The sequence below is a fragment of the Leptopilina heterotoma genome, unplaced genomic scaffold (genome assembly GCF_015476425.1).
Source record: "Leptopilina heterotoma isolate Lh14 unplaced genomic scaffold, ASM1547642v1 Lhet_347, whole genome shotgun sequence".
Lineage (NCBI taxonomy): Eukaryota > Metazoa > Arthropoda > Insecta > Hymenoptera > Figitidae > Leptopilina > Leptopilina heterotoma.
The window spans coordinates 637,837-761,273 of NW_025111030.1; the positions used below are offsets into that span (position 1 = coordinate 637,837).

A 123,437-nucleotide genomic window follows, 5' to 3' on the forward strand; every position below is an offset into this window, starting at 1 on the left:
TGCTTTTTATTTTTTGAAAGATGATAAAATTTTGAAAAGAACAAGATCTTTTAGAAGTCATTTAGCCAATAATTCATTTAGATATTTTTAAAAAATCGCCATTTTCAATGTCTTACAAAAATTTGAATAACTTTTCAAATAATGAACGCTTTTTAATGATCTTAAGCTTATTTTAAAGGTCATTTGCTACACTATAAGAATTACTTATAGGCATTAACGTGTAATTTTTTTCTTAGAAAATGCAGGCCGTCAAACTTGGACCAAAAAAATTCAAAAAATTTGGAACAATCTTTCTGTACTAAAAACTATTTTAGAAAATATATAAAACTTTATATGGTGTAGATTTTATAAGAAAATTTAATAAAAAAATACGTTTAAATTTTAAAAATTATTTTTCTGTAAATAAGAATGTTTCAAATTTTTTTGGTTTAAGATTTTATTTTAGAAGTTATTCAAATTTTGTAAAACATTGAAAATGGCGATTTTTTAAAAATATCTAAATGAATTATTGGCCAAACGACTTCTGAAATATTTTCTTCTGTTCAAAATTTTATCATCTTTAACCCCTTCAGTGTGTAGCAAAATGTTATATTCTAAAATATAACAAAATGGTCCCGAAATGTGTAAGACCTTCTTGTGAATAAATTTTCATGACACTAGGTACTAAGGGGTTTTTTGGGGTCGCTGATTACGATGCCGGTGCTAGTTTTTAAAAATTCAAAATGGCGGATCCAATACGGCGGTCATGGTTTTGAAAAATTCATTGGATTCGTTTAAAATTTGTTACTCGAGGGTTTCTGTGGTCGCTGATTACGAAACAGTTATTAATTTTTAAAAATTTTAAATGACAGATCCAATATAGCAACTCATTTTTAAAAATTCATTAGATTGGTCTGAAAATTGTTAATCTGTAATTTTCGGGGTCGCTGATTGCTATAATCCGATGTTAGGTTTTCAAAATTCAACAAAGAGGATCCCATATGGCAGACGATTATTAAAAATGATGTATACTTCGAAAATCTGACTTCAGAATCGTGATCAGCGAGCTGAAGAGTCCCTGAGTAAGAATTTTTAGAAAAATTTATCCTCTATTAATATTTTTAAAAAATTTTGGCGGACATTTTGGATAAAAAATCATGTATTTTAAAAATCTGACTTCAGAATCGTGATCAGCGACCTCAAAAACTCCCGAGTAAGAATTTTTAGAAAAATTGATCAACTTTTAAAATTCTGAAAAATTTTTGGCGGACATTTTGGATAAAAAATTATGTATTTTGAATATCTGACTTCAGAATCGTGATCAGCGACCCTAGAAACCCCCGAGTAAGAATTTTTGCGAATATACGTTAAGATGTTTTTATTGTTTAGGCCATGACGTGTATACACGTCATCCACAGTTTGGGCCAGTTTTTTTCATGACGTCCCAGGTGCGAATTTAGGTTGGCCGCCAGAGTTTAAAGGTTGGCCCAAGGTTGGCCTAACTTTGGCAAGCGAAGTTTTGGTTGCCAGAGTTTGCCCAACTTTGGCAAGTACTAGTGCCCACAGTTGGCCCGACTTTGCAAGCCAACAATTAAATGCAGAGTTTAACCAACCGTCGGGCCAACTTTGGCGACAAAGGTTGGCACAACTCATCAAAACGTACTTTAAAAGACTTTCAGTTTCGGTTGGCCGAACTCTGGGCCACGGTTGGCCCGACGATTGGCAAAACTTTGTGAAACGCAGTTTGATTGACTTACATTATTTTCGTCGGCCGAACTCTGGGCCACGGTTGGCCCGACTGTTGCAGCTGTAATATACATTTTGCGTTATGCACTCCCATGTGAGCGTAACGTAGTGGTCAGTGTATAAGTCTTCGGTGCGTTAGGTTAGGGGTTCGATCCCAGCGAGCGTTAGATATTTTTGAAAACGTATGTGGGTGATTCTCCGCGAAGCGCAGAACTTGGTTTTTTTCATGTTGTAATGGAAAAATAATAAATAATTTTCATATATTTTTACAATTCCAACGTGAAAAGGTTATCTATATGTTTAGAAACAAAAACCAATAATTACTTTTGTATCTAATATTATAATTTTTCATAAATAAGCGGTTTTAAGGCTTAAAACGTCAAAATTATACCTGTCCCCACAGGAAGTTTAGAAAAAAAAGTTAATAATTTTAGTAATATGCAATAATAAATACAATTACTATTGACATTTTAGTATCTTCTACTTTAGTACAGTTGATTAAAAAATTTTTTTTTTTTTAAATTCATTTTATATATGTTTTTTTTCATTTTATGCTTGACAGCAAATTTGGATGCTATTCATTATTTTATTAACAAACAGTGAATTATTTAAATGAAAATCAAATGTTAACTTAAAATTACTTTTGTAACCACAAAAAATAACTTCCTTAAGTTAATTCAGGAAAAAGAATCAATGTTCTAATTGATTTATTCATTTTTCACTCATTTTAAGTTGGAAATTTGATAAGGGAATCACAAAATAATCTCCACCGACCTCCACCGACCCTTAAATATTTTACCACAAATTAAACAATTATTTATAAAAAAGGTTAAATAAAGCGTAGTTATATTGTTTTGGTCAATACGAATGAGATCCACTTTAAACCGATTGAAAATTAATGATACTTTTTTCAAAAAATTAAAATATCCAACCCGAGTCGAAATTTAGACCCTACTTAGCCTCTGAAAATGTAGGGCTTATTCAGGTTTAGCAGTCGTAAAGTAGGGTCTGATTTCAATACAATTTTTAAAAACTAGACCCTCCTTTGACTCCCAAAATAGGCTGAAATTTGCCAATCTTCCATTTGGAGAAGCAAAGGAGGGTCTACTTCTAAGAAACCTATACCGTACTTTTAAACCTCGTAGACCCTACTTTCATACTCCTAGACCCTACAATTAGAAAAAGAAAAATTTGAAGATTTGCTCAGATTCAATTGAAGCACTAGGGATGAGTAAAACACATCAGTATTTATGAATTTGGAGTACTTTTTGCATTTGCAGTGTTTCAAGTAATGCATTAGAAAATAATTCAAAATTTTCTTTTAGAATGTAGGGTCTAGGAGTATGAAAGTAGGGTCTACGAGGTTTAAAAGTACGGTATAGGTTTCTTAGAAGTAGACCCTCCTTTGCTTCTCCAAATGGAAGATTGGCAAATTTCCGCCTATTTTGGGAGTCAAAGTAGGGTCTAATCGTATTAGAATTAGACCCTACTTTACTACTCCTAACACTCAATAGACCCTGAAAATTCAGGGTGAAAGTAGGGCTTAAATTTTGACTCGGGAAAGTCGGTTGAAAAAGTTCCCACCAGCCTGAGTTTCCACCGACCTCAGAATTTCCACCGACCTTCGTATTACGAAGAACCTAGTGCAAATGTAGTGTTATATTGGTGCCACATATATAAGGAATAAAAAAAACCTATAGCTGAGGAAAGTTTACCATAAATTACTTAAATAAATTTCCATAAATTACCACGAAAATTTTTATATATTACCGCAAAAATTTCCATAAATTACCGAAATAAAAATTTTCAATTGTGATTTCTACTTTGCATATTTTTAAAAATTACCGACAAAATTTCTTTAAATTACCTTACAAATTGCCATAAATTACCTTATAAATTTCCATAAATTACCGCGACAATTTCCATAAATTACCAAAATCCAAATTATTAATAATAATTGAAATTTTACATATTTTTATGAATTATCGCGAAAATTTTCAAAAATTTCCAAAATTACCATAAATTACCATAAATTACCAAAATAATAATTTTTAAATGAGATTTACTCTATAATATTGTTTAAATTACCGCAAAATTTTTTTTGACAGAATGTGTCCAAACAGTGAATTAGTTAATTACTACACTTGTTTACAACAAAAATTATAAATAATTTTTCCGGCCCGCTATGGATTTTTTTTTTAAAGCCTTTATCTTAAAAAAAATATATTGATAATAACCATAACGATAAAAAAATTTTTTTTTAATTTCATAAACCAAATCGTGCGCTACGCGGAGAATCACCCATGTATGAGATTGTGTTTAATAATAATAGGTAAAGGTTATATCTGATGTTCCCGCTAATAATAACCTGTTAATTGTTTAAATAATTTAGTTTTTTAATAATTTTTTACCTTTGGCTGTTGAAGTTGGCCAAACTTTGAAAATTGTGGTTGGCCCAACTTACGCATCTAAAGTTGTGCAAACTTTGGCGTCAGTCTTTGGACCAACCATTGAAATGTATAGTTGGCACAACATATGCATTGTAAGTTGGGCCAACTTCCTTATGAGTTGTCGGGCCAACCATCGTCGCCACTAGACGGCGAACCGTTATCATCTGTATGATTGGCCCAACCTCTGGCACGAGAAGTTGGACCGACTTTGTAAAAGTTGGCCCAACTATGGGCCGACCAAAAAATCGCACCTGGGGTGTATACACGTCATCCACAGTCAAGGGGTAAAAAAATGAGCAGAAATAAATTTTAATTTCAATAAATTTTATGTTTTAAAACGATTTTCATTCGACTGAAAATGGGTGGTCTCTCAATTTTGACCGGTAGTGTAAAGTCACTTTTAAAAATTTAAAATGGCGGATCCAATATGGCGAAAAAATTTTCAAATTTTATCCTATTCCCTTAAAACGTGTTACTCGGGGGCTTTTGGGGTCGCAGATTATGAATATAAAGTTACTTTGTAGAAATTAAATTCATTTTATTTCTAAAAAGTGATTTCATATTTGTAATCTGTTGCCCCATAAGCTTCCGAGTAACACGTTTTAAGGAAATCGAATCAAATTTGAAAATTTTTTCCGCTATTTTTAATTTTTAAAAAGTGACTTCAGATTCGTAATCAGCGACCCTTAAAACCCCCGAGTAACAAGTTTTAATCGAATCTGTTCAAATTTGAATTTTGTCCGCCATATTGGATCCGACATTTTGAATTAAAAAAAAAACTTTAGATTTATATTCGGGGACCCTAAAAACTGTTAAAGAATGAGTTACAAAATAATTTACCCCGTTTTTTGCTTTTAATTCATAAAAGTATTTTGAGATTTTTGGACCTTTTGACTTTTGACAGCTCTATTGGCATTCGGAAATGAAAATTTGCAAAAAACGCCCATCGGCATCTTAAAGTACATGAGTGTAGAAATCTTTTAAGCCCTAGAACGTTTAAATCCATCAAAGCAATTTTTGTTTAGAGTTCTGTCCGTGTTGACGTGGTATTTCCCTTATTTATATCAAATATGCAATTATTTTTCATAATTAATTATTTTAATTTAGCAATATCTCTTTAATTGTGTCAAATAATTATTTATGTAGTCCTTATACTAAATTTATAATAAATAAATTAATGTTCTTCCATTTGCATACGTTAAAGTATTAACACACTAAAAAAAATTATCTCATTCAAATAATTTTTTTTATCTATATATTTATTTGACTCAAATAACTTGAATTATGCGAATATACGAAACTTTTTTCTTAGAAAATGCAGGTTGTCAAACTTAGACCAAAAGAATTTAAAAAATTTGAAACAAACTTATAAACCCCTTCGCTGTTTGGAAAAATAATAATCATATGATTGGCCCAAAATGTTCAGCAAACTCTGTTAGATGAATTTTTATGAAACTTAGTATACAAGGGTTTTTGGGGTCGCTGAATATAAATATGACGTCAAAAAAAAATTCAAAATGGTGGATCCAATATGTCGGACAAAATTTTTAAATTTTAAACAGATATTATAAACAAAAAAAACAAAGAACAGAAAGTGTAATGTAAAACCTTTGCAGCCTCCACGCGGCACATTCTGGGGTCATGATTCGTTTTATCAGCTAATGCAACAAATATAGAATAGAGTACAAAATTTGATAAAAATCGGGATGAATTAAAAAAATTACGTCCCTCATTTTGAATTCATAATTTTTTATTTTGAAAGACAAATTTAAATTCAGCGACCTAAAATATCCCTAGATACTGAAATTGATCAAAATCCAAATGAATTTTAAAAATTATGTCCACTATTTTGAATTTTTAAAAATGAAAAATGACCCCTAGATACTGAAATTGATAAAAATCCAAATGAATTTCAAAAAGTATGTCCGCCAATTTGGATCCTGCATTTTGAAGTTTTAAAAGTGATGGTCAAACTCGAATTCAGCGACCTGAAAAACCCTTAGGTACTAAAATTGATAGAAACCCAAATAAATTTCAAAAATGATGTCCGCCATTTTGAATTTTTTAAAATTAAGGTCAAATTCGAATTCACCGACTCCAAAAACCCTTATACACTAAATGTGACTTAAATTAAAAATAAATTTTCATAAATTTTACTTGTTTTTAAATTGTTATATTATTTAAAAATAATAAATAATAATTTATTTATTACTTAATTTAGGATCATTGTAATCAATAGTGTGTTAATTGGGAACCGCAGAACTCCAATACGCACTCTGCTGGCGAAAAAGTAAACTAACGCATGTGGGTTATCTGTCAAATGTCTGTTTACATTTCTGTTTATACTCGTCTTATATAAATTAGAAAAGAATATTATTTAATTTGTTAATGACAGAAATAAATCTTAAAGGAGAAATGGATAATAGTGGGATTAGATTTTTTCACAGAAATACGAAAAGTAAAGCGTATTGTTCGGTATATGGGTGTAATAGTAAAGCTTGCCGCGATCAGGAAGTTCGTTTTCACAAATTTCCAGGTTACAAACAAAACTATATAAAAATAAAAAATTCATTCGGAATTGAACAAGTGGTTGACAGAAGAGTTGAATGGGAAAAGGTGTTGAGAATGGGGAAAAAAATTACATCAAATATGCGTGTTTGTTCGCTGCATTTCTCTGAGACTGATTATTTTTCCACAGGTAATTATTATTATAAAATATTATTTATACAATAATTATCAATATAAATTATAATAATTTATTTTTATTTTATTAATTAAGATAATTTACTAAAATTAAACTAATATTATAAAAGTATAAAAAAATCAAAACACTAACAAAATATTTAATTAATTACTGACCGTTTTTACGAAAATTAATAAATAATAGGTTGCATATTTTGTAGGACAAGTTGGAGAAAGAAAGGAAAGAAAGTATCTAAAATTTACGGCAGTACCTTCATGCAATCTACCTAATTCTTCAGTAAATTCTGCAAAAAAAATGCAGAAAAAATCATAAAAAATAAAGTGAGAGAAGAAAGAATTGTAAATAGAGATAAATTAAAAAACGATGCAGCAATTAAATTATGCGAAGACAATGATCAACTTTGCAACAGTGAAAATGGCGAGAAAAATGTAGATGAGTTTAATGATTTATCGATTTCCTTGGATCAAGTTCCTATAGCAACTGTCAGTCAAAAAAATAAAGATACTGAGCCTACAAAAATTCTGAAAGTAGATGTCGGGATATCAGTGAAAAGCGGAGACTTAGTGGAGCATAACTTTAGCAATTTTATTAAGACAGATAAAGAGTTAAGTACTGCGACAGGCATACCCAGTTTCAAAATTTTAAATTTACTTTGCAAAATTGTTGAAAAAGTTGCGCCTATATTACGCTCATATACTGGAAAGTTAACGATTCAGGATCGAGTTATTTTAACTTTTACTAAATTAAAACAAAATGTAAGTTATGCATTTTTAGCTCTCTTATTTCCATCTTGCTCAGAGAGACATATTCCTAATGTTATATGCAACATTTTAGACATTTTAGGTAATGCATTAAAAGATGCAATTATCTTTCCATCTAAACAAGAGATATTGAAAAATATTCCTTCTTGTTTTCGTGAATATGCAAACGTTTGCCTCATTCTAGACTGCACTGAGATTGAAATCCAGAGGCCTCAAAATTTATGCGATCAACTTTTAACCTATTCGTTTTATAAAGGTCGACATACAGTCAAATTTTTGACAGGATGTTCACCAGGTGGACTTCTTACATATGTCAGTCCTGCATACGGAGGACGAGCCTCCGATAAGGCCATTTTTGAACAAAGTAATATCATTCAAACGATAGGAACCGGTTCCAGCATCATGGTCGACAAGGGATTCAATATCGACGATATTTGCTTCGAAAATGGAATACGAATTGTAAGACCGCCTTTTCTTCGCAATAAAGCTCAATTTTCAGAAACGGAGGCTCTGGACACTCGAGGAATAGCTAGTGCTCGTGTACATGTTGAAAGGTTAAATCAACGTATGAAGGTTTTCCAAATTCTTGGAAGTAAAATGCCAAGCTGTTTGGTTAAAAAGAGCGAACATATCATGACAATTATAGCGGCTGTAATCAACTTGAGTGCCCCTATTTTAAAGGATGACAAGTTTCAAAAATAGTGTTTATCTTTTAAGGAAGTATATAAAGAAAATGAAAGTTATATTCTGAAAAAACATTTTATTAATATATGTTATAAATAGTTTTAATATTATAATATTAAAATGTATATTTAATATAGAATTTTATTACACTTCAACTCTAAGTTTCTAATTTACATATTTTCACGTTCACATGCGTAGTGGATCATGCGAGTAAAATAAGTTTCCTTTAAAGTGAGTAAAAGTTTCTCGACATAGGACCGATTCAAATTTATTGTAATTACAATAAAACTCTTATCAAATGAAGCAAAAATAATAAAATCGGTTTTCTCTACATTCAAAACAGCCATGCCCATTTGAATTTGAGCATAATATTCGTGCTTTTCTTTGAGTTTACGCGCTGGAAGTTGTAAATACTTCAGTTCTTTTAAAATATTTTCTACCGTTTTACTTTTGCCAGAAAAAGGGCATTTAATTTCGATTAATTTTGTTGGCTTTCCGTTTTCAAAAATTATTCCGTCCGGACTGTAACCCAACCAATTATTTTGTGGCGGAACTACTAAACCACATTTTATTACTTTTACTCCTTTAAATTTTTCATACTCTTCTCGAGCAATTGGTTCCTTTATCAGGCCATGTTTAATTGGCTCTGTGGCCTTAAAAGGCTTAGGAAAAAAATAATTTACAGATTTATGTTTCCAATCTGGATTCTTATTGCTTGTGTACGTGAAAAGTTTGTAACATCTAGAACCTGTAATTCTAAACTGACGTTCTGTTTTCCATTTCATTAAATCATACAAAGTTTCGTTACAAATAGTCTCAGAATCAGTCACATTAAAATGGTTTTCAAAAAAAGATTTACAACAGTCTCTTATTAAAAGGTTATTTTTTTCCCGAGATAAAATATTCATTATATCAGATATTGCATTTTCAAAAATTGCATTGATCTCAGAAGAACTACAGTGAACAGAATTACTATTCAAATCTATTTCTTGCTGTAACGGAGAATGTCGTCCGAACCTAGTATAAATTCACAAAATAATTATTTTAAGAATGTAATAATTCAAAAAAAAATTGATTATGATAAAAAATTCAACAAATCTAAAAAAATTAATTATTATGTACAATTTTGCTGAAACAGAAATACTATTTACAATTAATTTGCATAAATATTATTAGGAAAAAGTCCCAAAAAATGTATAAAAATTTTTAAATTGAAATTAATAAAATTAAAATTAACCGTACATGTGTTTGGAAAGAGCCGATTCAAGATTGCAATTAAATAGCATGCTTTTGATATCGTCCCTATCATCATCTGTGATATTTATTTCATATTCTTTATCAAAAGCATTCGCGAAGCATTCGTGATTTTTCAATGGAGCTGGTTCATAATTCTCCAGAACTTTTGTGTGAGGTGAACTCCAAAGACATTTTGTGTCTGTGCAGGTTGCAATTTCCAATTCTCGTATGTCATATCTGAAATATTAGTCACAATTAATTTTTAATAGAACTTATTATGCAGAAGATAATTAAAAAAAAAATTTAATTAACGAATTAAAACAAATAATTAATTTATCCATATCTATATTCTATTCTACATCTGTAAACATTCCTAAACTAAAAATCTTAAATTTTGCGTTTTAAGAATAATAAACGTACATACATAAAATATTTTAAATTAAAAAAATATTATTTTTTAATAAACTGCAATTTTTATTACACTCATTATGCTAATTAATTATTAATATGTTGAAATAAAAGAAATACATATACTTACGAGGTTAAGTAGAGTAAAACAGCAACTGAATGTTTGCAGGTTTTGCTTAACCCAGCTTTGCAACTACAGGTTATGTCGCTAATAGTATTGTCAAAAGCAACTTTAGCTTTTATTTCGTGGGGGGCACTTTTTAAATTAGATGTTTGCATACAAAATGCAATTATGTTTATGTCTACTCCTGCACTGTTTTGTCGCGCACAATTTATTACATGTCCGGCATGTAAAATGCGCTCCCCTTCTATAAAATTTCTACAGGATGGTGTAGAATTGGTAAATTTACATATTTCACCAATGCTTAACTTCATTTTAATATAATATAAGTACAAATTGAATTAATAACACGCCAAACACGCTTTTACTATGTAGTATAAACATGAATCGACCCACATGCGTCCGCCATACTGGTTTTTTGACGTCGTATGACGTCACGATTTCTGTTCCCAATAATGATATAAAACAATTTATTTTATAATTTACATAAAAAATTGCATTTATTTTGCGCTAAGAAGTTTACTACCCAACGGTCGTTAACAGGCAACGGGTTAACAGAAAAATAATTTTTAAAATTCAAACATATTTTTTTACTAAATTTTCTTGAAAAATCTACATCATATCATGTTTTATATTTTTTGAAGAATAGTTTTTTGTTCAAAAAAATTATTTCAAATTTAAATTTTTGTGTATAACTTTGCCGACCTGCAATTTCTAAGAAAAATTTACACGTTAATGTCTACAAGTAATTCCTATTCTGTAGAAAATAACCTTTAAAGTAAGCTTAAGATCATTAAAAGTGTTCATGTTTTTAGAAGTTATTTAAATTTTAGTAAAACATTGACAATAATGATTTTTTAAAAATATCTTACACAGAAATAGAATTGTTAAATCTCAATACTCAATAATCAAATTCTTTTTACTTACAGTACAATTCAACACTTCTTATTTTGGAAATTTCATATTTTGGACATTTTGGGCTTTGGGAATTTTGTATTGTAGAAAAATAATTTTTAGATTGTGTATGGATTAAAAAATTCAATTTTAAAGTTCTGAATGTTCTTCGCATGCTTTATGGTGATAGAACACTACTGCTCATGCGTAATAATGACAGAACACTACTGCGCATGTCTGACATTGATAGAATACTACTGCGCATGCCTGACATTTATAGAACACTACTGCGCCTGTCTGACATTGATAGAACACTACTGCGCATGCCTGACATTCACAAAACACTACAGCGCATGCCTGACATTGATAGAATACTACTGCGCATGCGTGACATTAACAGAACACTACTGCGCATGCGTATATGTGTGTACAATGAGTATGTATTGTAATGCTTGGATTCTCTAGCGCTTCGGCCTGGTCAGCTGATCACGTGACCAAGCCGAACTTAAGAAATTTTCCAAGATACAACTTGGCGATTTTCCACCCCGAAATGACCACTCACGATAATCCGCTGAATTCTCTTAGTTCTGCGGATCAACCCCTTCGACGATGTTCCTTTCTGTTGCGAAATTCGCACGGCGCCAGGTAGAAATATTGAATATTTCTACCGGAACTGCGATGACCTCGTGGCTTCCGGTAGGACAATAATTTTTAAATGCTCGGCCTCGTGTTCGACTCTTTCCTCAAAGGGTAGGTTTCAAGGGGAAAGGAGCGAGAGATTTGACACTTAAGTTTTGTTTAAATAAATTTCACCACTGCAAACATATTTTAAATTTATTTAATTAAATGAAAATTTCTAAGTAATCAAATCCTAACCTAAATTTACACTATTCAACCTTTTACAATTTTAACTAAATCTTTTCGCGACACAGCACAGCACCGTCGACGACAATGGATCCTGGGAAGAAAACTAACACCACGAACCTTCGAGGCGACGACTCTCCTCGTCTCGGAAACTCATTTTTAAACTTTTTGATTCTTTTTTTTTTGACAACAACAGCTCTCTTCCATTCACGGCTTCGACCAGACTGTTGGACTCGATTTAGTTACAAGTGAGGTTGGTAAGCTGCGGCCCACTTCGCTTGGACAACGGGCCCGCGGCGGAAACTCCGAAGTACTAATATCCACCGCGGCGCTGATAGTCCCTGTCCACCGTCTTGTATTTGCAAATCTTCTAGGAGGACGTGCCCCAGGTGATTTGTGCACGCCTCCTACACCCTGAAGACGATACTAGTTGACTCTCAGTTCCTGACCTTTGATCTCGGGAGGGGGTGGCACACCATATTAACAATGTGTGCACCCCTCTCATGTAAACGGGCCCTTAGGAATGGACTAATCGATGAAGGGACCATCAGGTCCCTTCATCGATTAGTGACCATCTTCCGTCAATACCAACTTCACTTCGCTCGATTCCAACCTGTCGTCTGCTAGTTGTTGATTTGTTTTGACACCTCCTGGATCTCGTCGTTGTTCTCCAGGAGACTAAGATGAATGTGCAGTTTCCATGGTCCATTCCATTGTCGTGTCAAATACTGCGCTGTGTTTTCCTTGTAATTCTCAATTATTAAATAATACAAAAAAACGAATTACAGAAAACAGAGTTATTAAAAGAAAACAAAACTCGTCTCAAATTTCATCGTCGATGATGATAATATTTTATAAACAAAATTATTGGAATGAATTATACAATTATAATTTTCGTCGTTGCAAATAAATTGGAGCCTGGTGGAAGCCATAATTATTAACAATTACCCGATTTATGAAAACAGTTTCGGCGAAATCCCAGGTTTGTTTTTCAGTAACGTGATTTTCTTAAAAACCACGTTACAGTATATATACGATACGATGAATAAATAAGATAAGTCGAACGACCGAACGATGAAGTACGGAGTTACACGACCGACGGACGACAAAACGACGACGAATATGTTAATATTATAGGAGAAGGAGATAGATATAGAGCTAAATCAATTATGGCCTTTTAAAATTGGATAGTATACCTTTGATGTAATTGTATGACTAAACAAATTGGAGTTAAACTCTAATCACTGTAACTGTATTGATCAAAATTGTAACAACTGCACCTAGTCTCCCCTACAACTATGGATTTAAATAATGTTACATTTTATTAAGAGAAAGTGAAATGGAGTTACAATTTTGGTTTTAACAAGTCATAAATTTTGTTATTGTTAAAATATAATACGTGAAACTATTTTATTCTCAATTTTTAATTTAAAACTAAATGAGCGGCTTTATCCCGACTTCACGTGAGCGACTTTACCCCAAGTGTATTCCTCACATTTCAGAATAAATTTAATTAAATCTTTTTGAAATATGACAAAACTATATATGTACTTCGAAGAAAGATACCCAATAGCAACAAAAAAAAATTTGCCAAATAAATTAAGACTCAAAAATAATGATCCAAACACTTATAAATCTAAAAAACGTTTTTTTTCTGATACCTCGAAAAACATTTGATCGCCCCTGATTCTACACGGAGAAAAATGGATAGTCAAATTTATTATCTAGATAATCATGGGTGATGATCTTGGATACTCAACTACAGGACAACCATCTAGATATTCAAATTAAGTATCTTGGGATAATCAAACTTGCATACTAACTGCCATTATCCAAGATGTTCACATTTGACTCTCCTAGATAATAAACGCAAGTTGCTGTGTTTATACACATCTGAATTGATCAATAAGAAATATTTAATGATAAAAGTTAATTTATTTAGAAATTAGTGAACATTTTTCCTAGATAAATAATTTTTTATGGAAAATCTGAAAATTTTAAAAAACAAAATACATTAATTTAACGGTACCCTTGAAATGTTTAAATTCTTTTGACAGGTTTAAAGGTTATGTTGCTAATTGTAAGTTTTATATATTTTTTAACAATATATTTTTTAAGCAATATTATATCTGAAATTCAGTATAAAAAAACTTGACAATGTTTTTAAATTTCGAATAATAATATAAAACTACAACGATGTTCGATGGTCTCTTAAATTTCTCGATAATGTGCAACCAACAGTTATCAGTTATCACCCAACAAATACGGCACTGACCGGTTTAAATGAAGTGAAATTGGTAAATATTCATTTTCTAACAAATTCTTCTCTGCTCACAGGCACTTTTTACAAAATCTGACAACGTACGTTTGTCACAAATGTTTTTAATTGTCTGAATTGAAAAGATTTTGTCAATCCATGTAGAAACGCAGTTGCAGCATTGGAGTTACCATCGCAATGTAATGCGAATCATTTTGACAGCTGAGCCTTTACGCTCCCTGCATGCTTCTGCCCTCTACTGTCAAATGGCTGTAACATACGTCTTGTGGCCTGCCATTACATTACTTTTTTATTTCCAATCCTGCAACCGCGTTTCTGCATGGATTAACAAAATCTTTTGAATTCAGACAATTAAAAACATTTGTGACAAATGTACGTTGTCAGATTCTGTAAAAAGTGCCTGTGAACAGAGAAAAATTTGTTAGAAAATGAATGTTTACCAATTTCACGTCATTTGAAACAGGCAGTGCCGTTTTTCTTGCGTGTGATCGGAAATCAAACTTCTGCGCAAGCGCTCGGCAAGTTGACTATCCAGGATAATTAATTTGATTATCTAGATATACTAAACGAGAATATATAATATTTCAGGAAGATAATATTTCTGACTATACAGATAATAAATTTGATTATATATTTTCTAACTATCTACTTTTAACTATCCATTTTTCTCCGTGTATGTTTAATTCATGAAACTAAACGAAAGATCGTTAATACACTGAGAAAAATGGATATTGAGGCTTACTATCTAGATATTACCATTCAATATCTATGAAAGTGAACTATAAGACAAGTATCTTGGATATTTAATTTCACTATCTAAATATATTGGACACAATATATTAACCTATAATATCCAGGATGTTAAAATTCAATATCTATGAAAGTGAACTGTAAGACAAGTATCTTGGATATTTAATTTTACTATCTAAAGATATACGCAAACGTCATTTCAAATTATAGGTTAAATGTACCTTATTTTTAAATCTTGCGGTAAAAACAGCATTTGGTTTCTGAAAACCGCGAAGTAGAGCTCAAAACTTGACAGAAATTCTTAAACATATAATCAAATTCCTAAAATTTCAAAATTTGCCAACAGCGCATATAATTTCCTATTCATTATTAGTGCATTAATAATTATTAATTAATTCTATAATATATTTACAGATATAATACATAATTTGTTAATTAATATTTATAAATGATAATAATAGAATTATAGCAATTTTTTAATTTTTATAAATAATTCTAGTGGCCGCGGTGAACTAATGAAACTCAAATTACTCCACTTTAAAACTTTAATAAAATAATTTCCTTGCAAAATTATTGTAATTTTGTTTAATTTTTTGCTTAATTTTGTTAATGAACTTAAAAAATATTAATTTTCGCTGGCAGTTACGACGTAAGTTTTTCCATTTTGATGCTCGCACATCAAAACAGGGTGATAATATAACCTCACTTTTGCTTTATTGTAGGCTGCTGTAGGCGCCTTAGACGTTACGCTTGCGCAACGCACAGATATTAAATTTGAATATATTAGATTGTCAAGTTCAATATCTAAACGTTATATTCTGCAATACACTACATATTAAATCTAAACATCTGATATACTAAGCGTTAAAATCTAGATAATATATATAAGTATCTCATTTTTAATATCTAATATATTAACAATTTTAATATCCATTTTTCTCAGTGTATAAGTTGAATGTTAAGTACTATTCACAGTACCAATATCTCCATCTTAAGTTGAGTTCATAGCATCAAATCGCTAGTGAGCGGGTTTACCCCAGTCTCCCCTACCCTTAAATTTTTCAACTTTGCTAAAATTTAGGGGTAAATAGAAACAGTTTATTATTTTTTACAAAATTGAAGAAAAAATCAATTTCAAGTATGGAAATGTTAAAAGATACAAAAGAATTACATAAAAAATGATGTTAGTTATAAAATAATTCAAACTAATAAATAATAATGCATTACGTAAGTTTAACCCTTTAACGCCCAGCGGTTTCAATCAAAACCACTTTTGACTTCAAACCTTCATAACTTTGACAAAAATTAAAATATTTTTTATTTCCATTTGATGAAAAATAAAATATATATATATATATATATATATAATAAATATAATAATTAATTAAACCTTACACCCTACACTCACAAATTTATTCCACTTTGTGAAAAAAATTTATAGTACAATAAAGAATTAACAATTTTTTCATTCTAACAATAATAAACAAGTTGTTCATTTCATGATCATTAGGCTTCCTCAATATAATATATACCAATTGTTTAATTTTTTATTTTAGAATAATTATTTTAAAGTGTTAAGATAAATTGTCAAAAAATACAAAATTTCAATTTTTTGGGAAAATTTAAAATATTTATTAATTCTATAAATTTTGATAAAATATATACTTTATATACATGAATCGATTCGTTTTTATGTCAGGAATGCAATTTTGACAAGAATTAATAAAAATTTTAATATAGAAAAAAGTTATTTCAAAAAATCCAAAAATTAATTTTTTCAAAAATTAAAAAATTGTTGAAAATTTTTTTTTTTTAGATATTTTTGAAAATCCTTTTGTCTGATTTTTGGTATTCGTGACCGTAATACACCTACAAAATTTTATCAGAATCCGTCAAGACGTGTAAGAGAAAATTTGTCCACAAGAATCGGTGACATACACACACACACACACACACACACACACACACACACACACACACACACACATACATACATATACACACACACACATACATACACACATACATCCGGACATTTGTTCCTCTCGACGAATTATGTATACTACACTTGAAAATTTGTAAAAATAATTGGTTCTAAAAAATTCGGAAATCGACATCACTATAAAGCTTCCTTTATGAGGAAGGAAAAAAGAATGTTTATGGCAAGATTTACAACAAAATTACAAAATCGAAAATTAAAAAAGGCTAAGCTAATGAAAATGACTACTTGAGGGTTTTTGAGGTCCCTGATTACAAATCCGATGTCAGTTTTTCAAAATAAAAATAGAGGTCAAAAGATTAAGAAAATTGCATCTTTCTAAAAAAAGTCGGATTTTTAAGCCAAAAGATGAAACACATTATACAAATAAAGGTTTGTTTTCTCTTTTTCTCTTCTATTCTCTCTCATTCTCATATATAATGCTGAAAATAGTGTTGTAGTTTAATAGAAACAATTTTCTCTCTTTCTATTATAAGAAATATTGTTAAAATTATTCTGTTTCTATTTACCCCGAATTTCCAGTTTTTAGGGGTAAATTGAAACAGTCTCCTATTTTTAATTAAAGTTTGCAAAATGAAAAAATCAAAGTTGATTTTTGTTGTAGTATTAAGAAGAGATAGTTATAAATTTTAATATGAATTTTTAGTTAATTTTTTTCCAAATGCGAGTCGAAAAGTGAAAGGGTGTCTTCTTTGATTTCCAATTTTTTATGCAATAGGAAATATTTTTGTATATACTTTTAAAATTTTTTATTTAACTCAAATAACTACTGTTTCGATTTATCCCTAGTTTCTATTTACCCCAACTGACCCTATTGTATTTAAATTTATATAATTAGGACCAATTATAGACAAAAAATTTCCACTTTTAATAAAAATTAATTTTTTCTTAAAAATCATGTTGCTGTACAATAAAATGTTATTATTTATTGAAAAATAAATCAAAAATCCTATTCTTTGTATCAAGACGAATCGATTGATGTATATAAAGTATATATTATATTGAAAATTATAGAATTAATTACAATTAAAGTTGAAAAATTAATTTTTTTACTAAAAAATTTTTTGTTTATTTACATTTACATCACATATCATGTAATGAACATCTGGATTTACAACTTGTTTCTAATAAACTCTGGGTTCATCCTTTTAAGGGTACTTTTTTATATAAAAAAATTGGAGGGTGTTCAAGCAATTCTGATCCTTTTTGAGCAGTTAAAATAAAAGTACAGAAACGTATGCTTCCGTTTAAAAAATTAATCTCTTATTATTTTTTTCCTGTCAAGTCTGAGTTTATCCTCTTAAGGGTAGTTTTCTCTAATTTAAACAAAAAATGGGAGTGTTTTTGAGTTGTAAGAGAAGTACCTACATTAATTTATTGTTCGGTTTTAAAAACCAATCTGTTATTACATTTTTTACTACTTTAAACTTTGAATTTGTACATTTAAGGGTAGTTTTTTCGATTTAAAAAAAACAGAGGGTGATGGAGCAATTCTGACTTCATTAATACTATAAGACATGAAGGTCTGGTTCAATAAGCAGACCACTTTAATTTTTTGTATGTCTGTGTAATTGACAGTGTTTAAATAATATTTTTTATTTCTGCTAACAAATTAATAAAGTTTTATGTCTTAATATTACAATATATTTTTGTACTAAATTAAAAAGTCTAGCATTTTTGTTCTTTCTTGTCAATCGCTATTTTCATTTACTACTGTCTGACTATTTTTGTCCTTTACTACTGAAACTAAAATTACAAGAATATAATATAAAAATAATTTGTCTGGCTTTAAACGGCGTTTACCACTAATTTTCTTTTCATTATAATATGTCTAACTATAACAGATTTATACTACTTATAAAAATGCTTTGGAATTCCATTGTCTGACTGTTTCTGTCCCTTACTACTGCAAATAAAATGATGCCTGTCTGTAACTGTCTTTTACTACTAAAGGTCAAAAAATTCGTCAAAAACTTTCAGATTCTTTCCAGACTGATTCTATAAAATGTTGAACGCACTGTCGGACTGAAACAGACTTTTACTACTATAACAAAAAAAAAATTTGCATATTAAAATCAACATTGTCTATCTGTAACTGTCCTTTATTACCGAAACAGAAATTACAAAAATTTACAAATTATAATATCTCACTCTTACTTACTTTTACTACTAGTAGAAAATTTACAATTCGTTTCACAAGTCTTAAACATATAAATAAAACCTTCTTTTTCCACATTTACAAAAAAAAAATTTACAAATATTTCAAAAATTATTTTCCTGACCTCCAATGTCATCTGCTACATAATTTAATAAAAATTTAACTCTTTTCTCTAATAATTTTCGTATACAATTTTATCAGTTTATTAAATCGAAAACAATATGCAAAGGTCAAAATTAATTTCACTTTTAAAATTACATTTATTCATTTGTAATAAATAATATGGAAAAGCTAATCACTTTCGTCGACGTCGCTCTCTGTAATACCTGTAGGGCTCCTCATCTTCATAATGATCTCGAAAATCGGCGAAATCTTTTCGTCTATATTTAGTTAGAGGTAGTTGCACAACATCATTATCACTTCGTTGATCCAGTCGATTTTGAGCGACTGCTCTCAAACCAACAATTGCCGCTAGAATTAGGCTCATCAAACTCAAGACAACAGCTTTTCCACTTAATACTGCCAAGAATTTAAGTGCAATCGGTAGTAGAATGGACTTAATCAGAAGAAATCCAATCAATAATGGCAAAACAAATTTGTTTAATTTAAATTTTTTCTTCCTTCGACCTGCAAAAAAAATTATTTTATAATTTCTATTTCTTTTTACTGTTAATATTTACTTATTTAGAATATTACAATTAATACGATTATTTTAATAATGGTAAATAGTACAAAATGTCTTTTTGTAATTAACAATAAAATTATCGAAATTTATGATTTTTTTTACTGTTTCTATTTTTACAATTTAAAAAAAAATTTTATTTGCTTTTCTTTCTCGTGATTATTTTAATATTGTAAAATTTTAATAATATATAATTAAAGCAGATACATATGTACAATATCAAATTATTTTTTTATTAATTGACAATAAAATTGTCGTAATTTATAAATTCTCTGAATTTTTTTATTTTATTTACAAAAATTTTTACATTTATTTTTATTTTTTAATTTATATTTTTGTTTTGTATTTTTTCATAATGATATATATTTTACAAGAAATTTTTCTCTAAACTTGAATCAGCGGAAAGTCGTTCATTGGGTAGCTAAAAGTATGCATCTGATTCAATAAGCGTATACCCAATGGGAAATTTACAACTGGCGGAGTACTGCGCCAGCACTGGCAGTACGGGCAGCTACGCTGCCAGCACAGAAAAAAACTGAACTCAAAATGAGTCGGAAAAGTTACTCATTATGAGTTGCAACAAAAATGATCCCAATCAACTCATTTTGAGTTTCAGGCAAAAAGTATCAATATGAGTCGGATTCGACTCATTTTGAGTTCAAGATAAAATGACAATTACAGTGAAATAACAATCACTTTGTCATAGAAATATTAATTAAATTCATTGTTTTCAATAAACAAACAGATTGCACTGGAAAAAACTTTGTTTCTTAAACCGATTCATCGTATTTATGGAGAATTGAAAACAATTTTTTTAGGTTAGAACTTGTGAATTTAGAAGTATCAATACCAACCATGCAAAATAAAATACAAAAATATTAATACTACCTGAAAACCAAAGATAATGGCGCCAAATTTAAAATTAAAACTATTTAAAATTCTGTAATATCAACAATATAATAAGAGTTTATTAGGGTAACTGCACCAATTGCCGAGGGTGCTCCAATTGTCGAGGATAATAATTTTCTTTTTTAGATAAATAGTATAATATATAATATTTAAGAACAAAAAAAATTTCTAAATAATCTTTGTATTTTCAACTGTATATTTATATATACAAATTTCGTAGCGATTCTACTAAAATAATTATTTAATTAATATTATAATTCACTGCTGTGAAATTTACACGAATCTCCATTTTCTTAATACTTCAGGTTGATTAAAACAGATTTTTATAAATGCAAATTAAACGTATTTATAATGACTTTTTGTGTACAAAATTATTATTATAATTTTGTACACGAACTAAATTAATTTTGTATGCATGTTTTTTTGTTAAAAAAAATATTTAATATTTTTTAAAAGCAAATCATCGGTATTTGGTTCCTTTTTTTGACAGTTCCATTTTTCGAGGAAATGACTCGAAAATTGGTGTAGTCACTTTTTTCGCTGATGCACCATTTATCGATGGTTAAGTGTTTATTTACTAAACGTCAAACATAAATGCCAAACATTTATAGGTACAGAGAAAAAGAAAAAAAATGCTCAAAAAATTTACAACCAACAGAAAATAATCAACCAAAAAAACGAGGAAGACCGAAAAAAAATTAATAAAAAAATGCATTATTTAAAACTAAAAAATTTTGTACTATAGTTTAATTATAATTAACCATTATATTTACAGTTCGTAATAAAAGTTTATTTTATTCGTTTACAAATTTAATGTGACTTAAATTAATTTATTTTTTCAATTAATGTCTGATTAACAAAATTGATTAAATTTAATTAACTTATATTTATAAAAGTTTAAAAAACAGTTAAATAATTTTCTGTCCTGTATCATCTACTATAAAAATGTTTTATATCGATATTATAAATTATTCAATTATAGTTAAATAAATATATTTGTTTTCTGGTAATGTTCTATAATATTTTTATCGAAAAAATAAATATCTACTCGATTTTCTAATATCTGTACAGGTTAATTGTTAGGTTCTATTGGGTTATATGTTTAAAAATGTCATACCCTCGACAATTGGAACAGACCCTCGAGAAATTAGCACAAGACCATCGACAAATGGTGCTTTTGCTCGATTGACTTTTAAATATATTTTTTGCTTAACAATTTAGTTTATATTAAAAAAATAAATATGAATATTAAACATTATTAGGTCCTTTGTCCAAATATACAAAAATCAAATTTTAAAGTGCATTTACTTCCGAGAAAAAAAATGTCAAAGTCACATGTTGCCTAAAACCCTCGACAATTGGTACAGTTACCCTATATAAAATTTCAGATAGTGAAACTCTAGAGGTAAATATATTTTAAAATATATTTAAAAGATTCTTAAAATTATAATTTCATATTAATATCTCCTATATACTAAAAAATTTTGAATTAAACATCTTTATTATAAATATTATAAAAATAACATAATCTTTTTAATTTTTATAATAATAAAATAATTAACAAATTATTATTAACATAATATTCTTAAAATTTTCAATTTCTATAAAAACTAACATAACCTTATATTTGATCCGGGTAAGACTTATTTTGAGTAACTTGAAGTTAGTCGTTTACTCATTTTGATACCGAACTCATAATGAGTTGCAACAAAAATGAGTTCAGTTTTTTTCTGTGAGACAGCACTGGCATAACTCTGGGATGATAACGCTGTCTAACGCTGGCGAAGTACTGCTTGCCAGTGCTGGCTGAGGATATTGCCGCAATAAATGCCGTATTGTTGTTAATTAGTCGTAAATTAATAATTATAAATAATTTAACAACAAAATGGTAAATAATATTTATAAATAGTTATTATTCATAAAATATTTCTCTTCTTAAAGAAATTGTATTAAAGATGGAGACTAACAATGAATATAGTAAATGAAGTAGAAAAAAATTGTTTATAACATTTAAAAATTAAATAATAAACAATTACAGTAAGTGTGCATTAGAATTTCATATTTTCCCAATGGGAAATGCCAGTGTAGTGCCGATGTTCACCACTGGCTTAGTACTCAGACGATTGTTCGGCGTAGTCTAGCCGAGCCTCGACAATTAGTGCTGGCGCAGTACAGAATTTTTGTTTCGCCAAAGCTTGGACAAGCCACGGCGGCAAGTGCTGGCTGAGTATAGAAAAATTGTTCACAACGCTCTTTGCCAACATTGCTTTTTTGACATAAACTTGAAAAAAATTATAAAAAAAGTTTATAAATGTTTATAAATATAAATTTATTGAAAAAAATTAATATTTTACTTTTCAGTTGTTCATTTTTTATTCTTATTAAATTTAATAATAACAATTTAACACAATTGTCTGATTTTGTAAATAATAAATTATTTAAACAAATTAAAATTATAAACAAAATTTAAACTTTAATCTCAATAATAATTTGGTTCCTATCAAAATACTATGAATCTTACTATGAATAAAAAATTATTTAAAAATTACCACGTAATTTAAGAATTACGTAAAATGTTAAATGCAATAAGTAAAGTAATTTAATTTAATTATTAAAAATTTAGTTTAATTTATTTTATTTCAATTTATTATTTCTAACGTATCCCTATTTTTTTCTCATCTTTGACTCAATAATTGTATGTCTGAATGATACTGAGATATTAATACTTTACTGTACACATGTGTCGTTAGCATAGTGGTTAGAGCGTTAGTTTGTTAGTCCGTAGGTCGTAGGTTCCATTCCCCTCGTCAGCAATTTTGTTTATTTTCATAGGTTTGCGATATTTCTAGATTCCAATCGTTACACTGAAAAAATCTCGATAGTATTATTAAGTATGACTCTATACTTAATCTTAATCTAGTAAAAGTAATAAGGATTCCTAATCATTATGGTTAGGATCGCTAGGTTGATTCAACAAATTCAAGCCTGGCAAAAGCAACCCTGCAAATCTTAGTCAAATTGACTAGGATTTTAGTAATTTTGCCTATTTCCATAATGCGCACGCGTCTGCTTCTGTTCTGACTGTGTTTACCTCTATATCTTTCGCGTCATTTATCGTGATTTCGTAAAACGATTTTTTATCATTACTCGCGTCTATTTTTTGTACATAAAATGGAGTTCTTACATACATCAAAATTGCTGGTTTCTCGGAACCTCTGGAAATATAGATAGTCCATGTTTTAGAAAGTAAACTATTTAATTATACACAGGAAAAAAAAAGTCTGACTCCGTTTACACCTTAAATTCAGCCCATGTATTTCACATAAGTCTGTCCTTGTTTAATGGGGCTGACTCCGTTTACACCGTAAATTCAGCCTCGAAAACGGGCTTAAAGTAAAACTTTTTTTTTAGTGTGTATTAGTCAATTCTTTCAGACTTTTTTGGTAAGGTTTCAATATAAATCGTCAAAATTTTTACGCACATGGTGACAACATTTTTACTATTTTAATCGCGCAGTGTTTTTGAAAATTTACCTTCGCAATAATTTGTGTATTTAAATTTATTTTCATTTGAATGTCATAAATAATTAAAAATAAATAGTTTTTGACAAGTGTATAAAATTGTGTACTCGAAATGTATAAAACATCATCTGATTAAGAATTGTATTTTGACTCGAAAATCTAGTGTCTATTAAAAAATTAAAATACCAAGTCGTGCTTAGTGTAGTGGTTATCGTTCCGGATTTCAAAGTGCGTATTCGTTAGGTTCAGGTGTTCGCGTCCCCCCTGCGTCAAATATTTATTTCATAAGTTTAAATTAATTCGAAGGTATATAAATGCAAAGTCAAATATAAATATGTTCAAATACAATAATTAATTTTTTTCTTTTAATTAGTTTTTCTCTTTTATTTGATAATAAGAATTTGATTAGCAATTTCAAATAATTATGATACACAGTATAAATCTAATATTATTCTCCTAATCAATTTGACTATTTTTTCCTGATTACATCGACTAATTTTCCTGGTCACTTTAACTATGCTTGAATCTTATTACTTTGACCAGGATTCTATAGTTGGCTCCTCTCGTAACTAGGAAACCTAGTCAATTCCTGGTATACGGGTCCTAGGTATTTTTTTCGGTGTAGGTACTAAAATATGAAAATCTAATGCACACTTACTGTAATTGTTTATTATTTAATTTTTAAATGTTATAAACAATTTTTTTCTACTTCATTTACTATATTCATTGTTAGTCTCCATCTTTAATACAATTTCTTTAAGAAGAGAAATATTTTATGAATAATAACTATTTATAAATATTATTTACCATTTTGTTGTTAAATTATTCATAATTATTAATTTACGACTAATTAATAACAATACGGCATTTATTGCGGCAATATTCTCAGCCAGCACTGGTCCAGTGCTGCGCCAGCGCTGTCTGGCAGCACTGACAGACAGTACTTCGGCAGCGCCAGACGGCGTTATCATCCCAGTGCCATGTCAGTGCTGGCTCTCAGCCTTGCCGCCAGTGCTGGCGCAGTACTACGCCAGTTGTAAATTTCCCATTGGGTTAGTACCTAACGATTGGAATCTAGAAATATCGCAAACTTATGAAAATAAACAAAATTGCTGACGAGGGGAATCGAACCTACGACCTACGGACTAACAAACTAACGCTCTAACCACTATGCTAACGACACATGTGTACAGTAAAGTATTAATATCTCAGTATCATTCAGACATACAATTATTGAGTCAAAGATGAGAAAAAAATAGGGATACGTTAGAAATAATAAATTAAAATAAAATTAATTAAAGTAAATTTTTAATAATTAAATTAAATTACTTTACTTATTTCATTAAATATTTTACGTAATTCTTAAATTACGTGGTAATTTTTTAATAATTTTTTATTCATAGTAAGAAGTGTAATAGTATTTTAATAGGAACCAAATTATTATTGAGATTAAAGTTTAAATTTTGTTTACAATTTTAATTTGTTTAAATAATTTATTATTTGCAAAATTAGACAATTATGTTAAGTTATTATTATTAAATTTAATAAAAATAAAAAATGAACAACTGAAAAGTAAAATATTAATTTTTTCAATAAAATTATATTTATAAACATTCATAAACTTTTTTTTAATTTTTTTCAAGTTTATGTCAAAAAAGCAATGTTGGCAAAGAGCGTCGTGAACAATTTTTCTATACTCAGCCAGCACTTGCCGCCGTGGCTTGTCCAAGCTTTGGCGAAACAAAAATTCTGTACTGCGCCAGCACTAATTGTCGAGGCTCGGCTAGACTACGCCGAACAATCGTCTGAGTACTAAGCCAGTGGTGAACATCGGCACTACACTGGCATTTCCCATTGGGTATATACTAATGAAACAGCGAATAGTTACTGATTTTTTAGACTATATTTAGAGATTTCGAGAGATAATATAAAAAAGTTTTTATTTATTAGAGTTTCGTTTTTTATTGAGTTTTAAAAAAAGATATAATATTTCATGTTTACTAGATTCTCCTTTAATACCAACAGTGATTATAGTTTTTTGCAGTATATAAACTTCTATTAGTAATAAATGATAAATTACAATTCTATTAATAATAAATTAAATTATAAATAATAATAAATTTCTATCCTTTAACAAATTATCTAGTGGTACCAAAAAATCAACCTTAAATAAATTAATGATATCAAGACATTAAAAATCCATTAGAAAAGAATTATGGTTTTGAATGAAATATACATATATGAAAATAGAATTCAACGACTTGTTTAATTATCAAATAAGTAGTTCTTTGCTTTAATGAAAAGTAACTGTCAGTAGTATCACATATAATTTTAAGAAATGTATGTCACAATGAAAGAAAAAAGAATATTCATGCACGCAGAATTTTGCCTGATTTAATATTTTGTTCCGCTCTCTGAAACCACCGAATCGAATTAAAAACGCACTAGCTGAAATAATTTATAAGCGTCATATTCAAAAGCATATATTCACATTGCGACGGTCAGGAAAATTAGAAATTTATTTATTTCAATTTCGATTTTATATTTAACTGCGTAAGAAGCAAAATTAATAAACCGCAAAAATTCGGTGTATTTGATGTTTATACTTTTAATTTTTTTAATATTTTATTATTTATTTATTGTACTAATAATTTAATTTAATTATTGCTAATTTATAATTTTGTTAATCGGACGAAAGTATGGAAAATTATTAAAACTATTTACGATAAAATAATTGTACAGTTAAATAGATCAAATAAGAAGATATGAAAAAAATAAAAAAGTTAATAGAAAATAATAATATTTATATAGAAAAGACGCAAAAATGGAAAATTGTAAAAATCGAGAAAATAATCAAAGAAATTAAAAACTGAGGAAATTAGCGGTAATATCTGCATATATTCGGGAACAATATCTTTTCACGTGGAAAACGTTAAATTTGAAAACGAAATGAGGGTATTTTTTAAATAACTTCTGTTTTCCTCATTGTAAAATATAATCAGTTTCTATACCTTTCGACGGTTCCCTCCTCAACACATTTCTATAATAATATTTACTTTAAACACTATAATCTTTAATTATGAGGCTTCAAAGCTGAAAAACTCGAAAAGTGAGAAAATTTTCAGTAAAAAAAATCAAGTTGTCAAAACATTTTTTGTTCCACTGTTGGTTATTGAGAAAACTAGATTATAAATGCATAATTAAAATTAATTATTTAATGATTTTTTTAGCTATTTGTTAATGTCACCTTATTTTTACGTGCAAAGTGGAATTACTTCGAAGATATGCTTTCGTGAAATTATTTTTTATTTGTGAGACAGAAAATTAATTTTATAATTTGAAATAATTTACTACATGTTTGTAAGTTTGCGTTAAACCTACATTTTTGTTGGTTCCTTCGTTTTTATTTTGTAATGCCGCTTATCTTACAATGTGTTGAGGAATTCCCTCTACATGTGTGTAATGGTGTAATTATTTCTAAGGTGTGTGACGGAGTGTTAAAAAAATTTTTTTTTAAATTTCTTTAAATACATTTTTTGTGATCAGCCTGTAAAAATACACTATTGTACCAATTTTTAGCTAATTAGGTCAAATAATGTAAAAGTTATGTAAAAAAACGTTGTTTCAAAAATTTTTAAGTTTTTCTTTAACAACGCTATGGTCATTATTACATAGCAAGTTCTCTATATTTTTTCTGTAATATTCGCGTTAAAATACACCAGCATTTTTGGCCAAAAATCGTAAAAATTCCTTGACAACGCTATGACCATCACCTCCAATCACATTCGCTATATTTTTCCTGTAATCTACGTGTGAAAATACATATCTGTACCAAATTTTAGCTCTCTAGGTCAAATAGTTTAGGCGCTAGGTGGGGGGACACGAAATTGGCTACAGATGCAAGAGATTCACCAATAGGGTTCCGTCGGTACACCTACGGTGTACGGAACCCTAAAAGGGAGAAGAAAAAAGTAATAATAAAGAAGAAGAAAATTATTGATTAAAGAAAGTGAATGTAAAGATTCAGAACATATAAAGGAAGGAAAATTAAGGAAATAACAAATAAATAAATAAAGAAAAAAACATTAAATAGAAAAAAGCAGAAAAAAGAAAAAATTAAATAAATACATGGAAGAAAAAATAGGGAAGAAAAGTAAGAAGAAAAGGAACAATTAAATTGCAAAGAAAAGTTACATATTAAAGACAGTGGAAGAAGATAAAGAAAGAAGAGAGTAAAAGAAGTAAAGCAAGAAAATGTGACTAAGAATATAGAAAATAAGAAAAAAAATTCTATTTACCTAAAAGGAAAAACTATGAATATAAAGAATAAAGAAAATAAAAAAAATATGTAAAAATAAATACATTGGGATTAAGAGTAGTGATATTAATAAATACATAAATAAAATGTAACAAGTAAAGAAAATGAAAGAATAGAAGAAAACAATTTTTAAACTGAAGAATTAATAAATATAAAAACGATAAAAAATAAAATAGAAAAAAGAAAAAAGAAGAGAAAAATAAAAAAACGACAAAAGTAAAGAATAAACATAATAAAATTTATATAAAATAAAATATGTAAAGAAAATGAAAAAAGAGAAGGGAAAAGTTGGAAAATAAAAAATATTAAATAAGGAGAAAAAGAGAAAATAAAAAATAGATATAAATAAAAAAGAGAAAAAAAATAATAATAAAAAAATAAAAAAAGAGAGGAAAGAATGGAGAGATAAATAAATGAAAGGACGTTGAACGAAGAAAATAAAGAAAATAAAATATACACTAAAAAATATAAGTGGGGCGAAATTTCTGAAGTGAACCACCTTAAAAAAAAGTTGTAGGATTGATTTAGTATTTCGGTGATTTGTTCTCCTATATAAGAGTAACAAATTCCCAAAATATTAAAATATTTAAAAAAAAATTGTAGAAAGTAGGGGGGGTAAAACTTTCACATTTTAGAGAACATTGACATTTTGAAATCCCTATAAGTTGGATAAAACTTTATGGATTTTAATTTGTGAATAACGGATTTTAAAGCATTTTTCATGTACTTTCAGATGCTTTTAATAAAATTTTCAAAAAAAAATTTTTAACTTCTTTTTTTTCAAAAATAATTTTTATTTTTGATTTTTGACTGCTTTGAGTATTTTTTTTTAATAATTTCAACGGAAAGCTGAGGTTTTTTCCAATGAGCCATGTAATTTTCAGAGTGGGACAGAAAACAGTTTAAAAGAAATTTAATAACAATGTAGACGTTGCGCGCGCGCGGCACGCGCTTTTGGTGCACCCGTCAGACTTGCGGGTTCTGACTGCACCTAAGTAATTCAGTAATAGCTCTCTGCATTCTTCAGGGTTGAGACTGTCATTATACAATAATGCCCGCATTACTGTTACTGAAAAAATTTAGAATAACCTGTTTTGAAAATTGATTAAAATTAAAAATTATTACACTATTACTAGCCGAAAAATACTTTTTTATTTAATTGTCACGAGGAAAGATTCAATAATAAATTTCTAATAGAAATAAATAAATATAAAGAAATATTTATGGTGAATTTAAGTAATATTCCATACTAAAAATTTTCATGTGAGTACAAAAAAATAATAAATAATTTTGAAAGTTTTATGCTTTTGGTTTTTTCTTCCAAAAAGAATAAGAAAATTTTCTGCAAAAATTGTGATTATAAAATAGGAATTATGCAAATATTTTTCTTCAACAATTTTTAACAAAACTTTTTTTTTCAAAAGAAATGAAATAAATTTGTATTAACTCATCTATATGTTAATTACAATTTTTGTTACAAAATTTTAATTTGTTTCTTAAAAAGGAAAAAATTAATAATATTTTGTTTTTAGTAAAATAATAATTAGAAATTTAACTTAACATTTTTTTTATTTACATAATTATTAATTATAATAATCGTGGTATTCTCTTTTTCTGTCTACATCTGAAGTTGTAGTTTGTGAATATTTTTGTTGGTCGTTAAGCTTTTATAGATTATATTATAATTATTTTATAATAAATTAATAAAAATTTTTTAATCACTTGAAAAAAATATTTATTGAATTTATTTATAATTATTATTTTACTAAAAACAAATTAAAATTTTGTAACAAAAATTATAATTAACATATAGATGAGTTAATACAAATTTATTTCATTTCTTTTGAATAAAAAAAAGTTTTGTTAAAAATTGTTGAAGAAAAATATTTGCATAATTTCTATTTATAATCACAATTTTTGTAGAAATTTTTCTTATTCGTTTTAGAAAAAAAAACCAAAAGCATAAAACTTTCAAAATTATATTTATTATTTTTTTGTACTCACATGAAAATTTTTAGTATGGAATATTACTTAAATTCACCATAAATATTTCTTTATATTTATTTATTTCTATTAGAAATTTATTATTGAATCTCAACCCTGAAGAATGCAGAGAGCTATTACTGAATTACTTAGGTGCAGTCAGAACCCGCAGGTCTGAGGGTACACCAAAAGCGCGTGCCGCGCGCGCGCAACGTCTACATTGTTATTAAATTTCTTTTAAACTATTTTCTGTCTCACTCTGAAAATTACATGGCTCATTGGGAAAAACCTCAGCTTTCCGATGAAATTATTTAAAAAAATAATATATATATACCCAAAGCAGTCAAAAATCAAAAATAAAAATTATTTTTGAAAAAAATGAAGTTAAAAATTTTTTTTTGAAAATTTTATTGAAAGCATCAGAAAGTACATTAAAAATGCTCTAAAATCCGTTATTCACAAATTAAAATCCATAAAGTTTTATCCAACTTATAGGGATTTCAAAATGTCAATGTTCTCTAAAATGTGAAAGTTTTACCCCCCCCCCCTACTTTCTACAATTTTTTTTTCAAATATTTTAATATTTTGGGAATTTGTTACTCTTATATAGGAGAACAAATTACCGAAATACCAAATCAATCCCACAACTTTTTTTTTAAGGTGGTCCACTTCAGAAATTTCGCCCCAAGTAAGGAAAAAAGGGTCAAAAATACGGAAATTGGAAATGAAAGAAAAAAAGTACAATGAGAAAACGATTTATTTGATTCAACCATATTTTGTTTAAATCAATTATAAATTATCTTTGCTATACAGTCAAACATATTTAAGTTAACCTGAAACATATTTTTTGGTTTATTTAAAGAAGTAATATATTTAATTTAAACATAACTTATGGTTGATTTTAAATTATTTATAATCAACTTTTAAGTTTGAATCAAACATAAAATTTTTAAACATAATTTTTGTTGAAATGAAAGCAGAAAATATGTTTGAATTAAACATAATTATTCAAACAAATAATATTTTTGAATCAAAGCAGTAAATATTTTCTATATATTGGGATTAAGCTTACAAACTAATTTCAATTAAACAACATCACTTAAAATTATTTTTCTATTTAAATTAAGTATAATGTTTTCTCAGTTTAAAAGAACAGAAATGAAGAAAACAAAAAAAATACGAAGAAGCAAAGAAAGAAGAAAAAAAGTTGAAAAAAATTAAAAAATAACGAAGAAAGAAGCAGAAAGAGAGAAAACAAAAGAGAAGAAATTAATTTTTACAAGAAATGCGAAAATTGCTAATGGAAAAAAAGAAATAATTATGAAAAAGAAAGAAAGGAGAAGAATAGAAAAAAGAGAAAATTAAGAAAGGACCACAGAAATTGTAAAAATTAGAATCAATAGATGAAGAACAGAAATGATATACTTAAGAATGACCCCAATGGAATGATTCCAGCTAAAGAAGAACTTCTTCCCCGAGAAAATAGCGAGAAAGATGTTTCTGCGGATAAAAAGTGGAATAAAAAAAAATTTTTTTGCTTTCCTTTTTTGGTAAATGAAAATTTTTGGTCTAATTTTTACCTTCAACACCATCAGAAGGTTGTTCATTTGGTATTAATGAATTGATAACATTGAGAATACTGTCGCTAACCCAATCCAAAGCCGACGTTGTCGTGTAAGTATTTTTAACAAAATTTGCAAGCGATGATGATGGATGCGATGACGAAGTGTCGTCCGCGTGAATTAAAATCGGTAACAATATCATCAACCACAAACTACAAATAAAAATCATTTTTCACACATTTGACGAAATACTTTTTTAAAATTTTCCTTTTCTTTTCTTGCTATGTCTTTTAATTTTGTCTCTGCTTTTATTTTCTGTTCGTTTTTGTTTTTACGTTTTGTTCCTTTTTTTTCCTTTGGTTTCGTTTCGTTTGTTTTTGTTTTCTTTTATCGTAATCCAAATTTTTGTTTCCGTTTCTTCGTTTTTGTTTTCGTAGCAAATTTTATCGTAATCCAAATATTTCATTCACCATTAAAAAAAATCACCACACATTTGAAAAATATGAAATGCGATACGATCGCGAACTTAATGTCAACTGAGATGAAATTCCAAGTGAGCCAATAGTTTATATAGAACATCCGGAGTAGAAAGAAGGACCCTCTATCTAACACGGTACTGACGCGTGACGAAAAGATCCCTCTTGTTTCATTCTATTTTTTCTCTCTTCTCCTTTAACTTCCTCTTCCAAACCTCTCGTGAGCATTCATTGGCCGAGAGAATTGGCGAATTTACGCGAGATGAAATTTTTATTGTAGGACGAACTACGTCTCTATACGCTTGACTCAATAATTTTTTTCCTCCTCGTCGTGGGAGAGTGCAACAGGCCATTACTTTTGAGTTCGTTTCACACTTGATTAAATTCGACGGGAACGAAATTAAGTGCTCGTCATCAATATAGTATTCTTTTGCGGAAGCAATTCTGCCGCGAAGGAAATAATAATAATTAGTTTGGAAAATACACTTTAAAAGATGCATAATATTAATTTGACTTTTAGACCGTTACGAAGAGAAGAAAAACAAACTAAATTGCACGCGTTAAATAATTAAATTTTCTTTGAATATTAATTTCTTTTTTCATGTTTGAATTATTCTCAATTGCCAATAATAATTAACGGTAAATGGGTGGATTTTTTTGACAAACTGTGTCAAAAAATTTGTTCTTTCTCCATTATATTAATTAATTCACAAAATTGAAAATTAATTTATCACAGAAAAAAATGTTTTAAAGAAATAATTATAATAATATCATTAAAATAATAATATTAATATAATATAATAATATATAATAATAATAATAATATCACCAATTCAAAAAAACTGCGATGTTCTTTTTCCGAAATTCAAAATGTCGGATTTAATATAGTGGACGTAGTTTAAAAAAATGTTTGGATTCTCATATTAATTTATACTTTAGGGGTACTTTGGGGTCGATGATTAGGAAACAGATGGGTTTCTGGATCTCTATGTAAATTAGTATCTATTTGTACTAATGATGTGTTTAATTGTTCTTACCAATGTCATAGTTATTTTGTTCTTGTAGTTATTTTATTCCAAGCATTTTTCTTAATGCAGTAGCTTCAAAGGAAACATTTATTAATTTATTATGTAACACCACCATCGGTGGTGGGACAAAGTTAACATTTTGTCATTAGTGTCAGAACTGAAGTATTAGCTTATGTTTACTGCGCGTAAATAAAAGAAAAGAGTTTGGTTACCGTGGCAAAGAAAAGAAAAACTGATATATCAGATACAAAAGTTAAATCCACAAAAAAAATATGAAAGAAGCAGAATTGATTTTAAATAACAAAGTTTTTAAACATTCTAAATTTGTGAATTTTTTAAGTTTATAATATTTTAAATTCTTAATCTTAAGTTCTTTATCGTGTTTTTCTTTGTCTCACGTCTTTTTAGTTATTGTGTTCTTCATTAAAGTAAATTTGTAAAATAAATAATAAAGTTATGAATATTTTGTTTGCTCATTTAAAAGACCATAATTATACGTATTAAAACCATACATTTAAAAATTCTGAAAAGCAAATCCGTATAATTTGTAAATAACTCGTCCGCCATATTGGATCCGACATTTTGAATTTTTAAAAACTAACATCGGATTCGTAATCAGCAACCCCAAAAACCCCCGAGTAAGGAATTTCAAACGAATCCGATCAATTTTTAAAAAAGTCATTCGCCATATTGGATCCGCCATTTTGAATTTTTAAAAACTATCATCATATTCGTAATCAGCGACCCTAAAAACCCCCGAGTAACGATTTTCAAGCGAATCCGATCAATTTTTAAAAAAGTCATCCGCCATTTTAAATTTTCAAAAACTAACAATGGATTCGTAATCAGCGACCCCGAAAACCCCTGAGTAACGAGTTTCAAGTGAATTTGATTAATTGCAGAAAAGTTTGTCAAATTTGATTTTGTTGTATTTTTTTTGTCAAAGTACCTAACTTTGAAGTGAAATTGTGAAAAAACTAATGCAGCTAGAATTTCTCAATGATTTAGTTGGTGCAGAGAAATTAATATATGACAAGAGTTCGGAACAGTTTACAATTCCATGAATTACTTTATATAAGAACAGTAAATCAATATTAATTGCCATTTAAAAGAATTGAGTTTACAATCTTCAAAAATAGATGAACTTCAAAAGGCTTTAATTTAAAATTTTATAAAGTTTCAATTTTCAATGAATGTAATTAGAAACTTTTAAAAACTTAGATTTTTTCAAAATGTTAATAGTTCAAATTCTTCTTGAAATTAGTTAAATTTATCAATATATCGTCGGTTACCATTGTTATTAACAATTACATAAACAATAATCAAGTTTCCTTGACATTTGTAAACATTTTATGCATTTTTTAAACATAAAATGTTTATATAATATGTACATTCTTTCAAAAACTTTAAAAATTTATTAGCACAAACAATTACATTTGTTATAAACAAATTATTTACTTTTTAAACAAATAAATAGCTTATTTCGGCAAAAAAAAAAATTATTTTTCGTATGTTAACGAGTTTGAAGTCATGTAAAGCTCTACTTGATTATTGATAACTAGATTATTGTTCATGTAATTGTTAATAACAATGGTAATTGTTAAATTCAAAATAATTTTTACCAAAATCGACATATATTACTTAAATAAACATAAGTTTGTGTGAAAAAAAAATTTTATAAAAAAAATTTCTATTTGTTAATTAACATTGTTTGCAACAATTTAAATAAATTGTATTATACATTATTATTTGTCTGGTGGTCATGCTGGACTAATTTAAATTGATTCCAATCATCTGCAATGAAAACAAAAAAAAATTAACATGATTTTTTCTAAAAATATTGTAAATTATTAACTTTGAATAACAAAAAAAAATATAAAAAATTTAAAATTCAAAAATTGGTTTAAAGGAATCTCTTAGAAATTTTATTCCCTTCAATTTAAGACCAAACCCATGATAATCCGATAAAATTTGTAGGTTCCAGACAATTTTAAACAGTAAATTGTAAAAAATGCCAATGTGCGCGGGGCGAGTTTAACGTCATATAAAGCTCTACAAAGCTGCAGTATTTAATTAATAACTTTTTTTCTAATTGAGGCTTATTTTTTTTCGAAACGGTTTTACACTCGGAGACATTTAAGGAATAGAATCCAATTTTAATTTTTTTGTTAGGACGTGAAGAACATATTTGTTTATTAACATTTTATAAACATAAATTATATAAAAAATTATAAAAAATAAAAAAATTTAAAAACAAAATAGTATAATTCGTAACGAGTGCGAGCAGTTGTCAATTTTTGAATGAGCACTTTTTTTGGAACAAACTGTAGGCGAAGCGAAGCCTACAGTTTGTTCTAAAAAAAGTGCTCGTTCAAAAATTGGCAACTGTTAGCACTAGTTACGAACGATATTTTTCATAACAAGGTGCAAAAAAGTGCCCTTTTTTGCACCGCGTTATGAAAAATATATTTAAATAGTACAATCCACACGGAGAGAAATATCTGGGCTTTTTAGCATGAAGTTCTTCATACTACGATTGCAAGAAACCTATGCGATTTCGGTAAAAGTTTTCTGCAATGTGATTGGTCGGCCCAGGCTCTGGGCGTGGCCTAATAGCCAGTTGCAAGGGTCTAATACCGAAAAAGCATAGGATTCTTGCAATCGCAGTATACTTTCTTGCAGTCATAGTATACTAACATTTCATACTTTTAAAATACAAAGCATTCATGCTATAAACGATTGATTTTTCTCTCCGTGCAAGACGAAAAAAACCCATATTTTAATTTTAAAATCCGTCAACTGGAACTCGAGAAAAAAATTTGTTAATTAAGCAGTACTTAAAAATTCAATTGTTAATAACCTTTACAAAAAATTATTTTTTGCCTTAATATTTTCAGGGATTCTTCTTAACGATATTAAGAGTCAAAAAAACTATTTTGGTTCAAAAAAAAATTTTTTAGTTTTAGGTAATCCGTTTGAGAAATTCTGACCCATTGAGAAATAAAAATTATGCATAAAATGGATATATTTCCTATTTCTTAAAATCATAATTTTTAACAATTAACAATTTTCTAATATTTTTTATAAATAAAAAGCATACAAATTTGTATAATTTAGACCAGTCAAACAAAGTTTCTTATAAAAAGCGTATAAAAAACAAAATTTATTTGTAAATCATAACTTTTAAAAAATTTTTTAATTTTCTAATTTCAAATATTATTTTATTGTAAATTATGAAAAAAACCTGCATATTTTCTATTTGTCAAACAATATTTTCTAAAGAAAAAAAAACAAAACCATACGCAAAAGTCAAACTTCAGATGTGGACAAACAGAATGAATGAATTATTGATTATTATATTTAATAATAAGTAATACACTGTAAAAAATTTAGGGAGTTAACGGACTCGGGAGTTGGGAGTGAAATTTTTCGAGTTAAAAATCAACTCCAAAAGAGAGTTAATTTCTAACTCCCTTCATTCAACACCCGCGCGAGTTATTTTTTCCTTGGGGAGTTAGCATTTGGGTGTGAAATTTTAACTCTCTTTATTTAACTCCCCTGGCATTAACTCCCCAATGGGTGCGACTTTTATAGAATCCCCTGGGGAGTTAAAATTTAACTTCCTTTTTTTACAGTGTATTATTATTTAATTATTGCATATTTTTACTTAAGTAATTCATATTTGGTACAAATAACTATTTATTTGATGCTATAAAATAAAATATTTATGTTCAGTAAACATTTACTTATCTTAAATAAATAAAAAAAATAACTATAAATACAACCGAGCGAGCGTTAGCGAGTGAGGATATGTCGCTACCCAGTGAGAAATTTCTCACCGGTCCAATATCGGTCCAATATTGGGAGCCAAGAGACCGATCATCGGTCCAATAAAGGCTCCCAATATTGGACCAATATGGGCTGATGCTTGGGATGTAACGGCATCGCCAATCATCGGTTGTCAATATTGGTCCAATATTGGCCGAATATTGGCAGATGATAGACAAGAGATATCCGCGTCATTAAACGGATTCGCAGATATACTCTGGTCTCGCGACGAATCTCTCGATACTTATATACACTGGAGTCGCCGTGTCAGTTGCGAGAACGGTTACAGCGTCCCTCTTGCGGCAGAGATAAGAATTGTCACGTAAACTGCGGGTATAATAAGGCGGTCGGTAAAGCGATTTAGCAGTTTACGTGACAATTCTTATCTCTGCCGCAAGAGGGACGCTGTAACCGTTCTCGCAACTGACACGGCGACTCCAGTGTATATAAGTATCGAGAGATTCGTCGCGAGACCAGAGTATATCTGCGAATCCGTTTAATGACGCGGATATCTCTTGTCTATCATCTGCGAATCTATTTAAAGACGCGGATTTCTCTCGCCTATCATTGATTTTTCAATGATAGAATTTTTTTGCAGAATGCTATTTTCTAATAGCTGCTGCATTTTTAAATAATTATAATTTATAAATAATAAATTATTTATTATTTACATGAATTATTAAAAATAAATAATTAAACAAATAAATATATTAAACAAAAATTATAAACATTAATTTTTTATTATTATTATTTAATTAAAAAAAATTTATTTAAAAAAATTTTTTTCTCTTGGTTGCCAATATTCGGCCAATATTGGACCAATATTGACAACCGATGATTGGCGATGCCGTTACATCCCAAGCATAAGCCCATATTGGTCCAATATTGGGAGTCAATCGGCGCCCAGCACGGCAACCAATATTGGACCGATATTGGACCGATTAAAGTCTATTGGCAATTTCTTACTGGGTAGTTAATAATTAAATACAATACAATTATTGTAACTAAAAATAAAACTAATAAAATATTAAACAACTCTTAATATTTATATCCTGTCCACTTCTTCTCGTTTGTGAGTGAATTTTATTGCCATCTAACGGACAATTCGAGAAACATTTTGACGCGCAAATCAAATAGAAATTGAAATTATTAATAATTAAATGATGTAGAATATTAAATAGAATATTATTAATTTATTATTAATGTATAATAAGTGCGATGTAGATTAATGTATTTGTTTATATATTTATTCATGTATTTATTTATTTAATAAAATACAGAAATTTTCAATTTGTGTTTTATATACTTATTAATCATTTTCTCTCGAAAATAAAAAGTAAATACGACAAATTAATAAATCTTGTCAGGTTGGAAATTTTTAGACTGCTTTGGTTTTTCCGTTCTACATTTGTAAACTTTTTCCACACAAAGATCTGTAAAAATTTCAAAAAAATCAATTGTAACCTCACTTAAGGCCTGATTTTCAACATTTTTGTTTTTTTATTTGAAAAAGATTTTAAAAAAATAAATTTCAAAATTAATCAGTTTTTGTCAATCGTAAGCTTTATTTTCTAAACAAAGGAGAAGTTGAAAATAGTTTAACATTAAATAAAATAAAATTTTTCTATTTGAATTATTGATTATTAATTATTAGTTAATTAAATTATTAAATAAATAAATAATTCGATCGAAAAGTAATATGACGTACCAAAGCCTTTTGTATTTTTCTCAGTCTCCGAAAACACTTCACTTTCATATTCTTTGCACTCATAAGAGCCAAAAGCCGTGTAGTGATTGATACATTTTTCTAAAAAAGAATTTTGGCCAATTTTTAATTTTTTGCATTATTTATAAAGAAAATAAAAAGTAAGAGGAAATATAATAATTTACTAAATTCAATTATAAAGTATTTTTTTACACTTACTGATTGCTACATTTTTGTTACTATAAAAATAATAATCCTCACTTTTGCAGATTATACAAAAATTTATATAAACAATAAGAAAAATTAAGAGACGCATTTTTTTTGCGAAAGTAAATGAAAAAGTAAAATTTTTCAAAAGAAGTAAATGAAAATTGGCGAACACAAAATTATAATATAGCCCGTATGTTATGACTTCAAACTAAAGAAACGTAACTTTTTATAATACACATGCAAAGTATTGATTAAAATGTTTATCACTTTTTATGAGTCTGTTTTTAATGTTTAGAAGAATATAAAGATTAATTTTTTATGTTAGAATGAATTTATCATAAAGAAAAATATTTCTCGAAAGTCAAACAGTTATTATCTTTTTTACATGTCATTAAATAGACAGTTTTTTTAATAGTAACAAAGTTTATGAATTTTATCAAATTCTAAAACTTTTTCAGAATGATTTCACTGGACTTACTTTAAAATACAAATTTTTTTAATTACCGTTAAAAGAAAGTTAACAAAAATTGTAAACCTTAAAAATTCCTCTACTTATATTGCTTACAATATTAGATGTGCCATGCTTCAAGTTTTTTTATTTTTTTTGTACGAAATGATTTTAATATTGGTGTACGAAATCTGCCATTTCAGTGCGAGTGCAACTCGCACTTGCCCAGTTTTTATTGGTTACTTATTAATTTAGTATCAGTAGTAAATGTCAATTTTAGTCAGACGAAATTTATTATAAATTCTTGTAAATTAAAGTCATAGTTGTAAAATGAAATAACGATTTATTTGATTCAAACATATTTTGTTTAAATCAAACTTAAAATACCTTTGCTATACAGTGAAACATATATTTAAGTTTAATTCAAACATATTTTTTGGTTCATTTAAAAAAAAATATATTTCATTCAAACATAAGTTATGGTTGATTTTAAATTATTTATAATCAACTTCTAAGTTTGAATTAAAGATAAAATTTTTAAGAATAATTTTTGTTTAAATCAAAATAGAAAATATATTTAAATTAAACATAATTATTCAAACGAATAATATTTTTGAATTAAAGTAGTAAAAATTTTCTATATATTGGGATTAAGCTTGCAAACTAATTTCAATTAAACAAAATCACTTAAAATTATTTATCTATTTGAATTAAGTATAATGTTTTCTAAGTAAGACATAACATTTTTTTATTTCTTTTAATTCTTGCGTTTGTAGTAACCCAATGAGAAATCGACTCCTGGCGTAGTACTGGTGCTGTACTGACCACTACTGGCGCAGTACTGGTACCCAGTATTGGCTCCAGAAATGGCGTAACTTTGGGATGATAACATTTTTCCAGAACTGATTGCCAGAGTTAGTACAGTACTGGCAACCACTACTGATCCATTATTAAATGTGGACGTTCACATGAAAAGGGACCATATTGTCGGTTCTAGTTTTCGAGAAACCTAATCGCAATTTAGTAATTTTAGAGCAAAATCTTAATGTTTTTTTATTTTTTATTATCAATCTACATGTTTTGACAAGTCGAATCATGCGGTTTTCATTAATTTATCGATAATTTAACTGTTTGATTTCATTGGTTCTTTAGAAAAATGAAAAGGGCCCATTTTGTCGGTCATTTGCAAAAGTAATCAGTATTTTAAAAATCTAGGTGTGGAAAAATTTAAAACCTCTTGATTTTTCATCTTTAAGGTGCCCTGGACTGTAAACAATTCTTATCTAAATAACTTCCCAGAAAAACCAGAGATATTGATGTTAGAGTCCTTTTTTTCGTAATTGTCGAAATGAAAATTTGGATATTGCGTCAATTTTTTCATAATGGAGACTGTCAAAAAATTTTAAATAAGTTTAATATCTATTCTTTTTCTTCAAATGACACAATAAAATTGTACCTATAATCATTAATCTTTTAAGAAAATGGTTTTTTAATAGAAAAACTGTCCTTTTTAGAAAAGGGCCCAAATTGTCGATTTTTCGTATTTTCAAAATTAAGAGGGGGGGGGGATGGTTTTAAAAATTTAAAACCAGTTGGTTTTTTATCTTCAACCCGTGTAGAAAAATTTCGGGGCAGTCTGGAGTCCAGAGATTGCCCCAACTAGACGCATCTGGACGGTCTAATCTGGACGGTCTAACTGTGTGCTATATGGGACTTCATTGGCATCACTAGAATTCAAAATTTTTAAAGTACAAATCAAAGTACAATCAAGACTTTAGTGCCCGATTTGTCGGTCTTCTTTGAATTTATACATGGATTGTCACTTCAAAATTCAATGGAATAATTTAGTATCTAAAGAATCGTTCAAAAATAAATATTGTAGGTTTATATGAATTATTATAAATAAAATTTTCAATGAGTTTAATTAAAAATTCTAAAGATCTTAGATTTTTGAAAAATGCCTAATAATTCAAATTCTCCTGAAATTAGATAAATTTTTTAACATATTGTATTTGATTAATTATTAAAAATAATTTATCTGTAGAAGAATTTTAGTTAAAAACACTATAAACAATGGAGTGTTGGAGAAGTTACAGATTATTGTAGAAATTTAATTATTTTCAAAAGTAACAAAATTCTTCAAAGAAATTCAATTATATTTAAAAATTTGTTTAAATTCTCATCAAAATTTCAATTATCTTTATAAATAATAAAATCGTTCTCTGAAATTCAATTATTTTCCAAATTTTTAACAAGATTCTTGGCAAAATAAAATGTAAGCAAAAATTTAATTACATACTTTCATAAATAAAAAACCTTTCACAAAAATTCAATAAGGATTTACAAATTTTTTATAAGTTTCTTCTCAATCATTCAATTATTTTTATAAATAATAAAATTCTCAAAATTTTTTTATTATTCAAAATTTCTTAGTTAATCTCAGAATTTCTTAATTATTTTTAATACAATTTTAATCGAATTCTTCGAAAAGTGTATAATTATACTTAAGAATTCTATTGAAATTCGCCATAAGAATTCAATTATTTAAAAAATTTTTGATAAAACTGAAAGTAATTCATTAAAAAATGGTTAATGATTATAATTGTAGTAAGAATTATTTATTTAAATATTCATATATAATAATTAAAATAATTCGGGACTATTATGTGTAATAATTTTAGTCATAGTTTTCACTTCGTGCTTATAAGCAACAGAATATATGACACTGGCATTGATATAGTAAATTAGGAGAGTTCACACCCAGACTTCAGTGGCCGTGCAGTTTAAATGTTTCGAGTCAGGTCGTCAAGGGTGGGGGGCGTGAGTTCGATCCCACATGCGAGCGGATATTTTTCATTGTAAGTGTTATATAAAATAATAAAATTACTATATTTAATCTGTATAAGTGTTATAAATTAAAATTGTAAACATGTTTGTAAATAATGTTAAAGGCCTGTTAAAGAATGAATTTAAAAAATGTACCAATTAACGCAAATTGTTTTTTTATTAAAATTATCTTTCAATATTACTCTTTTAAATAATATTTACTGCTAGTGCAGTATATTATTTATTTGAAAATAATATAATTATTATAATAATAAGTTATTGTCATTAAATACATACATAACAATAATATTGATTTATTATTAATAATTCATATTTTCACATTACATTGAATAAACGTGAGAACCGAGTAAATTTGGGTAAATTATTTAAAATTAAAAAACTGAAATATTGAAATCGAACCTAAAATTTTAAATATTAGCACTGCTCATTAGCCCTGATTAGCTCGTCCAGTCTGGACCAACGCGTGGTTCGATCGTCACTGGTCTGATTAGCCCATGGTCAGACAGTCTTTTCAGCGCCCAGTTAGAGAATAGATTGTCTTTCTGGCACCACACTAGAACCCAACAATTTTTCTACACGGGAATGTGCCCCGAACTGGAAACAATTCTTACCTAAATAACTTATAAGAAGAACCAGAGATACAACATTTAGTTGGTATCGTTTTTGGTATTATTTTTTATAATTCCGTTTTTCTCGAAATGAGGTTTTTGGTGTTCTAAACTTTGAAATTCCGTAACTCAGCGAATTTTTAACCAAAAAAGTTCTAAGACCACTCAAAATTTTCTAAATTTTGACAGGAATACGCCCATATAGATAACTCCAATAGTGCTAAAATGGGCCCTTTTCATGTGGACGTCCACAAATATTTGTGTTATTGCATTGAAAAGCAGTAGTAGCTTGAAACGTTTTCGCCTTTTCCTGCTTTTTTATCCATAATGGAATATCCCGAATAGCAATATAACAATATGGGAAAAATTAAAAAAATAGAAGTAAATTATTAAATATTTATAAATATTATTATTAATAATAATAATAAATAAATATAATTATTATTACCCAATATTAATAAAAATGCAAATCAATAAAATTACTTTTATTGAACGAAATTTAAAAAAAACGTTTTTAATATTTTCTAGTATAATTTCTAACAGAGCATAAGTATATTATATATATATATATATATATATATATATATAAATATTAAGTATATTACCTATATTATATTTATTATATTATTAGTACTGAATATAGAAACTATGAATTAAGATTGAAAAATCTCGCACACGCACGATCATTTATTATTATATTGTTATAATATATTAATATAAATTAATAAATAATTAAATAGTGGGTCAAAATAAGTGAAACCGGCCACTTGAAAAATTTTTATCTCCAATTTTCAAGTTATCTATGATTTTTAGTAGATATATGAGTACACTTTTTCCCCCTAAAATATTTTTCAAAAAAAAATTTTATTTTTGAAGTAATCAGGTATTTAAGTTTTAGGTCATTTTATTTTCATTTTATTATTACTTTGAAACAAATAAAGATAATTAAGTAATTTTTTTTTAAATTAAAGCTTAAAGTCTATACTTTAAAGATGAAATAAAGCGATTGCTAAAAAATGAAAATTTATAATTGTTATTAACAATTCTTTTAAACAATTGCAAATTGAAGAATGTTCTCAATGTTTTTGAAAGATTAAATTACGATATATTGATGCGCAAAACTATAAGGATTCATTTAAAAAAAAGAAAAATGAGTAACCTCCAATATTATAGAAATTGTGTAGATTTTTCTGCCAAAATGCAGGCCAAAATCGATTTTTAATTTTAAAAATCCGCTTGAAAGCGTGAAGTTTCTAACAAAACAAAAGAAGATCTTATTTATTCGTTTGCAATTTTATCTTTTTCCAGGAACTTGAGTCAATTTTTGCTTGCATTTTGTCAGCAAAATTTACATAATTTCTATAATATTGGAAGTTACTCATTTTTCTTTTTTTTAAATGAATCCTTATAGTTTTGCGCATCAATATATCGTAATTTAATCTTTCAAAAACATTGAGAACATTCTTCAATTTGCAATTGTTTAAAAGAATTGTTAATAACAATTATAAATTTTCATTTTTTAGCAATCGCTTTATTTCATCTTTAAAGTATAGACTTTAAGCTTTAATTTAAAAAAAAAATTACTTAATTATCTTTATTTGTTTCAAAGTAATAATAAAATGAAAATAAAATGACCTAAAACTTTAATACCTGATTACTTCAAAAATAAAATTTTTTTTTGAAAAATATTTTAGGGGGAAAAAGTGTACTCATATATCTACTAAAAATCATAGATAACTTGAAAATTGGAGATAAAAATTTTTCAAGTGGCCGGTTTCACTTATTTTGACCCTAGTAGATGTATTTGCAAAAATCTTGAAAAAAATTTTAAACTTATCAAATCAAACCATTTTTTTAATACCAATGTTCTTCTTTTGGCGTATAAGAAATTACAAAAAGATTGTATATAAAAATAAATAAAGTCTTTCGTCAGTATTGATTAAACGCTGGTACAGTTCTGGCACTGCAGTACTAATACGGTATAAATACCAGTACTAGTTCATTAGTGGCCACCCAAGCCTTGGCAATCCTACAGGCGCTGTATTGCGCCAGTCGTTTACTTCGGCATAATACTGTAATTTCTGATTGAGAAAGGTCGAATTTTATTATTGTCAGAAAATATTGCTTTTAATCTTTTAAATTTGATACAAGTAGTAGAAATCTGTTTAGGATCATAAAATTTCCCAGATTCTTGTAAATTTATTCATTACTACAAAAAATGAAGTATTAAAACACTTTTCGATAAATTCAAAACATGTTGATTGTGGGCTCTACTAGAAATAGAAATGAACAAAATATATTTTCTTAAAATTATTTATGATAATAAATAACGTCTATTTATTTAAAATAACAAAGTTTAAATAGTTCTGGGAAAATTTTAAAAGAAAACGTAAACATTAATCAATTATTACAAAACTGTAAAGTGCTATAGCGATAAAGATACTTTAGTGAGTTTTATTTACTGGCATTAAACTTTGATCAGAAGACAAAAAAAAACAATCAGATTTTTTTTATTCTTTTACAAACATTTCCTTTAAAGAATGAAAGTCACTGACCGAGACACTTGATTACGACATTCTCTTGCAATCGTAGTGTAATCAGCCGGAATTAAAGGATGTGATCAACTGTGTAATTCTAGTGGTTTTCATTCCTCTTCAAAAATTATTGTCTATTTCTGTTTATTCCTGGTATTGTCGCACTACCGTTGCAAATTATTTCACAAAATTGTCAATTTTTATTTATTTCTTGTATTATCACAATACCGATATGTATTATTTCATAAAGAAAGAGAGAGGAAATAAATGGGTGATTAAAATTAAAATGTCATTTTCATGTCCTGCCCAAAAATTTGGAATACTAGTTCATATATAAAAGTTTTGTATGTCAATTAATTTTCTTAATCACTTCTTCTACTTAAATTAATCATTCCTAGTCGCTACACGGAGAGACCGAGATTACTAATTTTTGAATTAAATCACACTAGAATTTACTATTTTCACATTGCAACCACCGGAAATAAGGGGACTTTTTGTATTTTTTACTATTTTCTACACTAAGTCACTAATCCGACAAATGTTCACCAAATTAGTAAAGTTTCTTACTATTTCGTCCAATAGTTCCAAACAACTGTAGTAAACTCAGAAGTATTGTGTACGTAAAATTACTATAGTCGTTTGCAAATGCAGAAAGAAAGAGTGAAAGAAAAAATACGGATTTTTATCGCCGGTTTCCCGTCAATTCTTGACTAATGGAGACAAACTAGAAGGATTTTCACATACACAGACACACACACTCATACACTTATATATTTGTTGGATAAATATTTGAAGACACACACATGTTTATTTCACTTATATGTATAGACGCGGTTAATTAATACACGAAAACACAACTGCACGCACGACAACGAATTTCACTGAAAGTATACATCTTTGTTTCCTTATATATTGAATGGTGAAAATTTACAGCACTTACGAGAAAGCAGTTTACTTTTAGCAACTTATTATAAGACATAGTTCTTGGGACAGGAATAAATGCAAAATTTATTAATTTATAATGGTCAATTTCTGAGATAACAAACGACCAACGTTTCACTTTATATTTAATTATTGTAGATTTATCCAAATTTATTTTACATACGCGAAACATAGTCACTGTCAATGATCGGATGGCATCGGCTTATTTACGGAGATTGACGAAGTTAGCAACCAATAGAAATGCAGGCGCCATATGACTGCACTCGCTAGCCACACTTGCTCACCAAAAATTACTACAGTGGATAGTAGGTTTTAGTGGAAAATGTTTTTATTTGTCAGATTTTGTCTAATTAAATTAGAGAAAACTATAATCAATTTTTGCTACATTTACAACTCTTACACAAAATATTAAAACTTGCTATTTCAATGTAGCAAATTTATCTATTTCTTTTGTAAATTTATCTAATTCTGTAGTAGATTATGCTAAAAGTCCCCTTATTTCCGGTCATTGCAACCATTTTTAGTAATTTTTACAACTGTAGGTCTCTCCGTGTAGAAATTCTCTGAAAAAATTTGGCAGAAGAATTAGAAGCAAAATGTCAGTGGTGTCCCTTGTCCGCACTTAAGAAATCAGAACTTTACCTAATTATAAAAATTTTGATTCTGCCTGTCCGTAAGTTTCATACTTTTAAGTAATTATCGAAAATTTTGAATATCATACCTGATATTTAAATAACCTAGTGCAGATAATTGCCGCAAACTTTACTTTACTTTACTTTTAAACTTTTGCTTTACGCTCGAGCCGCAAACTTCACTCTCGAAAAATCATTCATTCACCACGTGTTGTGCACTACGTTTTCTCCAACGCCTTGCGAGGAAAGGTTTCTTCGTGAGTTTCGTATAATTTTAATTTAACGTGTGCTTATGTTTAATATAATAAAAGACGAATGTTTTGAGTGGGGCAGAAGTTAGATACAAAATATATCTCGGTCAAAGAACAAGAAAAAAGAATTAGATCATGATTTACTTTCGCCACGCTCTTCAGAGCAGTTGAGAAAAGTTTTACTTTCGCCACACTTTTCTACCAAGAAAAGTACTCCTTTCAGAGCAAGCGTTGGAGAAAAAATATTACATCATTCTATCACATCTATAACTTGTACGGTTGGTGGCAGAAAGCAAGTATCAGTTTGTCGAGCGCACCATGTCAGTGGTGTCCCCATCAAAAAATTGTTCATAATATTAATATTTTTTAAATATTATTGTATCTCGTTTTCAGTTATTACACGTACTTTCAAAATCGCACCGACTTTAACTTAAAAATAAAGTCTTTCTTTTTCGAAATTGAGAAATGAAGCAAAATGTCAGTGGTGTCCCTTGTCAGTGGTGTCCCCTCAAAATTCTGTTTCTTGCATCTTATTATTATATTTTTAATAAATTTGTGTTAAACTTACTCCTTACATGCAGTTAATGAAGATTTGATACTGGATTGTAATTTATAAGCTGATTTTATTCTCACTATTCAAAAAAAATTATCAGTGAAATCTTTCAAAAATGTCAGTGGTGTCCCTCAATGTTCATATGTCTTTTTGGTCTTCAAAAGTATATTAATTTATGGCAAAATCCATTACAAATATTTTTTAAGTCATGTTGAAACATTTATTATCGTAACTTGAAATATTTTAACTTTTTAAAGTTTGTAAGAATTTATTTGAGAAAAAAATAAATAAAAACAGAAAATTTCTTATCATTTCTGCCTATCGTTTTTCACCTGGTGAAAATTAAAATTTGCTTCCACCTGCTTGACCACTATTATTTTTGTCCATCATATATTCTAGTCAACCAAAATAGAGTATCGTTAAGTTCAAAATCCAACATCGAAAAATCAAAGTTAGTAGGATCAAAAATGACATTTTAATTTAAATCGCCCAAATATTTTACAATTTTGCTAAAAATTGATGTTGTTTATTATTGAATATTTTTATAGTACAAATAATTGTATGCCTTTGACATCTTACTGATGAATATTTTTATATTATAAATAATTGTCTGACATTGACAGTCGTTAACTACTAAAATCAAATTTTTAAAAAAGTAGAAACAATTTTTCTACAAACATTTTTTACTGACACAAAATTGTTTTTTAAAAATTGTTATGTACGTTAACACATAATAATTTCTAGGAATTTTAATTAGTTAAAACTCATATTTGTTAATATTAAATTTGTAATTGGTTAATTTTTGTCTGACCAATAACGATATTTACTACTTAAAGTTAAAAATTTACAAGTAGATAGGAAAAAATTGTCTGACTTAAACTGTAGTTTACTACTGATGTACAACTAAAAACAAAGAAAGAATTATTGTCTGATAGGAAATACCTATTTACTACTGTTTAAAACATAACTTTAACAATGAAATAAAATTCTTTTAAAAATTCTAAATTTAAAATTTTTTGTCTGACTAATAAAGGTATTTACTACTCAAATTTGATTTACAAGTATGAAAAGACAAAATTTTGTCTGGCTTGAAATATTATTTTCTACTAAGTAAAAAATTTTTGTTATACATAGTCAACATATAGGTATTGACTAAAAAAATTGTCATCCAATTTTATTCATTGCGAGAAGAAAACATTTGAAATACTTGGTAAATAGACTTTTTCACTTGATGCGCACGTGGAATGATTAAAGAAATTCTTTCAAGAATTCGTATTAACACTTTAATAAAATATAATCTTTCCTCTGAAACTATTGACATACCAAGTTCTTTTTCAAAGAATTTGATACTGAAAAAAAATTGAGATCACATCCTAATTACAAACTGGATAAAGAGGAACATTTTTTAAAAAGTGCTTTTACCGATAAAATTGTTTATAATTGCGCAAGACAATTTACTATTTTCACTTTTACTATGAAGAATTTGCATAAGTTGGGTTAATGGGACAGTTTAAACGCACTATACCCGTCAAGAAATTAAAATGTGGGCCTGATAGGGTACTGGACAGTTTTCCCGATCTCTGGTGTGGCTCTGGGTAGAGAAACTGACTCCTTTCTGCCTCCTTAATTTTATAATATTAATAAAAATTATAATTTTTGTTTTCAAATGTATAACTAATAATTAATATTTATATAATAAATATTTTATTCAAATTTATTAATTATGTTTAAAAAATAGTTATTAAATATTGAAGGTGTTAAATTTAACAATCTCCTTCAATCATTTTCTCACTTTAAGCTAATATAATATAAAATAATAATTATTATTAAAATAATATAATATATATATAAACCAAATGATAAATTCAACCTATAAATTAATAATTATTAAAATTCATTAAGTATAATTTGTTAATAATTGTTTATTAATTATTATTTTTTAAATTCATAATTTTTATTTTTAAATAAATGTATAATAATTAATTATTTAATAACTATTATTATTCGTTATTTATAATTTAGTTGTTATTATTAATAAATAAACTTTATTCTAATATTGTACTTAAAGGAAAAAAATTATATGTATTTTCGTTTTTTAAATATATTACCATAATTATTTTATAAAGTGTTTTAAAAGAACACGCTTTTTTAACTTAAATAACTGTATTAAAAAAGTTAATTTTAAAAAATTAAATTTATTTACATGCTTTTAAAACGAGGAAAACTGTCGAGGCCCTGATCAGAGCCATATTTCATATCTAGTGAACACCCCACTTAGGGTTTTGGCCAGAATATCTGTCAATGGTGTATTTGAACATTTCGATTGTTATCCAATAGCTAACTCTCAAATATGAACGATTTGTCCCTCCAGATGTTTAGTCTAATACTCCAGTTTTCTCAGTGCAGCTGTCAACTGTCAAAATTTAAATTTGATATCATATTCGTAATCAGCGACCCTGAAAACCTTATTACTGTCTTTTTATTAAAAATACTTCATAGGGTAGTTGCACCAGTGAAAGAATTTACACCAGTAAAAGAACAAATTCATTATTTATTACGATATTTCACAAATTACAACTTTTAGCACTATAAAAAAAATATTTTTTAGTTCCTTATTTCTTCAAAGTATAGTTTATTATAAAAAAATAGATTTAATATGCAAGTTATTTCTGAAAATAATTTTTTAATGTTTTGGTGAGTTATGAACATGACAAATGAATGAAGCATAAACAGAAAAAAGGTTACAAGTTTCAGGTGCAATTAAATAATATTTCTGGTTGCGTAATTAGAAAAATATTAATAATAGTAAATTGTTAAATTGTTTTAGAATATTTGTAGCGTTTTTCACATAATTTTTGTTATTTTTAGACACTGTATTAATATAAATTTGATTTGTTCTTTCACTGGAAAATACAACTGTTCTTTTACTGGTCAACATTCTTTCACTGGTAAAATGGACATTTTTCAATATTTGATTAAAATTTGATATTTATTTATTTGTTTATACACCCGTCTTAAGCCTACAATCTTGGCTATACGAGTGTTTTTACAACCGTAGAACATTTCTTACAAACATTTCTTAATACTAAATTTTTGCGCCTACAGAGCGACTTGAAAATTAGGAATGGGTTTATCTAATGGGTTTTCTCGCCAGAGAAGAGGGAAACTGTAGAAAACCTCTCCTGAGTACAACCGGTTTATCGACAGTCGAATTCTAATGGTGTGTACCGGACAATAATCGACGGTGCACATCATTATACTTCGACGTCAAACCTCCCGCTCAGATTATCTCACGTGCCGGAAAAATCCCAGGCTAATGGGCGCGAACCAAGTACCCTTGGTCCGCCCACCGAGCCAGGCATTTATTCGACCGAGCCAATCTGTCGGTGATTAAAATTTGATATTTTATGTTATATTTACAAAATTTGTATCATAGGCTTCAAATTCTTTACAAATTTTGCTAATCATTGCACATGTTTAAAAGAAAATTCAAGAATGTCAATAAAAAATATCGAAAGTATACATTTTCTTAAATGTTTTTGCACTGGTGCCACTACCCTAAATTACTTAATTTAAGTCTCTTCTTAAAGATACTTAATATTCAATTCATTAACTAATCATTATCATAATGAAAATTAAGAAATGTCAGGTCCGTGGCACACGTTTTTTTTAAATTTTGTTCTGAAGTTGTTACTTCATCTAATATTGAGACTATATTTTGAGTACTTTGTAGACAAAATCTAACTAGATGTTTTACATATAAAAATAGTTTTATTATAATGATATTCTACGTACACGAGCACTTTTTTCATGTTTAAAATTGTTAATTACTTTGTACGTACATATGTTAACGAAATCGTGATTTTATTACTCACTTTTATTTTTAATTCACTTCTACTGGTATTATTTTGAAGTGCGAGCATTGAAAAGAAAATATTTATTCAATTATTTATTTATTTACGTGTTCTAACTGTGACACACATGTCAGGACCGTGGCACAATGTCATAGGTCCGTGGCATGTCATTTTTGCGTTTTTCATCGTAACTTTAAAAATATTCGAGATCTTGTAGTTTTCTTTTAAACATATACTTCAATAACAAAAATGTACTAAAATATGTAATGAATGTCAAATTTGGTTTACTATTTTAGTGGAAAAACGTCTTATTAAAAAAAATGACAGTTTACTTGAAAATCACCCAGATATGAAAATATATTTTCTACGATGGATTTTAAAATCTATCAATTTTTAAGAAAAATAAAAATCCAAAAAGGATCAGAATATTTTGTAACCGATTTAAAATTTTTTTAGACAAATATTTTAATTTAAAAAACTTTTGGTGGCAATTTAAATTTTACAGTTATAAATCATCCAGATTTGAATTTTGAAATTTTGAACCTTACTATATTTTAAACATTTCAGTTTCAAACTTGAAGGTTACATTTTTCAGTTTTGCAATTTTAAGATATAAATTTTGTAGTTTAAAATATTTCAATTTTAACTGTTATTATTTTGAATTTTTTTTTGTATCTTTTAGATTTGATATTCTCGCAAGAATTAAAAATTGTAAATTGAATTGACTTGCGGATTTTGTAGATTCTTTTATAAGTATTGATCTTTGCAAAAACTTTGAATCTTGCAATTCTATGGATTAAATTTTTTAATCTCTTAGTTATGAATTTTATAGTTTAAAATCTTTCAATTTTAAATATTTTAGTTTTGAATTTTGTCGATTTGTATTTTTCGGATTTGATCCTTGAAAGAAATTGGAATTTGGTAATTGAAAACATTAGATTTTTTAATCTATTAGTTTTAAATGTTGTTGTTTTCTAACTTTAGTTTTAATCCTTGCAAGAATTTAAAATTTTACCATTAGAAACCTTAAAAATTGGTAAATATTTAGATTTAAATTTTAAAGATTTGTGTCTGTCAGTTTTTAAATTGTGTATTTTTAAATCGTTACTTTTGAATTTTTGCAATTCCAAATCTCAAATTTCTTATCCTTTTAGTTTTGATTTTTGAGTTTTTTATATCTTTTAGTTTTAATCCTTGTAATAGTTTCTAATTTTGCAATTCCGAATATTTACTTTTGAATTTTTTAGTTTTTAACTTTGCAGTTTTTAATCCAACAATTTTGTATTTTTGAGTCTTTCAATTTTGATTTTTGCAAAAGTTTTAAATTTTGTAATTTCAAAGATGAAATTTTTGCATCTTTCAGTTTTGGATTTTTTATCGTTTTAAATATCAAAGTTTTAAAACTTTCAGTTTTTAAATTTTGTACTTTTGATCCTTGCAAAAATTTTGAATTTCCCAATTCCATATCTTAAAATTTTACAAGTTTGAGTTTTAACTTTCGTACTTTTGAATATTTTAATTCTGAATCTATCAGTTTTTTAATTATGTACCTACTTCTTTAATTTCTCATAGTTCTCTATGTTAATAATTTCTCATCTTTGTTCTCGAATTTAATAATGTTGTAGGTACCTTTAATTTTTTATTCTAGTAAGAATTTTTAAATTTTACAAATTTGAATTCTAAATTTTTGAATTTTGTAGTTTCGACTCTTAGAATTTCTACCAAGTAATTTTCAATCTTTCATAGTTTTGTATTTTGTGGTTTCGAGCCTTCAATTTTTTAATCTTTCTGTTTTGAATTTTGTAGTTTCATATCTTTCAATTTTAAATCTGTGAAATTGTTTCTCTGATTTTGATTTGAATTTTCTATTTTAAGACCTTTCAGTTTTAAATTGAAAAATTTTCTAATATTTCAGTTTCGATCCTTGCAATTTAGAACCTTGTGAGTTTCACCGTTTCAACCCCTGCGTAACAACTTTAAATTTCGTATTTTTTAATTCCACCCCCACGAAACAGAACTACATTACTATTTTCAAATTTTTCCACAACAAATATTTTCCAAAAATTCAAAAGCATCCCATAATTTTTTTCCTTTAAAAGAACAATCGAATAAGGAAAAAACTATATTTCTCCCTCAGTCACGTATCATTAGTCCCCATCGTCAACGAGAGAGTTCCGCAAAGAAATCAAACTATAATTTAAAACAACTAGCATTGAATCCAGTTTGTAGATCACATAAAATAATATGTCAATTTTCTAAAAGTAGCCTTTTTATATTTCCATCAATCACTTTCCTCTCGTGAACCAATCCTATTATTTTTTTTACATTCTCATCAAAAATGAGAAGGTCTCATTTTAATGCACATTTATATTTATATAATTAGGTCAAAAAGAAAAAAAATTTCAAAGTCACATACAAATAAATGGCCGTAATAACTGCCGAGCGTGTCTCCGAAAAAAGAAACAAGTCGCTCACAAAGAGGAAACAGCCATCATTACACCAACATATCATCTCCCTCCTAATTTATAAATAAGACCAAAATAAAAAAATTGCGTTTAAGGACTCTATTGCCAACTCACCAAGCAATACGATAGCTCATCATAGTCCCATCGATCATAGTACTTACAACACGCATAATAATCTTCAGTCTAATTTTTCACGGACTGCCGATTTTCATAGCAACTCAAGCGTGATAACTCTCTTTGGTACCCCGCACATTATACCCCCCGTGGTTTTCATCATAAAATCGAGTCTAGATCAAGTTTAGTTCACGATCGTTCGTTGTACTGTGTGTTGTTGTCTTGTGATCATTTTTTTCGCTACTATTTTTAATATCCCCATTAAATTCCAATTCATTTCTAATTTCAATAAAAAAAATTATTACCATCATTGAAGAAAAATAAAGTGATTGTTTACGATAAAGTTCAAGTGAAAAGAAATTAATAACACAACAAAAAGTAGTGGACAAATTTTCATAAAAACAATAATTTGAGTAGGAGGAAGAGAGACAAAAATTCAAGATGCAATGGAATGAAGATAAAAGTGATTTGAGAATAGGAAGTACCTTGAAAAGCTTTCACTAATATGTAAAAGAAAAAATTAGAAAACAATTTTTTTTCGCCTATTTAACATCTCTCCAAATGATCTTGTGGTGAAGAAACGTGGAAAACATAATGCTGAGAGTGAATCTAGTCGTGATTCTGTTGGCTGTGATTTGCGTGGTACATGCCCTTCAACATTCTTCAGCATCTGATGATGGAGTTAACAAGCCTTCTTTTTCTTCTTCTACTTCATCTCGAGTTTTCGTGACTCACGATGGAACTGATTTTATAGATAGTAGTCGACGTCAAATGCAAATTGCACATTTTCAAAGTAGAGGCTTTCTTGATGATGCTAACGATGCTATCGATGATGCGGAATCTGCCTTTAAAAATGTGCAATTGTATGTGAAAAAAGCAGGTAAATTTTTTTATAAACAAGAAAAATTGATTAATTAGTTATTTATTTAGAAAAATTGTGCTTGAAAACATGGATTAGTTAATTATTAAGTTATTTATGAGAATTAATTAATATTTTGTTTTTTCCTTCTCCTCTTTCCTCGTCTTTTTCCTCTTCTTCGTTTTCTTCTTTTCCTTCCATCACCTCCTCCTTCCTCTTCTTTTTCCTCTTCTTCTCCTCGTTCTTCTTTTTCTTCCTCCTTCTCGTATTTATTCCGCATCTTCTTTTCATTTTTCTTCTGCTTCTTTTTCTCCTATTTTTTCTGTATCTTCTTTTCTTCTTTCTTCTACATATTCTTCTATTTCTTTCTTCCTTTATTTCTCCTACTTGGTTTTTGCTTTTAACTGATTTTTCTTCTACGTTTGATTTATTTATATCCTATATATTCAATATCACCTTCATCTTCTATCTTCATCATCTTTTATTTATTTCATCTGTTTCTATTTTCTCACATTCCCTAGTTTTTTCTCTTCATCTTCTATTTTTTAATCCTCTCTTTGAACTAATTATTGACCTCCTCTTATTTTGAATCTTCATTTTCATCTTCTCCCCATTTTTCAGATATTTCTTCTACTTGCTATTTTTACTGTTTTCCTTTTTGTTGTTCTTCTTGTTTTATTATCTCACCTTGTCTTTCTCTATTTCTCCCACATATTTTCTTTATATTTTACTGTTTTTCCTTCTCAATTTCCGTTTCTTTCTTCTTCTCCTTCATTTTTTCTTTCTTTTTCTAATTTTGATTTATTTTATGCTATTCTTAGTTTTTTTACAATTTTTTCTTTTTCTTTTTTTTTTCTTTTCTTTTCTTTTTCTTTTTCTTTTTCTTTTTCTTTTTCTTTTTCTTTTTCTTTTTCTTTTTCTTTTTCTTTTTCTTTTTCTTTTTCTTTTTCTTTTTCTTTTTCTTTTTCTTTTTCTTTTTCTTTTTCTTTTTCTTTTTCTTTTTCTTTTTCTTTTTCTTTTTCTTTTTCTTTTTCTTTTTCTTTTTCTTTTTCTTTTTCTTTTTCTTTTTCTTTTTCTTTTTCTTTTTCTTTTTCTTTTTCTTTTTCTTTTTCTTTTTCTTTTTCTTTCTCTACTGCTTCTATTCAGTATTCTTTTATATTTAAAACAAAATTTTCCTTTTTATTCTTTTTCTTTTAATGATTCTTCTCCCTCTATTTTTTATTTCTTTTTACTCTTTTCCTTCTTCTTTTCTTTCTGTTACTTCTATTTCTTCTTTTTTCTCGTAACTTTTTATCGTCAATCGCCTTTTAACCTGCTTCTTATTTTTATTTCACATCTTTATTTCTTGTTTTTATGTTCTTTATGTCTTTTGCTTCAATTTTCGCATTTTCCAGACTTCTTTTTCATCTCTTATTGCTTTTAATTATTTTCTTGTGCAGCTTTTTCATTTTTTTGTTTCTTTTGGTTTTTTCCATTTCTTTTGCATAATCCATTTATTTTTTTCTCCTTTTCCTTTCTTCTGCTTTTTAATTTTCTTTGTGTTTATCTTTTTTTATTTCCTTTATTCTTTCTTTTTTTCTGTATTTCATTTTGTTTCTTTTTTCCATTTTTCTCCTTTTCTTATTATTTTTTTGCTTTATTTCCCTCTAAATCTTATTTTTTTATCGTTTCTTTTCTCCAGTTTTTTATTTTGTTTCTTTTTTTCATTTTCTTATTTATGTTTTCCTTTATTTCCTTCTTCATATTTTTTTCTTTCCTTATTACTTTTTTCTTTCTTTTCTTCTGCTTTTTATTTTTCCTCATTATTTTCAATTTTTGTTTCTTTTTTATCTTTTCTTTTCTTTTTTTTCATTTTCTTTTTCTTCTTTCATTCTTTTTACTTGTGCTTTTTATTTTTCGTTTTGCTTATGCGTTTTATTTATTCTTCTCCATTAGCTTTTCTTTACTTATTAGTTTTTTCTTTTCCTTTCTTCTAGTTACTCTTTTACCTCTTTTTCACTTTTCTTTTTACTTATTCCTGTTTTTCTATCTTTTTTTGGTTCTTATGTCGTATCTTCTTTTTCTTTTCTTATTCATTTTTCTTTATTTGTATTTGTATTTCTTCCTTCTTTTTTCTTTTCTCATTCTTCTTTCATTTATTTTCTTCTTCCTTTTATTTTGTAGCTTTTTTTACTTCCTTTCGTTTTTGCTTTCTATTGTTCTTCCACTTATTTTATATCTTCTTTTTTTACTCCTTTTCTTTACTACTGTTTTTTCTTCTGCTTTTAATTTTGTTTCTTCTTCGTTTCTTTTCCTTTCTTCTTTCACTTATTCTATATCATCTTCTTATTTTTCCTCTCTTTTTCTGCTTTCTTTTCATTTTCTTTTTTCTACATTTCATTTCTTTTCATTGCTTCTTTTATTTTGTACATTCTTTTTCTTTTTTACGTTTTTTCTTTCTTCTCTTCTGCTTTTTATTTTCTTTTTTCTTCTTCTTTTCTTTTCTTATTCCCTTTTTCTTTTCTATCTTCTACTTCTTATTTTGAATCTTTTTTTTCTTTTTCAATTTTTCTTTATCTTTGCTTCATCTTTTTCTTCTTTTTTTACAATTTTCTGTATAATGGAAGTAATTAAATTCCAAATAAGTTTATCATAAAGGATAAAAAAACCAAAACTAAATATAAAATTTACTTTCTCAGGTATTTTTATTTACCCTTTTACAATTCTTTTTTTTATTTTTCTTTAGATTTTTGTTCCTGTCACTTAATATATTTGGATTAAATGAAATTCAATTAAAATTAAATAAAAAAAAAACTTATTTAAGTAAAATTAATTCAAAATTTCATTAAATTTTATTCAGAAATTCACTGGATACTTGTAAAAAAATAATTAAATTTTTTATATAAAAAAATTGTTTAAAATAAATTTAAAAAATCAATAAATACAAACTTTCAAAATATGCGAAAGAAACGAATGATTTAGAGAAAAAAATAAGGAAATAATAATCGATTGTCGTTACATGTCTTTCTTGCAAAAGTTTATGTCGAAGAACGTGCAACAACAACATTTTATTTCAATCTAATCGTGTATTATCGAATGAAAATAATAGACTGTAGAAGTCACGTATTGACCACGATTATCCGGAGGCAGTCCCGTTTTCATATAGGTATAAACTCTTCCCTATATCTTTCAGACTGTATATTTCAAGTGCAATCATGTAATCTGCTAAAAAATTACAGACCAACATTTATTAAGATCACAATAATTTGTATCTCTTGTATTCGGAAAAAGAAAAAAAATATCGAGGACAATATTTTCTGATTGTTATTTACAAAAGTCATAAAGCAAGAACATGAAAAATTCCAAACTTATTTATCGATCCAATGAAAATTAATGTTTGAAGAGAAAAAAATTATTTGTTTCGATTTTTATCTTTATAAATTTACAAATAGTTTCGGAACAAAAACATTTTTTTCTTTTCTTGCCATCTTCTTTTATATATTAATTTTGATATTATTTTTACTGTTGTTCTGATTATTTTTCTTTTTCCTCTCTTGCTTATGCTTCTTCTTCGTTTGTTTATTTTGCTTCTTCTACTTTTCTTCTCTTTCGATATCTAAGTAAAAAATTTTTACATCTCTGTCCAATATGGATTAATAAGAAAATGTTATTAATTATGAAAACACTAAAAAAACAATTTTCTTTTGAAAGTTATACAACTTTAAAGTTTTAAGCAAAAAATATGAATGTTTATCGAAATTAAAGTTCTTACAAAACTTTTTGGGCTAATGCCTTTAATTTGTCAAGTATGGGATCTTTTTCAGCACTTTTTCTAGAGTAATTTCCAATAGAATAGATTGTTAAATTGTTTACAATAACTTGGAAACATTACATTTTGTTTTAATATCCAGTGTAGGGCATACCGGGTGCTACGCCGTTTAATTCAACTATTTAAAAACATTATATATTATGAATATTTTAAAATTTCCTGCAGAAGAATCGATATTTTTGTTTCGAGACATTAATACTATCGATGTTTCTCTATCGATGATATATCGATATTTTCCATTATCGATGTTTTTTTGTTAAATTCTAATAAATATTACTTGTTTTTTTCATAATCACATACAACAAAAATTTAATAAATGTGACGCGACACGAGAAAAGGGACCTATCGTTAAAAAAATCGATTTTGAGATTATGGTGCTATTCGACAGATTATTCTTTGCTCTTTCACGTGAAAAAATCAAAAGTTGAAAAACTTAAATAGTGTTAATAATATAAAGCCCGAAAGTTAAGCATGTCACAAATTTTGAAAAAATACGATATAAGTTCTTTCAAAAATTTTTCTCCGCTATTATCATAATTTCCTCAAAGCTAAGTGTACAAAGAAGAATTCTGATGTTTAGTTAAATCGGTTTATTCGTTTGGTTCTCTGTAAAGAGACAATTTCAAAAAGGTACCTCATTTTGCCCCACTCTCCTCTAAAAAGAGTAAATTTAAATAAAGTAAATAAATAAATAAAAGTAAATAAAGAAAGTAAATTTTTAAAATTTCCTGGAAGCCTTTTTTTTAAGAGAAAAAACAAGAAGTGACAAATTCTATACAGTGTAAACATTTGCTGAAGAAAAAAAGAGAATTATTTGTTTTGTTTTAAGGATTAATGTTTTCCGGGAAGAAAAAAATAATTGTTGTTTTCCTATTATTTTCATGTTCATGGATCATTGTCTCGATGAGTAGATTCTTCGCTTAGATTAAATTTGAACTACTTCCCTTGGAATATTTAAATCTAATTAGAATAAACGGCTGGGGCAATATTACGTTTGTAATGAGCTGCTTCTTCTTCTTCTTCTTCTTCTGCTGCTGCTCATTTTTTCACGGTCCACTAACCTAGAATTCTCAATAATTTTATTGGGCAATATTCTCCATTGGTTTCGTCATCGTTAACGCTACTGTTTCTCTATTTTAATTTATTCCCCATTTCATTATGCTTGTTAGTTTTCCTTTTCATTAAACAACTTTTAATTATTCTTATTATTGGGCGCATTTTCATTCAAGTGTTAAATGAGGACTTGAATATTTTATTTATTCATTTACTTTATTTACTTACTTTACTTTTTATATTTTAATATATTTTTGTTTCAATAATTTTTATCAGAATTATTATAATTATTATTTATTTAATATTTGTTTTTTACTTAGAACTCTTAATTTCTTTAATATGTTTAAAATTTTTCTATCATCATAATTATGGTTATAATTATTATTATTATTATTATTATTATTATTATTATTATTATTATTATTATTAATATTATAATTATTATTTTTAGCTTTACTAGGTACTATTATTAATAGTATCACTATTGTTAATTATTTTCCAACTATTATTATAATAAATATATTTTTATAAAAATCATGTAAACTACTTAATTTCTTAATTTGCAATTTATAAAGACAAATTTTAATTGTAAAATTTATTAACAAATTTCTTGGGTTTGAGATTTTTTCTGTCATTATTTTAAAAATTCGGTTTCATTTTTACATAACAACATTTTTATAATATTTTTTAATTTCAAAAGAAAATAATTTTTGGACTCTTTAATACCAAAAAGAAATAAAAAAATTTTTGTCATGTTTTTTATTTTTAATTTGTACAAAACGAAATATTTGTTCTAATAAAAAATACAATTTCCTTTTCCGAAAATTATAGGTAAATTTTTTGAAAAAATATAAAAATATTTATAAAGAAAAGAATAATATTGTAAAAAATTTAAACTAAAATTAATTTTATAAAATTGCATAAAAATTTTATTTATGCGATTCCTCCTTAATTTGTGTAATTAATTAGTGGATTTTATTTTCTAGTTGAACCAAGGAAGCGAAACAAGCATAATAACAAGATGTTAGCATTGCTAATGGCCTATAAAATGAAGCTAATGGCACTAGTTCCTATTCTGGTTGGAGGTGTAATTTTATTAACGTCAACAACGGCGCTAGCTGGATTTTTCTTCGCTCTCTTCGCCGCAGTTTTAGGACTTAGATCGAAATGATGATTTTTTTCAATTAAAAAAAACAGGTTGAAATCAGGTACTCGAAATTTTTTTTTAGGGAAGAAAGAAATTTTACGCAAAGAAAAACAAATTAAATTAACAACAAATGACTTTATTTTTTTTTTTTTTTGGCAAAAAAAAACAATTTTGCATCGTCTTATACATCGATTTACAAATAAATAAATATTGTTATTTTTCTTTGATTTCACATCAAAAAGTATTAGGCGAATACAATCTTATTGACAGGCACTTTTTCGATAATTTACAATTAAAAAAAATATTGTACATTTTTTCTGGATTTAACCCTTTCTTCAGTATTTATACATATATAATTGCCACACGAGGAATTAATAATTTAATTTCCAAAGAATATAAATTAATTTAATTGCCAAGAGAAAATAGAGAAATAGTAAATTATTTAGTTTTAAATAAAATTTTTTTATTATTTTATAAATAATAAAATATTTTTGTTTTGTGAGGAGTAGAGAAACTTTATTTAATGTATAGTAGAAAAATTTCTATTGAATAAAAGAAATTTTAAATTTAATTTTAGTTGTAATTTTTTTACAATTCTCGTTTATATGTTTATTTACTTTTATTATCATTATATATTTTATTACCAATTTTCATTATTTTCTATTTGTAATTATTCTATAATTTCCAAAAACAATTTATATAATTCAATATTATTCAATGATTTCTATTATTAACAATTTTTATCACTTTTTAATTTTTATTGTTAATAGTTTATTATTATTTAATAATTTTCATTATTAACAATTTTTATTACTGAAAAATTTTCATTAATAATAATTTTTATTATTAAACAACTTCCATTATTAATCATTATTATTATTACTATTCAATAATTTCAATTATTAACCATTTTTATTGTTCTGACAATTTCCATTTGTAAATAATTTTTTATTGTTGATTGAAAATTTTATTATTTATTGTTCCTTCTAATTTTTTTATCTTATAGAAATTACCATTAGTTTTACAGTGGAAAAAAAGCTATGATAAATATGAGAAAAAATAAAGAAGATGAAGAAAAAAAAATTGTTGAGGCCGAAGAGAGGATTAAACTTGACATTAAATTGTTGTGTGAGTATTTTAAATGAACGTACAATAAAAGGAAACATTGCATGATTATGAGATTCCGTAGATTGACGCAATATATGTATATGTATAGTGTATCTTCTTGATTCCGTTAACCGATTAGTGTCATTAAACCCAGTGGGTACAATAATGTTTCTTGCACGCAATCGATTCTCTTCTTTTTTTTCCTTGAAACATTAATTCCGACAGATTTATAAATATATATTATGTATATCAATTCAAGAGGAAAAGAGAATCGAGGCGCCTGTCATTATCATTTGTTCCTATATTACGAATAAAACTACTTTACCGGTATTATCGCTAATCGCTACATTAGCTTTGCTACCGATTTATATGGGTTAGTGTTGTCATCAACGATCGCCATTCCGAGATTGCGAAACGCTTAGTAATTGTAAAAAGAGATAATTTGGTTTTGAAAAAAAATGTTATGTAATGAAAAATATACTGCATGTCATTTCTAACAGTTTATTATTAGTTCTTTCAACTCTTTCGTGAATAAAATAGAGAGAAAAATTTTAATTCTGGAAAAAATGGTCTCTATGTTTATACATTTAAAGAAAAATATTCATTGGTTCAAAAATTATTTCTTTGACAAGAGTTATTAGTTAATAGTTATTATATATAAAAATTAAAAGAATGATTGAAAATAGAAAGAATTTTTAAAAAAAGTTTTTTTTTGTTGAGAAAAAAAGAGAGTAAAACAATTTTGAGTGAAAAAAAATTGAATTTAAAGAAAATTTGTTTAAAGAAGAGAAAAGATTTTAATTGAATCAAGGATTGTAAATCAAAGAATAATGATTGAAATACAGGAAACGATTTTAATTCCAGAGAATTTTTTTTTAAACAAGAAAATATTCTAATTCAGAAAAAAAAATTTCAAATGAGAAATACATTATAATTCTATAAAGGGATTATTCAAAAAAAGATAAGATTCTAAATCACGAAATAGGCTTTTCAAATTAAAAATATAGACTCTGCTTCTTGAAACTAAGAATAGATTTTAATTTAAGAAAAGGTTGTTTCAAATCGAGAATAAATTTTAATTTAAGGAAAGGTTTCTTCAAATAAAAAATAGATTCTAATTCATGGGAAAATTCTAATTCAAGAAAAATTCTAATATAAAAAAAATCTAATTCATGAAAAATTCTAATTCAAGAAAATTTTAATGAAAAAAGAAATTCTAATTCATGACAAATTCTGATTAAAGAAAAATTTAAATTCAAAAAAAGAATCTACTTTAAAAAAAGAATCTTTGAATCAAAAATGAAAAATTCTAAAAAAGTAGTTTCGATTCGAAGAATAATTATTTAAATGAACAATTAATTCTCATTAATTAAATTAATTTATTAAATGGTGATTTTTAATGAAAGAAAGATTTAAATCAAATATTTATATCAAATTATAAATTTTCTTGACAGCAAAAATGGATTGTAAATATCCAAAAAGTTTTTAAAATTAAGCAAAAATTATAATTTAAAGAAAGAATTTTTAAAATGAACAAAAGATTCTGATTTAAAGAAAATTCTAAATTAAAAAAATTACAAAATGGAAAATTAATCCTGATTCATGTAAGAAAATTATTTAAAGCAATAAAAGATTTTAAAGCAAAGAATAATGTAAAATAAAAGAAAAGTTATTAAAATAAAGAGCAGAAATTAAATGTAAATAATTTTTTGAATCAAGAAGAGATTCTAAATCAAAGAATGATTTAAAATTAAATAATTTTTCAGAACAAAAAACAAATTTAAAATCACGAAACAGTTCTAATTCAAAGAAAGTTTCTAAACACAAGAAAGAATCTAAATCAAAAAAGGATTTAACATTAAAGAATGATTCAAAATTTAAGAATAATTCGAAATTAAAGAATTATTTAAAATTAAAGAATAATTAAACAATAAAGAATGGTTCAAAATCAAAGAATGTTTGAAATGAAATAATAATTCTAAATTAAAGAAAGATTTAGAATCAAGAAACTATTCTAATTCAAAAATTGATTGTAAGATTGATTTTAAATCCAAGCAAAATCTTTAAAATAAAACAAAAATTTCAAATCTAAAAAAATTGTTCAACCTAAATAAAATTCCAAATCTGAGAATAATTTAAAATGAAAGAATGCTTTCAAATTAAAGAAAAATTTAGAATCAAGAAATGATTCGCATTCCATGAATAAATTAAATATTGATTCTAAATCGAAGGAAAATTTTTAAAATAAAGAGCAAAGTTCAAATTAGAAAATTCTTCGAATCAAGAAACAATTTAAAATCGAAAAATGATTCGAAACTAAAGAATTAAATTAAAAAAAGATTTTGAATCTAAAAACGATTTTTATTAAATTTTCTTAAATTTGAAAATGATTCTGAATTGAAAAAAAATGTTAATTAAGGAACTAGTGAACAATTTTGAAAAATTCTTTTAATCCAAATAAGTCTCAAAATAAAAGAATTATTCGAAAGTTAAAAATGATTCTAAATTAAGAAATATTTCTAAATTAAAGAAAAAATTGAAAAAATGAAAAATTCTAGAAGAATTGCTGTCAAAAGCGTTTATTAATTATTAAAGAATGATTCTAAAGAAAGAATAAGTATAAAGAAGCTGAATAAAATTAAGAATTATAAATAAAATAAACAGATAAAGAATAAAGCAAACAAATTTCTATGATAAGAAAAATTGTAGTTGAAAGAATTCATTTCCAAATTAAAGAATATTTTCAGTAATAAACAACAAATTATAAATGTTACTATACTCAAAAATAAAAAGAAAAATAATTTGATCAGTTAAAAGAAATCTTTTTTATTATTAAACGTTGCCATTTTTATCATAAATTATTAACAGTTCCCTTTTATTTTAGCGATAATAGAAGAAAGAAAAAGTAGTCTTCCATTTTGCACAGTACAAAAATCATTTTTATTAAGAAGTTAGAAATTCTTTATAAACCGTCATTTATATTAGTCTTTATTTGTGGAAAATGCAATTTTCCCTGTCCCCGTCTCTTTTATAAGTTCATTTTTCACATTTGTTCAAAATATTACAAAAAAATGCCCTACATTACCGTAGATAAAATATTTTTTATTTGTTTCAAATATTCGTCAATAAAAAAAATTGTCACATTTCGCTTGATAAAGTATTTACAAAATAAATATTGACCTCCATTTTTTTCACATTATGTACATAATTAAAATAAAATTTTAAAAAGAATACAATAAATAAATAAATAACGGTAAATACACCATCAAGAATGAATCAACTTTTTTTCACAATTAGTCTTCTAATTTCGTATCGTTTTGCAGTAAAGTATTTCCTTAGAATACAATCACGTCAAATTACAATTTACAACTGTCAAAAATAAAATAATTGAAACAGAAGTTTTCGGAAACAGTTCGTCAATTTTTTACACACTGATTTATAAAAATTTTATAAATTTTTATAAATGGAAAATTAGTCGAATTTAAACGAAGGAACAATTTCATTTTCACTTTAAAAAAATTAGCACGACAATTACAATGCACTTCTAATTTTTATGCGGTTATTTTGCACTAATTTTTTGCACAATTATTTTTTTTTTGGGACAAACTCGGAATTAATCGTTCTTCTTATTATACAAAAAAAAAAAAATGTTGACTAAATTACTTCGTCAGTTGCCTTGCACCATTATAGGCAAGATTTTGCGCGTACTGACGATCGGAATCGGAAAGTTCAATATTCAATGGATTGACAATTCCCTTGAGACTTCGATCCCAACCCCCGCCGCCGCCTCCACCGCCTCCTTGTTGCCATCCGCCATGATCACCGCCGCCGCCTCCCTTCTGCGACAATAATTTCTTGAGTCCAATTATCATCGACAGAACAAGGGCAATTTTACTGATAATCAACGCTTTTCCAGCGAGTAAAAATAGTACACCCATTGCAAGTGGTACCATTGCGGCCATTTTCATTGCCATTCCCATCATCATCATTCCCATCATTTTCTTCATTTTCCCACGGCCCTCCTCGATACTGCGCTTCAATTCCACTGACGATGTTTTTGGCAATCTTATTTGAACATTAAAGCCATTCATTAGATTTGCCACCTTCTCGAAGAGAATATCATTGAGTACCTCGTCCCTCGAGGCACCCGATTGACGACCAAGTGTCTCGATATCAACACTCGGCGCCTCCGTTGTTTCCGGTGCGTCCGGCGATCTCACCAGCTCGAGATTCTCGGCAATTGGCAGCGATTCTATTTTTCCAATACGATCGAAAAATGCAATTGCCTTTTTCTTGAGACACGGCGTCACGCCGACATTTCTCTGCTGACACTCCTCATAGACACGATAGAGAGATCGATAACCCTTCTCAATAATATTATCGTCACCGGTCGTCGTTGTTGGTGTTGTGAAGCACGAGGCGACACTTATTGACAGAAGCATTAACAGACACTTTTTTCTATCCATTTTTGGATATTTTGTTGATACTTTTTAGCGGGAAATTTTGATTAAAGAGGGAAAAAAGGGGAAAAAACCCTCACTCGCGCACCACTTGTTGATAAAGTAAATTTGAATAATAAATAAATAAATAAATAAATAAAATGTTATTCCCGAATATAAGCTGAAGGAGAGACTGGCATCAGGATGAAGCATCCAGGCTGATATATACCAACCGCAGGTGGAGGATAGAATGCGGTAAGGTAAGGGGATGAGCTCCCACAAGTATGTGAATTCCTCCATTGTATGTATATATTCATGAATCTATGTTTCAATGTTGTTGGTTGGTTGGTTGGTTGGATTCAAACGTTGTTACGGTATCGCGAATGAAGATGAAGAAGAAAGACGGGGGATGGGATTCTTGATGGCAGTGGCGGCGGGTATGTGACCTTCCTGACACAGAGACCCACTCAAGTCGCAAGTGATAGTGCAGTGAAACATCTCGTTGGAAAATCTATTCGTTAATTCTTTATTCGCTCGGTGAGAGAGAGATGCGCGAGGAATGGGAAAATCGGGAAAAAGAAAAAGGGCAAAAAAAAACAAAAAGAGAAAGAAAGAAAGAGACTGGAAAGAGAGAAATTGATGGAAAAAGAGCAGTAAAAAAGGAAATAAAGAAAGAAAGTCGGAAAAAGGGACAAAAAGAAAACAGAGAAAGAGAGAATTAAAATAAGAAAAAGGAACGAAGAGAGATAGAGAGATAAAAAGTAAAAAGTGTTTAAGATAAGAGAGAAGAAAAGGACTAAGGACAGAAAGGCAAAAAAAGAGAAAATAAAAGGGATAAAAATAGACAGGAAAAAAGAATAAAGAATATGGAACGAAAAGAAACAGAGAATCGGAAGAAAGGGACGAAGAATGACAGAAAAGTACACAAAATAGAGAAAAAGGGACAAAAGGAGACAAAGAGTAGAAAAAAGAAAAAATAAGTTAAACATAAACAGAAAGAAAGAGAGACAGATAATGTAAGTCAGAAAAAATAGAGACGAAAAGTCGAAAAAGACAGAGAGAAAAAAAGAAAAAATAATGTGGAACAAAAAAAGACAGAGAGTCAGAATAAATAAGGGACAATTAAAAGTAGAGAAAAGAATGCTTCGAAACTAAGGAAGGTAACAGAAAGAGGAAATATTTTATTTCAGAAGAAAATAAAAAGAGAGAGAAATGATGATAAAGAAGGATTTAGAGTCAAAAGAAAAATTAAGAATCATTGTCGGAAAAAATATACGAACTGAAAAAAGAGAAGAAAAGGAACAAAAGAGACAAAAAATAGATAGGCGATGGAAAAAGGGACAAAAAAAAGAAAGAGAAAGTCATAAAAGAGGCAGAGAAAGAAAGAAAGAAAAACAGTGAAATGAAAAAGATTGGAACTTAAAAAAGAAAAAGGAAGAAACAAATAATGACAAAGAATCGGAAAGAAAAGAAGAAAAAGGACAGAGAAATCCAAAAAGAGAGGCACAAAATACTAAGGAAAAGAAAAAAAGAAAGAACAGGGACAAAAAGAAAAAAAGAAAGGACAAAAAATACAAAATATCGGTTAAAAGAAAGAAAAAGAAATACAGAGAAAAGGAAAAAAGACGGAAAGCAAGGGACAAAAAAAGTTACAAAAATAAAAAAACCAACTTAAAGAGAAAAAGAAGAACATAGCGAGAGACAGAGAGTCAAAAAGAAAGATGGGAAAAATAGAAAGATAGACAAAAAAAAGAGAAAAAGGGTCAAAGTAGATAGAAAGAAAAAGACAAAAAAATTGATAAAAAGAGACAGAATGATATATAGAGAGAGGGAAATTGGCAGAGAATTTTTAAAAACAACGAGTATGTATTTGAAAGTTTTTAGAGAGAAGAGACACGATGATCCAATGAAAATTGGAAGCAACGGTTGGGGGCGAAAATAAGTATGGGGACAAAGGGGAGAAGGACTTATGGTGTCCCTATTGGTGCTTCAATCTTGGCCTCATGATCTCTTGTGACCTCTTCTCTTTTTCTCTTTCTCTATCTTAGACTTTAGAACGTGGGTAAGAATAACTAGTCTAGCTTACTTTGAAAGCAAGAAGTGCAGCACGATAAACTCTTAGTTTTCGCGAAAGTGGGGGGAAGATGCGCAACAAGAATTTAGCTCCTTGTTTTCAGAGATTAGTGGTTTCGATTAAATTGCACGTCAGTGTTGGTTTTTGATTGAGTGATTCCGTCAGTTTCAAAGGAGATTATTTTCCGATGTTCTCTGTTTTCATTTATTAATACAGTGAGATTGTTATTTTTCTACTTTTTGTCATTTTTTTATTTTTGCTAATTTTCGTGTTCTGCTTCGTATTCTATTTTTCATATTTTGTCATTGATCGGTATTCTGTTATTTTTCATGTTGGCTGTTTTCTATTTTTTATTTATTTATCTGCTTGTTTTATTACTTTATATATATATATATATATATATATATATATATATATATATATATATATATATTCATTATTATTTTATGTAGTTATTTTAGTTTATTTATTGAGTTAATTAGTTTTCATTTATTTAGTTTATTTATTCCTTATCATTTCTTTGCATTTTTTCAATTTTTATCTTATATATTTGTAATTTAATGGAAAAATATTGTAAATTTTGTCAGGGCCCGTGTTGGGGCCAGGTTTGAAGCTGAAAGCTTCTTCATACAAGTGAAAAGTTTATTTAATTTTTAATTCATTTTTTTATTTTATTTCTCTGAATTAATTCATTTTGATTTTTATTTTACATATTTGTCATTTAGTTCAAAAATATAATAAATTTTGCCAGGGCTCCGGTTGGGGCTAGGTTGGAAACTGGAAATTATTTGGTACCAGTGAAAGATTTTTTTGTTTCTGAATTCATTTTCTCTTTTTTCCCAATATTTTTCGATTCAATTAAAAATATATAAATATTTTAAATGTAATCGAAAAATGTTAAAAATGTTGGCAGGGCCCCAGTTGAGCCAGGTTAGAACATTGAAACTCAATCAAGACTAAAGCTCTATTTTTTAGTATTTATTTTCTTTATTCTATTTCTTTGTCTTCAATTTTAATATTTTGATTTTATTCATTTGTATAGTGTAAACAAAAAGTATTACAATTATTTACATTTCTCAAGGTAATTAAAACTGTTGAGGATATTAAAACCCAGACTGAGCCAATATTGGGCCAAGGTTCAAAATACAGTAACCAAGGTAAATTAGTAATGTAAAGAATTTTGTTTTTAATAGTTAAAAAATTTTTTTTTACTGTAAACAAGGGCTTCTTTGAATTTAAAATGTTCAATCTTGGGCCAATATTAGCAATTGAGTTGTTTAAAGATTTAGGCACTCTCCTTCGCCAATATTGGTTCAGTATTTAAATATAAAACTTGCTGCCTTTGTTTTAAACCAAAAGGAAAAAAACTATTTGTCTTCTCTGAATAAAATAATTATTTACTGTAAAAATAAAAATGGATATTAATTAAAAAATAACTATTAACTATAAAAAGTAACTGCTTACTTTAAAAAATAATTATTTTCAATAAAAATAACTATTTACTGCGAAAAATATCAATTTGCAATAAAAATAACTATTTATTATTACAAATAGTGATTTAATGTAAAAATAACTATCTAATTCCTATTAAACATAATTATTATGTACTATTAAAAATAGCTACAAAAATAAAATAAAATAAAAATAGCTAAAAATATCAATTTACTATAAAAAATAATTTATAAATAAATAAATTAAGTTCAGCCACTTATGTTTCATTTTTGATAATATTTAGTAATTTTGCGTAGTGCAATAAAATTAGTATTAAGAGTACTTTGTACGAAAGGGCATAGTTCCATAAATAAATAAAAAAATCATCATAAAATTAGAAAAAATCATATACATATACGAAATTAATTAAAGTTTCTTAGTTTCTGTAAATAACATTATTTACAGAAACTAAGAAAAAAATATGTATATAAACTTCATTAAGTACTTTCTAAATTAAAATTACAATACAAGTTTTGTTGTCACGAAGATGATGTGAGAAAAAATCTATTAAACATATCCTGGATGCATTCAACACCTATAAAGTGATAACGGTTACCAATTGAATTGATTGCATGCTGTGACAATTTTCACATCACAATAAATTGCATTTTCTTTTCTTCTTCTTTTCTTTTTTGTTTTCGTGTATTCATTTTATATTTTATTGTTTATTATACGAATAAAGTATTAGAATATTTAGTAAACCATAAAAGTTATTTTATCGTCGTTCTAGACTTTCGTCAAATAGAGACATTTGCGGTTAAGTTCCTTTTGACACTCTTGGTTTATATTTCACAATTTTCTTATTTTCTTTTCTTTTAATAATAATTTATTATTCAATTTTCCATTTTTCAATTAATTAAATAGTTTTATTGAAGTTTTTGTAGATTTAGTCTTATATTTGTTATAATATTACTCTGTCATTATTTTTACTATTAATTTTCATTTTTTACACTTCTTCTTTTTACGCATTTTTACTAATCCAATTATCCAATATATCAAAAGCTAAGTATATAATTTTTTAACAATTTTTTTATTTTTAATTTGTAATTTGACTTTTTCTCTATTGTTTCCTGTTTCTATTTTTTTGGTAAAGGTATAATTATTGTATTTTTTTCAGTAATACTTTATTTTCATTTTTAATATTTTTTATTTTATTCTTTCAATTCAAAAATTTTTTTTATTTATTGTTAATATTATTTTATATGATATGTTTATTAATCATACCATTATTTATTATTTTTTAGTTTTTTCGCGCATAAAAATAAAATTCATATATACATTTTATTTTGACATAATATAGATTTTCGCCTATTATTTATATTATAATCAGATCTTTATAATATACACAAATAAAAATCTAGTAATGAAAAATAAATTTCCTCAAATTGATAATCATTTGAATTATTTAATTTACTTTTTATAGACATTCTTCTAAAATGGTTATTACAATATCAATGAGTCGACATGTATGCGGAATGGAAATATTTGTGTCATAATGGGGAGAAAATTTATAAGTCTTCGTATATCTATATAGATACCTCCAACTGTAATCGAAATTCCATAGCGGAAAATTGCTTAAAGAGCTGGTAATTGTGACAGGTTGTTAATCCTTTCGATCCGTGCGGCAATAAACTGTAATTAACGACTGAAGTAAATCAATATGAAGAGTACAGATGGGAAAATAAATTCTCCTTTTTTATATTCGACGCGTCTATGGAAATATAATAGGAATCGCAGAGCAAAAGAAATTGGAAACAATTTTTTTTTGCTTTTCAAAAATAAGTAAGTAAATAAAAAGATAAATAATAAAATAAATGTAAAACCTGTATTTCTGTGTTGCTTTGCAACTATTTTGATACGTTTTTTACCTCAACTTGATATCCTTAGAATAACTGTGAAAAGTATATAAATGATTAAAAATAAAAATTTATTTTCAATTTTTACTTAAATAAAGAAATCAAATCGAGAAAGAAAAAATTCAAAAAACAGATTTCTTTCTCAATGTCATTTTCGTTTAACGGAAAAATTTCTCTCCTTCTGCATAATTCAAATCACACACAACTCGTTCGTCAAGCCTGATGACATTAAGGCAACATCAAAAAGATCTTCCGTTATAATAAAACGATTCGCGACTAAAAAAAAAATTACTTCCACTTACAATCCAAGAATGGAAGTCGCATCTGTAACTTTTTTTAATTATCATCTCTGCAATGTCCGTGTTTGTACTGCATAAATTTAATATTACAGTGTTGATGACGTGTCTTTTTCATTGTTGTTATTTGTCTTATTCGTGCGAATAACTTCAACTGATTGTAATAATAAATGACAATTTTTTTCAGAATCATAAATCAAACTGTGTATTCTAACGTGTGTTTGCATCGTCATCATTGATTATCGTTATGATGAAGCATAATTTTCACCTCTGGATAGTCTAATTTTGTCAATGAAAATAGAAGAAAATTTTAGCCTGGAAAGAAGATATAGAAGTTGTAGAAAAAATATCCAACAACTAAGAGTTGTAAATAAAAATGAAGGGCTATTCTTTTTTTACAAAATATCACCTATATTTTTTTCTATTTTTTCTGTTATAAAAAAATAAGTCATAGAAGAAATAAAATTCATAGGAAAAATAGAAGAAACAAATATTAAAAAGAAAATAGGAACTATAGAAGATATAAGAAACATAAATGGAATAGAAGATTTAGATGAAACAAAACGATAAAAAATTATAGAATTAATGGAAGAAATATAATTAATAAAAGCTATATGTATAAATTATGGAAGAAATAGAAAGCATAGAAGAAATTGATCTTATAAAATATAAGAGAAATGGAAGTTATGGAATTAATAGAATTATTAGCAGAAATAGAAAGTATAGAAAAAATAAAAAAGAAGAAATAGAAAGTACAGGAAAATAGAAAAAGAAGAAATAGAAGGCGAAGTAAAATAGAAGAAAGGAAGAAATAGAAGGTAAAGTAAAATAGAAGAAATATACATAAGAAATAAAAATTGTGGAGAAAAGAAAAGAAGATATAGAAGAAATAAGGAAAAAAGAAATAGAAGGCCGAAGAATTAGAAGAAATACGAATAATTGACTTTATGTGTATATTGCTTCGTTATTTTCCTCGATATTGTACTATACACGTGATGCCATATACAGTTTAGATGCCATTACCTACTTTGCGATTCCATAGTTTAACTTAGTACCTAACGCTTTTGCTGTGACGTTTTAACAGCATTAAGGTTGTGCCACATCCTACGCGCGCGCACATATTTTCTTTTCACATAGAAACATTGAGAATGGATCCCAGGAATATTATTATTATCATCATCACCATCATCATCCTCACACTTCCTCTTTAACGTTAGAAACCAAAATTAAAACCTCACTGTCGTTTGTGTGACTCTCTTATATTATCTTCTAACACTGAAGCTAATGCAGACAAAGAATTATCTTCCTGGGAATTTACTTTTGTTTCCTTCTTTAACGGATTTGTGCAATTTTTTTATTTTGAAAACTATTGTTTGTGTAACATTTGTCATTTTTGACTCAATGAGATAAAAGTTATTTTACTTATGGGCCAATTTTTTATTTTTTCGAAATAAATATTTTTTGGTCTGTTTAGATATTTGTTATTGATAGAATAAATTAATTTTCTGACTAAACTGGTCTATTTTTACGTATATAATGAAATATTCGAAGTAATAGTTTACAAGAGCGATTAATTGTTGACTGTCTAGACGGAATTATTTCTAATTGGTACAAAACATAAAAATTGTCTTTCTCTTCGAAAATTAAGGGTCTGACTAAACGAGATGATTTCTACACTTGGAAGTTGGAACAAAAATTAAAAATTTTATTTTATTTGAGAAATTCAGTGTTTGACTAACAATGGTTATTGTCACTTAAAGAAAAATTGAAAACTCTTGTTATGTATTGAGAAATACTTGTCTGGTCAAGCTGGAATGTTAATACTTAAAAAAAAGGTAATAATATTTTAACAACTAAATGTCTGACTGCAAAGAACTATTTCCACGTATAAAACAAAATTCAAAATTGTCCTGCTTTTCAAAATTTGAAAATACTTGTATCGAATTTTTTTCTGTTTTTTTATCGTAAATCTTGAATTTTATTTAAAGTCTTCAACTTGTATTATTTTTCCTCTTTTGTAGAATTTTCTCAAAAAACTAAATTTTCTGTAATAATCTATTTACTCTCTGTTTAATGAAAAAAATAAAAAAATTTTAGGAAATATTTTTTTCTATTAAGCATTTAATTTACTTACTGATTTCAAGTAGATATAATATATATCTAGGGGAGAGGGCCCTAAGGTGGTCACCCATCTTTTGAACGACTGTAGATTTCAAATGGAATTATATATAAAGGTCAATAATACGGTGTTTGAAACTTTATCTTATTACCTAACTTCCTATCATAAAGTTTTTTTCATTTCATTAATAAAAAAAAAGTTATGGAACTTTTTAAAAAAAGTTGAAAATTCGACTTTTAAAAAAGTGGCCCCAAGGTGGTCACCATACAAAAATTCACTAAAAAAGTTTTAAAAAAATGTAAAAAACGTATTATTAAGTTGTTTATTTAATATTAATTGTTTTTCATGATCACAGAAACATATTACATATTTTTTTTTGCACTTTGTCCTTTCGTCAAAAATAATACTTTTTGTGTATGTATTAATTAGACAGGTAAAATTTTGAAAATAATTCTATTTCATTATTATTCATCATAAAACTTAAAAATTGATAAAATTCACATTCACAGTGATAAATGTTGATAAATATAACGTATAAACACATTTTCATAAAAAATCAAAAGCGACCACCTTGGGGCCAAGAAAGTGTCCACCTTAGGGCCAAGACACAATTTTTTAAACGTTAATGAAAAAAATTTTTAAAGCACAATATTAATTATATTCATTTGGAACATTATTGTATGATATATAAAGATAATTATAACGATTTTTACTAATTTAAAATGGTTAATTTCGATGATTTTAACACCCTGAGAAAAAAATTTCTTGATCATTTAAAAACATAAATTTTATGCGACGTTCACGTTACAAACAGACTCATACAACTATTTACCTCAAAACTTTACTCTTCTCAAATAGTAACAATAACAAAAAACATTTGAAGATACTAAGTCATATACAAAAATTTTCTAAGGGTGACCAGCTTGGGGCCCTCTCCCCTATAATATAATACCTATAATATATATAATAATATAATATTGCAACATTTGAACAATATTTCTTTAAATTTTAATTTAAAAATATTAAGAATTGAGCGAGATAATCAGATTTTTCTCAGGCGCCTCCAAAAAAATTGATTTGCGGTGTACACTCTAACTCGCAATAGAATCATCTAATACAAATAACACAGCCACACAAAAAAAATAAAGTGTTTTGATCTGGAGTCGAGACATATGTATTCCGATGTATTTCGATGCGCTGAATCCGAATCCGCCCTCAGAATTTGGCCAATGGGTCCTGGTTTCGCCCTAACCTCAAAAAATACCCTAAAATCGTTAAAATGGTCACTTTTGATTTATCAAAATTGAATCTAACCGCATGTTGATAATTTTTTAAGATCCCTTAATTTAAATAAACTATTCTATAAGCTTTTCAATTGAAAATTGTTATAAAACATTAAATCTATCGAACCTAACCTCAAAAACACATCTAAGATTCCAAACAAACAAATTATACCATACACAGCGCAATAAAAAATTGGTAAGCTCATGTAAGTTACAACTTAGGTGTTTCTATGACGGCTGATTACGAATCCGGTGTTAGTTTATCAAAATTCAAAATGGCGAATCCAATATGGCGAACAATATAATTAAAATTTGTTTTGATTGGCTTGAAAATCGTTACTCGGGGGTTTTCGGGGTCGCTGATGACGAATCCCATGTCGGTTTCTAAAAATTCAAAATGGCGGATCCAATATGGCGGTTTTTAATATTTTAACGATTATTTTAAATTTATTACTCGCGGTTTTTCGGGACCTTTGATAACGAATCCTATATCAATTTTTATAATCTTAAAGTCTTACGAATTGTTAGAAAACAATTCGTAAGACTTTAAGATTACACGGAAAAAAATTTTTACTGTGGGGAACAGGTAATTTCAAAAATAAATAACATAAAGAATCTATTCAACTAATTCAATGAATGATTTCCAATGCAGTAGTCAAACTGTTTCTCTGATATAGAGAAAATGAATTTCACTGGTCAGCCATATTGGAAATATTTGACAGTTTACCATTCTCATAGAAATTTCTCTAAAATCACAAATGTCAAATTTACATTTCTTACCTCTAAATAAGTATTAATTTACTAATTTTACATTTTATTAGTTATAATATAAAAAATATAATTAATAGAATTTGAATAAACGCTTTGAACATTAATTTAAAAATGTTTTCATTCAAGTGTTATTTTGAGGTTACGTTGTTTTCAAAAGATAACGCAAGAAATATCATTTTCGCTAGATCAGCGAAAATGGATTATCGATGGAGCCAAATCAGTGAAACTTATAGCTATTAAAGTGATTGTTATATCTACTTTAGTAGAACTTTTTTTAGCGTGTATAAAAATTGATATAGGATTCGTTATCAAAGGTCCCGAAAAACCGCGAGTAATAAATTTAAAATAATCGTTAAAATATTAAAAACCGCCATATTGGATCCGCCATTTTGAATTTTGATAAACTAACACCGGATTCGTAATCAGCAGTCATAGAAACACCTAAGTTGTAACTTACATGAGCTTACCAATTTTTTATTGCGCTGTGTATGGTATAATTTGTTTGTTTGGAATCTTAGATGTGTTTTTGAGGTTAGGTTCGATAGATTTAATGTTTTATAACAATTTTCAATTGAAAAGCTTATAGAATAGTTTATTTAAATTAAGGGATCTTAGAAAATTATCAACATGCGGTTGGATTCAATTTTGATAAATCAAAAGTGACCATTTTAACGATTTTAGGGTATTTTTTGAGGTTAGGGCGAAACCAGGACCCATTGGCCAAATTCTGAGGGCGGATTCGGATTCAGCGCATCGAAATACATCGGAATATATAAGTCTCGACCCCAGATCAAGACACTTTATTTTTTTTGTGTGGCTGTGTAATCAAAGTGCATTTGTTAATGTAGATTTTTTTTAAGGTAACGCTTAGAGGAATTTTTTTTTTATTTTTCGATTTTTTGTAGCACTTAAAAGCCAAAAAGTCAATTTTCGATATAAAAAAATCGATTAATTTATTATTGAAAAATTGGTAATTTAAAAAAAGAAAGCTCCCAGAGTTACCTGAAAAAACATCTCCTTTGACAAATGCACTTTGATTTTTTTTTATTTGGATGATTCTGTTGCGAGTTAAAGCGTACACTGCAAATGAATTTTTTTTTGGAGTCGATTGAGGAAAATCTCATTATCTCGCTCAATTCTTAATATTTTTTAATTAAAATTTAGAGAAATATTGTTCAAATGTTGCAATATTATATACAAAGCGATAAAATAAATTAACTTTCTGCGTATCGACAAAAAAAAATTCTAAAAAACATCCGTTTTTTTCATCGAATAGACTATACCCCCCCCCCCTTAAATAATTCATTTTAATTACATTTATAATCTAATTTTTTTAATAACTAACAGTGAAACAAAAAATGTTTTGACAATTTGATTTGTTTTGCTTAAAATTTCTCACAAATTCACTTTTTCGAGTTTTTTTTTAGCTTTAAAGACTCATAATTAAAGATTAATTATATTTAAACTAAATGTTTTTATAGCAATGTGTTGAGAAGGGAACTGTCGAAAGGTATAGAAACTGGTTTTATTTGCATTGAGTAAAACAAAAGTTATTAAAAAAATATTGAAACCGGGGAGGGAATCCCTCACTGGGTGTGTGATGAAGGGTTAAGTAAAAATTGTGAAGTTTGTTTGAAATTAGTAATTAAATGTCTGACTTAAGTAGGCTGGTTCCACTCAAAATTAATAAATTCCTTTTTTTGATTAAGTAATTTATATTGGATAACAAGAAAAAAAATTCTTATTTTATCCATTTATGATCTTAATAATACTTATTAATCATTATCAGAAAAGATATATAAAAAAATGAATAAATTTTCCGTTTTATTTCATATCTGTCTGACTGGGTATAAGAACATTTCTACTGAATAGAAAATTCATACTTTTTTTAATGACATTAATACTCAAAGATGATATTTTCCCTTAAAACGCATGAGAAATAATTATATATGTAAATAATTACATTGAAAAAATAACGGTCTGACTAGTAATTTATTTATTTATTTATTTTCCATTATAAACGGGACATGCCCTTTCGTACAAAAGTACTTAAAAGAATAAAATTACAATAGTAATTACAAAAGTTTTTTATAACTAACTTCTAGGCTGGCTCAACATTATCGAAACTTAAGACTATTCTACGCAATGCTAAGGTGAACCTTTGTAAACTATTATCAAAAAAATTAATTCGATCTGAGATTGTATTAGCTTCTCTACTAATCCTAAAAATAAGTTTATTATTTCTATAATTCGTTCTATGAAAGTTTACTCGGAAAGGTACAAAATTTTTAGTGATTCTAGGGGGAACAGCTAAATTAATCATTGATAAAAAAGCAGGACATAGAATAAACCCATTCAAAATTTTATACAAAAACAATAAATTATTATAAAGAAATCTTGACAAAACCAAAGGAATATTTAGTGCATTACGCAGATCATTATAATCATGGGCATGACTGTCAAATGGTAAATTAAGTTGCCTTGCAGCAAACCTCAAAAATCGATTTTGAACTCGTTCAATTCTAACAATGTTAAACACATACATTGGTGACCAAATAACGGAAACGTACTCAAGAATCGTTCTGACAAGCGTAAAGTACATTATGAAAAACTGATGATGTTCTCATTACAAATCCTAAAGATTTTAGGGCTCTCGAAACCACTCCATATATATAATCATTAAAAGAAAAGTCATTATTAAATAATAATCCCAAATCTGATATTTTAGTAATGAAGATTTCTACTTAAAACAGCATTTAATTACATTATAATTAAAATTGGTCGTCTGACTAAACAAGTATGTTTCTACTTAAAACAAAATTTTAAACTGTCTAAGTCTTCGATACTTAATTGTCTGACTAAGCGTGACTTGCTCTACTGACATCGAAATTCAAAATTCTATTTTACTGTAATAATTAAATAATTTACTGACTGTCTAAAAGAAGCTATTTTTATTTTAAATATGAATTCAAAATTAGCTTTCTCTTCGATATTTGTTTCTCTGGGAAAAAATTCTTTAGCTGGAACTACTACAAATTTCACGATATAAAGAAAATTTTTAGTTGTTTCAATTAATTTCGCTATTCTAAAAAAACTTATGGCTGTTTCAGGTAAAGGTTCCTACTAAAACAATTCTTTTTTCATTCCTAAAGCGTTTGTCTTACTACACACGCCTGTTTCCACTCAAAACAAAAATAAAATTACTGTTTTATAACGACAATTAACTATCTGACTAGAGAAGACTGTTTCTACTGAAAAATTAGGAAAGTTAGCCAAAATAAATAAGAATAAATTTCCCATAATTTCCTTTTTTTCTTTTGCTTTTTTTCCCTTCGGATTTTTTTTTTAGGAAATATTAATTATTTCAGGAAAATCCATTTAAGGAACATGTTTCGAAGGCTTTGACATTGAAAGAAGGTTGTATGGCAAGGCCACAACTACGAAGAGAAACAAGAATGTAGATTGTATTAAGGATACATCAAGTTACGCCATTGTCAAGGTTGTTTTCCAATTGCCGTAGTGCGGCTCCATTCTGTCCAACGTTTATTGAATTTAACCTTATTTAACTTTTGATCTTTTCGGACTTTTGCGCGCCAATATATTTTGCAGAGACACTCGCTTTATATAGATGTATGCACATGTGAAAACATATATATGTATAGTAGAAAAGAAACATGGTTTATGGTGAAGATGCAGGGAATCGAGGATGCTCAATCGGCCCAGTGGCACACAAAGAGTCAGTCGCGCAGTAATCTCGCGCGGCAGCTCATTGAAAAGGCCTTTTTTAGTCCTCATTTTCCACTTTCATGCTGTGCAGTTGACTTTATATGAAGATCGTGGGAGGCGAAAATGTAACCGAGAAAACAAACTTCATGAAATCATGAATGGCAGGAGAAGCTTCTTCTTCATTTTCTTCTTCTCTTACTTTTTCTTCTTCGTTTTTTCTTTTCTTACTTTTTCATCTCCTTTTTATTTTATTTTTTTCCTTCTTCTTGCCTTATTTATTTTCAATCTTTTCTTTCTCTTTTCCTTCTTCACCATTTTCTTCTTCAATTACCTCTTTCATCTTCTTAATATTCCTCTTTTTCCTTCTTCTCTTTCTTCTTTTTTCCTCACACTTTCCTCTCTTCTTCTCTTTATTTTTCTTCTTCCTCATTTTTTCATTCATTTCCCTCTTTTTCCTTCTTCTTCTTATTTTTTTCTTCCACTTTTCTCCCTTTTTTCCTGCCTTTTCCTTCTCGATTTTTTCTTTTTCCCCTTTTTCTCTTCTTCATTCTCTCTTCTTTTCTTTATTTTTCTGCTTCTTTTTTCCTTCTTCCCCCTTTACGCTCCTTCTGCGTTTTTTCTTCTCCTTCTTTTTTTTCTTTCGACTTTTCTCCTTCTTTCTTCACTTTTTCTCTTTCTTTGTTTTCTTCTTAATTTTCCTTTCCTCACACTTTTTTCTCTTCTTTTCTTTATTTTTCTTCTCCTTTTTTCCTTCCACTCCCTTATCTCTATTTTTTCTTTTCCATTTCTCTCTTCTTTCCCCTTCTCCTTTTTCTTCTTTTCTATATTTCTCCACCTTTTCTTTCTTTCACCTTTTCTCTCTTTCTTTGTTTTCTCCATCCTTTCACTCTTTTTTTTCTTCAACTTCCTTTTTCTCTTTCTTTTTCTTCTTCTGCTTATTCTTGTTTTATTTTTCTCCTTTTTTCGTCTGTTTTTAATGAAGAAGATTTGCAAAAAAGAGAGAGCGCACGTGTGCTCCCATAACCACGTGCTGCAAATGTTTACAATCAAGTTTCTTTTTTGTTTTGCTCATTAATCGCATTGCTTGCGTTCTCTAGCGCGCAATCGTGACTGCTTCGTTAGTCTGATTATTCATTAGGCTCTACACGAGATCATATGTACACCAGGCGGTATCGCACATTCGCGATAGTAAATTGAGATTTATCTGCTATTTAACATTTCTTTTTGTGAATATAATTTACAACTTTGGTCACGTGATTTTTATACACTTTTGTTTTTTTTCTCCTTCGGACGCTTTCAGAGACTCTCTAAACATTTATTTCATGGATTTCATTAATGAGGTTGCTTCTGCTTTCTTTATTGATTGAAATAAACAAAGTTGTCACTACTTTAGCAAACGTTTCTGGGATAAACGTTTGCTATGGTACTCATTACTGCGATACTATAACTGCAATTACAATGGTGGTAAACCAAAAATAAAATTTTTAATAAAAATAAACCTTTATAAATGTAACAAAAATATAAAAATCAGGAAACAAAAATCATTGACAAAATACTAATGACTATAATTCATGTTACAATAAGTACTAAATACCATAATATGTACTAAATACTACCATCAGTACTAATATACTCTCTAAATCTGAATATGTGAAAATTCACATATTTGTACGTTATAAGTCGTCTTCTCGATCAATAAGTGCATATACACTTATAATAAGTGAAATTTCACTCAGAATAAGTGAAAAATTCACTTATTTATAAGTGTATATGCACTTATTGATCGAGAGGACGACTTATAACGTACAATAAGTGAAATTTCACATATTCAGATTTAGAGAGTAATTACTAAACATTATAATATGTACGAAGATTATTACACTATAACAATCACTAAATATTACAGTAAATACCATAATATGTACTACATACTACAATAAATAACAAAGTCATCACTAAATACTTTAAAATATACCAAAATATTGCAATAGGTGAGGGTGGGGCAAGTATAGTTAGGTAAGACCTTTTCGGATCAAAAACGAAAAGTTTTTTTGGAAAGCCTGGTTATTTGGCTATAATTTTGCTATACATTATTTTGATGTAGACTGCGATGGTCTACGACCAATTTCCATGAATCAAGTGATTTGACAGGTTAAAAAATTAGTTCGTTAACCTTTTTTCATAAAAACACAATAATTTACTAAATTATGACAATAAAACTGACAATAAAATTGACAATAAAAAAATTTGCAGGCATCGCAATTATTTTAGTAAGTACTAAAATAAATACTAAAAATTAAAATAAATACTAAAAACTAAAATAGTTCATGAAACAATTATTACAGTAAATAACTAACTAATACTTAGTTAATTAAAGTATAATAACTATATCTAAAACTAACTAACTAAGTAGGTACTATATAGTAAATTTCAAAATAAATTTCTAGTACTATAGTAAATTCTAAACTTAATAGTCCTGGAACTTGAATAATTACAAAAATAATGACTAAATACTACAATATTTACCAAAATAAATACCAAATACTGTAATAAATAAATACTGGAAACACTCAGCAACTCCCCTCAAAGAAAATTTACAATTGCATCCAAAACAGTTACAAATAACAGTTTCGTTTCTACGTTTCTATGAAAAATTAATGAAACTCCCACGCAATGGTCAAGTAAGTCATACATTATATGTAAGCGAAGATTATACCACAATTGTCTATTGTATGTATCTATATATATGTATACACAATATAAAATGAAATGCAAGCATAGGGGAATTCACGCTCTGTATGTCGTAATATTACATCTTCGTGTTCGACTAATTACTAAGTGCTTTATAAAAATTGCTTTTGCCAGTTACTTTGCAGTCAGTGTCGAAGATGCATCGGCAGATGATCGCTTTTTCCCTATTGAGTTTTGGTGGTTTCGCCGCTATTAATGCCGAGCCATTAAATCGAAATTTACGTTACAATTATCAATTGTCACTTACCGATTGTGTCAATAGTAATTCATCTCAATGTGGTGCTACAAATAGTAAAATAAATTCTAACTCAACCGCGAATAAAGATGATGATAATAATAATAATAGTGCGGTTGTCAAGAATGATAAAGAGCAAGTATTATCGAATGGAGAAAATATTTTTATTGAAGAAGGTAGGAGGATATATTAGAAGAGTGGAATTTGTGTCTATTGTACTGTTTTGTTTTGCATATATTCCTTTTTTGTTTTTAGTAGATAACATTTATAAGCAATTTTGCGAATGAATTGCTGTGGTTTCTTTTAAGAAAGTAAAAAAGAGGGGAGGTTCATTCTAATGCTGATAAATTCAATTTAATGCACTTTAATGTGAAAACTAGTGATATCTTTTTTATAAAGGCTGTAAAGTGAGATTTTCTACTAGAAATAAAGAATCTTTTTTCTTTAAAATATTCAAATTATTCAATGGATATTTCGAGGAAAAGTATATTGAACATAATAATGTTTAATCGAGCTTGTAAATTCTAAAAAAAACAGTGGAAGAATATTAGAAAGTGTAAATTATAAATGGATTTTGTCGTTAAAATGTGAGAAAAATTTATATTGAATTTTTTTTCTGCTTATTTTTTTTCCAAAATTATGAATTTTATTTACTATTCCTCTTGTATTGTTTTTCACTCCCTTGTAAAACTTTTTGAAAAAACTAAATTTTTCTATAACAATCTCTTTACTCTCTGTTTAATGAAAAAGAATTAAAAAATTTTTTTAGACAATATTTTTTTACGGTTAAAATTTAATTTACTATTTTTAAGTAAAATAGTAAATAGTTTTGATTATTTTAAGTAGAAAAAGTACATGTCAATCAGCCAAGAAATAATTAGAGGACATTTTTGTACCTGTAAAAGAATAGGAATATATTACAATTTTTTCCATTTGTAATAATAGAAGAGTTAAAATTCAAATGAAATTGCTAAGAAAAATTTTAGAAAAAATTGGATTGTTTTTTCAACTTTAAATTAAAAATTTGAAATTGGAATTTACAGATACAAACGATTGTCTGACTAAACGAGACTATTTCTACTTGCAGCAAAAGTAATAATTGTAATCTATTTATAAAATAGCCTATTTCCACTTTAAATTAAAATGATGTTTTATTTTAAAAATTAGGCATAAGATTCAAAATTTACATAAAGAAATAAAGGTCTAACTGTTAAAAAATATTTCTACTTAAAACGGCATTTTAAATTTGAGTTTCTTTTATAATTGACTGTCTGGCTAAACAAGTATGTTTCTACTTAAAACAAAGTTTAAAATAGTCTCCCGCATATATTTCATTATCTAGACAGAATGTCTGACTAAACATAGCTATTTCTACTTACAGAAAAATTAAAAATTTTATTTTTCTTCAATAATTTACTGACTGTCTAAAGGAGGTTATAGTTCTCCTTACAGCAAAACTTAAAATTTCATTTCAACTTGAAACAGCATTATTAATTTTCCTTCTCTTCAATAATTGATTGTCTGGATTAAAGAAACTTTTTCTACTTAAAAAATAATAAAAAACAGTTTTCCTCCTTATTTTTGGATTGTCTGACTCAACGAGTTTAGTTCTACTTAAAAGAAAATTCATTTATATTAAAAAAGAAAATCAAAATTATATCCGACTTTCATAATTTACTGCGTCTGACTAAACAATGGGTATTTCCCCTTAAAGCAAAATTGTAAACTTTGTTTGAAATTAACAATTAATTATCTGACCTAAGTAGGCTCTTTCCACTCCAAATTTATTTTTATATTTTGTTAAAAAAAAGAGAAAAAAATTCTTATATTTTATTCATTTATATTAATTTAATGTTTGTTAATCATTATCAGAAAAGATATATAAAAGTGTAAAAATTAGACGCTTTATTTTCTTCAACGATTATCTGATTATTTGATTATTTTCTTACTGAATACGAACATTTCTACTGTAAAGAAAATTCAAAGATTTTTTATATTTTACTGACATTTAACACTCACAGATCATAAATTTAAAATTTACTATAGTGACTACTTTTTCTAATTAAACATTAAATTAATAGTAATTTGCTAATAATAAACTTTTGTTTATGAATTAATCGTCTCACTTTCCTTGAATTAAAAAATTAAAAAATTAAAAATAATGCTTAAACCAATTTTTTTAAAAAAGAGATTGTCAAGCAAAATTATAAATTTTCTAAATCTACTTTTCCAATGCACTTATTTGTTACGCAAGATATCTTAATTACAAATGAAAGATTTTATAAAATGCGCAATTACCTGTCAGTGAACACATGTAATTTCTCGCTACTCCACTTACAGATATCAAAACTAAATTAGCTGCAATTAAAGTGTAATTCATCTAATTAGAGATGATTTATTGTTTTATATCAACGTTTTTAATAAGCTTCCTTAACAGACAATGGTTTTTATACTTAATGGATTTATTAATAACGCTCAATACATGATATACATTAAAAAATGATACTAGTTTTTTATAATTGCTTTTAATCACCATCTCTAAATAGACATTTAATAATTATTTATTTATTGCTTTACAAAAGCCAATTACCATATTTGTATTTAATTTTCTAACACCTTGATTTTACACTAACCAAATTATTGTCAATTATTTGTCAATTCTTCATTTATTAGTTATGAATCCCTTGTAAATTAATAAGAAATTAATTATTGATTACTATTAAATTGTTAATGAATTAGTTAAAAAATACTAGTAAATTTCTAATTAATTAATAATTAATTACAAATTATTACTAATTATTAATTGCAAATTAATTTGTTTTTAATTACTAGTAAATTTCTAATTAATTAGTTAATGATTAGTAGGATATTGCAAATTAATTTGTTATTAATTACTATTAAATTTCTAAATAATTAGTTATTTACTACTAGTAAAATGATTTAAAATTAGTTATTTATTACAAGTAAATTGCTTATTATTTAGTTATTAACTACTAGTAAACTGATAATTATAGTTATTAATTAGGGGAGACCGAGGAGGAAAGTAACAAAAATCAGTTTTTTCATTGTAGCGTTCAAACTATTTAACAAATAATTTTTGTTGACACCTTAATTGAAAGCTTGGACTTTCACCTGTTAAATAAAATTTGAATTAGACATTTAGATTAAGTAACCAGTTCACAGTATGACTTTTTCACTACCTCTGCATTTGTTACTTTCCTCCTAACCCCCGAGGAGGAAAGTAACGTTTTAGAATTATGGTTTGTTTTGGGAAAATGAAAAAAGAAATAGGATTTCTTTTTAGAGGGTTTGTTAAATACATATTGAAATATAAAAAAAATTTTATAACAAAATGGCGGCGATAAATTTCATAGTCAAAATCGACTATTTTCTTATGACCAAAATGCGAGCCAAAATGTCAGCATAATTTTTTTTTAAAGTTTAAGTCCTGAAACAGAAAGCAAAGAAATTTAATGATCTATATAATATAAACTTTGGTAGCACATATGGGATTTTTTATATTAATTCTTGTAAAAATTGCGCACTTTCTGAGTAAAGTAATCGATTTTTTGCCAAAAAATAAACAGTAAATTCTTTATAAAATATAAAGTTTACATTGTGATTATAAAATTTCTTTGTTTTTTGTTCTAGGACTTAAACTTTTCAAAAAAGTATTATGGCCGTAAAAAAATAGTCGATTTTGAACATAAAAATTTACCGCCGTCATTTTGTTATATAATGTAAACAAAAAGTTTTTTTTTTCATATTTCAATAAGTATTTAATAAACCTTTCAAAAAGAAATCCTATTCCATTTTTTATTTTCTCAAAACAATTCATCAAATATATAGGTCTCTTTTTCTGACTCTAGAGTGTGTTACCCTTTAAAAAAAGTAGCCAAATTTTTCATGTTTCATATTTTTGGCATTAAACAAAATAAAAAATAAAAAATTAATCTTTTAAAACATAAAAATAACTTTATCTAAAGTTTAAAAGCAAAAATTAACAATTATGACAAACATAAAATAAAACAAAATATGAACGCAGAATAAAAATGTTTTCTGGTTCAATAAATCATTTTTAAGTTACGTTAATATGTCAAAACGAAAGCCAATTTACTTGTAATTCATTATTTTTGACAAACAAAATCTAATCTGTAACTTTAAATATGATTTACTTCAGTCATTTCATAAAGTATGCACAATATTGAAACGAGGAGGAAAGTAACAACGTGTTACTTTCCTCCTTACTCTATTTTTCAACAAAAAAGTTAAAATTACAGAAAAGTATTACACGTAATTTAAAAATACACTGTTACAACTTAAAGGCAGAACTTACTTTTGACGTATTTTTGTAACGTCATATCACTAGCTGACCTAACCTAACCGGAAATGCTCTTGCACACTATGGAGAAGTTGTAGGGGGCACAACTGATTAAAAAAAAATTTTAACTTTGTATATCGGCTAATTTGTTTAAAAGCTGTAAGCGTTAATTACTCCCTAATTAATTAGTTATTAATTACTTGATAGTTTCTAATAAATTTGTCATTGAGTACTTGTAAATTGCTAGGAAATTGTTAATTATTTTAATTAATTAATTTAATTATACACCTCTAGGAGGAAAAAAATACCCCCACTGGGAATGTATAATGCTTTTTTATTTTTATTTAAAACATAATTGTTTTTTAAATTACTATTTAAATTTTGATTTTTTCTATCTGAATAATTTTATTTCTAGGAAGGGGAAAAAAGAAAAAGGGCTATGGAAAAATGTTCATGATGATGGCAGGTGTCGCAAAAGCAACCTTACTTTATGCAATGGTACATGTCGTTGGGGCCTTGGCTACTAAAGCTCTGATTGTGGCAAAAGTAGCTTTAGCCATTGCGACAGCTATCGCTTTGAAGAAAGCTCTAGGTAAGAATAATAATTAATTTACAAGACAGTTGAAAAAAAAACTACTAGTAATTAAAATTGCAATTAAATAGGTATATTTAATTATTTTACCAAAATTAAAATTTACTATTTTCAATTCTCATAATGTGAATTAATTTGTTAGTTTTACTTTTACATGGAATTTCCATGTAAAAGTTAAACTAACTTTTTCTAAAAGGAATAGCGATAAATTCTGAAAAGAAATGAAATCTAAATCTAATTTTTACCTTTTCTAATTTATACAGAGTAGATATAGAAATTTCCATTTTTTTAAGAACAAAATTATATATTAGAACTAAAATAAATAACAATGTCAAATATAAAATTTTTTTTTACTATTATCGTAAAATTATTATTTTTTCTATAAATAACACATTATAAACGTGTATCAAGTGTCCTCGTTCCGCTTGAAACCCCTTTTTAAACTGTACTCGGCTACCCGCTGTGATTTTAACAAGATTACTTTTCACATACATGAATTTGTCCGCAATTTAATTTCAAATATAATTTCTAGTGACCGAATTGTATTTTATATTCTCTCTGTATATTTATTTTTAACAAAAATTAAATAAATAAAACTTTTTAAAGTAACTGTGTGAGAAAATTAGACTCTAACGGAAATTTACTTTAATACTTAAAAGAAAGGAATTTTTGATTTTCAATTAAATATATCACTTTTTTTCATTAAAATTTAAAAAAAAATTTGTGGAATTAACTCCAAATTATTTTTAATGATGATAATAATTATAATATTAATAATAATACTAATAATAATAGAAATAATAGTAATAATATTAATAATAATAATAATAATAATAATATTAAAAATAATAATAATCAAAATTAGATAACGACAGAAAAATAACACAAATTTATAATGATTATAAAATAAATATATAAAAGTATAAATAATATATAATTTTACAGAACATCCAGAAAAAACATCTTATGAGATAATAAAGCATCCACATCATTCGTATATTAATACACACAGTACGAGTGTCGATTATGATCATCATGGAAGTCCCGACGACACCGGTGGATATCGAAGAAGAAAAAGAAGGATTCGATAAATTTAATGATAAAAAGAATTTTTTGTAACATTTAAAAAAAATCCTCAACAAAACCAGTACAAAATCTTTTCTATAAAAAAATATATCTTTCACACGGAAAAACCTTTAAGCAGTCTGCTCACCCGAAACTTATGCGTCAGCGCCACCACTAAACTTGTTCATCTGCACTCCCAAACTGGGTGACCAACGTACCCAGTTGTAATTTTCTAAACTTTTTGGGAAGTTTGTCTATCGAAAACGGTAATGCTACGCACCCAGTGGCGGGCGATCAGACTTTCCATGCAGTGAGAAGCGAAATTTTGTGACAGTGGGAAGGCAGACTTCTCAAAGGTTTTTCCGTGCAGGTTAAAAAATTATCTAAAAATCACAAATCAAATAATACAGCAAAACTGCCTCAATATTTTGCAAGTTTCACAAAATTGCAAATTGAAACATTGAAACAATATTTCTATAAAAAAAGAAAATCATTTTATTTAATTTATCGTGTATTGCAAGAGTTTATAATTATTTTTTATTTTATTTACTATTTATTAATTTCATTAGTTATATTATTTATTCAAATTTATTTGTAAAGAAAGTACCTACATATTTTTTTATATTCACTTTATGCATTTGTATATATATCATATACTATAAAGTTAAATACAAATTATTACAAAACAAAAACATTCATATGATAATAAAATATTTACAGTTTAATGACAAATATGTGGAACGCTCGTCGTTTAAAAAAAAAGAAAAAAAATTATAATAATGAGATAACTTTCCTCGCAGAAATAAAATTATACTGACTATAAATAAAAGGAGTGGAATACAAGTTTTCTCGAATGAAATATATACTGTGTACTTTTAATGTCTTAGGTAGATCTTCGTCGTAAATATTGCGCTTCCTTTAGTACAACCAAACCTGGAATATCTTTAAATCTTCCTACGATTTACTCTGCATTAAGCTTGCTCTTTTCCTACTATATTGTATACTTGAGGGTCAATCTCATTACGGGAAAAACGGAGCTGAACTCAGCGCATAATGACTGAATCGAGATAAAAGATTATTTGTTTATATGGTACAAAAGCATTTATAATAATTTGAAGAAACAGGAAATATTGCGACCCCTTTGGCTTTCTTTATTTTTAATGTCAGAGCAAAACAATATTCTTTTTTATTTGTCTAATTTTATATGTCATTTTTTTTCTTTATATAAAAAGACGAGTAAAAATATTTTACATGGCATTAAAAAGTGAAATTTTTCCCTTATAAAGAATTTCCCTTTTTTTCTTTAAAAGAAAAAATAATTTTTTAAATGAAAGTCAGGATAAGAGCTAGAAATACTAAAGTAAAACGATGTAAATAATTATTTATTTATAAATAATTATAGTTATTATTCTTATATTTTAAGAGAATTCCTATTTTTAATCGCAATTCCTAAAAGTTGTTCGGATTTTTCATTCTTTTTTTTATTGTTGAAAACCCTGTAGGCACGGAAACGTCTTTGTTCTAGAAACGTTTCTAAAACGTTTTTTATGTTCTAAAAACGTTTTTAGAACAAATGGCATTCAGCTGAAGGAAAAAGACATAATTTTTTTAGAGCATGGAGAGAAGTGAAATTGATTATTATTAATTGATTATTACCTTTTGCAAAGGAACATTCTCTAATTTCTGCTTCATCGAAAAATGGAGACAATAACTTTCCATCCAAAGGTACTCCAAATCTAATAAAAAAAAACAAAAATCATATCAAAAAGACAAAATATAAATATATATATGGGTTATTCTTGAGAAATAGGGCATTTTTACTTCCCCACCTTGTAACATCAAAATTATTACTTAAAAAATTATGTAATTATGTAGAGTTATTCTTCAATCTTATGTATCAATATCGAAAGTAAAATATATAGGGTCAGAATTTCTCAAACGGATCACTTTAAAAAAAATAATTTTGTTTTTCATCTAAAATAATTTTTTTTTATTCCTCGTAGAGTAAAAAAAGACCCTGTTTAGAACAAAAAATTTTTTTTTGTTAATGTTATTAACAATTTAGTTTTTTTGTAGTCTTGAATAAAAAAATGTTTTTCTCAAAATCCAGTTGACCGATTTTAAAATACCAAAATGGGTTTTCTTCGTCATGAAATCAAGTATTTAAAAATAATTTTTATTTAAAAAAAAATTAATTTTTAATAGTTTTTTATATAATTTGTTTATAAAATGTTAATAACAAATTATGTTCTGAGCCTTCTAGAAAAAAAGGAAAATTTTTTTGTATTGTCAACATTCCCCTGATTAAAAAACCGTTTCGAAAAAAATGTAGGGGAGAGTGGGGCAAGACGGGGTACTTAAGGTTTAAAGCGCAAAAAAACGAAAATTATCGAATATATACTTTATTATTATTTTTAATTATCATCTTTATGAATCAGTCTTTCGTAAAAAGGCGTACAAAGGCCATCTGTTTCTTAAAAAAGCTTATAATTAATAATATTGAAAAAATTGCAAATCTCCCTATCTTGCCCCACCGGCGGGTAAGATGGGGTACTAAAAAAAACAACCTATTTCTGTCGACGAATTTTACAAGTAAAGGTTGCATCTTCATCTTCGTCATCGACACCAGCACAACTGCACAAAGCCCATTTGCCGCAGACAGAACAAGCAGCCCAGCCTTCATTTGAGTCTAAATAATAACCATTACAATAGAGACAAGGTGTATTTTCCACTTTAGGTACCATCGCTAATTGATGATTTAACTTGACAAACTTTTTTCTTTTTGGCCACTCTTATTTTATTCAGTCTTGATTTAAGTAGTTTTCTTAACTTTTCATATTTCTCTTTTCTTTTGCTTAATTTGTGTACCCCGTCTTGCCCCACTCTCCCCTACCCCATCTTACCCCCACCTACGAAATTGAAGAAAAACGTTAATTACTACAATTTACGATTCAATAAAGAAAAAAAACATATGCTTCCCTTTTTCTGTAACCCTTGCCAGTTAGAAAAAAATTTATACAGTTCATTAACTGTTATTGTTAAATAATAAACACCTTCTAAGAACAGTGAAAAAATGACAAGAAAATCGTCGAAAACAGTTTTTTTTAGTAAAACAGATAAACAATTTGTTCTCATGGCTTTTAGGTTTTATAAACAAGAAACTATAGTCTCGGTGCAGTATTATGTAAAGTATAATCGCGATTGGTTAATTTGTTTGTTAAAAAGGGCCGGTACCTCGTCTTGACCCACTCTCCCCTATTTTAGTAATAATTACGTGTTTTTTTCGTTTAAAACAAAATAATCGTGAATTATAAAGTTTATTAAATCAAAATCGCAAGTTGTGAAAAAAGATAATTTTTATCCATTTTAAACCTATTTTCCTATGAAAATTTATTATAAAAATTGTTGATAATATTTTTAATTGCTAAATAACGTTAAATGAAGATAAGCAAGCATGATAGAGAATAAATAAATTTTTCCTACAATTGTACTTCAAAGTTTGCAAATTGTTTATAAAAATTGTTTATAATATTGTTAAAAATTGTAGAATTAACATTAATTTTTGTAACATTGTTATAGTATTATGTAGAATTATTTGAGTTAAAAAAATCAATTCAACATACACGGAAAAACCTTTAAGCAGTCTGCTCACCCGAAACTTATGCGTCAGCGCCACCACTAAACTTGTTCATCTGCACTCCCAAACTGGGTGACCAACGTACCCAGTTGTAATTTTCTAAACTTTTTGGGAAGTTTGTCTATCGAAAACGGTAATGCTACGCACCCAGTGGCGGGCGATCAGACTTTCCATGCAGTGAGAAGCGAAATTTTGTGACAGTGGGAAGGCAGACTTCTCAAAGGTTTTTCCGTGTATTCTATATAATTTTTACAAATTTAAAATATTTTGGCGGACATTTTAAATTTTGAAAACAATTTTATTCTTTATTATGCCTATCTGATAGGGCTTTTTAGTTTAAACAATTTTACCTGTTTATCGTTAAGTCAAAATTGAAATTTTCTCATAGATTCTGAAAGAGGAAACTCAAAAGCAAAAAAAGCAGAAGACTGTTTTTTTTAAAGCCCACTCTCTAAATCTGAATTAGTAGAATTCTACTAAGCAATAGTAAAATTTTACTAATTTTTAGTAGTTTTTATGGAAGACTTTTTCTCCTTTTCAATTAGTAGAATATTACTAAGAATAAGAAAGAAAAACGAAGACATTCGGACAAAGATTCGTTTAATGTTACTGCAACGTTTCGAAATCCACAGATTTCCTCTTGAGGGAGTCAATTTAGCAACAGTCAAAACTTAAATTTGTCATAAATAAATTAAAATGCGTCAGAAAATAAAAATATTACACCCATATATTGGAGCCATACAGAATCAAAAAATAATTAATAATCTATTTAGTAAAATAATAAAAAATAAGACACATTTAATAAATAATAAATAAGGACAATAAACAAAATAAATAAAATAAAATATAGGAATATTACTAATTTTTATTAAAATTTTACTAATGTTTTAGTAGAATTCCACTAATTGAAAGTCACTTTTTTACTAAATGAATTAGTGAAACTGTTTTATGGACTATTAATAAATCAGTTCTACCAATTGCTAGTAGAATTCTACTAAGAAATTATTAAAATCTACTAACAATTAGTAAAATTCCACTATTTGTTAGTAAAATTATTACTAAATCAATGGTGGAAGAATTTTCGTAATTTGATTAGTAACTTTCTACTAATTGAGATTTAGAGAGCAACTCATAAAACGGAAAACTCGAACTTGAATAAAAAAACGGACATTTAGGACGCATTAAAATAAAATTTAACACAATTGTATGGAGATTAATTTCAAACATAGTAAATATTTACATAAAAGAAATGAATATATTTATAAAATTTCTTTCTGTTTTGTATAAATTTATAGAACTAACTAAAATAAGTAGAAAGTAACAATTTTGGAATTGTAGCCGATGAATCAACCACCACTTAATCTTAATTCTAGAAATTTCTCAATATCAACAGTTATCAATACATATTACAATCATTCAATACATTAAATTCAATCAATTTTTTTCCTTTCATTAACAAATTTCAATTCCAATTCATTATTGATTCATTATGAAATTGATTTCGAAAAGATATTGTTCGGAAATTATAAACATATATAACAAGTAAAAAAAATTGTCTAATATAAATAGCTAACGATTAAAAATCTAAACTACCGTAAATCCAATTCGTCTACTGTTTATTACTAAATAAATAAATAAATAAATAAATAATTTTGGTTGTACATTTTTACTTATAATTTAAAGATGAGAGTCTTTGAAGGCAAGTTAACATGAACAATAATAGTGAAGACAAATATTATTCACATTTCTTGAAAAAATGGCGGTTAATTGCATCAATTTAAATAAACTAGAAGTTTGAAGGAAAAGTAGTTGAAATTTATCTAGAAATAATTTCAAGAGTGTGTTATTGCTTCAAGGGCGCGTTGCCATCCGCCGCCTCCACCGTAACCACCACCGCCACCTCCACCACCTCCGTGATGTTCGGAAGCTGTGGCATAAATGACTTCGTGTCCACCACCACCGCTCGAGACAAGTTTCTTCAGTCCAATGATGGCGCTTAATACGAGAGCAATTTTAGCGGTTAATAATGCAGTACCAGCGAGGAATGCAATTTTCCCGAATGCCAACTGTGCCAGTACACCTGTAAAGAAAATAGAATATAAAAGAAACAATTGTGTCGGCTGTATAATTTTAAATTCTCCAAATAGAAAGTGTACAGAAAACAAAGGTGAGATAAAACTGGGTTACTGTATCAGTGTAACAATATATAACCGTGAAATTGTTCCATTATTCATTAGATAATTTCACGCTGATTACTTAATCTTTGGTTGACGATTGTATATAATTATACATTGCCAATGCTGTTTATTAAGTTATTAATGTTGTTCATTGAGTTAATTAATTTGTTTCATTAATTTGTTTTTTTTATTTCTATAATTTTTGTAATTATTCACAACAAAAAGTAAAACCTGATGATTTGATAAACTCCTTTTTTTGGAGAAAATGATAAATTTCTTCTCGTCTTTTATTACAATTTAACTTTACTTTCTAATATTATCTCTCGAATTTTACACTGCAATCATTGTATTCTACTTATATTTTTCTATTACAAGTTCAATTATTATTTCAAACATTATTTATTTGGCTTTTTATGTATTTAGAAACGACTTTAAGTAGATGAACTTTTATTTCTAATTACTTTTAGAGACTCTTTTCTTTAATTTACTTTCTCTTTGAATTTATAAGTTTAAAACATCTTTCAGATTTTTTTCCTAATTTACATTTTCAATGTAAATCTTTAATTTAAAATTTGAGCTTTATTTCTGAATTTTGAACATAAAAGTAAATTTTTAGTTACAATTTGAGCTTCTTTTCAGAATTAACGTTTTGAAATTCTAAATTAAAATTATACACAATATTCGAATTTTTGTTAATAATTGAAATTTATTTATTAATTGAAAATTTATCCTTTAAATCCAAGTGATCGTTATCTTCACGTTTTATAATAAAAATAAAAATTTATTTAATAATTAAAATTGTATCACGAAATTAAAATTATATTCAATAATTGACCATCTAATTCATCAAAATTTCTTTCAATAAAGAAAATTTTTATTTATTTTAATTGTATTTAAAAATTAAATTTTACTCAATATATAAAGTTGAATTATGCAATTGAAATTACAATTAATAAGCAGAATTGTAATAATCAATTCAAATGGAGCAAACCGTATGAAAATCTTTTTTATTATTTGAAAATGTTTCCTATATTGCAAGTTGCATAAAAATTGAAATTCCACCCACCAATTAAAATCGTTCTTAATAGTTAAAATTCTACTTGATAAATAAAATAGTTTTTTGTAGGTAATTGAAATTTTGTTCAACAAACGACAATCTAATCAATTGAATTTAAATTTAACAATAAAATTAGATCTGCAATTCTATACAATTAAAATTATTATTCTGAATAATTACAATTGTACTAAAATTTTTATTAATAAAATTGTATTAAAAAAATTAAAATTGCATTCAATTATTAAAATTCTAATTAATTAAAATTGCTTTTAATAATGGAAATTCTGTTCATTATTTTAAATTTTACTCAAAAATTGCAATTATTTACTGGAATTTAAATTCTAAACAATAATTGACATTGAACTCAAGAATTGAAATTATTTTTTAGAACTGAAATTTATAATAACTCAACAATTAAAAATTGTTCTTAACAATTAATATTGTTTTCTCAAATTTAAATATTACTCAATAACAGAAATTTATCTAAATAATTAAATTCAATATGCATTAATAAAAATTGTCTACTAAAATACTCAGTAATATTTGAAATTATACTCAATAATTGAAATTGTACCTTAGAATTAAAATTCTTATTAATAATTTAAATTAATATTAATTTAAATAATATTTTTAGTACCTAATTGAAATTATACTCAATAATTGAAGTTATACTCAGTAATTGATATTATAATTAATAACTGAAATTATACTTTAGAATTAAAATTCTTTTCGATAATTAAAATTATACTCAATAATTGAAAATTATACATTAGAATTAAAATTCCCTTTAATAGTTGAAATTATACTCATAATTAAAGTTCGATTTGATTGAAAAAATTCACAGTAATTGAAATTATATTCAATAATTGAAATCATACACTGCACTGGATTCTAAATTCTTATTAATAATTGAAATTACACTTAGTAATTGAAAGTGCACCTTAGAATTAAAAAACTTCTTAATAATTGAAATCATGTCCAGTAAATAAAAAACAACTTAATTAAAAAAATACTCAGTAATTGAAATTATACTCAATAATTGAAATCGTGTACTGAATTCTAAATTCTTATTAATAATTGAACTTATACTTTATAATTGAAATTTTATGTTAGAATTAAAATTCTTCTTAATAATTGAAATCAGGTTCTATAATTGAAAATCAACTTAATTAAAAAAATAATCGGTAAGTGAAATTAAACTCAATAATTAAAATTGTACTTGAGATTTGAAATTATTTTTAATTTTAATAATTGAAAATAAACCGTAATACTTTTAATTGCACATACACAATTATTAAAAAAAAACCTCAACAATTATAAATTCACTGAGTTAATTAACGCAAACTTGACCAAATTACGTATATGCGTTAAATTATATTACACATACATGCTATTTTATGTTTATCAACAAAAAGCTTCTTCACTAAACACGTGTTACACTCACCTGCCATAGCAAGTCCTCCCATCATCAAGGCAGCTCCATATCCCTTCCCCTTCTTTTTCCCACGCCCTGTAAATAGCAAAAATTAAAAAAAATCCCGATTAGAAAACAATCCATCGTGATTAGAACAATTCCCATAGTAAAACCATCATCATTACATTATAGTTTGAACAACAACAAAAAATAAAAATTAAATTTTTAAATCATAGAACAAAAGGATTCTCTTTTATCTAAATCTTATCATCTCAAATAAACGACCTCATGATCGTGAACAAAAGTATCCATACCTTCGAAGGTATTGCCAGGAATCGTGAGTCGTACACTTCTCGACGAAAGATAATCATGGAATTTCTGATCAAGCTCCTGATCAATACTCCTTTCGGTTGTATTATTATCCGTACCCTCGTCACTACTTGGATTACTATTACTATTAATACTAGTGCTACTACTGCTACTACTACCCTTTACATTTGAATCTTTTGCTATCGAGATATAATCATTGATCACGTAAACAGTATCGTCCTTGATCGCTGAGTCAAGGACCTCAAGGGCCCTTCTCTTAAAGCAATCGAACGGATTCTTCTCGATTGTACACTTTTCGAAAAATTTCCCATAGTCGCTTCGACCTTGAGAAAGGTCAGCAAGGACTAGAAGGTTAAAGCCAATAAGGCAAATTACACGTAATCTCGTCATCGGCCACTCTCTCAAGGTCCACTGATTTTTATTCTTCTTTTTTGTATTTCCAAAAAAACAGAAAAATCCGATTACACTGATTATTTTTTCGAGTTTCTTATCACTTTTTTTGTTTGATTAGAAAGGAAAGGGAAAAAACTCTATTCTACTCTATTCCATTCGAACTGCTGTCGACTAATCAAACTAGACTCGTGCAACTCTGTTCTTATATAGTTGATAGGTATGAGCGAGTACGTTTAAGTATCTCCTTCCATATCGACTCGGCATATCCTGCAGACACGTTGTATATACGTATAGTCGCGCCTTAATACACGCGCTGTTTAACGCCCTCGACACGAAAAAATAAAAACACAAACAAGAATCTACAAAGACGGCCTTCTCAACCAAAACAATAGCGTGTTAGCCCGGTAAGTAAGTATCCCTCGACCCTCATGCCAAACGGGCCTTAAAAAGCTTTTGCGGAAGAAACCCTGCGATATATGATGATGCACTCTTGGCAAATATGCGGAAAATAGTTGCGGCATTATTTCATTTATCATTTTTTTCGTATATATATATAAAGTGAGTCAAGTGAGTCTTGTTTGCATTCTTATTTGAATGTGAATATTGTTTTTGTTCAGCTCTAACAAGGTGTATCGATTATGAAAGAGTGCGCGCACATTATGCCGTTGATGTTACGATATGGTTTTGATTTTCATCGGCGTTCGTCAACCCTTGAAACAAAATTGACTTGATAGAAATCCCACTTGATATAAAGCTCGTTTTTTTATAGGAACCATTTGAAAAATGATTTACTTACCACAAATTTTAAACTCGAAATAAAATTCAGTTGATATTAAAACCACTTGATATCGAAATTCTTTAATACACTGTAAATAAAAGGTTCTAAATTAGAGCTGATTTTCGGTATTAAAATAGAACCAAATGACGATTTAGTACCCAAAATTGGTACTAAATTAGTACTTTTCTTTTTACAGTGTATACACTGTAAAAAAAGGGAGTTAAATTTTAACTCCCCAGGGGATTCTATAAAAGTCGCACCCATTGGGGAGTTAATGCCAGGGGAGTTAAATATAGAGAGTTAAAACTTCACACCCAAATGCTAACTCCCTAAGGAAAAAATAACTCGCGCGGGTGTTGAATGAAGGGAGTTAGAAATTAACTCTCTTTTGGAGTTAATTTTTAACTCGAAAAATTTCACTCCCAACTCCCGAGTCCGTTAACTCCCTAAATTTTTTACAGTGTAATTATTAATAATTTTACTTTAATTTTACATAAATTAGCTTTAACAATAACCAGTATCAGAAGTAATACCAGAATAATTAATATGAATACTTTATTGGTTCCAATTAATTAATGGTACAGGCAGTAGTAGTAGTTAAACTTCTCAAATAAAATCTGTACTCTTATCAATGAGTTATCTTGCACAATTAGTTATCTGATATCAATATACTATCTGGTACAAATGCTAATTCTGCCGTGTGATATAAAAACTTAGTTAACTGACATTTTGGTGAAAAATGAGTTTTTGGTATCAATGAACTTGTAAGAAAAAACTGCGTCTAACAGTTATAGTTTAAATTTTTTTTGCAAATTATTGTTTGTAAAAAATTAATATTAAAAATCTAAGAAATTACAGAAAGTGAAAGAATATTTGATAAAAAGTTAAGGAAAGTACTTTGCGTAGTCCAAAAAACAAACGAGGCTTCGAGCTCGCATGTAAGATTTGAAGGAAAAACTTAGTTAAAGGCATTTGTGTGTTTTTTGTATCAAATAAGTAGTCGAGTCCGAGCGTTGGATTTGAAATAAAAACTTTGCATCTGCAACGCTTGCAATTACCTAAGTTCTTCCATCAAAAAGTCAGTCGAGACAGAGCCGAACGACTACTTAACTGCATTCGGCTAAACTCGGTTTATCCTCGGGTCGCAAGCAGCAAGCAGCCGTCCCCTTACCACATGACGTCACTGTCAGTTAGGTAAGTTTTTCCATCAAATCGGAGGACCGAGCTCGCGTACCTTTTTGTTGAGCAACTACGCAAAGGACTTTACCTAACTGTTTACTTCATATTTGCATTCGGAAAAACACGCAAGTGCATTTTTTCATATAATTTGTTTAAATAATTAATTTTTTATTTCATAATTAAATAGAGCACCATCATTATACCCAGTATGTGAAGTTAAATTGAACAATTTTTTAATTTTTATTAGGGTTCTGAAAGCAAACAGTTTTTCCTTATTTTCTCGTTTCGATATAAATGTCAGTTAACTAAGTTTTTATTTCAAACGGCAGAATTGGTGCCGGAGAAATTACTGCGGTTTATAAATTCCAGGTACCATTTAATTACCTGATAACAGCAATAATGCAAGATTAAGTAAATAACTGGTACCAGCTTCTTTTTCTATCAACAGAAATGCTGGCACCAGCAATAATTAAGGTTTAAATAAATAACTGGTACCTATTAATGAGCTGGTACCAGCAATAGTACAAGTTTAAATAAATAATTGGTACCAATTAATCAAATGCTATCAGCATTTGTAAAGATTTAGGTCAATAATTGGTACCAGTTTCTTTTTATATTAACAGAAATGCTGGTCTCAATTAATTAGCTGGTACCATCAATAGTACAAGTTTAAATAAATAATTGATACCAATTAATCAAATGGTACCAAATACATTAGTGCAGATTTAAATCAATAACTGGTACCACTTTATTGGTTTACAACAACATTAGTAGAGGAAAGGCTTGCAGGTTGACATACCTAAGCTTTTTCGCTCATAACTCATTAAAAATAATAATAATAATTTATATGAACATACCATCGGAAAGAGCACCTAAAAAGCTACAAATTTGACCCATAGATAATTTAAATTGTCAAAAAATAAAATTTTTACATCAAATTTTTAAAATGTTGTAAAACCAACGTTTCAAAATTTAGGCTTGCAGGTTGACCCACCTTGAAAAATTGATAATAATATGGAAGAACTCCAAGAAATTTATTAAATTTCACTTACATTTAATGTTTCTGAATATAATAATTTAAATTTAAATTTTTTAAACAATTTATTTATAAATAAAAAATTTTTTAAATAAAAAATAAGTGAAGTGAGTCAACCTGCAACTTTGAACTCTATTTTTAAATCGATGAAAAAAAATATAAAATTCATGAAATTTTAAAAATTTCTTTTGGATTATCAAAATTGATTAAAAACCAACTCAGAAAAAAATTGTATCTCAAATTATCCATAAAAATATTTAATTTGTAAGCACATGAAAAAGTCACATTTTTAATTTTTCAATTTTTCCACAAGTCAATTTCAGAATTTGTTTAACAATAACATTTTTATTGCTTCTTTTTGCTCCAAAAGATCATAAAATGTAATAACTAATCATTTGGCAACAATATCAGTCGCGTTTTTAATTATGGCATTTCTACAATAAAAAATAACACAAGTGGGACAACCTGCAAGCCGGATAACTTACAAGCCTTTCCCCTACTAATAATAGTCATGTTACTGGATCCAAAAAACAACTGGTACCAAATTCTTTTTGTATGATAAAAAACTGTTGGCGAATAATTGATTGATACCAGTCGTACTAGTTAAATTTCCAAACTTAAATTACCTGGTATCAATTAATTATTATTTATCTGATGCCGGTATTAGTACTAATAGCAGAGGAATGTTTGCGACCAATAAATAAATGGTACCAATAAATTATCTAGTCGCAGCATAAGTATAAGTTTGAATAAATAACGAATACCATCTTCTCGATCTGGTATCATGAGAAATACTATGCAAATTAATTAGTTGATACCAGCATCAATATTGCTACTAGATAAATTAATGGTAACATACATCTGCTAATAATGTTGTAACAGTAATTCACAAACTAGTAATATTGATATCAGACAAATTACAGGTAACAAAAAGTCGAAAATTGGTAATTGGTACAAAAAATGTACCAATTAAGCAGCTAATTCTAATTTGATTTGAATATTTAAAAATTATGCAATCCGAAATAATTACCTGGTATCAGAAATAAAACTGGTACCACTAGAATATCTTCTACAAAAAGTAAACTGAAACCATTTAATTAACTGGTAACAGCTTATTTGCAGAATAATACTGGTACCATTTAATTATCTGGTAGCAGCAATATCACAGGTACCAGTAAAATTATTCGTTTCAATGAATAACTGGTACCAACTTCTTCTTATATCAAGAGAAGTATTGGTATCAATTGATAATTGATTTTGCAATTGATTTGCATAATTAATGGTAAATTTGCACTCACTTGACGTAAAACTCTTTTGAAATTTAACTCATTTGAGGTAAAACGTATCCGAAATTTTTTATATTGTCAGTGCAAATTTTTTTCTAGAACTGTACAATTTTCTTCTAACAAATGCAAATTATCTCAAGTAAACTTTACATCAAGTGAAATTTATGTCAAATGAGTTTTTATTTCAAGTGGAATTTATCGTAAGTGAAATTTCCAAAAGAAATTTAATGGAAAATATTTTATAATACAATGTGAAAAAGTAAAGCAATTTTTTGTCTTAAACTTAGTTGAACAGTTCAATAATAAAGAGATATATAAGTGCAATAAAGAAAAGTGTAGTAAATGGACTATAATTTTTAAGACAATGGAACATCCCTAATGTCGCTTTTTATGATTGAAAGTATACTTATTGTAATTTGGTATTTCTCTTATTTCACGCAAGCGTCACGAAACTGTGGATGTGCGAGTAATACATCTGGAATGTTGCACTTGTTATTTGTGTTAAAAACCACAATTAGGAATTTAAGTACGTTGCCGGGAAAAGTAGGATAAGTGAGGATAATTTTGTCTAGTAGAAAAAACTGGATCGGATATTGTACTTAAAAATCATCGCAAATGCAAATTTTGTTACGATATTTTTATGAATATTTATTTTATTAAACATGAATTAATATTTGAAAATTGTACACTCTTATGTCTTTATTTGTGGTTTTATTTAACGTTATTCAAATTTAAAAGTTACTTTACGGGATTCATTCGTTTTCAGTAAAAAAGAAACTTTATTGTCAGACGTTGAGTAGGTAATGAAATATGGTAATTTAGTGGATAAATAATAATAATCTTTACTTTTGAGTATGGTAATTTAATTTAATGTTTTCATTGTTATTTACAAATAAAACTGAATTGTGTGATTTTATTTTGAATTTGATTTTCAATAAAAATGAAAATAAAAGACAAAATAAAAATTGAGAGCAAAATAAAAAATAAAATCATAAATAGAATGAAAGTCAAAGTGAAAATCAAAATCAAAGACAAAATGAAAAACAAAAATCAAAATGAAAGTCAAAATAAAGATAAAAAGTAAAGTCGGAATGAAAGGAAAAATCAAATGAAAGTCAAAGTAACAATGAAAATCAAAATCAAAATCTAAGACAAAATCGAAATGAAAGTTAAAATGAAAAATTGAACTTTCAAGTTTCAATGTTTAAATCAAAATTATAGTCAAAGTAAAAATTAAAATCAAAGTGAAGATGAAAAAGAAAAAGAAAGAATGAAATACAAAATGAAAATGAATTAAAATATAAAGTATGAATGAATGTCAAAGTTATAATGATACTCAAAGTAAAAAATGAAAATGAATGTCAAAATTAATAGTCAAAGTAAAAATCAAAGTCAAAATCAAATTCAAAGTAAAATGACTTGCAGAATATTTATTTTCAAAACTAACAAAATTATTGTCCCTAATCGAGGTTTTTAAATAATTGAAATCTATCAATTTCTGCGAAACTTTCAAACTCATCAATACTTACCTATGAAATAGAAAATATAGACTCTTTGAAAGTCAAATACCAACGTTTTTTCTTTGGAGAAGTGGTAATAAATATCTTACAAGGAAAACTTTTCCCTGCGCGATAGTTAACAGTAGTAAAAATGCAAACAATTTTGTTTTGTCTGTTTATTGTAGGTTAAAATTAGTATAGACAAAATGCCAACTATACATTGAAGCATGTTAAAAAAGAAAAACACGAGGGAAAAAAGAGCATGAAACATAAGTATTGTAACGCCTCAATGACTTTTATTGCCAGTTCTCGTTCGTCGATTGAACTCGGTCAATTTATGAAAATATAATGCTTAATCAGTAGGTTAAGTATCATATATTTTAAAATTTATTGTTTCTATTATTGCTAAATCACTATATTATTGATAAGATATTCTAATTCAACAAACAAAGTGTATTAGAATAATACATTAATGTTTTATTCTAATTTATATTTTTGTTATTTAATTATAGTTCTAATAATAATAATAATAATAAAATTAATGACATATGATAATTTTGTAATTATCATTTTGGCAAAATTTATAAACATTGTAAATAATATACTAAATATTATTTAAATAACACTGGTTTACAAATTCGGTTTAACTTTTGGACCCAAAAAAGCAAGTACGCTTTTTAAAGTAATTTTTTGCTGAGTTCGAATCCGTTGATAGATTTTTTCTAGATAGCCAAATTTCAAAATGAAGGATTTAAAATGTCAGAAAAAATACAAAATTTGATACGATTTGTTTGAAACTTGTTACTAGGAGGTTTTCGAGGTCAGTGATTACGATTCTGAAGTTCATTTTAATAAATTCAAAATAGAGGATCCAATGTGAAGGGCGAAAAAGTTAAAAATTACTTGGATTTGCTTGAAACTTGATTCTCGGGGATTTTTGAATTATTTTGAAATGTTAAAATCATATTCGAGACCAAAAAACCTAAAAAATTCCCAAGTAACAACTTTCGAGCAAAACCGATTGATTTTTAACTTTTTCGTCAGCCATACTGAATCCGCCATTTTGAATTTAAAAAATCTGACTCCATATTCGTAATCAGTGACCCCAAAAACTCCCGAGTAGCAAGTTTCAAGCAAAGCCAAGTAATTCTTATTTTTATCAGCCGACATTTTGGATCCGACATTTTGAATTTTTAAAAATAAACATAGAATTCGTAATCTACAAGACCGAAAACATTCCTAGTAGATTATGACTTTTTTTATAAGTAATATATTTTAATTTTCAGTAACAATTGTTTAAAGTAAGAAAAAAATAAAATTGCAATTATCTCAAAAACCTAACATGCAGTAAAAAAGAAATTTTGTTGTTATTATTATTTTTATTTTAAAAATTGAATGCACAATAAAAGTATTCGAATGAAATTGGATAATAATATATTGGAGAAATTATTTATGAAAAATTACATTTGCGTATCTAGGATGTAAACAACAGTTTAGATTCCACGATAATCAATGGAATCAGATTGCTCTGACATAAATATGTTTATTGATCTTATTATTCCTCTCGTATTTAATGCAATGAACTGGAGCGTGTATGAATCTGTGTAAAGTTGGGAGAAAGTTAATGATTTTCAACAAGAATGTTGATTATTATCTATGAGCACTGCTGTAAATTTGCCACTTCCGATTGATTATCAACGATCTTATAAACATTTTTTTATCTTCTGTTTCGTTTTATTTGAAAAAATAGAATCATAATTTTTATTTTTTTCATAATTGCTATTTGAAAGTTAATTCAATTTAGTTTAAATATTTTAATTAATGATTCACACAATTGATTAGGAATAGAAATTAATTAACGATATTAATTTAATATTTTAATGAATATGAGAATTATTTCATATTATTTTTACTAGATAAGGTAATTATAATTATAATTACAATAAAAGAAAAAATTAACTAATTATAATCAATTAATATTTTCTTTTATTTTTTATTATACAAGAAAAAATTTTAGTAATTAATTAATAAATTTGTAATACTTATTAATTAATTAACAAAAGAAGACAACATTCGAAAATAAATTGATGGAAAATTACTTTTTCCAGGGAATAATTGTTTAATGAAAGAATTATTATTGTCCTATGGAACTTGGGTGATTCAGAAATGTTTGTGAATGGATTCGAGAGTGTGATTGCGGTTGTTTTCAACGATAGGTTTAATTTCATAGCTACAGAACAATTTGAAAGAATTCCATTCAACTCGGCTGAAAATTAAGATCGTGTAATCGAGGTTTTAAAAACTGTGATTAATATACAGTTTTGATGGAAATCATTATAATGAAGTTGCGGGGTAATTTTTGTTTACCTCCTGGTAAATATAGAATTAAAATTCTCCATCATAATTCATGATAGTTGCTATTATCACTTACTCCTTTAATTCTTTTGTACACCGAAAAAAACCATTAAAATATTTTGTAGGAGAAATGAACTAAAATTAATTATCTGGTAACAGATTATTGTTCCCAAAATAATACTGGTATTATTTTATTATCTGGTACCAGTAGATAACTGGTATCATTTAATTGTCTGGTACCAGTAAAATAACTAGTCCCAGTAAATAACTGGTACCATTTAATTGTCTGGTACCAATGAAATAGCTGGTACCAGTAAAATAACTAGTCCTAGTAAATAACTGCTACCAATTTCTTCTTGTATGAGGACAGAGAAATACTGGTACCAAATAATTCAATGGCACTAATAGTACAAGTAAATTCCATCTGCTAAAAATGAACTAATAGCACCAGTTGCTCAGCAGATAATACTGGTACCGAAAAAGTACTCTTAACAAAAAATATAGGGGCACCAATTAATCATCTGTTACCAGAATTAGTATAGGTTAAAATACATCACTAATTCTACCTCCTTTTTTTGTATCCACAGAAATACTGGTACTAATTAATTAGTTCGCTTCAACGTAAGTACTAGTTCCATTTGAATTGATTTCTTAAATAAATAACTGGTATAAATTAAAGGTGAAGAAGCTATCAATTTTCCGAATCAATTTTTACAATTAAATTAAATGATAAAAATTCACTTTCTATAACTGGTATAAACTTGTTCATAGATCCAAAAGAATCCATTCAATTAATTAATTGAATGATATAAGGGGAATCAGTTAAACTTTAACTGCAACAAATGTAATAGCACTAATTAATTAGCTAACACTAATGTTTGTTCTGGAACCATTTAATTATTTAATAGCAGTATTTCTTTGTCCTAATGCAAGAAGAAATTGGTACCAGTTATTTATTAGGAGCAGTAATTTCCATTACTAATGCTACTACTAGATAATTAAATGCTACCAGTATTATTTTGCAAATAATAAGCTGATTCCAGTAAATTAAATGGTTTTAATTTATGTTTCCTACAATTTATTCTAGTGGTACCAGTATTATTTCTATTTCTACTTATTTACTAACTATATTTTGTTTTTATATGGATCGAAAAGGTACCAGTTATTTAATTGGTACATGTACATATTTGGTTACCAATAACTTATCTGGTACCAGCATTTTTTACTACTTGTTTGATACCAGTATTGTCAGCCAGTTAATTCGTGCTAGTTGATTTTTAGCAGATGGAGTTGAATTAATAATACTGGTACCATTCATTTAATTGGTACCAATGTTCCTCTTAATACAAGAAAAGGTGGTACCAATTATATATTGGACCGAATAATATTACTGTTACCAGTACTAAAACTGTTACGAAATTGGTACCAATACACTTTTTTGAACAATAAGCTGTTACTAGTTAATTAATTGGTTCAGGTTTATTTTTTCTACAAGATGTTCTAATTTTTGATGCATGGTACCAACTATTTAATTCCAAACTGTATACATTTATTGATATAAATCAAATTAATATTAGCTACTTAATTGATATAGACACATTTTTGTTACCAGTAATTTATCTGGTACCAATATTAATGCTGGTATCAACCAATTAATTAGTAGTAGAAATCTTGTTAAAACATGAAGAAGTTGGTATCAGTTATTTACCTATTTAAATTTTTACTAATTCTGGTACCGGTTAATTAATTGGTACTTGTTAATTAATTAGTACCAATATATTCTTTGTTAACAGTACTTATTTTGTACCAGTATTATCAGCTGGTTAATTTCTGTTACTATATTTTTAGCAAATCGAATTTACTGGGACCATTAATTAACTAGTAGAATACTACCAGTACCAATCAGGTATCAGTTAATTAAGTGTTACCAGTGAAATTACTGGAACCACTAATTAACTGGTACCAGTACCAATACAAGTGTCAGTAAATTAACTGGTACTAGTGGAATTACTGGGGCCATTAATTAACTGGTATCAGACAGTACAGGTATCAGTAAATTGAGTGGTAATTATGGAATCACTGGAACCACTAATTAACTGATACCAAAACCAATACAAGTATCAGTAAATTAACTGGTACTAGTGGATTTACAGAGACCATTAATTAACTAATACCAGTACCAATACAGGAAACAGTAAATTAACTGGTACTGATGGAATTACTAATACCATCATTTTTTGTATCAAAATAAATATTGGTTCTAGAGAATAAGCTGTTAGCAGTAGATATATAATTTAAAGCAGTAGTTACATATTTAAGTACCAATACCACTAGTACCAATTATATTTCTAGTTTCAAAAAATCTACTGAATCTAGCTAATTATTAATTTTAATAAGTAAAGTACCAGCTAAAATTACTGACATTATCAGCTGCCACCAGCGATAGTATTAACTTGAATACATCAAAGAAGAAATTGAAAAAAATTTTGCTGTATGAGTTCCTTATTAAAAATAAAAGGAAATAATTCAAAATGTAGAAAATTATCAGCTAATATATATATATATACTAGGGGGGCTGCGCCCCCCTGCGCGCATCGCGCGCCAACCCCCTATCTCTATTTTTATATTTATTTTAATTTTTATAAATTTAAAGTAATTTTTTCTTAATATCAATGCATCTTAATAAATTGCATACAATACATGACAAAATACACATAGATTTTGACGTAATGTAACAATCGTTAACCTATAGGTTAAAAAGGCGTCAAATTTTATATAGATTTTGACGCATCATAGATACGTTTATTGTCCTTTATTGTCCCTTTTTAAGTTGTAGTTAAATAAAAGTCAAATAACACATAGATTATGACGTAACTAAATGAGGGAGTAAAAATAAAACGTCAAAATTAGGTCAAAATGATAGGTGTAAGAGCAAACACAATTTTAAAATTATGTTAGGTCAGATGGCAAACTTCACCTCATCATTAAGTCTGCGCGCGGAAATTGTTTGACAAATTTTGACGTCTATGTCAAAGCTGCCCTCAAACTTGACCTAAATTTTAAGGGTAGCGGGAATTCTTTGTCAATTTTTGATGTGTAGGTCAAAACTGCCCTCAAAATTGACCTAACTTTGGAGGGTAGCGGGAATTGTTTGTCAATTTTTGATGCGTAGGTCAAAACAGCCCTCAAAATTGACCTAAATTTTGAGGGTAGCGGGAATTCTTTGTCAAATTTTGACGTCTGGGTCAAAATTGCCCTCAAAATTCACCTAAATTTTGAGAGTAGTGGACATTGTTTGTCAATTTTTGACGTCTGGGTCAAAATTGCCCTCAAAATTGACCTAAATTTTAAGGGTAGTGGAAATTGTTTGTCAATTTTTGATGCGTAGGTCAAAACTGCCCTTAAAATTGACCTAAATTTTGAGGGTAGCGGAAATTGTTTGTCAAATTTTGACGTCTAGGTCAAAACTGCCCTCAAGATTGACCTAAATTTTGAGGGTAGCGGGATTTCTTTGTCAATTTTTTATGCGTAGGTCAAAACTGTTCTCAAAATTGACCTATATTAACGTAATGTGAGGCCGTTATTTATTCTCTTTTTGACCTACAGGTCAAAAAATAGGTCAAATTAGACATAGATTTTGACGTAACGTGGGGTCGTTATTTATCCTCTTTTTGACCTATAGGTCAAAAAATAGGTCAATTTTGACATAAGTTTTGACGGCCCCTTTGGGATAGGGCGCCCTTACAGAATCTTGAAACAGCGGCGGCGGCGGCGATATCTTTTTGTAATATAGGTAGATATATATATATATATATATATATATATATACCCAGATAATGGCGGAGAAGCATTGTAAATTCATAACCTAAAATCCCAATTAGTTCGGCGTACTGGTTTTGTACTTAGTGTTATACTCGTACGGAGTACTTTGGCAATTTCATAATTCTATCCGTATGACATACCGTTATTATACTAGTATCGTACTGGTATATACATACTTTATTATTTCGTGCTAGTGCAATATGAGTACGATACCAATACGCTGTACTAAAAAATAATGATTAGTACGCTTGACTATCTGGGTATATATATAGGGTCAGAATTTCTCAAACGGATCACCTAAAACTATAAAATTTTCTTTTTGAACCAAAATAGTTTTTTTTACGCTTAATATGGCTAAGAAGAATCCCTGAAAATATTAAGCCAAAAAAAAATTTTTTGTAAAAGTTATTAACAATTGAATTTTTTAGTACTGCTAAATTAACAAATTTTTTTCTCGAGTTCCAGTTGACGGATTTTAAAATTAAAATATGGGTTTTTTTCGTCTTGAATAAGCCGGCTGAAGGTAGCAATTGCGCTCAGCACCCTCCCATAGGCGCTAACCACTACTATTTCTAAACTGTGTCCCCACATCAAATTAGGTAATTTTCGATCGTTTGGAAGCAAAACAAAATTAAAAATAAATGTGATATCACCCGAATAAACTAAAACAATACTAAAAAACGCAAAAATTAACTGTTGAACAATAAAATTGAGGCCTTGGATCCAATAACTCGCCCGACGCTCGAAGGCACGCGCTAATACCAGTCGGGTAGCAGTGAGTGGCCCAGAGGCGCTCACTGCTCACTGACTGGCAGTTGCGCGTTCCTCCGAGCGTCGGGCGAGTTATTGGATCCAAGGCCTCAATTGTTATAAATAATAATAAGTACTTACGAAGATATCTCAGTTTTATTTGAGTAAATTAGAAATAAAAAAGATTTGAGGGGTAAGAAAACAATTTAACTTGTAAGAATTGTAATTTATTCACCGGTGATCAATTTTAAAAAATTAAACAATTAAAATTGTTATAAACAATGGCCATCACCCCGTGTGGAAAAATTTTAGGGCGCTGACCAAGCGCTTAATAGACTGTCTAACGTCTTTCTAGACCCAGGGCAGACGGTCTTGTCGAGCGGCTGTTCAGAATTGAAACGAAACTTCCACGCTATCGTCTAGAATAGACCAGCGTTTCTGGTCTGATCAGCAGTGCTAGTAAATTCTAATCTACGTCTATTCAAAATTTCTCATTATATGTTATGACAACTATTCTTAGAATAATAAAACTTAATTATATTTGAAATAATTTTAATGACTTTTTTTTATATAAAAAGTATTAAAAAATATTTTAACTTTCTGTATTTTTCACTTCAACTTTCTTTAAGCGTAAGGCTTTGTGTCCCTCCTAATCTTTGGCATTGGAGATATAGTGGTCTTTTTGTAAAATAAAATTTACTGCAAATCAAAAGAGCCGGATGAAACTATCAGTCGTACTCAGCACCAATCTTTAGGCGTCAACCACTAATTAATGAAATTAATAAATAAAAACTTACTAAATTTGCTATTTAGTGGATATTGATGTTCAAATAACAATACTCGATGGTTTTTTAAATCATTAAGTATTACAGAATTTGAAGGAGAGGCATATTGGTAGATGACGCCTAAACATTGATGCTGAGTACGACTGCTAGCTTCAGCCGACTAATCAAAACACATAGAAACACATCAAAATCTATTTTTTCAGTGCACATTTAAAATTAAATTATACAGAAAACAACAACAACATAGCACATTATTATTCACGTAAAACAGAAACCACAACAAATACTATAATTCACAAACAAAATGCATCACACACTGACTGATCTAACGACGCCAAACGACGCGACGCCATTAGGCGCCATGTTACTTAACAGCTGGGCATTCATCGACGCATGCGCATATAACATCCTAGACTAAATCTAGACGGTCTTAATAACACCGTACTAGGCGGACATATTTGACTTAGATTTTTTCTAATAAGCCAATCTGTTAAGTCACTGATTCGGGACTTGATGGACCGTCTAGAATTAGACGGACTTGATGATTGCTAATCGGGAAATCATTGGACTCTAGACTGCCACAATATTTTTCCACACGGGACCCAGCAAAATTTTTCAAATTTTTGTATTTTTTTTAAGTAAATTCGAAATAAAAAAAAATCTGTGTGATAAGGAAACAAGTTCACTCTTCAGAATTATAGTTTATACACCGGTGATCAATTTAAAAAAATTTTTTTTTATTTCGAATTTATTTAAAAAAGTACCAAAATTTAAAAAATTTTGCTGGGTGATGGCCATTGTTTATAACAATTTTGATTGTTTAATTTTTTAAAATTGATCACCGATGTATAAACTACAATTTTAAAAAGTTAAATCGTTTTCTTACCCCACAGATTTTTTCTTATTTCAAATTTACTTAAAAAATTACAAAAATTAGAAAAATTTTGCTGCGTGGTGGCCATTGTTTATAACAATTTTAATTGTTTAATTTTTTAAAATTGATCACCGGTGAATAAATTACAATTCTTACAAGTTAAATTGTTTTCTTACCCCTCAAATCTTTTTTATTTCTAATTTACTCAAATAAAACTGAGATATCTTCGTAAGTACTTATTATTATTTATAACAATTTTATTGTTCAACAGTTAATTTTTGCGTTTTTTAGTATTGTTTTAGTTTATTCGGGTGATATCAGATTTATTTTTAATTTTGTTTTGCTTCCAAACGATCGAAAATTACCTAATTTGATGTGGGGACACAGTTTAGTAATAGTAGTGGTTGGCGCTTATGGGAGGGTGCTGAGCGCAACTGCTAGCTTCAGCCGGCTTCTTGAATTGCACTATTTGAATATATTTTTCGTTTTTAAATTTTTTTATTTTTTATAATTTTTTATATAATTTGTTTATAAAATGTTAATAAACAAATATGTTCTTCACGTCCTAACAAAAAAATTAAAATTGTATTCTATTCCTTAAATGTCTCCGAGTGTAAAACCGTTTTGAAAAAAAATGAGCCTCAATTAGAAAAAAAGTTATTAATTAAAAACTGCAGCTGTGTAGAGCTTTACATGACGTTAAACTCGCCTCGCGCACATTGGCATTTTTTACAATTTACTGTTCAAAATTGTCTGTAATCTACAAATTTTATCGGTTTTCATGGGCTTGGTCTTAAATTAAAGGGGATAAAATTTCTAAGAGATCCCACTTAACCAATTTTTGAATTTTAAATTGTTTTTTTTTTGTTACTCAAACTTAACAATTTACAATATTTTTAGAAAAAATCATGTTTATTTTTTTAATTTTTTCATTGCAGATGATTGGAATCAATTCAAATTAGTCCAGCATGACCACTAGACAAATAATAATAATTGTTGCAAACAAAGTTAATTATCAAATAGATAACTTTGGATCTTTTTTATAAAAAAAAATTTTTTTGCAGACATATTTATTTAAGTAATCTATGTCGATTTTAGTAAAAAATGATTTTAAATTAAAAAATTATTATTGTTATTGACAATTATTATGAACTTTAATCAAGTTTCTTTAACATTATAAACGTCCGAGCATGTTTTTTGACAAATGCATTGGAATTAGTTGATTTTGAACGTTTTTTGGCTGAAAATGTTCGGCCGTTTATAATGATATCTCGCTAACCGATTAAGATTTTTGAACTCTTTTGGTCTTAAATTAAAGATGAGACTTGAATGATCACACTTATGTAAGTTTCAAATTTGTTCTACAATTTTTAAAAAATGTGCAGGGGTTGAAAAAATTTCCAAAAAAATTTTATTTTTAAATTTTTTTGTTAAATTTGTCGATTGCTGCAATCTTTGTATAAATTATTAAATTTTTAGTTATGTATCATTAATCGTAGAATTTAACAATCTTTCGAATGGTATATTTGTTAATTTTCTGACATTTGTATTTACAAAAAAATCGTGATTTAAAGATTAATATGTTTTTGGCCCGTGCGTGTGCAGCCGTACCGATAATTCCCGACGGTAGTGTAAATTGTTGCAAACAATTTCAATTAACAAATAGATAATTTTTAATTTAATAATTACCATTGTTATAATGTTATTAACAATCATATGAACAATAATATAGTTATCAATAATCAAGTAAAGCTTTACATGACTTTAAACTCGTTAGAATAGGAAAAATAATTTTTCTTTTTGCAGAAACAAGCCATTTATTTGTTTAAAAAGTAAATAATTTGTTTACAGCAAATGTAATTGTTTGTGCTAATAAATTTTTAAAGTTTTTGAAAGAATGTACATATTATATAAACATTTTATGTTTAAAAAATGCCTAAAATGTTTACAAATGTTAAAGAAACTTGATTATAGTTCATAATAATTGTCAATAACAATAATAATTTTTAAATTTAAAATCATTTTTTACTAAAATCGACATAGATTACTTAAATAAACATAAATTTGTCTGCAAAAAAATTTTTTTTTTATAAAAAAGATCCAAAGTTATCTATTTGTTAATTGAGGCTAATTCTTTTCAAAACGGTTTTAAACTCGGAGACATTTAAGGAATAGAATACAATTTTAATTTTTTTGTTAGGACGTGAAGAACATATTTGTTTATTAACATTTTATAAACAAATTATATAAAAAATTATAAAAAATAAAAAAATTTAAAAACAAAAAATATATTCAAATAGTGCAATTCAAGACGAAAAAAATCCATATTTTAATTTTAAAATCCGTCAACTGGAACTCGAGAAAAAAATTTGTTAATTTAGCAGTACTAAAAAATTCAATTGTTAATAACTTTTACAAAAATTTCTTTTTGGCTTAATATTTTCAGGGATTCTTCTTAGCCATATTAAGCGCCAAAAAAACTATTTTGGTTCAAAAAGAAAATTTTTTAGTTTTAGGTGATCCGTTTGAGAAATTCTGACCCTATATATATACATATATACACCATTTATAAAGACATTTATATGATTCTCGATGAATATTCGTATAATTATTGGCGCATTCCATTTTATTGAAGTAATGATCGGTCAATTTAATTTCTTTCTGACAAGCCTTTTATACCTATCACTTCTCATCTTGAATTTATGATTTTAATTTTTTATCTTATTATCCAGATATAATTGTATAATAGAATATTACACGTATATATATATCCTTATTAATAAAATCAGACTTTTGTCTGTACATTGCATAGAATTCAAAATTTCTATTATATTCCTTCTTTTTACACTCTAAGGAATGCGAAAATACTATTAAGAAAATTATGTGTGTATGTGTATATGTGTGTATGTGTGTATGTGTGTATGTGTGTATGTATGTCCGCAAATTTTCGACCGCGTATCACGGAAAAACGGTTCAATCGTTTGAAGTGAAACTTGGCAGTCTTTTAGGCATTAGCCTAACTTAAAATCCTAGAGATAGTAGATTAAAAAATATTAATATGGACGAAAGTTATGCCATTTTTTCAAAAATTCGAAAATTCGAAATTTTTAGTTTTTTCATATACTTTAGTGAATTGTACTTAAACTTGGTACAGGGTTAATTTTAGTGTTTCTTATGAAGATTTAATCGTCAGAATAATAAAATTTTGAATAACAAATAAAAAGTGTTAGATTTAAATATTGAAAAATTAAAAAGTTTAAAAATTGAAATTTTTTTGTAATTAATTTTTATACGGTTGTATTTCTTAGGTCAACAATAAAAATTTGTTGTTGAAATCATAAGTTTACTTTCTTAAAAGAATTCTATTAGGTCAGAATATTAACAATATCCATATAATTAATATAAGACTTTTGTCAGTATGTTGCACAGAATTCAAAATTGCTATTATATTTTATTAATTAATGATCAAAAAATGAAAAACTCAAATTTCATTCTGATGACTAAATTGTAATAAAAAATACTAAAATTAACCCTGTATAAAATTTAAGTAAAATTAATGACAATAATTATTTCAAAAGATAAATTTTGAATTTTAAAAATTTTGAAAATATATAGCACTAGCTGTCATGTCGTACCCGTCTTCGACGGGTTTTAGTTTCTACCAATACATTTAACAATGTTTCTACCAATCTGCGGAAAATCAAAAATACCCGGGATAAATTAATTAATAATTAATAATTAATAATTAGTTAATTAATAATAATTAATAATTAGTTAATAATTAATTAATTAATAATTAGTTACCATTAGCTATTTCGGTAGTATAATTATACTATTTGAATAGTCTCCACCCTTTAGCAAAAAATCAAAAATTATCAAAAATTCGAGAAACCGAATTTCTTAAAATTTAACATTTTTTTCTTCTCTTTTATATCATTAAGCTTCATTATTTTTGTACTCTTCAAAAATACTTTACTTATATTTAATAGTCTCCACCCTTTGGTAAAAAATCTAAAATTATGGAAAATTAGCAAAAATTCATAAAACCGAATTTATTAAAATTCAACATTTTTTCTTCTCTTTTATGGCTTTTGGCTTCATTATTTTTGGGCTCTTCAAAAATACTTTACCTAATTTGTTATCTCCACCCTTTGGTAAAAAATCTAAAATTATGAAAAAATAGCAAAAATGCAAAAAAATGAATTTCTTAAAATTAAACATTTTTCCTTCTTTTTATGGCATTTAGCTTTATTATTTTTGTGCTCTTAAAAAATACTTTACTTATTCAATAGTCTCCACCCTTCGGTAAAAAATCTAAAATTATGGAAAATTATCAAAAATTCAAAAAACCGAATTTCTTAAAATTAAACATTTTTCCTTCTTTTTTATAGCATTTAGCTTTATTATTTTTGTGCTCTTAAAAAATACTTTACCTAATTTGTTATCTCCACCCTTCGGTAAAAAATCTAAAATTATGGAAAATTAGCAAAAATTCAAAAAACCGAATTTCTTAAAATTCAACATTTTTCCTTCTTTTTTATGGCATTTAGCTAATTATTTTTGTTTAATGTAGCAAATTTTTTACTTTACATACTGATCTTTAAATAAAAAACTTTAATAACTTTTCCTGAAAAGCTTGCTTAAAGATTAAAAATCACTATTTTCTTAGAAAAAAGTTGATCTAAAAAAACGAAAAAAAATTTCAAAATGCATCTTTTTTAAAAATTTTATCGTAGAAATGGGTTGTATTTATCTGAAAAAGTTAGCTAAGGATAGTTTTTTCATTCATTTTACAAAAGATAAAAAATTTGCATTTTTTTGTTTTTTTGAATTTTTTGGAAAAATGTCATAACTTTTGTTCAAGTTAATATTTTTTAATCGGATGAGGCTATGATTGTAAGTTACTTTAATACCTAATAGACTGCCAAATTTCACTTTAATTGGTTGAACCGTTTTCAATTGATGCGCGAACAAAGTTTTGCATACAGACAGAGACAGACAGACAGAAATTTTTTTTACATTTTTAGAATTCTAATGTCTCAAAACGAAAAAATATATAAAAATTTTCAAGTTTGGAGCAATGTACAGATAGTAATCTGATTTTATTAATATAGATAATGTTCGTTCACATTAATAACTTTTAGTTTACTATAGCTACACTAAAAAAAGTTATATGATTCAAGTAATTATAATTATTTGAAAAATAATATCTTATTTAAAAAGTTTTTATTTCGATCTAATAAGAATTTATTTCGTTTAAATAATTTTATTTAGTTGAATCAAATAAATCTTAATTGGATTAATTAAATAAATACTTGACTCTAATAAATAAATTTATTTAACACAAATCATTTCTAAATTTTATATTTTTTCATGGATTGCTTCTAAACTTTCTATAGTTGAGTATTACATGTTATTTAACAGGGTGTTTACCAACCAGAAAAGACGTAAAATATCAGGGAATTCAATGTAACCGAGAAAAACTGGATCTACTTGCTATACAATTAGTTCGAATTAGACTGTACTATAACTCAAAAAACTGGAGGAAATTTTAGATTTATTTTAATACATTATATTGATTGAAGTACTACAAATTGAGAAATATTGTTTTCTGCATTTGAATTAGTTAAAAATAACTAATTTGATAATAAAAAGTCGGTCACTGTTTCAAATGGTATTATTTTCCTAATGAAATAGACAATAGTAACTAATTATTATTTTTTCCCTGTCAAATCAAATTCCCGGCTATTTTCCGGTTTTCTAGGTTGGTATAGATACACTGTTAAGTGCATTATCAGAAACTACAACCCGTCGAAGACGGGTACGACAGCTAGTATATATAAATATATATATATATATATATATATATATATATATATATATATCTTATTATCAGAACCAGATTACTTAATATTTTACGTTATTATTCTATCAGAAAATATAATTAGTTCCATTCTAGAAAGCAGAGAGAGAGAGAGATAGAGAGAGGGAAATATATTCACCTCATCTTGAACTTAGCAAAATTCTCAGAAATCATACACCTGTTGATTAAAAACATATTCGCAATTATTTATTCAATTAATATTTTTTTCTCAGTTATAAATTAACAATTAATAACTGAATATCGATAAACACTGTTCTTGATGTTTTCAATTTTTTTCTATAGGGTAATTTTTTTAAAATGATTACATTTTTTTTCTTTAATCAGAAAAATTAATGGTCCCTTTTGTAAAAATATACATAATTTTTTTAAAATTTTATTGCATAAGGAGAAGATTTAATTAAAGTTAATTAGCTGTAAAAAATTAAAATCATTCGAAAATATTTAGTATTTTCTTTAAATTCTATTTAAAAAAATTCTTTTGCTCTCTAAATTTTTCAAAAAATTGCACTGCACTTCAAAAATTGTTTACCTTTTTGTTACTGGAAAATAAGAATAAAAAAAAATCGCAACGTTGCTTCGCAACAGTTTTGGTGTGATTTTTGTATCAATTTGATATCCTTAGAAAAACTGTGTATATAGGGTAAATGCACTAGTAGTCGGACACTTAAGGATACGATCTTATATTATGCTTTTTTTCTTGAAATAACAAATATCTACTGTGTTTATAAGCACATTATCAATTAAAGGAGTTCTTTAGGATTAAAAATCATGTAAATTTGTTACAAATACTTGAGTATTTAATAAAATATAAGCATTTTAATGAAAAATTACGAATGCTTTAGTAGTCGGACACTTTTTTCCCTTTTTTCTATAGTCGGACATCTGTCAAATATTTTGGATTTATAAAGTAAAAAAGATAATTTTCTAATTGCTATCTGCTGGAAAATCGAATTAAAGCATATTAGAAGTTATTAATATAATATTTAAATCCTATAAGTTTTAATATTTATGATTAATTATCAACAAAACTTTGTGCCACTCATCGCGCTACTCGAAAATGGTTGTATCTATAGTCGGACACCATGATTTTTAAAATATTAAATAAAATATTTCTTGTTTAATTATTTTGTAAAATAACAGTATTTTCATAAAATATAAACTTCACACATTCGTTTTGTATACTTTTTAAAGTAATTATCACAATGCATTATTATTTATTTGCCAAAAAACACGAAAGTGTCCGACTACTAGCACTGTCCGACTATACCCGCACTTACCCTATGTAAATATATAATTAATGCATTTAAATTATTATTTCAAATTAATTTGAAAATTTAACTTAAATTAATTTAAAAAATAAATTTCGTATTAACTAATGAATAAAATTCAATAATTTTGCAAAGCAACAAAAAAAGTAACCAAATTCAAAAATACAATTACAGTCAACTTGAATATGAAAATATATAAAAATAACAAAAAATAATTTTATGAAAAAAACACAAAAACGACATTTTTTTGTAATTAAAAAAGAATAATTAAAAAAATGAAAAAATTTAGTTACGAAATTGGAAAAATTCATTTTTGGAGTTAGAGACATGTTTTCCGGAGGCGCAGAGTCCAGCAATGAAAATATCTCATGGATGAAGAGAAACAGTACAGTTAGGCGACCGAAAGAGAGGACGACGTGATAATGGAGTGAGACTAATAACACTACAGGGAAAGCAGCAGGATCTCATCCGCGAATCCAGGATGTAGAAATTCATAGGCGAATTTACAGTGAGCTAAAAACAAAGAGTAAAAGGTGAATAAAAGTGCATTACAATCTTAAGCATGTGCAATTTAATTCCAACAGTTGTTGTTTTTCTTTCAAAAAACATTCTTAAAAAAAGACACACCTTGCAATTATACAAATATATATATTTATGTACTTTATATAAAATACCATTTTCCTATTGAAATGTATTTGTCATGTGTTCAAATACAAGCATCTTCCTTGTATGTTTATTTATTATTTTGAACATTTATAAATAAATTGAACTTTGTAAATAAATCAACAAATAAAATAAATAAATAAACAAATTTATAAGTTTGATTTTCCAATTTTTTTTAAATTTTTTTTGTTCGTCCAAAGTAAATTTTGCATTAGCATTTTATGACTTTAAAACGCTTTACAATTATGTACCTATAAACCGTAAACAAAAATCACCTGAAAATGGCATTCAAATATTTATTTTGAGCCTTCATGTTTTTATTGTTTTTACTATAGGATTTTCAAGAATTAATTATGCAAAATATTTTTTTAATTATTGTGTGGCATATATCGATGAAATATATTTATTAAATGGTTAGAAATATTAAAAAATTTTATAAATGTTTAATATTATTAGTTTAAAATTAGAAAAGGAAAAGTAAGAAATGAAATTAATCGGAGTCATAATTTAGACATGTAAAATAGGCTGCATTACCCAGTGGGCAAAAAACCATCATTGTTTTAAAAACGTTCCACAAACGTTTTTAGAACGTTTCATGTCTGCAAAATAATGTTCCAAAAACGTTACATTGATTTTAAAACGTTTTAGAACCATATACCGGCAATAGAAAGGTCGTGGGCTCGTATCCCACCATGCTACCGTTTTTTTCTGGATTCTTTGATAATTTTGAAATTATTAATTAATTTCGAAAATATTTTTCAGATTAAGCAGGTTTCTGTATTCGGGCAGCTGTTCTGTCGATACATATGAAATCTAAGAGCTTATAGAGATTTATTTAAGATATTTAATTTATTTAGTAAAAATTTGATTCGGATAATTGATACCTTCTTTCTTCTTAATTTACAATTCCCTAAAATTTTTAAAAATCTTAAAAATACACTCTTTGGTAAAACTGAAATGTCTCTTAGATAAGTGACAATTTTGGGAAACTAACTATGATGTATGTTAGTTTAGACCTCCTACTGACAAGAAAAATTTTTAAATTCAAAAAAATATTTTTTGGGTAAGATACTGAGCTAAGAAAAAGTGTGGCCCACAATACCCGAATCTCCCCTAATAAATTTTAATTAATAAAATAAAAAAAATGTATTAATTACAAAATTAATTAAATAAAAAATTATTATGTATTTAAATATAGGATCAAGTTAAATTTGAAAATAATATGAGAAAAAATGTTTAAACTAGGAAAGTTATGTTTATTTTTACCATAAATTTAGCAAACTATCATATTTGTGTTAAGATATACATATATACAGACTTGAATCTTCATTCTACCTGAAAACGATAGTAAACGAGCTAGAAGAATATATAGATATACTGACTTATATATAATTGTAAAAGGCGTGAATTTAAAATTACTCAACTTTATTCAATCTTGATGATAGTCTGATGATTCAAGAATACGCTTCGCGTAACGATACATATCACATTTTGATTGTCTTCACCTTACTCTTTCATTAAAGTTGCTGTCGTGCTTATTAAACAACGATATGGAGCGTAATTTCTACATGTCTTTTTTTGCTAATTAATTAACCCAATTTTTGTTCGTTTTGAAAATTATTAAAACAAAATAATAAGATAAAATTTGTCCTACAGTTTTTAAAATCGAAAACAAGTGCCCGACCTTCCAAAAAAATTAAAGCCAATAAAAATGAAGGAAATCAGGTTTTACCTACATAAAGAAAAATAATAAATTAATAAATAATTTGAAATTACAATATAAAACATTCTTTTATAAATAACAATATTATTTAGGAATATTGTTATATTATTTTATTTTACGTATTAAATAAAATTTACTATTTATAGATATAAATAGTCACCAGGACTCGACTCGATAATTGGTTCCTTCACCCTACAACGCTCGCAATTAAAGTTAAGTGAAATGCTGTTTTTAGAGTCGGGGCATTTGTTTTTGATGTTAAGAAGTATTGAATTGCCTGCCTGGCACCTCAAACCTGCAAAAAAAAAAATTTTCGTTGTCTGAGATCGAGAAGTCATTTCTCGCAGTATTTGGTGCGCTGAATTCGAATCTGGCAACGAAAACCTCCCATCACGTCAGGATTTTGATAAAAGTGGGGGTACATTTCCAAAAATCAAGTTTTTCGCAGTTTTTGAAAATTTCTACCGGGTAAATCTGACGTGTTAGAGACTTGTCAAAGGAGTCAAATTAAAGCTTGAACCCTGTACTTTAAGAAGATAAAGCGATATTGCTAACAACAAACTAAATTAACCGCCAAAAATGATATTTTTAACAGTTGACAAGCATAAAAATTGACTGAAACTGTCTGTAAATAAAACTATTTTGAAAAATGATTGGCTTCGCTTAAAATTTGTTACTCAGGGGTTTTCTGGGTCGCTGATTACGAATACGTTATCAGATTTCCAAAATTCAAAATGTTGGATCCAGTATGTCGGACTACTTGTTAAAAATCAATTCAAATTAACTGAAACTCGTTACTTGAGGGTTGTCGGGGTCATTGATTATAAATTTAACCACATATTTTTTATTTTGACATCATATTTGTAATCAGCGACTTCAAAAACCCCAGAGTAGTAAATTCTAAGCAAATGCAATAATTTTTTAAAAACAGTTGTAGTTACGGACAGTGTGAGTCACTTTTTATGCTTGGCAACTGTTAAAAAAATAATTTTTGACGTCTAATTTAGTTTGTTGTTAGCAATATCGCTTTAT

General features: G+C 27.1%; 7 protein-coding genes and 1 long non-coding RNA gene across 8 annotated transcripts; 4 read left to right on the plus strand and 4 right to left on the minus strand.

Moving 5' to 3' along the window:
* Positions 1-6,800: 6,800 nt before the first annotated feature.
* On the plus strand, positions 6,801-8,342 carry LOC122505180. Its single transcript, XM_043616660.1, has 2 exons — positions 6,801-6,873; positions 7,249-8,342. Exons 1-2 carry the CDS (start codon positions 6,801-6,803, stop codon positions 8,340-8,342), a joined length of 1,167 nt encoding a protein of 388 aa, XP_043472595.1.
* Positions 8,343-8,494: 152 nt separating this feature from the next.
* Positions 8,495-12,556, minus strand: LOC122505181. Its single transcript, XM_043616661.1, has 4 exons — positions 12,440-12,556; positions 12,059-12,261; positions 9,567-9,797; positions 8,495-9,341 (listed from the first exon to the last, which is right to left on the minus strand). The coding sequence occupies exons 1-4, from the start codon at positions 12,554-12,556 to the stop codon at positions 8,495-8,497; spliced, it is 1,398 nt and encodes a 465-aa protein (XP_043472596.1).
* A 6,546-nt stretch (positions 12,557-19,102) lies between these two features.
* Positions 19,103-32,621, minus strand: LOC122505171. Its single transcript, XM_043616652.1, has 2 exons — positions 32,026-32,621; positions 19,103-19,659 (listed from the first exon to the last, which is right to left on the minus strand). The coding sequence occupies exons 1-2, from the start codon at positions 32,234-32,236 to the stop codon at positions 19,328-19,330; spliced, it is 543 nt and encodes a 180-aa protein (XP_043472587.1). The 5' UTR covers positions 32,237-32,621; the 3' UTR covers positions 19,103-19,327.
* A 22,001-nt stretch (positions 32,622-54,622) lies between these two features.
* LOC122505163 lies at positions 54,623-61,726 on the plus strand. Its single transcript, XM_043616642.1, has 2 exons — positions 54,623-55,382; positions 61,209-61,726. The coding sequence occupies exons 1-2, from the start codon at positions 55,097-55,099 to the stop codon at positions 61,391-61,393; spliced, it is 471 nt and encodes a 156-aa protein (XP_043472577.1). The 5' UTR covers positions 54,623-55,096; the 3' UTR covers positions 61,394-61,726.
* Positions 61,727-65,721: 3,995 nt separating this feature from the next.
* On the minus strand, positions 65,722-67,153 carry LOC122505158. Its single transcript, XM_043616635.1, has one exon. The coding sequence runs from the start codon at positions 66,940-66,942 to the stop codon at positions 66,136-66,138; it is 807 nt and encodes a 268-aa protein (XP_043472570.1). The 5' UTR covers positions 66,943-67,153; the 3' UTR covers positions 65,722-66,135.
* Positions 67,154-68,696: 1,543 nt separating this feature from the next.
* Positions 68,697-72,277, plus strand: LOC122505176. Its single transcript, XR_006301892.1, has 3 exons — positions 68,697-69,204; positions 70,071-70,146; positions 71,904-72,277. It is a non-coding gene; the product is annotated as an uncharacterized LOC122505176 (long non-coding RNA).
* An 11,109-nt stretch (positions 72,278-83,386) lies between these two features.
* Positions 83,387-90,740, plus strand: LOC122505175. The gene is made up of 3 exons (XM_043616657.1): positions 83,387-83,693; positions 88,254-88,430; positions 89,376-90,740. The coding sequence occupies exons 1-3, from the start codon at positions 83,420-83,422 to the stop codon at positions 89,519-89,521; spliced, it is 597 nt and encodes a 198-aa protein (XP_043472592.1). The 5' UTR covers positions 83,387-83,419; the 3' UTR covers positions 89,522-90,740.
* A 3,894-nt stretch (positions 90,741-94,634) lies between these two features.
* LOC122505162 lies at positions 94,635-98,701 on the minus strand. Its single transcript, XM_043616641.1, has 3 exons — positions 98,095-98,701; positions 97,811-97,876; positions 94,635-95,212 (listed from the first exon to the last, which is right to left on the minus strand). The coding sequence occupies exons 1-3, from the start codon at positions 98,498-98,500 to the stop codon at positions 94,965-94,967; spliced, it is 720 nt and encodes a 239-aa protein (XP_043472576.1). The 5' UTR covers positions 98,501-98,701; the 3' UTR covers positions 94,635-94,964.
* Between the last annotated feature and the right edge of the window lie 24,736 nt (positions 98,702-123,437).

What these genes read in the sequence shown, in the direction of transcription:
- LOC122505180 (XM_043616660.1), top strand. Translation starts at nt 6,801, where the DNA reads ATGGGGAAAAAAATTACATCAAATATGCGTGTTTGTTCGCTGCATTTC. An exon ending in GACTGATTATTTTTCCACAG is followed by an intron (nt 6,874 to 7,248) that starts GTAATTATTATT and finishes AAAACGATGCAG; the next exon opens with CAATTAAATTATGCGAAGAC.
- LOC122505181 (XM_043616661.1), bottom strand. Translation starts at nt 12,556, where the DNA reads ATGGACCATGGAAACTGCACATTCATCTTAGTCTCCTGGAGAACAACG. An exon ending in CCAACAGTCTGGTCGAAGCC is followed by an intron (nt 9,798 to 12,058) that starts GTGAATGGAAGA and finishes CTAATATTTCAG; the next exon opens with ATATGACATACGAGAATTGG. An exon ending in TCGGCTCTTTCCAAACACAT is followed by an intron (nt 9,342 to 9,566) that starts GTACGGTTAATT and finishes AATTTATACTAG; the next exon opens with GTTCGGACGACATTCTCCGT.
- LOC122505171 (XM_043616652.1), bottom strand. Translation starts at nt 32,236, where the DNA reads ATGATTTTTATTTGTAGTTTGTGGTTGATGATATTGTTACCGATTTTA. An exon ending in ACCTTCTGATGGTGTTGAAG is followed by an intron (nt 19,660 to 32,025) that starts GTAAAAATTAGA and finishes TTTTTTTTGCAG; the next exon opens with GTCGAAGGAAGAAAAAATTT.
- LOC122505163 (XM_043616642.1), top strand. Translation starts at nt 55,097, where the DNA reads ATGCTGAGAGTGAATCTAGTCGTGATTCTGTTGGCTGTGATTTGCGTG. An exon ending in ATTGTATGTGAAAAAAGCAG is followed by an intron (nt 55,383 to 61,208) that starts GTAAATTTTTTT and finishes TTTATTTTCTAG; the next exon opens with TTGAACCAAGGAAGCGAAAC.
- LOC122505158 (XM_043616635.1), bottom strand. Translation starts at nt 66,942, where the DNA reads ATGGATAGAAAAAAGTGTCTGTTAATGCTTCTGTCAATAAGTGTCGCC.
- LOC122505175 (XM_043616657.1), top strand. Translation starts at nt 83,420, where the DNA reads ATGCATCGGCAGATGATCGCTTTTTCCCTATTGAGTTTTGGTGGTTTC. An exon ending in AAATATTTTTATTGAAGAAG is followed by an intron (nt 83,694 to 88,253) that starts GTAGGAGGATAT and finishes TTTTATTTCTAG; the next exon opens with GAAGGGGAAAAAAGAAAAAG. An exon ending in CGCTTTGAAGAAAGCTCTAG is followed by an intron (nt 88,431 to 89,375) that starts GTAAGAATAATA and finishes ATAATTTTACAG; the next exon opens with AACATCCAGAAAAAACATCT.
- LOC122505162 (XM_043616641.1), bottom strand. Translation starts at nt 98,500, where the DNA reads ATGACGAGATTACGTGTAATTTGCCTTATTGGCTTTAACCTTCTAGTC. An exon ending in TCCTGGCAATACCTTCGAAG is followed by an intron (nt 97,877 to 98,094) that starts GTATGGATACTT and finishes TGCTATTTACAG; the next exon opens with GGCGTGGGAAAAAGAAGGGG. An exon ending in GGGAGGACTTGCTATGGCAG is followed by an intron (nt 95,213 to 97,810) that starts GTGAGTGTAACA and finishes TTTTCTTTACAG; the next exon opens with GTGTACTGGCACAGTTGGCA.